This window comes from Lycium barbarum, chromosome 6 (assembly GCF_019175385.1).
Source record: "Lycium barbarum isolate Lr01 chromosome 6, ASM1917538v2, whole genome shotgun sequence".
Taxonomy (NCBI): domain Eukaryota; kingdom Viridiplantae; phylum Streptophyta; class Magnoliopsida; order Solanales; family Solanaceae; genus Lycium; species Lycium barbarum.
Window position 1 is genome coordinate 5,025,483 of NC_083342.1, and position 144,179 is coordinate 5,169,661.

The 144,179-nt window shown below is 34.5% G+C and overlaps 8 protein-coding genes, 1 long non-coding RNA gene and 2 pseudogenes across 12 annotated transcripts; 5 read left to right on the forward strand and 6 right to left on the reverse strand.

Annotated features, from left to right (window-relative positions):
* Positions 1–12,372: 12,372 nt before the first annotated feature.
* LOC132600572 (uncharacterized) lies at positions 12,373–14,602 on the forward strand. The gene is made up of 2 exons (XR_009567262.1): positions 12,373–12,680; positions 14,275–14,602. It is a non-coding gene; the product is annotated as an uncharacterized LOC132600572 (long non-coding RNA).
* A 6,417-nt stretch (positions 14,603–21,019) lies between these two features.
* On the reverse strand, positions 21,020–27,977 carry LOC132600573 (alcohol-forming fatty acyl-CoA reductase-like). The gene is made up of 10 exons (XM_060313834.1): positions 27,780–27,977; positions 27,564–27,667; positions 25,766–25,968; positions 25,570–25,670; positions 24,753–24,945; positions 23,302–23,463; positions 23,100–23,181; positions 22,215–22,487; positions 21,478–21,605; positions 21,020–21,366 (listed from the first exon to the last, which is right to left on the reverse strand). Exons 1-10 carry the CDS (start codon positions 27,856–27,858, stop codon positions 21,213–21,215), a joined length of 1,479 nt encoding a protein of 492 aa, XP_060169817.1. The 5' UTR covers positions 27,859–27,977; the 3' UTR covers positions 21,020–21,212.
* Positions 27,978–46,292: 18,315 nt separating this feature from the next.
* On the reverse strand, positions 46,293–56,128 carry LOC132600574 (protein HIRA). Of its 2 annotated transcripts, XM_060313835.1 has the most exons (10): positions 55,453–56,128; positions 54,336–54,611; positions 53,426–53,677; positions 52,944–53,341; positions 51,579–52,578; positions 50,818–51,019; positions 49,933–50,173; positions 49,241–49,363; positions 48,106–48,223; positions 46,293–47,125 (listed from the first exon to the last, which is right to left on the reverse strand). In XM_060313835.1, exons 1-10 carry the CDS (start codon positions 55,558–55,560, stop codon positions 46,661–46,663), a joined length of 3,183 nt encoding a protein of 1,060 aa, XP_060169818.1. In that variant the 5' UTR covers positions 55,561–56,128; the 3' UTR covers positions 46,293–46,660. The 2 variants fall into 2 exon arrangements, with proteins under 2 accessions (XP_060169818.1, XP_060169819.1); XM_060313836.1 differs by lacking the exon at positions 55,453–56,128 and having other exon boundaries at positions 53,426–53,680; positions 54,336–54,474.
* A 2,342-nt stretch (positions 56,129–58,470) lies between these two features.
* Positions 58,471–62,887, forward strand: LOC132600575 (pentatricopeptide repeat-containing protein At2g27610). The gene is made up of 3 exons (XM_060313837.1): positions 58,471–59,405; positions 59,757–62,027; positions 62,191–62,887. Exons 1-2 carry the CDS (start codon positions 58,520–58,522, stop codon positions 61,490–61,492), a joined length of 2,622 nt encoding a protein of 873 aa, XP_060169820.1. The 5' UTR covers positions 58,471–58,519; the 3' UTR covers positions 61,493–62,027; positions 62,191–62,887.
* Positions 62,888–63,469: 582 nt separating this feature from the next.
* On the reverse strand, positions 63,470–72,342 carry LOC132600576 (protein SUPPRESSOR OF K(+) TRANSPORT GROWTH DEFECT 1-like; annotated as a pseudogene).
* A 4,132-nt stretch (positions 72,343–76,474) lies between these two features.
* Positions 76,475–83,652, reverse strand: LOC132600577 (protein ADP-ribosyltransferase PARP3-like). Of its 2 annotated transcripts, none has more exons than XM_060313839.1 (18): positions 83,460–83,652; positions 82,042–82,304; positions 80,282–80,477; positions 80,083–80,199; positions 79,947–80,004; positions 79,797–79,866; positions 79,545–79,719; positions 79,322–79,455; positions 79,002–79,239; positions 78,788–78,915; positions 78,629–78,705; positions 78,395–78,555; positions 78,070–78,279; positions 77,879–77,981; positions 77,664–77,746; positions 77,411–77,554; positions 76,960–77,142; positions 76,475–76,869 (listed from the first exon to the last, which is right to left on the reverse strand). In XM_060313839.1, the coding sequence occupies exons 1-18, from the start codon at positions 83,463–83,465 to the stop codon at positions 76,792–76,794; spliced, it is 2,424 nt and encodes an 807-aa protein (XP_060169822.1). In that variant the 5' UTR covers positions 83,466–83,652; the 3' UTR covers positions 76,475–76,791. The 2 variants fall into 2 exon arrangements, with proteins under 2 accessions (XP_060169822.1, XP_060169821.1); XM_060313838.1 differs by having other exon boundaries at positions 83,394–83,652.
* A 4,915-nt stretch (positions 83,653–88,567) lies between these two features.
* On the reverse strand, positions 88,568–100,459 carry LOC132599483 (CEN-like protein 2). Its single transcript, XM_060312851.1, has 4 exons — positions 100,259–100,459; positions 99,544–99,605; positions 89,704–89,744; positions 88,568–88,788 (listed from the first exon to the last, which is right to left on the reverse strand). Exons 1-4 carry the CDS (start codon positions 100,457–100,459, stop codon positions 88,568–88,570), a joined length of 525 nt encoding a protein of 174 aa, XP_060168834.1.
* LOC132599482 (uncharacterized) lies at positions 92,348–93,772 on the forward strand. The gene is made up of 3 exons (XM_060312850.1): positions 92,348–92,528; positions 92,618–93,148; positions 93,250–93,772. The coding sequence occupies exons 1-3, from the start codon at positions 92,376–92,378 to the stop codon at positions 93,376–93,378; spliced, it is 813 nt and encodes a 270-aa protein (XP_060168833.1). The 5' UTR covers positions 92,348–92,375; the 3' UTR covers positions 93,379–93,772.
* Positions 100,460–101,997: 1,538 nt separating the features above from the next.
* On the forward strand, positions 101,998–102,152 carry LOC132600899 (U2 spliceosomal RNA; annotated as a pseudogene).
* A 1,263-nt stretch (positions 102,153–103,415) lies between these two features.
* On the reverse strand, positions 103,416–104,065 carry LOC132600320 (uncharacterized). The gene is made up of 2 exons (XM_060313386.1): positions 103,874–104,065; positions 103,416–103,721 (listed from the first exon to the last, which is right to left on the reverse strand). The coding sequence occupies exons 1-2, from the start codon at positions 104,063–104,065 to the stop codon at positions 103,416–103,418; spliced, it is 498 nt and encodes a 165-aa protein (XP_060169369.1).
* A 3,577-nt stretch (positions 104,066–107,642) lies between these two features.
* LOC132600579 (uncharacterized) lies at positions 107,643–116,406 on the forward strand. Of its 2 annotated transcripts, none has more exons than XM_060313841.1 (5): positions 107,643–107,782; positions 111,653–111,909; positions 112,813–113,024; positions 115,133–115,400; positions 115,977–116,406. In XM_060313841.1, the coding sequence occupies exons 2-5, from the start codon at positions 111,655–111,657 to the stop codon at positions 116,265–116,267; spliced, it is 1,026 nt and encodes a 341-aa protein (XP_060169824.1). In that variant the 5' UTR covers positions 107,643–107,782; positions 111,653–111,654; the 3' UTR covers positions 116,268–116,406. The 2 variants fall into 2 exon arrangements, with proteins under 2 accessions (XP_060169824.1, XP_060169823.1); XM_060313840.1 differs by having other exon boundaries at positions 107,694–107,852.
* Positions 116,407–144,179: the final 27,773 nt, after the last annotated feature.

Below are 144,179 nucleotides of genomic sequence, written 5' to 3' on the forward strand. Positions count from 1 at the left end.
TTAATTAATGGTGAAAATTTGTATGGGAGAGAATTTTGAGTGCTTACTTTAAATAAAACTTTACAAATATTGCTAAGGCTTTAAATAAGATGCTATTTTGAAAAATAAAACTTGTAAAGAACATTTTTGCATAAAGAGAGGATTTTAAATAAAGTCCACAAAATGTTGCTAAGATTCTGAAAGAAAATATAATAATGTTGTATAAAAATAGGCTTATAAATACATATTAATTGTTTTTTCTACGATTTAAGAATATATTCAAAAGTAGCTAATAGGAATTTCTTTATCCTTTCATCATTTCTCATTAACTAATGATAACTATGCTTAGATGAAAATATGCGTGATTGATTTGAATTTGAAAGGGTTATTTATAAGAATAATACTTGAATTTACATTTACATATTAATGACGTTTTGAAATTTCTAGGATAGTAAGAATAAAATATGATTCTTTTAACTCGAAATATAAAATCATGCCATTTTGCAAATCAAAGAAATGAAACCACAAAAGAAGAGAATAATCTTATGGGATTAATTTGTTAGTCTTCCTTAAACTAACTACCCATTACTAGAACTAAATCCACTAATTTATTAAGATTCATCTAAGTTAATAAAATAAGATAAGGTTAGTTATACAAAGCAAATAAAAATATACAACAATAAATAAGATAGAGGGGAAGAGAATTGGATGGATCTAGCCCATTTTAGGGCCCAACTGCTGCGGACTGTTTTGCCATTGGGCTTTAGCCCAGAATTCTTTTCTTTTTGTGTATAGGCTGCGGATGGGGCTGGACACGAGAGGATTTCGTTGGGCTTTATCCCAATACCGAATGCGGAAAGAGGCGAATCCTTCGGACTCGCAGCAGTGGCCATGCATAAAATGAGAAGGAAAAGGATTAGTACCTGACCGGTGAATAAGTTAAACATGTAAATATGAATTCAAAAAGAAATTAATAAGTCGTGTATATTCTGGGAGTATTTGGGTATATTTCGATTTTATACAGCATTCAGGCATTATATACTTATGGTATAAAAAACAGGGCCACCCTCCTACATAGGCAAGCACCACAATGTGATGTTTGTCGTACATAAATATATGCAAGACTCGGACAGATATAGTAGCGCGTAATACTCAGAATATACTTGGTATAGTGGAAAGGTATACACCGGTATACGACCTTTGTGTACGCTGGGCGTACACTGAGGTTTTGTATACCCTGTATACTTTGACGTATGCTATACTAGAAAGAAAAATCGTAGAGGATGAACCCTCAAGAGCAAATAAAAAATGCAGAAAGAGAGAAGGAAATTTGCGAACGCCTCATGTAATCCAGACCAGAACAAACATTCCAAGGAAGCATAAGATACAGTTAGATATTCAACCAGAAAATTAACTAGAAACGCCCAGATTGCAACAGAACTGGGAGCAGACATGAAATGCCAAACAACTGCGTTCGAATAAGGCTGAACAGCGAGGAAATAGGGGAAAATTATGCAGGGATTGAAAACATGCTACAGTCAACCATATGTAAAACAACATGATTGAAGAACTGTTTGACTTATGCTATCATCTGAACACTTATACATGGTTGTTCATTTAAGACAAAATTCAGCAATAGAGCATTTATATGCTGGAAACCAACAACCTTTGAAGCAAACTATACTCATGCTCATGCCATCATTAATCTATCGCTTACACTTTCAAAGCTATTGGCTTTAAACTCAATCAAATGCTAGAACCAAGATATACTAATGATCATCTCAACAGTAATCTAATCAAAATGATATCCTCTTTAGGAGAGACCACATACTCATTTTTGGGACAACAGTTTGGAATGGATGACACAAGGCAGATGAACCTTAGACAAATCCAGCATGAATCAAGACCATAGAAACCCTTTTTGCATTCAGAATTTAAACCAGATACCACTCCTTCGTTTGCAAAAACCAGTTTTAAGAGGAAAAATAAACAGTTGTGAGGCAAGACTAGTGAACAAAGAATGAACCAACTTAAATAAAATTGAAAGCCACGCTGACCTTTTGTCAAAATGAGATGCATTCTCCACTACTTGTTAGTAAAAGAAGAATTTATCAAGCATAATCGTTTTTTTTTTTTAAAAGGAAGGCAAACAGTTTTCAAATTATTCTTGGACTTATCATGCAAAAATGAAGAAACCAGGGTCCTTAAGCATACACAGAGGACCAAATTTGACTAAACTCCTGTTTTAAGAGGAATTAATACCCTTAAAGATTTTGAAATCAACAAATGTCCAATGAATTTTACAACTGCAGGGAAAGGAGAATTGGCAGCATTTGATGTTTTCAGCAAATTTTCAGAGGGGAAAAGGAGAGGGAAACATCAAGGATATTGTCAATCAACAGAGGAATCTGAACTAAAAATGAGTTTGAGACACCATCATAAAGGATCTGCTGAGCCAACACAGCAATAGAATCCCATACTGTCTAAATAAAGCTAAACACAGCAGTAGCTAAAATGGCTAAACCCCAGCAGTTCAGGCAAACTAAAAATGAGCAGGTGCTAGTAGAGGAAGGTGGACTGAACAGGGAGAACATCCTTAAAGGAAATCTCATTCTACAAAACTCATGCTCAATGCATACATTGTCCAGAACTAATAGAGATTTAACTTACATACGAGGTGTGTGAAGGTTGTTACCACTTCCTAGTTCATTTTATTCGACTGATCATTAAAGAAAACTGCACAAATCTTCATTTGTGGACTCTTATTTCAATATCAGGATTTCATGTTTTTAACTGATAAGCTAATGCATCTCTTAAGATGAGATATAGATAAACAGCAATAGCAGTTATAAGCGAGGTAAAAGAAAGGAATATGCAGTTGCTAATGGCATAGAGGAAACATTTCAAAATGGAAGATACAACAACAGACTGGTCAAGGAGTTGGCACCATTATGGGTATTGCAGCCATGGCTGTAAGTTCTAGAGGAGCATGGAAGGTAATGAAAGAGTCAACTCCAAATATAAGATGGCATGGTCAAAAACAGGTAGCAGGATCTTCAAAGGATCAAATCCCATTATCCAACTAAGGCATACAAGTCGCAAGGTGAGTTGATTTAAGCATCACTAATGTGTGCCTATGATCACTGGACATTTTAGCATAAACAGGAAGAGCTGAACTATCACACATTTAAAATGGAACTCAGAACCACCATGTACTGCACCTAGTCATTTCTACTACTTGAATTCATGTGAAACTAATCCAAATCATAAACAGAGCATGCTTTGAACAAATCGACCCAGTTTAATCCATGCAATCGTCAACAAACAACAACTTAACAACAATAACTAAAGCTAAAACAGACCCATTAATACTAATCGTAGACTAATCTAACGACTACCACCAGATATCAAACATGTGAACGTGAAACACCAAATTAAAGGCAATATACTAAAATGCTACTAATTGATAATGAAGATATATGGCCTGCTTACACAAGAAAATTGATTAAACCAAACCCAAGTTGATCTAAAAAAAAACTAACACTGAATATATATGAACTACTAAATCAAGCATAGACGTGCTAATAAATAACTAACACATAGCAAGATTAAAACTCAAAAATAAACAAAACCAATATGAACTCATAACACATAAGCAAAAACTAAACTAAATACACAGAAGATACTAAGAACGCTAAAAAAAATTGAAATAAATACAAGGAAAAAGCTTTACCTTTTGTGTGTGCAGTGAACTGAGGCGAGGGTTTCAATATCTACCTCGAATACTTTGAAATTCGAACTTGCGTATGCTCGGATTTGCAACAACACAAAGCGAATAAAAGCAGAAAAACAAAACAAATGTTCTAGAATTTTGACTAGATAGTTCGAGACTATGATTTACTAAAGCAACTGTTTTTTTACGGAGATTTTGAGGCGGCTAATGAGCTAGTATTACTGGTGATTTTACCACTGAAAAATAAACTTGTTTCTTGCTTTAAGGGGTTTTGGGGGTTCCAGGAACTGTGATTTTTCTCTCCTATTTATGGGGATTTGGGGGGTTCTTTTGTGTTGAAGAAAAAACAGGGGGAGAGGAGCGGGGGAAAAAGGAAGAGGAGCGTGGTGGGGTAGCGGTGTGGGGGTCGTCGGCGAGGTGGGGACGAGGAGCGTGGGAGTGGGGTGTAGGCGGCGGTGGTGGGGAAAAGGGAAGAGGAGCGGCGGGCAAACGGCGGTGGTGGGGGTGATGAGATGATGAAGGCGAGAAGAGAAAGGAGAGAAAAAAAAAAGGGGGGGAGGCGGCGTAAGGAGTAAAAAAATAAAGGGAAACCCTAGGGTTTCCCTTATGTTGGAGCTGACGCGGGTCGGACCCGGTATTTTTTGGACTGGGTCCATTTTTGGACTGAGTATTGAGAATGGGCTAAAATTAAAAACATAGACTGGGTTTAAAAATTGAGATAAAAGATATGGGCTAGTCCAAAAGATATTAGGAGTTAATCGGACTTTAATTTGGGATTCGGTAAGTCGAAATACGGACTGCGTGTAAGGAACAGTTTGTCTTCCAATATTTAAATAAGAGACTCATTTTGATTAACGATGTACTGAGAATGACATAATATCACATAATACCAAAATGTGTAATTATTAGAACTCGGGTAATAAAATTATATGATGTTATAATAGTCGTGCAATAATATTTTTTAAAAATTCACAGTAAAATAAAATAATATTATTTAATTATGCAAAGATAAATGCGATGCGTGTGCGTAAGCTGGTAAAATACTGAAATGATAAAAATTGTGAATAATAATAATAATAATAATAATAATAATAATAATAATAATAATAATAATAATAATAATAATAATAATAATAATAATATTAATAATAATAATAATAATAATAATAATAAGTAACTGAAATATAATAATGAAGCCCCGATTTTGATAAAAGGCTAATAATCATAGTAAATACAATATATATATATTTTTTAATTTTCCACAAAATGTTAAGAGCATAAATAGGTATTTTGGAAGAGAGGCGGGACAAAATTGGGTGTCAACAATGGTGACATAGAAAATCTAACTTATCTTTATAAATAGGATACAAAAGAAATGAGTTTTCTTTCTCTTTCTTTATTTGCTTTGTTTAGCCAATTTCGGTTAAAAATATGTATAATTGGGTAAATCTTGAAAATGTTTATAAAATATACTCGGATTCATATTTTGTGTGTTAATGACGTTTTGAAATTTTAAAATAGTAAGGATAAAATATGATTCCTTTATCTAAAAAATGTGTAATCATACTATTTTGAATGTCAATTATTCTAAGAAAGATAAATATTCTAGATATTATAAACATTTCAACAGAAAATAAGAAGGAATCTTATGCAATTAATTGTTGGTTTTCTTGAAATTAGCTACCCATTACTAAAAAGAAACTAAACCCCACTAACTTCATTATGGTTCATCTAATCTAATAAGACAAAATAAAATGTTAAGTCATATGAGGCGAATAAAATACACAACAATAAAATAAGGAAGAGAGTAAAGAGTGAATGGGTTAGGCCCATTTTCTTGGACTGTTACTGCGGTCTGTTGACTGTTGGGCTTCGGCCCAGCAGCCTTAATAGGTTGCTAAGAACTGTTCATCGCCTATTGGGCTTCAGCCCAGATTTTTGCTTTCCTATGTGGCTGCGGACAGGGCTGGACACAAGAGGAGTCGTGTTGGGCTTTTAGCCCAACGCCAAGTGCAGAGGAGAACGAGTCCCTCAGACTCGTATGCGATAATCATGCATAAAAACGGAAGGAAAAGATTAGTAAATTATCAATGAATAATGTTAAAACATATGAAATATAAACTCAAAATAAATCAGCAGATTGTGTATATACTATGTATATTTAAGTATACTTCATGTATACACATTCATAGCTGTTTTAAATAGAGGTATACCGGTAATATACGTAAATATACATAACCAACTGAAATATACTTGCAGCAACGCACAGAATTTAAACAACACCACATGATAATATAGACTACGCACAGGACCTGCTAATACATATTCATTCACGTGAAGATGCTCGGAATATAGATTAAGTAAATTGGCAACATACAACACATATCAAGCCTAAACATGGCATACAAATATCTACTGAATTCAGGAGGGATATTCATGGTATTCAGTCACGTTTCCAGTTCATATTCTTTGTATTAACAAGGCAAAGCACTAATAATTGCAGCACAATATCATTCCTGCCAATAGCTAGCAATTCTGCTCGATTAAACTACAAAAGGGTAATTATCTTTTCCTCTCCAAAGCACAAATTTTCAGCCCAGCAGTACCAGTTCCAATTTCAGTCAACGTAATGCATTATTTGAACACAATATTTAATATATCATGGGATATTCCAACAAAAGCACAAACCATACAGGACATACACATCTTTGAACCAAAACATGACATTTCCAGCATTCATTAACTAATTCAAATCACAGGCCACACGATTTATACAGAATTATTTAAGTCAAGGTCGGTTGTTCTTAAGATTCAAAATGTCTAGAATACAACAGTCAATAATCAATCAATTTGAACCCAAAGCATTTGTTCATTGGCATTCCCCAAGCCAATCTCATAACAGAATATAAACATTCCAGTTATGGCAGACTAAATGACATGCTCTTATCTGATTCAAGAAATGCATCAGCACAGACACATAACATACATGAATGACAAAAGACCATGCTATCATTTTCAATTCAACTGTCCAAACTTTATGCAAGGCAGTTTCAAATTAACAAACTGAAATTAAATGCATGACAAGCTGGACTGGACCACAGGTTCATATACAGCAGTGATATTCAACAAGGATATTCATATTTACAGACAAACATATTTAACAGACACAGAGATGAAATGCCAGGTTCAAATACAAAGGACTAATTCAGTATACCATATTCTATAATTAATACATATGCTCCGAATTCTCAGGTTCACGAAATTCACACCTAAGCATCCAAAATACAGTAGACATCTTTCAAATTTATTTAGCATAGGATTATCATATGATGAACTCAACAGATTTCAGACCAAACGAGAGGGCTGCTGCCATTAAACAGCAGCTGAAACCATATTTCTCATCAAGCCGAATTCCCAAAATGCAGCAACAGCACGTGCAGGAAAAGAGATAATATACCAAACAGTTTTGGGTATACATAACATGCGCAGCCTCAGTTAAACAAGTACCACAGAGTTATTTAAGAAAATAAACCCCTGTACGCAAGGCATACCAGCGGGTTTTAACAGTATACTCACTAATGCAAACATCATTCTTTGGACCAGGTTTCATCCATTTTTGGACTATATTTAAGTCCCGATATTCAAATCCATAATTTATAGCTAATGCACATATATCACAGCCTTCAATACCTAAGCTTCTATGAATATACAACAGAAATATGGCTATCCCTTTTAAGTCAGTCAAGTTTCACAGACTTGGCCAAAGCCTATTCAACAAATATCTCATAATTAATGATGGTTCTGAGTTTTACTAACAAACAAGATCAATGAGCAAGCTATGTTACGCCTTCACATTAAACCCATAATCATTCTACTGATTCATACTGGCTTGAATAAACTATATTTGACTACAATTTAATCAAGCTAAGCAACATTTAAACACAAACAAACTGAACAGTCATGGATAAGTGACTACACATGCTCAACCAAGCTACCAATCACGCTAAATAGGGAGGAAACCTGAACAGACTCGCAGACTAGCTGAATTAGGCATGGATAGGTTTAGGCTAAACCAAACAGTACCAAGAAAATGAACTGATTTGCACACATAGCGACAATTATGAAGCAAAAAAAACTCAGATTAAACTAGAAAACACAACAAGACTAATCTAATAATTAAGCTAAGACAATAAGCTAAACCTGTTAAATGGCAGATTGATATTAACCATTCTAGCAACTGAACTAATAGCGAGATAATGCGTGATTAAATACAACTAATCTAAAAAAATATGCCAACTGATATACATTCAAATGAGTATGAAACTGAATATCTTGAGCCTACCCCCCTTAACATTCTACAGAAGCCAATCATACTAAATAGGAACAAACAAAGGGGAAATCATGTTAAGGTATGCAAGCTAAATAAAATCATGTACTGTTGTATACAGATCCAAAACAGAACAGCCCACATAATATAGATTTAATTAGAGGCACACTTTTCTAACAAGGGAATGGATATCCTCTAGTCATGTTGCAATAATGCTACTAGGTATTAACTAACAAGCTTGAATCCTAACAGCGGGACATGAAATACTCCTAAGCAAACAAACATAATAAGTTGGGAGGGAAGCACATATCTTTATAAACTGATTGTCTTGAATCACGTCGACTAGAAAAAAAAAAAGGAAATGCCTAATTGGAACGAAGTTATTTAATTAGGTAGTTTTAGATTTCCACTTCAACCACATGTCCATTTCCCAATCCTTTCTTGAAAATGAACATTCAAATTTTAAAACATTTAACTTGTAATTCAAAGCCAGGGCAGGACCAACATTAGTAATTATAGCTAAACCATATCTAGCTAGGCACATGTTAACTATCATTAACCCTAGAACAACATATTGATTAATACTAACTAAATAATCACCTAAACTAACAGACACATGAAAAAACAAACTATCAATCTTAAACTAACTAACAAAGCAAGGACAAAATATCAACCTCAACTAACAAATACAGGACAAACAGCTGCAGATAAACACAAAAAAAAACACATCTTAAACTAACACAGAAGCATATCTAACTAAACATAAACCGAATCTAGCATATAAACATATAAACACCTCTTAAACTGCTGAAACTGAAATCAACTAAATAGAGAAGAGTTGTTCACCTTTTTCGAGTGCAGCGAACTGAGGTGCGGGGGTTCTCGGATCTACACTCGTTAAATTCGAGTTTGCGATGCTCGGATTAAAAGCGACACAGAGGCAAGCAAAATATAGAAAATTGATTTAATGTTCTTGACTCGACGTTTAGAATTTCTTATGACTACTGAAAACTTAATATATATATTTTTAGGAAATTTCGGGGTTTCAAGATTCTTTTTCAGTGATCTTCGGGTTCAAGATCTCTCAGTTTGCAAGGGATTTTCAGGGATTTTTGGGGTTCAAGAACTCGTTTTAGTAAGGCAATGTTTGGGCGTTCTAAAACCTGTTTTCCTAAAGGATTTCTTGCGATTCTAGAACCTGTTGTTGGGGAATTTCATGAATCGAAAACAAAGAAGTCTGGTTCCAGCCACCCCCCCCCCCCCCCCCCCCCCCCCCCCCCTTTCGACTCAACTAAACAACTATTTATAGGTTTTTTTAGTTTTTTGTGTTGAAGAAAGAGAAAAAGAGGAGCGGGGGGACAAGACGAAGGTGGGGAACAGAGGGAAGTGGGAGCGGGGTGTAGGCGGCGGTGGTGGGGCGAAGGAGATGATGATGAAGAAGAGAAAGAAGGGAGCGGGAGTAGGGAGTGAAAGAGATAGGAGAAAAAAGGGGGGGGGGGGGGGGGGGGGGGGGCGTCGGCTGAAGGAAAAATATGGAAGGAAACCCTTTTCCTTTCTTTTGAACGGATCCGGGTCGGGTCCAAATGATTTAATGGACTGAGTTGGCTAAAATATGGGTCGGTTGGGCAATTATTTGGGCTGAATTTTATGAATTGATCCGAAAATAGTACGGTTCTAAAGAGACCCGTTTTAAATTAATCATATAAAGTATTTTTAAATTAATAATATAAAGTATGTGTTTATTAATATTTAGATGAAAATAAAATGACGTTGTAATAGCCGGGCGATAATATATTTGAGATTCAACAGTAAATAAATGTTATTATTAAATTACGCGAAGATAAATGCGGTGGTGCGTGTGCATAAGCTGGTAAAAAATGTTGAAATGATAAAAAATGTGAATTATAATAATACTGGTAATAAAATAATAATAATAATAATAATAATGATAATAATAATAATAATAATTATAATAATAATAATAACAATAATAATAATAATAATAATAATAATAATAATAATAATAATAATAATAATGGTAGTAGAGACGGTAATAAAAGATAATGACAGGATAATGCAATGCCGGTATTAATAAGGAGCTAATAATTATAGTAAGATATAAATATATATTTTTTAATTTGCCAAAAAATATTAGAAGCGTAAACAGGTATTTCGGAGGAGAGGCGGGACAAAATTGGGTGTCAACATTTATGATGCCCACATGGTATATATCATATACTGACAGAGTATCGTAGAGGAATGGTTTGTTTCCTCAAGAAAAACACTACCAAGTCCTTTATGATACATCTATATCATATACTGACAGGGTATCATAGAGGACTGGTTCATTTATTCAAGAAAAACAGTTCTCAGCCCTCTATGATACCCCCATGGTATATATCATATACTAATAGGGTATCATAGAGGACCGCTTCATTCCTTCAAGAAAAATCCAACTCAATCTTATATGATATTCACATAGTATATATCATATACTAACAATGTATCATGGATGAATGACTCACATGATATATTATATACTGACAAGATATCATAGAAGACCGACTCATTCTTCAAAATTTATGATACTCACATGGTATATATCATATACTTATAGGGTATCACAAAGATTGGTTCATTCATTCAAGAAAAACACAGCTCAATCCTCTATGGAGCCCACATGGTATATATCTAATATTGATAGGGTGTCACAATAATTGATTCATTCCTTCAAGAAAAACACAACTCAATCCTCTATGTATGGTATATATCATATACTAACAAGGTATCATAAGGACTAATTCATTCCTTATCAAATAATAAAAAAAATATTTGGTAGTCCTGAATGATACCCATATGGTATAAATTACATACTGACAGCGTATCATAAGGGCTTGATTCATTTCCTCAAAAAAAAAAAATCAGTCCTATATGATACCCACATGGTATATATCATATACTGATAGGGAATCATAGAGGACTGGTTCATTCCTTCAAGAAAAACACAACTCAATCTTATATGATATCCATGTGGATATCATATACTTACAAGGTATATCCTCTATGATACCAACCTGCCATATATCATATACTGACAAGGTATCTTATATGGCATACTTTTTCTTAAACAAATAACTCTACTCAATCCTCTATGATACTTACATGGCATATATTATATACTAACAGGTCTCATAGAGACTAGTTCATTCCTTAAACACTAAAAATACACTTCTCAGTCCTCTATGATACCCACATGATATATATCATATACCGCCAAGATATCATAAAGGACTGATTCATTACTTACAAAGAACTCCCCAGTCTTTTATGATACCCAGTTACCCATGTCGTATATATCATATACTGACATGGTATCATAACAGACGTTTTTTTGTGTTTTTTTCCTAATAAAGACCAGTCCATTTGAAAGGCAAACTGTGCAATTACTTCACTTATATCCCTTTATTTTAGAGCCCAAGAATTAATTCCTTAGCCCACTAAGTGTTGACCCATTAGTATACGGGTCATTTGCACGATTGTTCTTTGTTGACACTCAATTTTGTCCCACTTTTCCTCCGAAATAACTATTTCACGCTCCTAATATTTTGGCAACTTTTTTTTAAAAAAAAATTATTTGCATTTTTTCTTTACTATAATTATTAGCTTTTATTAATACCGGCATTTCATTATCCTGTTGTAGTCACTACTGTTATTATCTTCTATTACAATTACTAGCCATTATTATTATTATTATTATTATTATTATTATTATTATTATTATTATTATTATTATTATTATTATTATTATTATTATTATTATCATTATTATTACCACTATTCGTTACTATTATTTATTACTAGTATTATTATAATTTGCGTTTCAGCATTTTTTATCACCTTCTGCATACGCATCGCATTTTATTCCGCACAATTAAATGATAGCGTTTATTTATTGTTAAAATATTAATTGCACGGCTATTACAACATTATATAATTTTATTACCTGAGCCCTAATAATTACATATTTTGTATTAGGTAATATTTTGTCACACTCAGTATATGGTTAATTAAAATAAGCCTTTTATTTAAGTTTAGAAGCCAAACTATTTCTTGCACTCAATCCGTATTTTTGATTTACCTGACCCAAATCAAAGCCCAATCAACTCATAAACATTTTTTGGACCAGCCCATATTTTGATTTATCAAATCCAATTTTCGGACCAGTCCACATTTCAATTTACCAGTCCAAACCAGCCCATACCCGGTCCAATTTCGACCCGCCTCATCTTTAGGGTTCCTTGTTCATTTTTACTCCTACACCGCCGCTCACCTCTCCCCTCTATTCTCTTTCCCTTCTCTCTTTTCTTTCCATCGTCATCGCACAAAACAAAACCCTATAAAAGGGTGGCGGGTTGAATCGTTTAAGGGGAGGGATTTTGGAATCAAAGCTTTCAGTCGCAAAAATCCCTAAAATACGAGTTCAATTGACAGTTTTAATCTTGTTTGTTATCAAGTAAAAATACTAAATCAATTCTTCGTTTGCCTTGGTGTTGTTGCGAATCCGAGCATCGCAAGTTCGGATTCGATAGTGTTCGAGTAGATATCGGAACCTCGCGCCTCACTTTGCTGCACCTGAAGAAGGTCAGTAAACATCTACTCTTTATCGTTGAATTAAATGCTCTCTGTTATCTTAAAAGGGTGATGTTTTGTTCGAGAGAAAAGTTATTCTTTTAAGGAAAGTTGCTGTTTTTTGATATAAAAAGAAAGCTACTGGTTTTTTTTTTGGGGTTAAAAAGTTACTGTTCCAATTAAGAAACAAAAGTTACTGATTTTAGGGGATTACATTTGTTGAACGTGTAGTTTGAACAACTCCGTCGCTCGTCTAAATCTTTGTTTGAAGTACTTATGTGGATCTATTTTTGCCGCATTTAGTTAAAAACCAGCGTATAAAATAACATACAATGTTGTTATAACTTAAGATAAGAGGGGCATCGATTTGATTAGTGAAAAGGATGTGATTAAGTGATTCAATACTTGTCTGTTCTTATTTCCTGCATTGTGATTAAGTGATTCCATGCTTGTTTGTTCTTATTTCATGCATTGTCATTCATGAAGGCATGTATTCAGGATCATTCAATTTTCCATTTTTTAGAAAAGTGCTAATTTGTTTAGATCGCAAAATGGTGTTATTATTGATCATTTTTAATTAAAATGCTAGTCTGTGGATTATTTGATCTCGGGGTTGTTTGGTTTGTTTTGCTTCCACTTTGTATCCATGTTTCACTCTTAGAAGATGACAGCTATTGTTTTGTATACCTTTTTTTTTTTTAAAAAAAAAGGGGCTCAAGATCGGATTAAGTGTAGCTTGTTTGTTGAAATAATTTTTGAGGTTGAACTTTCTTTTTGGGTTGCTGCTTTGGCCATTCTACGGACTTATTTTGGCCAAGACTTTGCTGCAATTTTTTTGGCCATTTTGCCGCTGCTTTCTTGCCATTTACCGCTGCCCTTCAAGGGCAGATTGTTGGCCTGAATATTAATTAATTTGAGTTGAGTTATGCCACTAAGTTAAATGCTGCATTTTGAGACTGAAAGATGCCATCTTTGAGTCCAAATGGCTGCACTCTTGAGCTGCTATCTAATGAACTACTGCTGCACCTTAAAGGGTTAAATGAGTTGCATTCATGAGATACTTCACGGCGAATAGTTACTGCATTATTTTGTCGATGATCTACTGCATTCCTGAAATATTATCATCCTGTTGCCACATGCTATGGCTATCTGTTGCTACTACTGGTATTGTAATGTTTGCTGATTTGAGGCACTTCAAGTTTGAAAAACAAAATACATACAGCCCATTTATGACCAAGTCACTGCCTTGTCAAGGATGGTATTGGATGGGCTGTTGTTGCTTCGCTGAAAATATGCAGCTGCTACGCTTTAATATTAAACTGATTTGAACACTTAAAACTTGCGTAAAAAGAGAGTGGGGTTGCTATACTTAAGTTCGGGTGCAATTAATATGCTAAGTTTTTTTTTTTCCTTATATGTTATTTTTTTACATTTGATTCTTTTATCTAGCTTTTAATAATTGGGATTATATAGACTTTTTTTTTCCTTATTGAGAATTGTTTCTAATCCTTCTTCCTTTCATTTTATGCATGACCATCGCATACGAGTTCGAGAGACTCGTTCTTCTTCCGCATTTGGCGTCAACATGACTCCTCTCCCTGTCCAGCCATCTGTTCGCAAAAAAGATAGAAAAAACAAGTCCTGGGCCAAAGCCCAATAGGCAGCAACAGCAGCAGTAGCAGTCCTTCAAAATGGGCTGAGCCCATTTAATTTTATTTCAGCCTCTATTTTTTTTTTTATGCATTTAATTTGTATTATTTGACTAACCCTTACTGTGTTTTGTTTTCCTAACTTAGATGAATTCTCGTAAAATTTAGTGGGTTAGCTTTAGTATAATGGGTAGAATTTAAGAGAGAAACTCGCCATTAGTCCCATAAGTTTCTTTTTATGTTGAACTATTTATAGCATATATAATATTTATTTTATTGGAATAATTGATTTGCAAAATAGCATGCCTATATATTTTGGGTTAAAGGAATCATTTGTGTTCTTACTATTTTAGGAATTTCAGGATTTCACTAATACACAAATATAAATTCAAGTATATTTTATAAATAACTCTTCAAGTTTGAATCAATCATGCATATTTTTAGCTAAGCATAATTAATAAGAGATAATGAGAAGGAGAAAGAAAATTTGCACCTTGTCTATATTCCTAAATTGCAAAATCAATTAATATCTCGCCATTTGAGTTGTTTCAAATATTAAAACGCTGCAACCCGCACTCTTTTCCATTTATATGCAAATTATTATATTTTGCAAATCTTATTTTTTAAAATAGCATTTTTTTAAAGCCATAGCAATATTTATAAGATTATTTTCTATAGCATTATTATATTTTCACTTAAAGCTTTAGCAACATTCTTAAGTTTATTTTAAATAGCTTTATTATTTAAAGCCTTAATAATATTTACAAGTGTTATTTTAAATAGCTTATATTTTCCTTTTAAAACATTAGCAACATTCTTAAGTTTATTTTAAATAGCTTTATTATTTAAAGCCTTAATAATATTTACAAGTGTTATTTTAAATAGCTTATATTTTCCTTTTAAAACATTAGCAACATTGTAAGCCAATTTCTTAAAATTTAAATGCTACATTTACATCTTTAACTTTAATTAATTAACCTAAGTTTGGCCGGATAACCGTAGTTAACGGATTCTAAAGGATGCCTGACACCTTCCCTTTAGGATAATATAAAACTCTTACCTAGAATCACACTGATTAAGCAGACTGTTAACAGAGGTTTAGTTAGCTTTACCTTAGTTAATAATTAGGTGCCCTAATTCACCTTAAAATTAATTAGGTGGCGACTCCTTAAAACAAGCAAGATAGGAATCTCCAATATGTTGTACTCTATTTCAACCCGTTTAAAATGGGGTATGACATTCTTCAAAGGCACTGGTCTTTAATTTTAGTCCCGTAAATTGGTGGTCTTTAATTTTGGCCTTCACTAAAAAAAATTGGTTTCGGATTCGAACTCCCGCTCAGTCAAAAATTAAAAGAAAAATCGCAAGGTAGAGTTTGGATTCGCAAGGCAGAGTTTTGCATGCAAAACTCTATCTCAAGCAGAATTTTGCATGCAAAACTCTACCTTGGGCAGAGTTTCAAGGCAATTTTTTTTTACTTAGTTAGAATTTTACAAACCTCTGCCTTAAGGCCTAACTTTGTTACAAACTTTTGTCTTGCGATTTTTTTTTTTTTAATATTTGACTGAGCGGGATTCGAACCCAAAATCCATGAATTTTAGGCGAAGAACAAAACTTAAAGATTTCAAATTTGAAGGACAAAAGTTAGGGACCAGTGCCTTTAAAGGACATTCCGCACAAAAAAATGTTAGTATACATGCAAATCCTATCTAGCAGCCCGAAAATTGAACCAACTCCATCTTTCTTTCCCAGATGAAAGAATGGAACCCGACTTTTTAAAATGGGCCTAAGTGCACTGGTAGCCATTTTTAAGATCATTGTTTAAAACATAATCAGCTTTCAATATATTTAAAATATAGTCACAAACTTAAAAAGAAAGACAGGAATCCACACCTCCTTCCTTTTTACTTAAGATCAGAGAAGAAGACGATTATGAATACATCAATAAAGCAGTTAAGAGATTCATCAACAAATTTTATATTGTTAGAACTAAGAAAATGAAGTCATGGTCCTTGACATAACCATGATATCTAATGGTTAAAAGTTGTTTTAGTAAGTAAAAAGCGTATGAAGTTTTTAAAATTGCATTGGTGACTCTTTTGATGAAAGAGTTCGAACTTCATGACACGATATCTACAGTTTATAACTAACAACACTACTAAAAAAATAAGAATTAGTGACTGACAAATTTTGTAGCTAAACAATAAAATTTATTGTCAATTCTATTTAGTGACGAATTAGTGACAAATTAGAAAAAACTCTGTTAACTACGAATAATTTAACGACAAAATTTGTAGCTAATTATAATTTCTTTTTTGCAGTGCGCCCTAAAGTAACTTGTTCTACAACTACATCACCTTTTATTGTGATATATATGTTCTTTCCCTTGATTAGTTGAGCATCATCAACATTTAATCCAAATATATTTTTAAGCACTCTTTGAGCAGATTTTTTTAAAATCAGTATATTCATCTCTACCGTGCTTGTTGTCTAATTTTTTGGCTGTAAAGATTCACAAACTACTAAGTTTTTTTTTTTGGTTAGTACTTGGCTAAACCAGAAATCAGCAAGAATTGGGAGAAGAAATGTGAGAACAAGTGGTCATGTGCCATTCAAATCAAGAAGTGGCTTGTTTTAAATATTTTACAAACGCTAGCTAGTTATGTTTTAAATGGAAGCCCTGAAAGTGGCTTTATTCTTAATCTTAAGTTTAAATATGTATCATAAAAAGGTTCAGATTTACCCTAATTGTTGCGAGATTAATCTTCTATATTCTTCGTTCCCCCATTAAAAGTGTATAATTAAAAAATGACTATGTATCATTAGAGAGTTGCAGCTGACGTACTTTAATTTATCGATATTGACGATTTTACATTGTCGTATAAGTAAAACACGTGGACAATAAATAAATAAATTTGCCCTTGATCTGTTCCAAATTACTTATTGATGCCCCTCGTCTTATTTTTATACTTTATATATATAAAGACTAGACGGCCTATGCGCACGGGCCCAACACTTCGGATTATAGTTTATCTATGTATATGTAGTTGTGTTTAGATAGTAATAATATATATATATATATATACACACACTATGTTCCAAATACGATTAGTATAACACTGTAGTTTGTGCTCCGTATCTAAAACTTTATTATATTCGTGTTTGCTACGAAAATTTATTAATACTTTTTAAAAGAGAAGACTTGTTTAAAAGAAAACTATTTTCCTCTCTTTGAGATAAAATAATAGCAATATTTAAGCATCAGTTGATACTTTCAATTTTAATTCGATTAATTTAAAGATGTAAAATACTTATTGTTTTTTATTAACTTTTGATTTGGATAATTTTAATTCAAATTATTAAATTAATTTTACATGTTTAAAACGAAACAAAGTAGAAATTAATTTTCTATTTAAACGAAGAAATGCTATTTTTTAATTTTTGGTAAATATTCTCGGTTTAGCTTATTTTACTTGTTATGTTGTCTTTTGCATGAATTTTTAAGGAAATGTGAATTAGAATTATTCATTTGATATTAATCTTTTTTCACATTTATTAGAGTAAGAATAAAAATAAAAAAGTAATTAAATTATATTTTATTTTTTAAATATATATACTTTGGGAATTACATGAATATTATTTGATTTTTTAATATATGGGGTGCACGTTCCTCTTTTTTTTTTTGACGTTGGCTTTTTTTTTTAAATATGGGGTCCACTTTTTTTTTATGAGTTCCGAGAGGGTGGGGTCCACTTTTTTTCATGAGTTCGGAGAGGGTGGGGTCCACCCTCCCTTTTTTTTTTTTTTTTAAGAGTGACTGACGACGAAGCATGGGTAAATCGATGCTTCTATATAGTAGAAAAATAGAAATATAATAAAGTATTTCTATCTACTTTTTAGAAGAGTTGGTAATATAAAGTATAAAAAGTTATTTTTTTGTCCTTAAATAAAAAAGTGGGTGGGACCACAAAGGATTTTTTTGTCGTTAAATAAAAAAGTAGGACTGAATACGGACGACGATCTTGCCTCTATAAACCGGCTCTTCTATATAGTAGTAATAGTAAAGTAATACATATAATTTTTTTATCAAATTTTGATTTGGATAATTCTAATTCAAATTATTATATTAATTTTACATGTTTAAAATGAAACAAAATAGAAATTATAAATATTTTTTGTTTAACTCATTTTACTTGTCATGTTATTTTTCACACGATTTTTTAAGGAAACGTCAATTCGAATTATAATTTCACTAATTTATCTTATTAATTATTTGATCTTCATTTAATATTATTTTTTCTTTTATGACATTAATCTCTTTTCACATTTATTAGAGTAAGGAAAAAATGAAAAAATAATTAAATTCTATCTTATTTTAATATATAAGTATTTTAAATATGTTGTTGTACAATAATTTCATTTGCTCCCACTAATGGGTTGATATGCATGTGGCAATAAATCCATCATTATTGATTTAATTGTTTGATTTTCTAAGCACTTTTTTTTAACATTATTTGTTTTTTTTTTAATATGGGTTTCACTTTTTTTTTTTTTTTTAATATTGCTTGATTTTTTTAGTATGAGATCCACTTTTCTTTTCCTCTGAGTTTGGATGTGGTGGGTTCTACTTTTTTTTTTCTCTTTGTTTTTTTTTCCTTAAATACTGGTTGGTGTTTAATATGGGGCCATGAAGAACTTCTATTTTTTAATTTTTATTAAATATTTTTTGTTTAACTCATTTTACTTGTCACGTTATTTTTTACACGATTTTTTAAGGAAACGTCAATTCGAATTATAATTTCACTAATTTATCTTATTAATTATTTGATCTCCATTTAGTATTATTTTTTCTTTTATGACATTAATCTCTTTTCACATTTATTAGAGTAAGGAAAAAATGAAAAAGTAATTAAAATCTATCTTATTTTAATATATGAGTATTTTAAGTATGTTGCTGTACAATAATTTCATTTGCTCCCACTAATGGGTTGATACACATGTGGCAATGAATCAATCATTATTGATTTAATTGTTTGATTTTCTAAGCACTTTTTTTTTAACATTGTTTTTTTTTTAATACGGGATTCACTTTTTTTTTTAATATTGCTTGATTTTGTTAATATGGGGTCCACTTTTTTTTGTGTGGCCTTTTTTGTTTAACTCATTTTACTTGTCATGTTATTTTTTACGCGATTTTTTAAGGAAACGTCAATTAGAATTATAATTTTATTAATTTACCTTATTAATTATTTGATCTCCATTTAATATTATTTTTTCTTTTATGACATTAATCTCTTTTCATATTTATTAGAGTAAGGAAAAAATGAAAAAGTAATTAAATTCTATCTTATTTTAATATATAAGTATTTTAAGTATGTTGTTGTACAATAATTTCATTTGCTCCCACTAATGGGTTGATACGCATGTGGCAATAAATCCATTATTATTGATTTAATTGTTTGATTTTCTAAGCACTTTTGTATTTTAAGTATGTTGCTGTATAATAATTTCATTTGCTCCCTCTAATGGGTTAATATGCATGTAGCAATGAATCAATCATTATTCATTTAATTGTTTGATTTCTAAGCACTTTTTTTTTTTAACATTGTTTGTTTTTTTAATATGGGATTCACTTTTTTTTTTAATATTGCTTGATTTTGTTAATATGGGATCCACTTTTTTTTTTCTCGTGAGTTTGGATGTGGTGGATTCCACTTTTTTTTTAATTACTGGTTGGTGTATAATATGGGGCCAATTTTATTTTTTTAATATTAGTTGTTGTTTAATATATATGGGGCCCACAATTTTTTATTTTTGAAACGGACGATACACAATTTTTTAAGGAAACGTCAATTAGAACTATAATTTCACTAATTTACCTTATTAATTATTTGATCTCCATTTAATATTTTTTTTTCTTTTATGACATCAATCTATTTTCACATTTATTAGAGTAAGGAAAAAATGAAAAAGTAATTAAATTCTATCGTATTTTAATTATATAAGTATTTTAAGTATGTTGCTGTATAATAATTTTATTTGCTTCCACTAATAGGTTGATACGCATGTGGCAATAAATCCATCATTATTGATTTAATTGTTTGATTTTCTAAGCACTTAATTTTTTAACATTGTTTGTTTTTTTAATATGGGATTCACTTTTTTTTTTAATATTGCTTGTTTTTGTTAATATGAGATCCACTTTTTTTTTTAATTACTGGTTGGTGTTTAATATGGGGCCCAAATTTTATTTTTTTAATATTAATTATTGTTTAATATATATGGGGAATTTTTTTTAATTATTAATTATTAGTTGTTGTTTAAAATAATAATCTATATGGGGCCACAATTTCTTTGGGGCCCTCAATTCTTTATTACGAAAACGGACGAAGAAAAATATCCCACTCGTGCTTCTATATAGTGTAAAAATTACCACGATCATAGCTGGTGACCAAGAAGGACCTTTACACCACTTCAAGCAATGCAGGCAAACTTTTTTTTTTTTTTTTTTTAAAATTAAACGTTACAATTGGACGTGATATCTCATTCTTCTAGAAAGTGACAGTCATCAGCTCCACAAGAAAACTATCATTCAACTTTTAATAACCATAGCAAAGTTTGTGCATGCAAACCAAATAACAAACGTTCACAACCTTTGTGTATTTCCAAGCCAACTTAATAAAAAATTATTTCAACAAAGGATAATATAACATCTTCATTTAGAACAAAAAGCGTCAAGGATACAACAAATTGAAATAGATAAACTGAATGTAATTCGTAACGGCAAAATACATTTTGATACAATTTAAAATTAAATGGAAAACTTTAATTCACCCTAGCAATATAAATCATCTAATTTATATAATACTGATCAAATTTCAGTATTAATAATAAATCACTTAAATACGTATCTTACAACTCCAGGAAGATGAATTTTCGTGAAATAATCTTCCCAATTGATACTCTTTGGGTCAAAGTAGAAAATGTCTGTTTCAATGCCACTCTCTCTTGCTGCCATACGTAATTTTTCTGTATTTAAATCGTCGAATCTGTAGAGAATTCAATTAATTATATAAATTAGTTGATGAAACCATAAAATAAAATTAAAATTGAAAGAACGATTTAATATTTTATAATATCTAAATGAGGATTTTACTTACGCTGTCTTGAAGAATAAATAGGGTCCATAAAGGTCTATCAATCGCATTACAAATTTGATTCTCCTGTAAAGCTGCAAGTATTTGCCTTGAAAATATTGACAACATGCTGCGTTTAGTATCTCTAGTCCCTATATAGAACAAAAAAAAAAAAAAGGAATAGTTATAAAACACTGATAATAGAATAAACAGATATCAAAGAAAAATTTGAAAGCTTGGAAAAGAAATTCAAAACAAGTCAACAATATAGGAATAAGCCTTGCATTAAAAGCTTTTCCCAGTGTCAAAGGAAAGAAACATTAGGTGTCAAACGGACAGGTTGAACTATATTTATTGTGTTAAAACAAATTAAATAAACAAACTGAATGTCTCATAATGCGCTTAATATTTTCTTAGGTTAAGATCGACAAATCATTTTGTTTAATTACTGAATCAAACTGGTTTGTTATGGCTATAACTAACTCAAAAGACTTCTTTTTTCTTTTTCTTTTTTTTCTGATTGAATTTGGACGAGCCATACATGACCAAGATTTTACCCATCAATAAGTATCTATGCTCAACCCAATTAACTCCTGCAGTCTGAATGGACATGACATAAGTTATTATGCGATCTCAACATGTTTAATCAGGAGGTTAAATTTTTTTACCTCCCTAATCATAATCGTTTGAATTTGTTGCCGGTATATATATGTAGTATGTAATAAATTACTATTTTGTTAAAACAAAGAAATGAAACAAACCTTCAGAGGAAGCAAGTAATGAAGGGCCATGTATTTTTGAAAACTATCCATGCTACCCAAAATTGTAACCTTGCCAACAATAATAGGTTTTCCATCCACTTTGTTGATCCATGGATTTTTTGTGAAGTAATTGAATCCATAATCTCTAAGATTAATGATTTCCATTGGGTTTGAAACTGAGGATCCAATATGGTATATGTTCTCACTTCCCTTTTGATCAGCATGAGCCGCCATGGCTACTATCATTGAATTCACCACCATATCTGCTGGAATCTAAAAAAGACAAAATATTAATGCAAACACTACCTATGCAAGCGTGGCTTACACTATCATATTAAGTTGACTTAAAATAGTTAATTGCACAAAAAACAAATTGGTTCATACGACATCTAGTACTTATTTTGAGGCCCGGTCACTCCATAAGACTCATTAAAGGGAGAAGGCCCTTTCTGAGGGCTCGAATCGGGGACCTATAATTAAGGGTAGAAGAATTTTATCCATCCTACCATAATTTTTTATGGTAACATCGGACAACTCTTAAACACAAGTATGATATGTGCTAAACTTTAGAAGAGTTTAAATCCCATGCACGAAAAAATATAGAAAGATTATCATTTATGAGGTTAGTATAGATAATTCATAATGAATATTAACTGGTAACTTAGTAAAATTGGTATTAACATGTTAAATTATACCGACGATGAAAAATGCTTTTGACATGTTTATTGCATACATTTGAAACCCATATAAATAATAATATGCTATAATCTGCTTAATCATGCCGATAATATAGAAACAATTTTAATATAAACATATATATATAACTTAATTAAATCGTACCATTAATAGTACACATGGCTAAATAATTGTAGCATAAATACTTACCACATCCAATACGGTTTTAGGATTGCCAAGGAAGCAAGTTATTCTTCCTTTACCATATCCAACTGCTAAACTGTCAATAGTTCTGCAAATTTTCATAAATAAATATAAGACAGAACAATTATTTTTGCAACATGTGAAAATAAATTTAGAAAAATCATTAAAAAATTGAATTTCTTATGAAAAGTTTTGATTTGGTGAGTACCTGATACCTTCCGCCCAACCAGGAAAAGGTTCTTTAAAAGTGCTAGTTACGATAGTAGGACGAACAGTAACAAGAGGTACTTCTTCTTTCAACTTTCCCAAAAGCATTTCTCCCATTGCCTTTGTGAATACATATGTGTTTGGCCATCCATATTTCCTCGCTCTTCATGATAAAAAAAATGAGAAAGAAATTAATTGTGACCGACTGTAAATGATTTTTATACTGTTAGGTTACTTAAAATTCAACTGCAAGTAGTTTTCTATAACAAACATGAACTGGAAACTTGCAAAACATGCTATGTGACATGTTATAATCGAAGACAATTGCACCGATAGTATAATAAGAATTTATACTCCCTTGTTTTCAATATATGTGGCACTGTTAAGCAAGAAGGAAATTTTTTTAAATTTATAATCTAAAACAAGCCTTAGACATTGTGTAACTATAAATCATCTAATTAAGGATAAAATAAAAAATTTAAAATAAAATTATTTCTACTATTGAAAGGTGATTTTTTTTTTATACAGACTAAAAAGGAATATGACAGGGAGAGTATACACTGGTTTATACTATAATAAATTATAAATCATTAAACTTTACAACTCAAAGATGTCATATCTTGCTTCTCAAATTAAAGTTGAACATTATCCTTTCACAAAATAAAGCAGTAGGGCTCATTGATTCAGTATAGTGAAATCAGAAAAATACTCCTCGTCTGGAATTTCACATCAATATTATTATGTATATTAATGCTAATGGTCTTTGTTCAATCAAACTTTTATTGGGTCATGTCAACATATTGGAAAAGACATGGAACTAAAAAGATAAGTATTCCGAGCCATTAAGAAAAGAACTGAAAAAGAGAGCCTAGCTATGTTGCCTATTGTTAGAACAGATTTGACTTATATTCACTGGGGGCTCGTGTGGTAGGAAGGGATAAAGGAATAAATAATCTCGAGATTAAATTTGAGATGAGTTTATCTCATATTTAATTGAGATAAAATTATCGTATAATTAATTTTGAGATTAATTATTTGAAGATTGTAGTGCTATTTTATTCCTGTGGGAGGATGAAATAATTAATCTCAGAATAAGTAATCCTAGGATAACTTATTTCCCAACCACTAGCAAATTTTAACCTGTAATTGTAGGTTAATTATCATATTTATCAGCTTATCAATCAAACATTAAAAACTTAAACTCTATTAGCATGAATGGGGCATCCACGAGTACTCGACTACCTTCGAAAGACAATCGATTGTTATTCTCAACTTAGTCTCTAAGACGTCATCTTTTATTAGCTAGTCTCCATTACAAAAGAAAAAATGGCGTTATTTGTCGCTAAACAACAAAAAAATTGATAATTTTATTTAACGATGTATTAGTGAGAATTATCACAATAATTTGTTAGCTAAAAAGTATTTAACGACAGATTAACAATTAATGCATACCTTTCCAGGCCAAGCTCCTTCATTGCTGTTGTAATTGATTTCTCAGAAGCATCTTCAGCTTTCAGTTGTTTCAATGTTTCCTCCATCACTTTCCTTTCTGATTCAATATCTAACCCTAATGTCCCATTTAGGGCTTCACCCATATTATATGGTTTCTCCAACATCAACCCTTCCTTTTCACCACATACATATGCTGGGAAAAAAAACCAAATTAAAAAAAAAAATCATGACTTACTTTTATTTTATACTCCCTTTGTTTGTTTGTTTTTGAGTGCCCCAGTTTGATTAGGCACAAAGTTTAAGAAAAAAAATATAGTTTGAAACTTATGGTCTTTAACGACGGATATGATAATGCATCAAAATACTCTTTGAATCTTGTACGCTTAAATATGTCATTTATAAAGGTGGAATTAAAGAGTTACCAAATATAGAAAGAGATTTTTTTTTAAACAGACTAAAAATGAAAGTAAGACATTGGGATTGAGCAGAGAGTAGTTGTTTCCTTTTAGGTTTTTGAGATATATATATATATATATATATATATATATATATCAAGTTCAAAAAAGATTAGAAACTAGACTGAAAATGTAAGGAGCACATCTACATTTCGTCATAAAGATAGATATTTTATGGAGTATTATATATAGCTACTATGCATTATTGCAAAATTATTATGAATTACTTTTCACCAATTTGATTTTGCAAACGTACATAGAAGGGAAGACTAGGTTAATTACAAGCATTGGGGTAAAAAATGTAATTTTTTAATAAATAGAGAGGTTTAATTTATTATTTTATAAGATATAGGTACACTAACCCGTTGACACATGAAGCAGAACCTTTAATTTATTACACTTCTTGGCAAAGTTGAGGACATGCCTAGCTCCAAATGTATTAATTCCCAAGGCCACATCATATCTACATATCAGAATACATATAGTTGAATTAAAAAACATATTAAACTCAATATTTAATTAAAAAATGTACAAAACATATATTATATTGGCCTGTACCTTTCATCAAAGTTGGTAGTTGCAGCTAGATTAACAACAATATCTACTTCCTTCCACATTTCATCCAACAAATTTGAGTCATTCACACCTAAATTCTCGCAAGTTATGTCACCAGGTACAATTGTGGTCCTTTGTGAAACAAAAGTAGTAAAATTTGACCCACATTTTTCTCTTAGAACTTTGAATAAGTCCTTTGCCACTACCTGTTTAAAAAATATATCAGTTATTGCACATATAGGTGTAAAGTCAATTCTTAAATGATTAATTAGTGATATGATTGACAGCTATATATGTTCACCATTAAAGGTTGCGCTGGAATGATAAATACTCCCTCACCCTTAATCAGATATTTAGGGTTCGAGCCTTGATATGGAGTCAAATTTCTTAATAGGAGCGGATGGAGTGTTGTATTACAGGGTTCATCTGAACGCAATACTTTTAATGTGAAACATAAAATAATGCATAAAAATGTATTAGAACTGCAAAAATAGTATTTCCGAACACATAATTTAAAAAGTAAAATGAGTTTAATGCTGAAAACTTTAAAAGTTGAACTCATAGAGCTTAAATCCTGAATTTTTCGTTGTTCGATAAGAAGCGCTTTACTCCGGAATGGAATTTTCTCGGCGTGAAATAAAATTAATCGGGTCCCAAAACTGAGTACCGGAATACCGGGTGAGAAAAAAAAAAAAAAACAGTTGTAATTTTCTTCCTATTTTTTCTTGTTAACCAGAGAAATATTTGGTTTAATTACTTTGAATCATGGTTAGGTTTGTGTTTATACTTGTTGATCAGTTTCTGATTTTGACAAGGCGCAAAAGGGTACAAAGAAAAAGTGTGGGGTCTATTCTGAACGGAACTAATTAATGTCATGGCCATTGATTAAAAACAATGAGTTCAAATGATGATAGTCGTAATGTGCAATATTCTGAAATAAAGAAATGGTAACACTTTTTTTTTGTTTTGGCTTCAGCCTTCAGGTAATGGTACATGTTACTTATTAATGTACATATTGCCAAGAAAAGTAGATTGTAAAATCGAAGATATGGTTTGGTAAATTTAAAGTAAAGGATTATAATTCTTCATATTTAAAGTACGTACTCGAGTTTCCTCGAGGTTTCAATTCTCCACTTTTTCTCTTTTTTTTTTTTTCTTTGAATTTGGAAAATTGTAAATAACATTTTTTTCCTATATTACACAATTCTTTTTAAAATCAAAAAGCTTTTTATAACTTACTATTTTATTGTGGAAAGGAAAGCAGTATGTACGGTTGAAGATATAGTTAAACAAAATAAAAATGTGTTCTCTATCAAATAACTTAAGCTTTAACTGAAATAGTGTCACACTTCAACGTGATATTAGGAAGAAGTCTTATTTTCGAATCTCACTATCTCCGTTATCAAAAAAAAATTTCACGTGATTGATATATAAAAAATAAAAAAAAAACAGATTCATACGTAAGAAGGCCTGTACAAGTCATAATTAAATAAAGAAAAGTGTGTTATCTCTCTAACAATTTAAACTTTTAGATAAAATGATCATATACTTCAAACATATACTGAACATGCTTATGGAATCACGAAGAGAAGAAAGAGACTCGACATTAAGCTTTTGTTCAAGAAAATTAATAAAGGAAGGCTCAGCATGGTGCACGAAGCACCTCGTGCACCATAAAAGCCACACGCACACCAAAGGGTACAATGAAGGAAAATAGGAGGAAAAAAAAAACTAAAAATGTTTTCATCACAGAATTAAGATGGCATTTAATTAACAGGCTTAATTAATTAAATTTGTGTACCTCAGTATTGAAACGTTGCATGGCTGACTTGTCATCTGCAGCTCTTAATAGAAGATAGAGTTTCTTTACATTTGGTTGAACCCTAAGTATCTTCTCCACGAAAACTACAAATAAACAATTAAAATATCAAGAATGGTTCAAATATTTGCCAAAAATAATAATAATAACCAGATTAAAGGGGGGAGGGGGTAAAAATAGGAGAATTTAAATATATACTCTTTGCCAAAAAGCCAGTGGCACCAGTAACAAGAATGGTTCTGTTTTCAAGAAACTTGACAACACTTGTTAACTCCATTGTTTTAAAGACAGTGGCAAATGAACTGAAAATATTTGAGTATGAAAGAAAGAACGAGAATAGTGTTTTATATATGAGAAAACACTAAAGAGTCGAGAGCAATAGAAACAAATTTGGTGCATGTTCTATATATAGTTGAGAGGGGCGTTGAAGAAAATGCCTTTATTTTTCTTTTTGCAAATGATGTTCGTATAGTTATTGGGATTGAGTACACGCAAGTTGCTGAAAATGTCAGTACATTGGAAAAGTAACGATATCTAGTGTACAAAATAATTATTACACCTATTAAATAATTATTACACCTGTAACCTCAAACTAAACATGGTGAGGTGAAACTTCAAAATCAATAAATACCCTCCACGTTGATGGATGCATAGGCGGTAAGCCTTCATTTTTAATTAGAAATGAAATTGTCTTCGGTAGAAAATTGCTTTACCGAGGTGGAGCTAAGGGGAGCTAGAGGCTTTCATAAGAAAATTACATCGTCTATATATATATATATATATATATATATATATATATATAATTAAAATTATTTTTATATATAAATAATATCAGATATTGAGTTCTCGTAGTTTCTTTGAATATTTTTTTTTTTTATATTTGAATCTTCTTTTAGTGAAAATTCTCACTTTGTCATTGTACTTTACTGTCAAAGTGGGACTCTCAGATGCAAATATATCTAAGATTAGTTGAAACCGAAACGGGCGGGTGAAAAACCAAAAAATAAAAGTCAACTTTAAATGTTATTTTTTATTATTGTTTCCTTCTTGGCGAGGTCACCTACATATAATAGTAATGAAGAAACGTGTGTCGTAAATTTGGTAAGGGCTTGGGAGAAAAGGGTGAGCTAAATTTGGTTAATCCCGTTCAACCAACCTTCTTGGAGATATTTCACAAAATCGAATGTTCCATTATAAGTTATTATATATTCAATTTTGAAACAAATTGAAGGGAAAAAAATGCAATTTGTATTGTTATGAATCCTACCTAATAAGCTAGCATGGCGTATTTTTTTTTTTTTTTAAAGGTAGCATGGCGTATTTGAAGTTGTTGTTTGATGCTTTCCTGCTTAATTTTTAAAAATCCATTTTCTTTGTCAACCAAAGGGGAATGCAACATTGCAGCACTGGTTTCATTTGAACTTATTATATTGTCGCATAATATAAATTTATGTATAAATAATTTACTAAAAGTGCTACAAATAATTGGAAGGAATCCACAATTTTAAAAAGAATGATTGAATTTTTCAATATTAAGAATCTTAATGGTTGAATGTGAGTATTCATTTATAATTTGTACTTTGTGTAGAGAAATATAGCAGAAGAAAAATAAATCAGGGAAACCTTCTGCTAGCCCAAGATCGTTAACTAAGATCGGAAGATTCAACTAAAGAAGAGAAAGTTATGAAAAGGAGAACTTTGTTATGGAACAAGATTTCTTGAATTGGCTTGAATTGCTTTAAAGTGGGTTCATTACAAATGACTAAGGCCATATCCCTATTTATACTTGTGTAGGGATGGTTCTAGAAATTATTCTAGATACATCTACAAGAAAAATCTAGTAAACTTTATCTTCTACCACTACTCTAGAATATCTAGATTTTTCTTTAGGATAATTATCCAAGATTCTACACTAGAATATTCTAGATCCCTTACTAAATATCTAGGATTTTTTGTACCTCCAAAAAATCAACTTTATTTCTTCACACTTTCCCTTAAAGTGATTTTTTGGAAACTACCCCCGAGCTTGTTGCAGAAGAACTCAGACGAAGCTTTTGGGTGTGCCTTGGTGAAGATCTCAGACATACTTTCCTATCTCTTATTTCTTCTTCAAATGACGAAGGTTTTCCGCCATTAATTGGGCCTGCAAAAAAGCATGAATACGTCTTGATAAAATTTTCATCTCTGTTACGACCAGACTTGACAATATTTCTCTTTGGCCTTTGCGAACCACGTGAATCATCTTCATGCTGAGTTTCATATTCTTGAGTATCCAGACTCCCCCTTTCTCTTAGGTCCTTGACAATTGTGTTATTTGGAGAAGAACATGAGTCGGTGACGATCTGACCATTAATTTCTAGCGAAGACTCAGCACCACCGTAGGATCCACCACTAGATTCCCTTTTCAGCTCCTCAATGAACTGTTTGTCAGCTTTAGAGTATCCGAGAACCATATTATCTGTCTCTCCATATGAAATTGAGCCTTCAAGGTCAACCTCTTCATTTATTTGACCGTCGGCTTTTCCATCTGCTTTCAGTATTTGATCTGAGCTAGTGATTGACTCTGATATATGGCAGATGATTGACTAGAGACTTCAACTTCCACTACAAATCCCTCAATGCTTTCTCCAGAATGGTCACCATTGTCATATGTAATTTCGAATACTGCCTGCTCAGGTTCTACTTCAAAATCCTTCATATCCAGACTTTTATTACTAGCTTCAGGATCTTCTTCGTTAATCTCCTCGATAGCAGCTACCATGTCACCAGTCTGAACATCTTTAGAATCTTCTTGCTTTTTGTTGCTGACACCAATGTGTTCCTTCTCCACGTGATGGACTGTATTATCTCCTAAATCCACGATCCAGTCTTTTTCGAATTGATGGAAGCTAAGGCATCTACTGCTCGAGTCTCAACTACGAAGCACCTTCCTCGGTCTTCTTCTTCTTCAGCAACTTTCTCGGTTTGAGCCATGTTACTTTCTTTGGCTTGGCAAAATCATTTTATGTGTCCTACTTCACTACATCGGTAACATTTAATAGACTTCTTACCATAATGATTAGAAGAATCCTCCTTTTGTCTTGACGAGCTTGAACCCTCATGGAATTGAGAATGTGTCATATCTCTTGAGCCACTTGGCTCTTGTATTTCTTTAAAATTCCTCTTGTTAGCAACAAGAGCATTTCTTTCCCCTTCTGTGATAGACACACTAGCCATCTGTTTGGCTAGTAGCTCATGTGATGACAACAAATTCTCAAACTCCTCCAAGGACGATTGTTGAGCCCATCCTTGAATTGATGTAACAAAAGAAATATATTCTTTCTTCAAACCACGAATAATAATAATTCTCATTCGTGCTTCAGAGATAGCCTCATCCGGATTTAATAATGAGATCTCTGAACATAAGTTCTTAATCTTCAAAAAATATTCGGCAATAGAAAGATTACCTTGAATGGTGTTAGCCAATTCATTCTCCAAGATCTGTAGCCGCGCTTCATCCTTCTTATTGAATAAACGATCAAGGATCCTCCAAATTTCATGAGCTGATTTACACCTTATAATATGATCAAACAAGTTGTGAGAGATAGACCTCTTTAGGTTGAACTCCGCCTTCGCATTAGTTTGCTTCCACTTCTTGTATGCGTTGCTATTTTTCAGTTCGTCAATAGGAGGACTTGTGTAACTACCATTAACAACATCCCACAAATCCTCTCCCACAAGGTATGACTCCATACATGTCTTCCATACCTTGTAATTGGACTGATTCAATAACTCCACCCCCAGTCCATTAACATGGCCGCTCAAATCCATTTAGAGAAACCAGTTGAATCTACCACTAACCTGATCTTGAAATAAAATCCAGAAGCCAACGTATGGCTATGGCTCTGATACCATGTAGACAAATATAGCAAAAGAAAAATAAATCGGGAAAACCTTCTGCTAGCCCAAGATCGTTAACTAAGATCGAGAGATTCAACTAAAGAAAAGGAAGCTATGAAAGGAGAACTTTGTTATGGAACAAGATTTCTTGAATTGCTTTAAAGTGGGTTCATTACAAATGACTAAGGCCATCCCTATTTATACTTGTGTAGGGATGGTTCTAGAAATTATTCTAGATATATCTACAAGAAAAATCTAGTAAACTTTATCTTCTACCACTACTCTAGAATATCTAGATTTTTCTTTAGGATAATTATCCAAGATCCTACACTAGACTATTCTAAATCCCTTACTAAATATCTAAAAAATTTTGTACCTCCAAAAAATCAACTTTATTTCTTCACACTTTGTACATTTAAGTCACAAAAATTTAGACAACTTGAGCAGATTCTACATCCATTGAACCTTGTAACAGGACAAATCAATTGGACGACAATATCTCTGATGCTTAGTTGATTGTTTTCACTGTCTTATTTGGTTTAGAGGACCGATGGATTTTAAATTTAAACTTAATGAGTATATAATATCTACATTCTCACTATTAATTACTGTATATCGTTTACATTTCTATAAGTCTGGAACTTAGTCTTTGTTAAAATTTTAACAATATTCACATATATACTCTTTATCTCACACACACACACACACACACACACACATATATATATATATATATATATATATATATATATATATATATATATATATATATATATATATATATTATTTTTAATTTGTCTAAGAATATCATCTTTTTATATATAAAAACAATTTAATTTTAAAAGTTTCACTCTTAGTGAAACGATTCATAATCACACGAATGTCCAAGATTTGTATTATTCTATAAGTTCCAAAAGTCTTATTTTCTTTCTTAAATTCCACGTCTAGTCACACAGTGTCACATAAATTAAACGGAGAAGAGTGTGTGTGTGTGTGTAATACTGAATTCATATTGTGATGCCCATGTGGAGGGCGGGCTGACAAGAGCAGGTCATAGAGAAAGTCCGATAACTTTTTAGTTTGGCAAACTCATTAAGAAAGGATGCACCTGATAATGATACCTTAAGCGAATTTCACATCAGAATGAGAGAAAAAGTGAAGATTTTTATAAAGCATAACACAAATTCACATTAGTTACGCTCGCTTTTAAACTCATTGATGGAACAGCCCACTGGACAAATTCGTAAAACATGTCGGCCCAAAACGTATAACGCGTGCCATAAACTCAGATTGTGGCACATATTCACCTATTTTTGGGAGTACATTGCATCAGTGACTATTTGCAAAAGTATTGATTCAACTGAACTGGTCCTGTTAATTGTGATCTGTCAAGAACCCATAAGAAACTTTAATTTGTCGAGGGACCAAGTCTTGTTTTGAGACCTTTTTTGTTTGTTTGTTTTGTTTCAATTTCTTAATTGGTGTGCGCTATCCGTATTGGAGCCCGACTATATACGGATTCGAGTTAGGTAGGATTCATTTTCGGGGAAAGCGCTCCCTATCAAAGATTTTTTCATATTCAGAGCTCGAATTCAAAATTTCTGATTAAGAAAGGAGCAGTCTCATCCATTGCACCACATCATTTAGTAGTTGTATTGTGACTGTTCCTACTACACAAGTAGTACTATGAAAGTGACACAATTGAAGGTCCAATTAAGTCGACCAAGTCTTTATGGCCGTTGTATTACTATTCACACCATTGTGTATTATGTTTCTACTGTATATGTGACTAGCTTCTAACTTTCTGCTGCCTAATTAATGCTTTTTCATTTCAATTTATATGAATATGTTTGATGCGGCAGAATTTTTGTCAAAATGCCATCCTCCCCACTGGTTGTATGGGCGGGTTGTTCTAACTATATATGGATTAAAGAAGTAAATATAATTGAATGTATAATTTTGCAATTTGAAATCTGAAATATATATATAAAAAAATTGATTATAAGATAATTTCATTAAGCATATAACAAAAAATGTAAAGTTGATAGTTTTCAGATATAAAAAAAGGCCAGTACGTTTTCGTTAAAAGAGACTAAGATGAAAACAATGTCCCATAAACTGAAATAAAGTGAATATATGTTTCAATCGGTGGTTAATATTTTATCCAAATATTTAAAGTATGAGTATAACCCAAATCTGCTGCCTACCCAATTAATACAAGGTACTACAGTAGATTATCATCATGCAATTTGTTGTCCCCAACTTGACAATAGGTTGAGGGAGCAAATTTTTAACTTATAATTCATTCAAGTAAAATTTTCGACCGAGTTCAAGAATAGAAGGAAAAAAAAAAACAATTGTTTTTTGAGATAAACACGCTTCACTTAATTTTGAATATCATTTGTGTCTTGAAATCAATCAATAAATGGATGAGTTTGAGTTTATGATTATATTATAGATCTAATAGGAATAATCCAACCAATATTGTTATTGGATGAATAACATCACCGCATCTTTGTTTTGGGTTCGAACCCTAACGATGAAAAAATCCTGATAAGGAACGCTTTCTCTTCAATGAGTTTTATTAGGCATGAATTTAGATTAGTCAAGCCTCAAAACGGGTACCTAACACAGAATAAGTATTTAAAAAGTAAGAGGAGTACTTGTCATAAAAGCATTGGCATCTAAAATTCTTGGTTTGACTTTCTTCTTTTAGCTATATTTTTAATTTACGAGGAATTTTGAAAATACTGATTGGAATCATTAAAGATTTGTTCAATGTGATGGCCTAATTAAATCCAGTAGGAGGTCACAGTTAACCTACCCTATTACAATTCCACCAAATTCTTCTGTTCCATCTGCCCTCCGCCGCACCCCCACCGCCCAAATTAAGAGAAATTAATTGTTACTCTTTTTAGCAAAGTGGGTTAAAAAGTTTATCCACCTAGTCATAATAATATTTAATTATCGTCAGTATATATTTAGGGGGCCTCTGATAGGATGTATAAACATTTCAATTGAAAAGGGCAGTTCGGTAAAGTATTCCGCGTAAGCAAAATTCGAAAAAAAGACCGCACTCCAAAAGATGTGACGTAGATAACTTACCTTACTTCAAGCATTAATCATATATAAACATTTCAATACATGCATAAAGATAACATAATATATATTTGGGTTGTTTGATTTCAACTTGCATAAATTTCAACATTGCTTATCCCATGTTGGGTTGTTTTTTCCCTTGTCGGGAAAATAATATCTGCATATATTATGCAGGAATTTATTTATTATTTTATGTAAGATTAAAAATTAAATAAGAATACGAAAAGTAATAATACATTGATTAAATTGCTAAAAATGACCAAATTAACCTTCATAATAGTAAGAAAAATTATTTCGTCTAAAAAGTAAGAAAATATTTCAATTATACATTGTGTATTGATATTTAACATATCAAATTAAACATTCGATAAGAAATAATTTATGCATTACAATTCTGCGTATGTTAGGTGAAGTCGATACAACAGTTTGCAATAGAATCCCTCTGGATTAATAAGATTTCTTTTATTACTAATTAATGACTTTATTGCTTTTATTGAATTTACTTTCGTTTATCGTTAATCCTGGGACCTACAGTAATTGATAGTAGAAGTATTCAATTACTTATTAATTCCTTGTTAGTTCACTTTTTCGAACATAATAAGGAAATTAATTAGTAGTCTAATTTGATTCTAGAACGATTGGTTTATTCCTAAGTTTAATACAATAACTAAATTTTATTAAGTCATCTACAAATTATAATTACTCGTCGTTTAGCTGCTATCTACTCTCCTTAAATTCCTCTCCTGAGTTCAATTCAAATTATGGGACAAATTAGACAGATAATTATTTCTCTCGAGTACTCAATTAATATATTTATAAACATTATCCGATAACGATTGACGGATTAAAATTACTTTAAGACGAAGGAAAAATCCATAAAATTGATAAAAGCTGATTTACTTTACCACATAAATTGATAAAAGTTAATTTACTAATCCCAAGATAAAATACCAAAATGAAAAAGATGCGTTTCTCCAAAGCTCTTTTACTGAAGTCCTTCTAAATCCAAATTAAAATTACAAATAAAAATTATGCTAACTTATTTATAGTGTTATGTTAAACCAAATACATATTTTACATAATATCCATATACTCTGTTTTAGGTCAATGAACCAAACGTCTTAAACTAAAAGTGATCAAGTCCAAAATGTGTAGTGAGAACAGAGACGACAAATATGACTAGTATTAAGATACAAGCTACAATGTGAATTTATTCAAAATAAGGACAGCTTAAAACCATGCCGTGTTCTAGTAGTGATAATAAATGCTACTTGCTAATCAACAAGTTTTAAGAAGTAGCATTAATTATAATGTGGACCTCTTACTTAAACATTAGTACATTAATTATAATATGGAAAACATGAAAATCAACATCATCATACATTAAGGCTCTTAGAATTTCAATTCCAATCTTCTTCTCTTTTTTTTTTCCTACTAAAATTATGGGCAGCGTCAGAAATATTCATGTGCCCATAAAAACTAAAGGATTCAAAATAAGGACAGCTTAAAACCATGCCGTGTTCTAGTAGTGATAATAAATGCTACTTGCTAATCAACAAGTTTTAAGAAGTAGCATTAATTATAATGTGGACCTCTTACTTAAACATTAGTACATTAATTATAATGTGGAAAACATGAAAATCAACATCATCATACATTAAGGCTCTTAGAATTTCAATTCCAATCTTCTCTTTTTTTTTTTTTTTTTTCCTACTAAAATTATGGGCAGCGTCAGAAATATTCATGTGCCCATAAAAACTAAAGGATGATCACCCCATTTCGGCCCTTAATATTGATAGCAACACGAAAGATGTTCAATGGATCTGAAGACAAAATACTCGGAACAAAATAAAATTCTTCACATGGTTATGGTACCACAATAGACTTTTGACCTGAACGTACTTATTAAATTCATCATAATAATTTTCAAAATAATATCCTGTTTCAAATGTGTTGGTGAATATACCACAAATTACAATAAATTACAGTAAAAAAATAAAATGAACAAAATGAAGAACAAAGTAAATAAATATTCTTCAGGCTGAGGCGCAGATATCTTGCTCTCTTTATGGAGATTGAAGCCCACTGCGACATAATCTTCACCGGTCCAGCAGTATAACTCTAATTTGTCCCTTTCAGGATACAAAAGCCCGGCAACGTCGTGTGACTCAAACAACTCCAGACTAGTTGAAGAGTCCAAAGCTCCACCAAAAGAACACCTTCCATCAACATAAAAAAAAAAAATTACTCTCTTTTTGTAGTGAAGTAGTTGGAGACTCACTCTCAACTCTATCTTTCACTACACTAACCTCACTTTACAACATATTCTCACACAACAACACAATATTTCTTTTATATTTTTTCTACCTCCACAAGTTAAGGATCAATAACTATTTATAGGTGAGGAAAGTCATCCTTATAATGAATTGGATGAAAAGGTGAATTCGTGGGGTATTAAATTGATAAGAATATGGGAGAATAATTATTAGGAGTTACAAGAGTTTCACTAGAGAAATAGTGGTCATATTCTTACCACTAGGGGTGTACAAAGTAAACCGACAAATCACACCAAACCGACAAATCGAGAAAAAAATTCGATTAGTGGTTTGGTTTGACTTGATTTGGTGTTGAAAAAAAAACCCGATCATAATTGGTTTGTTTGGTTTTCGCTAAAAAAAAATCAAATCGAACCAAACCAATCCAACATTACATGTATTCAATTTTAAAAATATTTTATACATAAAAATATTTATTTGTAATGTAATTTATAAATATTTCTTAAGTTTTTTCGTAGTTTTTTTTATCTATTATCATATTATTCAAGCTTGAACTTAGGGTTTTGAATGTGAATAAGTTTTATATCCTATGGATGTTAGTAACTCTTATAAAGTCCAAACCAAAACCAACTCAACACTAATACTAATAAAAGAAATTCAATTTACCACTAGGAATAACAATAATGTTGGATATCTATTCTTTAGTTTTGCATAATTGGTTTAGAGAGTGAAAATACATAACTTAAGTTTTTTTCTTGTCATGTAATTAATACTTATTAACCGTATTTATTTTAGCATGACTTGGTATTTTTAGATTATGGTCATTTTCTTTATGGCTTATTAATTAGCAATATTTATTTTAGCCGATTTTATTATCTTTTATTGAATATTTTAATACAATGTCATTACTCTTCTCACATTTTGTGTTATTTTCTTAATACAACACCTGAATTACATAGTTGTATCTAACTAGGACTAAAGAAATATTTGAAGTAAAAGTTATATGTTTTGTATCAAGACTATTCCGAAAAAAAAAAAAAAAAACCAAATAACCCGAGAAAACCCGAGGTTGAAAAACCCGAATTTTATTAGTTTGGTTTGGTGTATAAATTTAAAAACCCGACACAATTAATTTGATTTAATGTTTAAAAAATCTAAACCAACCCGGTCCATGTAAACCCCTACTTACCACTAACAACTGTGATCTAAAGGGAATTTAAGGCCACCATATGCCTTTGGAACGTGGGAATGAAATGGAACAATAGGCAGTTTTAATGACAGCGCTCTAATGTAATTATTTGTAATATTAAAATGTTCATAACCCAACAGAATGTTATTGCGTAAAATGTAGAATTCAAAAGTACTCTTGCAAGGAATAAGGTTAATAATTATTTTTAGACAAATATTCACATTCATTGGATTCCTCTACGAAGGGATTTTATAAAACTTAGTGTAGCTGGTGCTGCCAAAAGAAACGATGGGAAAGGTGGAATAGGGGGTATCATCATAAATCATAATAACGCCTGGTAATATTATGGAAGTTTTGACGCATACATTCGAGCTGAATTATGTGCTCCATACAATGGTTTTAAATTTCAGACTGCTTTGTTATGCTTTATTTAGTATTTTAATTTGTCATGGCTTCTTTACTTTCATTATTTCTTTTTCGGCACTGCTTTGATTTGCTTTTTTCTAGAGTCTATCGGAAACAACCTCTCCACCTACCATGATAGGATAAGATCTGCGTACACTCTACCCTCCTCAGACCCACTTGTTGAATTACACTGGGTATGTTGTTGTAGACAATGGTTTTAAAATTGTTGAATCTCGAGGACTTTACCCTTTAGAGATGGAAACGGACTTCGTATAAGTTCTTGACTTGTTGGATAATTCTAACCATATTTGTGTTTATGCTCTTGTTAATAAATGCATCATTGATGCAGTTGATGAGGATGTCCGGTAGAATTACAGAAAACTAATGCACTGAATTAATTACAAGAAGGAATGTCACACCACTTTTTTCTTCAAATATACATAAGTATTAAATCGAAAGGGTTTTCGGAAACTAGTATAGATGATAAAATTTCAAAAATGGATTTATTAAAAATGAGTGTGTGCAGTGGCGGAGCTAGGATTGCCGCTGAGGAGTTCAAAGCATAAAAAAATAAACATACAAAGAAGCCTAAGGGGGTTCAACATTTATTATATATATATAAATAATTTTAACCTAGTAAAAATAATATTTTTTTTTCGCCGAGGGGGTTCGGATGAACACCCTCGGCTCTATGTGGCTCCGCCACTGTGTGTGCCAAGTCAACCTTTGACTTCAAAAGATTGTTTTGCGACATATTTCAGTTAAGAAATTCTATTAACTGAGAGGACCCCTTGAGACACTGCTAGAAATAGATGTCTTCCCCACCGACATTCAGTGAGAAATTTATGTTGTAAAACATGATTTTCTCATCTCAATCCCACCGAACCATATCACTGGAAAAATGCATGGTGGGAAACAGTTTCCCACTGAAACGCTGAGAAACTTGCGAATTTTTTCTTGTGAAAACACTACTATGTAGATTTTTCCCACCGCCATTCAGTGAGAATAATCACTGAACATTTTTAAGTGGAAAATTTCAATGGAAAAATAGTAATTTTTTAGTAGTGAGATATGCTTTGGAATATTGTGAATAGCAATAACATAAGACTATATGGAACTCTTCTTAAATTCCTAATTACCCCTAGTATCATAAATTTATCCAAGGTCCCCTAAATATTAATGAGGAGAATATGAAAATCAACATCATCATACATTAAGGTTCTTAGAATTTTGACTCTATCTCCGTTATTTTCCTACTAAAATTGGCAACATTACTACTATTAAGAAGCACCGGTTGGTGATCCTTTTTCGTCGTCCGTCGTGAACCCCCATAAAAAAAAATAAAAAAAATTGAGCCCCATATTAAATATATCCATAAAAGAAAATTATAAAAAAAAATTATGAGCCCCATATATATTAAATAACAATTAATATTAAAAAAAAATGTAGGCCTCATATTAAACACCATTCAGTATTAAAAAGTGGAATCCACCACATTCAAACTCACTGGAAAAAAAGTGGACCCCATATTAACAAAATCAAGCAATATTGAAAAAAAAATGAATCTCATATTTAAAAAACAAACAATGTTAAAAAACAATGTGGGCCCCATATTAAACACCATGCGTATTCGTAGCAAACACTAATATAATAAAGTTTTAAATACGGAGCACAAACTACAATGTTATATTAATCGTGTTTTGAACATAGTATCCCATATTGACAAAATCAAGCAATATATAAAATAAAATGAATCCCATATTAAAAGAATAAACAATGTCAAAAAAAAGTGCAGACTTTGTATTCTTAGCAAACACTAATATAATAAAGTTTTAGATACGGAGCACAAATTACAATGTTATATCAATCGTGTTTTGAACTTAGTGTATATAAAATAAAATAAAATTTGAGCCTCATATTAAATAGGCCCATAAAAAAAATTGTAAAACAAAATAATTGTGGGCCCCATATATATTAAACAACAACTAATATTAAAAAAAATTGTGGGCCCCATATTAAACATCATCCAGTATTAAAAAAAAAAAAAAAAAAAAAGTGGAACCCATCACATCCAAACTCACGGGAAAAAAAAAGTGAACCCCATATTAACAAAATCAAGCAATATTAAAAAAAAAGTGAATCTCATATTAAAAAAAACAAACAATGTTAAAAAAAAATTGTGGGCCCCATATTAAACACCGTGCATATTCGCAGCAAACACTAATATAATAAAGTTTTAAATACGGAGCACAAACTACAATGTTATATTAATCGTGTTTAGAACATAGTATCCCATATTGACAAAATCAAGCAATATAAAAAAAAATGAATCACATATTAAAAAAAAAAATAATGTCAAAAAAAAAGTGCAGACTTTGTATTTTTAGTAAACACTAATATAATAAAGTTTTAGATACGGAGCACAAATTACAATGTTATATCAATCGTGTTTTGAACATAGTGTATATATATATATTATATGCATAAAAATAGTACAAACTAATAATGTCCAAAAGGGTGGGCCCCATATTAAACAACACCAAACAATATAAAAAATAAAAAATAAAAAAAGAAGTAACTATATAAAGCATGGGTTTAGACCCATGCTTCATCGCCCGTTGTCCCTTAAAAAAAGGGCGGGCCCCATACTAAATAGCACCAAGGAATAAAAAAAAGGAAGAAAAAAAAGTGGAACCCGCCACGTCCAAACTCACAGAAAACAAAAAGTGCACCCCATATTAATAGAATCAAGCAATATTAAAACAAAAGTGAATCCCATATTAATAAAACAAGCAATGTTAATAAACAAATGCTTAGAAAATAAAACAATTAAATCAATAATGATAGACTCATTGCCACATGCGTATCAACCCATTAGTGGGAGCAAATGAAATTATTGTACAGTAACATACTTAAAATACTTATATATTAAAATAAGATAGAATTTAATTATTTTTTTATTTTTTCCTTACTCTAATAAATGTGAAAATAATTGTGGGCCCCATATTAAACACCATGCGTATTCGTAGCAAACACTAATATAATAAAGTTTTAAATACGGAGCACAAACTACAATGTTATATTAATCGTGTTTTGAACATAATATCCCATATTGACAAAATCAAGCAATATATAAAAAAAAAAAGTCCAGACTTTGTATTCTTAGCAAACACTAATATAATAAAGTTTTAGATACGGAGCACAAATTACAATGTTATATCAATCGTGTTTTGAACATAGCATATATATATATATATATCCATGCGCCCATAAATACTTAAATAGTATAAAGATGAATCACCCTATTAGGGCCCTTTATAATTAATGGTATTTATTTAGCATGGTTGTTGTCGGTTGCCCATAGACACTTAATAAATACTCGAAGGAGACATTTTACTATTCTTCTTCTTATAGAAAATTCAATAACTTGTGCCTTCTATTCTTCTTCTTATAGAAAATTCAATAACTTGTGCCTTCCAAGATAAAATGCTAGCAAGAATGATTGAGTTTATTACTCAAACGTTAAAAAATTCAATAACTTGTGCCTTCCAAGATATGCTAGCAAGAATTATTGAGTTTATTACTCAAACGTTATTCAATTATTGAAGTTATGTCTTCGTCGGCGTTTGGGTTTAAACTTTATTGAAAATTGAAAAAAGAAAATTATTAAAGTTAAGTTGAAGTTGTGTATAGAAAGCCCCGCTTGCCTTTTCAAATGCGAGTGACTGAACACTTTTTTTGCTATGAATGAATGGTTTTCATGCTTGTTCTTCGAACCGGGCCTATCGACGAGTTTTTGGGTGAGCGCGACATAGCCATACATTGTTCCGACCATTGTAGCACGTGTGTCCTCTGTATAGGGCTTACACGGTGATTAGAACTAATGCACATTTTGTACATGCATTTTACTTGAAAGGTTTTGTTACTGGAAAAAAAAATTGACTAATTTTTCAAACTTGAAAAACTCTATCTTCCAGAAAGTAAATGGAAAAATCAATCTAATATATAGTCAACCATTTGGAAAGAAAAACTGAAAACAAAGGGTATAAAATTTACGTCCAAACATCTCCTTTATTTTGTCATAAAAAAGTAACTTTTTCATAATCATCTCACACCAAAAATCAATATGACCGGTTTTTGTGAATTTTCCAACACCCAATTCATAATTTGACATTTATAGCAGTCCATACAGACATAATTCCAAAACGAAAAAGAAAAAACACTACTGTTATGTGGGCCCCAATTATAAATCTATAGTAGATCTCTTTGTCGTTTGAGTTACACAAGAAAAACTCATGGTAATAGTAAATTCGAAGTGTAATTGGCAGAGTATTAATGGTATAAATAAGAAAGTCAAATAGACATTCATTTAATTTCCAGAAGGTCCTCCTATTTAATGAATTTTCATGAATTGAATGTTCTAATTTCAAAGAAAATTGACTGTTTAGCTGTCGCTGGCAATTCTTTTCACATATTTTAGATAATAACAATTTGGACTTTGCAAGAATATATGCACGATTAATACATGTGAGCACAATTTTCAGATTATTCCATTAAGATAATTCGTCTTGATAATGTTGCCGGGAGCAAGCCGAATTTCGAAATGAAAGTGAAAGAGTAAGTCACTGGCTAGAGGGCGACCGACCTACCGGACCGGTATATTTACATATCAGACTTTCAATGATAATTGCATATCGAGTATAATACTTTTCAAAATCATCTTGGTAATACACACGCATATTTTATCACCTCCAACTTGTCCCTAATTGTCCAGCTTAAAGCAGCATATACAACTTAAAATTTTGCAAGGTTCCAATTGCCGAAATGTATTTTTAGAGTCCGGAGTCAAAATGACTTGTTTTTTGAGCTAATAGCCCCAAATAGGCTGCCTTTTTTTTTTTTGTATCACAATGGGTATTTCGTTGGATAACCAACGAAATACCCACACAATACTGTTCCGGTGCCGAACTAATAAGTTCATTTCGCTACACTTGTAGCGAAATGTAACAATTTTTGTTTTTTTTTGTATTTCGTTTATTAAAAAACGAAATATGATTTTTTTTTATTTCGTTCATATAAAAACGAAATTGGATTTTTTTTTTTTTGCATTTCATTGGTATATTAACGAAATAGTATATTTTTTTTTGTATTTCATTTATTAAAAAACAAAATATGAATTTTATTTTTTATTTCGTTCAGCTAAAAACGAAATTGGAATATATATATATATATTTGCATTTCGTTGGTAGATCAACGAAATAGGATAAAATATATATTTTAATTTTATTTTGTATTTCGTTGATATACCAACGAAATAGGAAATTATATTTTTTTTTTATTTTTTTTTGCATTTCGTGTATAAAAAACGAAATAGGATAATTTTTTTTTTGTATTTTTGCATTTCGTTTATATAAAAAAAATAGGAAAATAATTTTATTTTCATTTCGTTTATATAAAAACGAAATAGGAATATATATAACGGGTATAACGTGGACTATAACGGGTATAGCCAATAAAAATATATATATATATTCCTATTTCGTTTTTATATAAACGAAATGAAAATAAAATGATTTTCCTATTTTTTTTATATAAACGAAATACAAAAATACAAAAAAAAAAAATTATCCTATTTCGTTTTTTAATACATGAAATGGCAAAAAAAATAATTATAATTTCCTATTTCGTTGGTATATCAACGAAATACAAAAAAAAATAAAAAATAATAAAATAAAATATATATATATATATATATATTTTATCGTATTTCGTTGATCTACCAACGAAATGCAAATATATATATATATATATTTTTCAATTTCGTTTTTAGATGAACGAAATACAAAAAACAAATACTATTTCGTTGATATACCAACGAAATGCAAAAAACAAAATTCCAATTTCGGTTTTTATATGAACGAAATAAAAAAAAATCATATTTCATTTTTTAATAAACGAAATACAAAAAAAAATATACTATTTCGTTGATATACCAACGAAATGCAAAAAAAAATAAAAAATTATTACATTTCGCTACAAGTGCAGCGAAATGCAACTTATTAGTTCGACACCGGAACAATGTTGTGTGGATATTTCGTTGGTTATCCAACGAAATACCCATTGTGGTAAAAAAAAAAAAAAAAAGGCAGCCTATTTCGGGCTATTAGCTCAAAAAACAAGCCATTTTGGCTCCGGACTCTGTATTTTTAACTCCCTTACACAACAAAAACCACTATAAAGATAAAACGGTGACAGAGCGCAAAAAAAAAAAATTATCACAAGAAGTGTTTGCATGTGGCATCTCAGGGTGATAATAAATACACTTCGAATAAGAACAAGGGAATAATACAACCCGCAAAGTTTAAGTGTATAATTGACAATCGGGGACAAGTTGAAGGTGGTAAGTACTTATGAGATCAAACTCATTAGGATCTTGAACTAAACTCTACCAAAGAATATATAAATATATGTGACTAGCAGAAAATAAATTGAATTGACAGAGTCAACAGTGTTAAATTCACTTGAAATTTTGAGTCAAATCAGTGTGATAAGGATGAGTATTCATGGGAAAAAAGAAGAGAAATGGCACTAATAGGTACACCGATTTTATTTTATTTTAAGCTTTTATATATATTCATTTTGAAACAGGCAAGATATTTTGCTTTTATACAATAAAAATAACGATGATTTAAATATTATTCGAACACTAAGTGCTTTCAGAGAATGTTTGATTCTTCGAAATAAGTTTGAGATAGAAGATCTTAGTTTCGTTGTAGATGGAATAATTAAAACATCAGAATCAACTAGATAAACAAGCTATTAAAATGTGTCCCACCCTCTACCCTTCTCTACTTACATACGAGGATTAGCTCCCGTGGTGCAGCGCCCAAACCTGTGACCTAAGTCACAAGTCGCCTTTGCCACTTGAACTAAGCCATGGAAAAGCGGGGAGGAGGGTTGGGCGGGGGCCGGGGTGGTGGTTGTGGCAATATAAACTGATATATACATTCGGATCAAAAAGAGTGTCCACTTAGCCTCTTTTTTTTTTATCTAAAAGAATCTCCACTTATCAAATCAAAAAAGAATTAACCTTATTTTTTCAGATCTGTCACTATTAAGTGTTATGTGATCAAATCTCAATACTTATTTAATTAGGAACAGTTTTAGTCAAATTACCTATTTTTATCTAGGAGTTAGTATTTTCTTACGGGATGTGCAAATGGCTAAGTGGACACTCTTTTTGATCCAGGGGAGTAACGTATCTACATTAACTTCAGCTGATTATGCAGATATAAGTTATCTAACTAAAATATATTTACATGCGAAGATGCAGGTATTTTATAGGATCCACAACATACAGATAGTTGCTACTACTTGTAACCATGTCAGAAATATAACCACTTCAGTAGGCAAGGCAAATTGAGATATTGTACAAAGATAGCAATACATATATAGTCGGACCTCTCTATAACAGTCATCCTCTAACAACATTTCATTGACAACCAAGTTATTTTTGAAACCGATTTTGATGTTATGGTATATAACATGTTCTTTTTAACAGCATTTCGCTATAGAAGCGCCAAAAAAAAAAAAAAAAAGGAGGACAAATGACGCCTTTATATAGAGGTTTGACTTCAGCCTCAGAATATATAGGTATGTATCTCTCTCTCTCTCTCTCTCTCTCTCTCTCTCTCTCTGTGTATGTTCATTCATGTAGTTGAAGTGTTCATTTAAAGAGACATGACAAAGCATATTTCACCTACTTTATTCATCACACACAATCTTTGGAAGAATTGTGAGATTGATATTAACAAATATGCTCAAATGGCAATCTTGTTATGCTCAATAAAGTACTCATTACAATTTTCTGATAACTGCTGTTCAAAATTAGACTGTGAATGCTCAAAGATCTCAATTAATGTCTTCACTGGGGAGAGTACATATACCTTTACTTCATACAAAAACTATATTCAGAACGATGACAACAGAACAAAATGAAAAGGTAATCTAGGGTCACACAAAAATCAAACTCCAAAAGTACTTGGTTTAAAATAACAAAAATCCTATCATGTTACATACCTTGGGCGCCTTCTAGGTGCATCCACCAAGACATTTTTTACAGCCAGGAAACTGCATGTGGAAGATCTTTTTACAGTCCACAGCATCGGTTGTAGTGAGATCAGCAGTACTTTAAGTAGACCATCACGTCTAATCTATGAAAACATAGATTATCATGAAACCTTCTCCTTTGCTGACGGGATTTGTTCCGATTCAACTGATACAGGTGAATCCAAATTCATTTGATCTGTTATTGGAGGCGGTACAGATTTGGCTTCATCAGTTTCTTGTTGAACGGAGTCCATTGGATCTTTGGATGGTGTAGAAGACTCAACATGATCAGTTGATTGTACTGCAGGAGGAGCCAGATCCTCTCGGTCATTTACAGTAGTGGAAGGTGTTGGGTCAGTATCCATTTTATCTGTAGCTGGAACAGATGTAGTGGTTGCAACATTAGCTGGTTCGAGATTTATTTCGGTTGATGTGGTGGTTGTGACATTGTTCGGTTCAAGATTTGTGTCGGGTATCTCATACTCTGAGAGGAGATCCATGAACTCATTGAGCAGCCGTTGTACTTTCCTATTTGATGCAATTGCTGGAAGTATGTCTTCTCTCAGGAGTCTGTGCTTTTTCATACCCTGAAATAGTTGGGATATAAAACTTAATAAGAAAACTAATTTATGTAACTGAACATGGAGACTAATCTCTAAATACTTGGCTTTCATTTGGATTGAGAAAATAAAACCAGCAGGTATGAGCAAAAACATGAATAAGTGACATATGCAATGGGATAAGAACATCGCTAAGGTATATTATATCAACAAGATGCTGCATGAACATGGTGGCAAGAAAATGAGATGTGATATTAAAACAGTAAACTGCAGTTGGTCTTTTGTTTTCTACAGATAAAGCTCAGAAGTTCATCAGTCTCATTTTATGTGACCTACTTCCGACAATGAGCTGCTCCAAAAAGATTGACATGGTTTCAAGGAAGATATTAACAATTTAATACTCCCTCGATAGTTTATGTACTACTTTCTAGCTTGAGCTGTTCAGGAAGATTGAATAGTTCGTCAGATGTGGAGAAAAAGATGGACATTGCAAAAAGTAGTAATACCGCATGCATAATTCCAATGTGATGTCATGTTATTTTTTTCAATACATGATCCAAATATATTTGAAGATATCTCGCTACCCAGTACATGTGTTGGTGGGAGGTAGTTATAACTTTTTACCAAACATACCTACTGCTTACTTATATACTTTTAAATTTATAACTTTTTTACCAAACACGTAACTATTTATTTATAAAATCAGTTTCAATACTTAAAATGCTTCTCAGCGTTTAAAACTTAGCAGCTATTTACAATCAGTTAACCAAAACGGAAATGATGTAATAAACACTTCACAGAAGATATTTACTAGGCAAATATAAATATCACCCTTCTTTCCTCGGTAGTGATGGACCGAGAAGTGATCAGAGAGAATGGGGCAAAATGGCCGTCATGCTCATTTGCAAAGCCAATAACAGATATATGGAGATATTGTTAGAGTTGGGCCACAGTTAGGCTCATCCCCTAAAAGAAATACTAAAAAGCGAAGAGTGAAAAGCCCTTACAAGTACACACGGATCCCAAGCAGGTCTATTTGACTCGGAAGACGCAGCCTCAGCCATCCCTGTGGGAGGCCCAAGAAAGTTCTCGCAAACTTCTCTCAAGCGTGACTCATCTGCCTCTCTGCATTTAAAGAGCAATTGTGTGTTATTTTGATACTAAAGAATGAAAACTCAACAAAAACCAACTAAAACAACTGTACACTAGTCGAAACACATGTAGACCCCAGATATACTAATGCCAGAAAACAAAATCCTTAAAAGTCAAACAAGACTGTTTCTTTAAACGTAACTCCACTATGAAAGAACTAACAGTAAAATTAAATTACACAAATATACATAGGAATTTCTTTTTGATTGGTTAAACATAGGAACTTACATATAACAGAACAAATTAAACCATGAGTTTTCAAAAATATAAACATAGGACCATTCACCATGTAGTAATTCGGTTCTTAGAACTAATATTTCTTGAACTGGAACTATTGATTTCTCCAAACTAAACCCAACCAAATGTGGAGGCAAAACAATTTCTACAAACTCAAAAGCTGCCTACATAACCCAACTGTCCTCCATCTAGCACTAAAAATTCAATTTGCAACTCTCAACTTAATCAATACACCAAGTTAAAACATAGACATTAAACTTTGAAGGTGAAGTTTCCAACATCAACCAATGCATTAAATTAGATATTCCCTATGTTTCAATTAATGTGACATAGTTTGACTCAACACGGAAAGGGCAGCCCGGTGCACTAAGCTCCCGCTATGCCCGGGGTCCGGAGAAGGGCCGGACCACAAGGGTCTATTGTACGCAGCCTTACCCTGCATTTCTGCAAGAGGCTGTTTCCACGGCTTGAACCCGTGACCTCCTGGTCACATGGCAGCAACTTTAACAGCAACTTGACTCAGAACGGAGTTTAAGTTAAAAAAAGACTTCTTGTGGTCTTAAACATTCCATAACATTTTATGGCTATAAAAGTTTCTCATTTTGAAAGTCTCATTAAAATTGGATTATACCTCCTTTTCTATTTATTTAGTATTTGTTTGTAGTTAGACGTTTCCAAATATAGAAATATGTCATTCTTTTGGAACGGACTAATAAGGAAATAGTGTTGCATGAACCGAACTAGACAACAGACCTTGCTAAAAAGCGAACGTAGGATAAAAGGCATTGACGATATTCACTAGGAGACTTCAAAGCAAGAGCAGAAGCCAACTGAGCCTCCAAATGAGCACGTGTTTGTACCCCATCATCAGTGACTCTGCAGATATATAACAAAGAAAAGTTAAAATTTTACTTTGCACAAACTTCAGTAAAAGAGAGTGCCTAAATAAAACTAGGCAAGAAACTTGCACACAAATGCCAATTGTACAGTTATTCAAACAGCAAAAGTTACTCTACCACTAGCAACATTTTAGTACTACCATTGTTTCTGTTACTTTGGTAATCTTTACTATTTTTGCTGTCAATATTTTTTTTCTTCGATATTTTTACCATAACTTCTTTATTCTTGTATTTTTCAAACTTGTTCAGAAAAACAATTTTCTTGAGCCGAGGGTATACCGGAAACAGCCTCTCTACAGCACAAAGGACAGGGGTAAGGTATGTATACCCCACCCTCCCCAGACCCCACTTGTGGGATCACACTGGGCATGTCGTTGTTGTACAGACTAAACACTCAACATCTCTTGGGATATTCTACTAAGGAATATCTAAGAGGAACTAATGAAGATTTCAAAAATAAAGTAGAAAATGTTTTGAGGGCTAGTGACAAAATAATGTGGATGACAAGTTCAGACAAACCAACATGAAAGAAAATGCATAATTGACCTGCTCCACCCGGGTCTTCTGGCCAGGAACTTCCTAACATCCACCTGCAATGCCCCTAGCTCACCACCATGCAATGAACCCGAACTCCAGGAGCTTGAAAAATTCGAAGCTGGAAAACAATCATCTGCCACCCTCAGCCAGCACATGAGGCTCATATCGAAGAGATATGCATGCCGTGTGACCAGGACAACAAGAGGAAAACCAGATTTTGATAATTTTGCTGATATCACTTTGATTGAGCCTGTTAACAAGTGAAGAAGAAGTTATAACAAACGGAAGGCAGTTAAGACAGTGGGCATATGTTGGGTTGGATTTAATAAACTAAAAAGCGACTGCAGCTCTTATGCAGTGAAATACTCCCTCCAGTACAAAATAGATGTTTTAGGCTTGGGCCTATGAATTAAGGAATTCACTTACTCCTTAATTTAAGAGGGGTTTTGACTAAGATACCCTTAATTATGATTCTCTTTTCTTTTTAGGTTGACATAATCATCATTAAATTTGTACATTGAATTATGAATATGTCCAGGGCAAATTTGGGAAAAAGAACTATATACCTTCTTGGATTTGTGAAACATCAATTATTTTGGATCAACTTTTGACATCAATTATTTTGGACTGGAGGGAGAGTACTCCCACCAGTACCCATAATAGGATAATTGTCAGTTTCTATGGAGCAAAGTAATACCCCCTCGAACTTTTGAGTGCATCCAACTTCTTCAGGATGATCCTTAAAAGAGGAAGAACACAGTTCTCTGCGAGAATGCTTAAAAAGGAAAGAACACAATTCTCAACACAGTTCTCTGTGAGAATGCTTAAAAAGGAAAGAACACAATTCTCTGCTAGAAGACACATAAATTTAATCATTGGACTATTATAACTCACCAGCATTCACCTTGAGATCTGAATTCATAAGGGACGCTAACGAGTCTTGAAGGAGACACTTCCGGTTGAATAGATCCCAAAGATATAATGACCCTTTCCTTGTGACAAGCAAAAACTTCCAAGATTCATCACAATCAACAAATACTGCACCAGATCCCATCATCATGGTCGGCATGGCACGTCGTCCACATTTCGTATAGATCTTCATACAAGCAAAGATGAGAATAAGAACATATTATACTATTGGAAGAATATTTGAAGTTAGCAAGCAAATAGGCGAAACTTTAGCAGCACAGAGAAATATTGGGATCTGTAATTTAATGTGACTTTCTCCTTAAATCAACCTTGAGCCTCACAAAGCTATTGACAAGCTTTTATAGCCACACAAATGTTAGGCATGTTTAAGAAGTAAGAACACAAGTTTTCAAAAGCTTTCTGAGACGAGGAGAAAACTCCATTGCCATATGACGAGTTGCAACAGACAATAACGAAAAGAAGGGTAGACTGTAGAGAAATAAAAAACCTTTTTCTCTCTTCTACAAGCAGAAAAAATGCAGGTTAAGGCTTTGGAGGACAAAATTTTAGATCAACAAATGTGAACCACAATATTCAAGCATGCACAGGCCAATTAACATGCACAACACCCAGGGAGGAAGAAAAGAAAAGCACAAAGGCAATGCCTTTTATCCAACTAATCAATATCTAAGATACTTTTCGGAAAAACAGTATAATGTATCAGTTCAAAACTTTTTGAAACTCACCTGGACGCAGCCATCTTCACATCCCACAGCCCAAAAGTTTGCATTTCCAGCCAAAACAGTTACTTTTCCAGAAATCCGGTCAGACCAGAGAGTTTGACTACCCCTTGTACAAAGTATCTCAGTTTCTTTCATTACAAATGAATTTCCTGCCCCGAAAATATCATTAGCAGCTTGCTCTCGAGGTTGAGCCTCTAAGCAAATTGGACCAGTATCCTCCCCTTCTTTATTATCAAAAACCCTAATTAAAAGAGTACCACCAGTACCTAAATGAGCTGTATCTTTGACAATTCCCATCTGTTCTATACTGATGCTTCCGTCTTTGCCTGCAGAAGGTGGGACCCTCTCGATAACGAGGCTCTCACTTATTGTAGCTCGAGCAGTTACACCCGATCGCTCCTTTTGGTCAGCAACATTAACTGTTTTCCTCACAAATCCTTCTCTAACACTCGCATCAGACAGTACCATACCTTTCTCATCTTTCCTCTGATCCACTGTCATATTGGGGAATTCAACGACAGGAGATTGAGCAATTCCAGAGATGTTTCCAACTGCTTCTGGAATTATCCTCTTTCGACCATCGGGCCGTCTGTACTCTCTTTGCTTCACGGGACTCGACACCTGCGTAGAAGCTGCGGGTTTATTTAAACTATCACTCTTAACTCCTTCAGCCTTTTTCCCATTATTATCAGATTGTGGTTTGGGAACCTTCACCACACTAACCAAATCAACAGAAGATTTTGATGTTGCTTGAACTTGTGTAGGATTTTCCGTAGCTTGTTTTTTGCTTGGCGTTTGCTTTGCAGCTGCTGCTTCAAGCAACAGTTGCGCTGGACTTTCAGCTAAATTTGCTTGTTGACCCCTAACATCACCATAGCGGCTTTTCTTCAACTCCTCTAATTCAGTATCAGATAGCCGATGACCTAGTTCATTTCCATCAAAATGGAAAGTGGCTACACTTCCATCCAAAGAACAAGCAAACAGTGAATATCCATCGGGGCTCCTGCACAGAGAAAATCATATCCTGAAAGAAGGCCAAAAAAGTATAAAGAAAATTCAAGATGGAAAATGCCTTCACAGCACTCAAGGGTGTGGGGCCTAGTGGTCAATGAAGTGGGTTGAGAACCATGATGTCTCAGGTTCAAATCCCAGCAGAGACAAAAACACTAAGTGATTTCTTCCCATTTGTCCTAGCCATGATGGATAGAGTTACCTGGTATCTGTTGTTGGTGGGAGGTAGCAGGTATCCTGTGGAGTTAGTCGAGGTGCGCGTAAGCTGGCCCCGACACCACAGTTAATTAAAAAAAGATGGTAAATGCCTTCACTGTTGTGAAAAGACGATGTTTATGATGCTATGAGGTAACTTACCATGATAAATCCACAACACTTTGAGAAAAGAAATGTTTAGCAACAAAAAGAGGGCGTGGACTTGCTGTAGTCCACACAGTTATAGTGCGATCTTGACTTCCTATGGCAATAACATTGTAGGGTTGGGACTCTTTTCCTCCATTTTTTGAAGAACCATTTGACCACCCAACAGAAGCATTTTTCCCTTCCTGAGCATTAGTTGAATTCCTCCGAAACATAGAATGATTAAACTTAACAACAATAATAGGAGCATTGTGTCCTAAGAAGTCAAAAGTGGCAGACCATTCCCCTCTCTCCAGAACAGGAGCAGAATGCCTAGGCTTTTGAAAACCATGAGTAGTAGTTACATAGTGTCCACACGGTGACCATCCTAGCCGCCTAAAGAAGGTCGACCCAAGCTGAAAAAATATAGACAAACTTGTAAGGATATAGACTTCAGTAAAAAAGAAAGGATTTTTTTTTAAGATAATATACGAACTCACAGATTTTGCCCAGTGACCTTCAGTTCTATGAGCAAGGCTCCAGTCACTTGTTCGCCAAATGATGACAGTCTTATCATCTGATTGACTAGCTATAAATGAACCAATCGGATCCCAAGTGACACCTTTAACAAGACTAGAATGACCCCTTAGAACAGCAGTGCATATACCATTGCTCATATTCCAGATATGGATGGTGTTGTCCAGACTACCACTTGCCAATGTCGAATCGTCTGGAGACCAATTTAGATCCACCTACTTTAAACATGGAAAGAGGAACACCTATTGGTTAGACAATATAGGCATCTATTCAGAATCAAATATGACTTCAAATGATTTCAAGGTCCACTGAATGACATAGTTTCAGATAGGGATGTCAAACGGACAAAATGGTTGAGCTGAATTTGAGCAGGACAAAATGGAGTGAGTTAATCAATGGGCAGGTTATTGAACCGACCAAAAGTTACTCGGGCTGAAATGGGCTAAAAAGTGGGTCATAACCCAACCCGCCCAATTCTTACTAAGTTTTAATTTCTTTGTTTGTTCTTCTTTGTAATTCTTTAGTATCTAATAGAACTATTTTGTTTCTTTATTATGGCTATATAAAACATATCAAATAAAAAAAAAAAATAGAATATTTGACAAGATTTCTCATGGGTCAATTTGGGCCGCTACATATCAACCCAAATTTTGATGGGATGAAATGGCTTGAGCTAATAAATGGCGGGTCAATGACCAGCCCGAACTTGGGCGGGTCATGTTTTTATGGGCCAATTTTGCCGCCCCTAGATTCAAATGTTGCTATCAAATTGAGAGCAAAAAACAGGAGATTAAGAAAGAGGTTTGTCAAAATATAATATGATTTGCAGACAAAGCAAATTAGTTAATCAGAATATAAGATCAGTCTCATTACCACATCTGCCGTGTGTCCTCTCAATGTCATGGTAACTTTCCAATTCTCTACATCAGGGGGCTCTCCACTGCCAAACTCTGTAGTTCCCGAGCCAGGCTTCCTCTCATGGACTAAAATCACCTGATCATCAGAGCCAGAAGCAACATATCGACCATGTTTTGCCCATCTAACACAGTTCACCGACCCAAAATGATCGCGTAGTGTCGCAAGAAGTTTTGGTATAGACTCATCTGCTTCCAAGTCCCTACCCACACATTTCATGTTCCATATCCGAACCTGAAGACACGTTAAATGCACATAATGCAAAGTACTCTCTATAACAGTCATCCTCCATAACAACATTTCACTATAACAACAATGTTCTTTATTCCACCAATCTTTTATGTTATGTTATATTATGTGTTTTCTACAAAAACAATTCACTATAGCGGCCAAAAAATATCGGAACAAACGACGTTGTTACAGAGAGGTTTGACTCTACTATATTAGTAAGAGTAAACTGCAATATACAGAAAACATAGATAAGTATCAAGAATCAAGATAAAAGCTTTTTCACTCTAATAAGAAATGTAGGTTAAGATAATAAAACAAAACAGAATCGAGAAATACCTTAACACGTATCAGAAGTGATACCGAAAGCTAGATGTTTTAATAGTTTTGCACATTTTCCCTGTTAAGTAACTAATCCAGAAACCTTTCGCACAATAACATTTCTTACGAGGAAAAACTTAGCTTTAAACTCCCCCCCCCCCCCCCCACACACACACACACAACCACCACCACTCTAGAATCTTCATCACAATCCCAACTTCATTTCACTATGAAAAGCCCAAAATAACCTTTCAACTTCCAAAGAAACAACTTCTTGTTAGTACTCCATTAAACATGAACTGAATTTAGTTACCAACTTCAATTGTTCAGGTTCCAGAATCCATGACCAACTAAAAAAGTCCATCAACTATTTAAAACTATTACTCCAGGTCCCAAAATGATTAACTAATTTCTACACCAAACTTATATAAACAGAGCTAAATGTAATAAAGCCAGACAAAAACAAGAACATACATACATTAAATTATATATATACTAAACTGGTAAAAATTGAAAAAGTCATTACCTTATGATCACCACCACCAGTAGCAAACCTAAGTCCACCAGGTTGAATATCAATAGAGAAAATTTGCATACCCTCATGTCTAATCCAAGTTGGTTTTTCAGCAATCATTTTTCACAATTCTTTTTTTTTTTTTTTTTTTTTGCTGTTACAACATCAAGACTCAATCTTTTTTCACTCTAAACCTCTCAAACTCCATCAAGAACCCCACAACTTCAAAATTAACATACCAACAAGTAAAAAACAAGAAACCCCAAAATCAAATACAACAAAAAAATTACCCCCAAATGAAGGTTAAAAAAAAAAAAAGTAAGAGATAAAACCCTAGTTGGGAAAAATAGGAAGAAGGAAAAAAAGACCAACAAAGGAGTAAAATTTTGAATCTTGATTTATTGAGTTAAAAATAAAAATTAAATAAATAAAAAAAAAAACCCTAGATTTTGGAATTAAAAGGTGAAGTGGGGTTTAAGTTTTATGAAGAAAGGAGAAAGATTTTAATGAAAAATACTATGGTTTTGGTTTGTTTTAATTTGTTGTTGCTAATGGTCAAATCTAATGAAAGATTGTGAAAAGGAGAAGAAAATAAAGAATATAACAACAAAACAAAGGGAATCTAACAAAATTTGTTTTGCACTGTTAAGTCTATGATACAAAACAGAACAGAAGATAAAAAAAAAAAGTGAAAGTGTGTACTTTGGTAGGGTAAAAATGTGACAAGACAAAGAGGCACATAAGAGGATTGTAATAATTTGAAGTAGTGGTATTGGGCACATAAGGTTATGGGACAAGTTGGTTTTCCAATTGTATCATTATGTAAATTAATACAAGATATAATCTAAGTGTTTATCTCGTGTAAAATATTTATCACATTTTTCATTTACACACCCATTAAGAAAGTATTTATAAAAGTTGCATTTTGACTATTTTATCCTATTAACATATTTTATGTAATCTCTCAGTCAATAAATATCTACTCCATCAACAGAAAGAATTTTTAAATATTGCTAATTAATGCAAGGGTAAAATGGAAAAAAGTTACTTAATCTTATCTTGGGTAAATAAAACGACAAATATTTTGAGACGGAAAGAGTAGTAGTAAAGAAATTTTTTAAATTGTCAATATTGGTGGTATCCAAACAAACTTGTGTGTACCTCGTTTACATAATCTAGTAATTACAACTCCTTCCATCTCATTTTGTGTGAAAGTGTTTGACTTGACATGAAGTTTAAGAAATAAAGAAAAAATTTGAAACTTGTCATCTAAGACAAACTATAAAAATTTGTGTAGCTAAAAATTATTTCATTAAAGATAAATTTGCAGTTGAGTCTTTACTAAATATACAAAGGTGTCATTCTTATTATCATATAAATTGAGACGGATAGAATAACATATTTAAGTATTGGATAGCTCTGCCTACCAAAACTACCAAAACTTGAGGTGATTCAAAGAATTTACATTAGTACTATTTTTTATCACACTCGAGTGCAATTGGAACTCATGATATTGCCGTTTGAATTAGTATATTCTTTGGAACATTAAGCCTTCCACTTGAAACATGTTATCATGAATTATGAATACTCACTTCTCTTGTTTGTTTTCTTTTGAGTACTTTTTTTTCACAACTATGATTCATTATTGAGAAGTTTTTCGTTGAGATTGTCGAAGTGCGTGTAAATTGGCTCAAATATTATTATTATTTAAAAAATTATAATAAAATGAGATAAATGGTAAATATTAAAGAGAATGAGATAATTCAAATTTTATACATTATCATGTGGCCCCATGTCAGGTTTGTTCTTTCGAACATAACCCTTTTCGTCCTTTTTTTCCTTTTAATTTATTAGTTTTTTTTTTTTTCAACTTTTAGTTTTTTACTTTATTGTTTGGAATTTACTCAATTGATGTTCCTTCTTTTTGGTAAAGGCCCCCCTCAATCACGTTCTTTAGAGTGACTTTTGTCACACCATTTTAAGAGCGCGTTTGGATGGCTTATAAGTTGATTATAAGTTGTTTTTAATTTTTTTTATTGTTTGGCTGGTCAGCTTAAAGTCATTTTGTACTTAAAATAAACTTAAAAAAATAATTGGCCCATTTGACTTAGTTTATTTAAAGCAGCTAATAAGCTGAAAACAACTTATAAGCCCAAAAAAATAAGTTAGACTACCCCAATTTATTTTTTTTAGTAGCAAGTTGCAAATTTTCAGGTAAGAGTAACATCCAAACCTTTTCTATATATGTATTTTAAAATCTTACTTGAAAAGTAAGAAAAAGTTATAACAGAGTTCGTTTATTTTCTAAATATCTTGTCTAATCACACAAAAGGAAAAAGAGGAAGTAATATTTTTCAGAACTCTCTATAATATCCATGTATAACAACACCTCTTTATAACAGTCAAGTATTTTTTATTGACATAAAATTTACCGGGTATAACAATACCTCTTTCTCTAATTGAATTTACCTATTTTAATTTAACTTGACATAAAATTTAAGAAAGTAAGTAGTACTACTGAATCTGGCGATTTATATAATAAATCAAAACATCCTTTAATTTTTGCAATCTTAAACATACTTATATAAGATGTTGGAGCTAACAGTCTGTTTGGCTAAGTTTCTAAAATCAAGTTATTTTGAAAAGTATTTTTCAAAGAAATAATTTTGGCAAAAAACAGTTTGTGTTTGCAATTAATTTAAAAATCACTTTTGAGCAGTAATTAGTGTTTGACCAAGCTTTTAAAAAGTGTATTTTCTCAAAAGTGCTTTTAAAAAAAATATATTTTTAGGAAAAAATAAACTTGGCCAAACAAACCGAAGCACTTATTTTCTTCTGAAAGCTTGACCAAATACTTCACTTTTTTAAAATAAGCACTTATTAAAAAAAAATATAAACACTTTTTGGAAAAAATAAACTTGGCCAAACAAATTATAATAGGTTAGTATTAAAAATATAAAATAATATTCTTTTCTAAAAACAGATTAAAAAGAAAAAGAAAACAGGTGAATTGGACCATTTAAGTACTGTTTAAATTTCAGTTCCAACGGTTCCAACTGGTAAATCCAACGAACTGACAATGATTCTAAGACCGTGTTTGGCAAAAATAAGGCCTTGGCCTTTCCTTCATTTCAAGAATCCATTAAACACCCATTATTGTTCTCATTCATACGCCATTAATTTAGAACAAAACACTCAAATTCAATCAACTGATTCTTCAAATTATCCCAATGCACACTACCTGTTCGACGAAAATCCTGAAAGAGTTTTTCTAAACAATCACTTGCTTTTTGAGTATTCTCGAAATGGTTTCAATGAAAAGGCACTGAATTTGTTTGTGGGTATTCATCGTAACGGATTCTTGATTGATGGATCAAGCCTTTCTTGTATATTGAAGGTTTCGACATGTCTGTTTAATGTAATGTTTGGTAAACAAGTGCATAGTCTTTGTGTAAAATCAGGTTATTTTGATAATGTTAGTGTTGGGACATCACTTGTTGATATGTACATGAAAACGGAGAATGTCGATGAAGGTCAGAAAATGTTTGATGAAATGGAGGAAAACAAGAATGTTGTTACTTGGACTTCATTGCTTTCAGGTTATTCGTGTAATAAGCTTGTTGATAGAGCGTTACAAGTGTTTTGTGTAATGTTAGTTGAAGGAGTTAAGGCGAACGCGTTTACTTTCGCGACAGTTCTTGGAGTTTTAGCCGAAAAATGTGCTGTTGAAAAGGGGATTCAAGTGCATACTATGGTTATTAAATGTGGTTTTGAGGCGATAACGTCAGTAGGAAATTCGTTGATTAATATGTATTTGAAGTCAGGGATGGTTAGAGAGGCCACAACTGTGTTTGATTGTATGGAAAATAGGAATGAAGTATCTTGGAATGGCATGATAGCTGGTTTGGTGACTAATGGGCTTTATTCTGAAGCACTTAAGTTGTTCCACATGATGAGACTTGCAGGTAGGAGTTTCAAATGAGCGGGTAGGGCTGAATTTGGGCAAGTTAAAATGAGTTGAGTTAACCCACCCAAAAGTTACTTGGGCTAAAAAGCGGGTCATAACCCAACCCGCCCAATTCTTACTAAGTTTTAATTTCTTTGTTTATTTTTTTATAATTTTTTAGTACCTAATACAATTATTATTTTTCTTTATTATGATTATATATAACATATCAAGCTAAAATAATGACATTTTAAAAATATTTTGACAAGATTTATCATGGTCAACGTTGGCTACATATCAGCCAAATGGGCTGGTCACAGTTGGGGCGGGTCATTTTATCATGGGCTAACCTTGCCACCTCTACTTGCAGGTGTGGAACTGACGCGATCAATTTATGTTACAGCTGTTAAATTATGTACTAACCTTAAAGAATTGGTTTTTGCAAGACAACTTCACAGTCGGGTTACGAAGAACGGGTTCTATTTAGACAACAATATTAGAACCGCGCTCATGGTCTCTTATACTAAGTGTGGGGAGACAGATGATGCCTTCAAGTTATTCTCTATAATTCATACATTCAGGAATGTGGTTTCTTGGACAGCAATGATTGGAGGGTATATGCAGAATAATAGACCAGAGCAAGCGGCGAATCTCTTTTGCCAAATGAAAAAAGATGGCATAAAACCAAATGATTTCACTTATTCAACTATTCTTGCAGCTCATCCCTCTATTTCGCTCTTCCAAGTACATGCAGAAGTCATAAAAACTAAGTACCAGGGCTCACCTACAGTAGGAACTGCATTGTTAGACGCTTATGTGAAAGCTGGAAATACTGACGAGGCTTCAAAAGTTTTTGAAGAGATCGATGAGAAGGATATTATTGCATGGTCCGCTATGTTATCTGGTTATGCGCAAAAAGGAGACATTCAAGGTGCTGTCAGAGTCTTCCGACAATTAGCCAAAAGTGGGGTCCGGCCAAATGAGTTTACCTTCTCGAGTGTTATTAATGCGTGTGTTACTTCCATGGCATCAGTGGAGCAAGGAAAACAATTTCACGGAAGCGCAATAAAATCAGGTCAAAGTAATGCTTTATGTGTGAGCAGTGCGTTGGTAACTATGTACGCTAAGAGAGGAAACATAGAAAGTGCAAATGAGATTTTCAAGAGACAACAAGTAAGAGACTTAGTTTCATGGAACTCGATGATATCAGGATACGCTCAACATGGTAATGGCAGAAAAGCTCTAAAGATATTCGAGGAAATGCGGAAAAGGAATTTAGATATGGACAATATAACGTTCATTGGAGTTATCTCTGCGTGTACTCATGCAGGACTGCTAAATGAAGGTCAAAAATATTTCGACATGATGGTAAACGACTTTCATATTTCACCAAAAATGGAGATATATTCTTGCATGGTAGACTTGTATAGCCGAGCTGGAATGCTTGATAAAGCCATGGATCTTGTAAATAAAATGCCATTTCCTGCTGGTGCAGTTGTATGGCGTACGCTCCTCGCAGCAAGTCGAGTTCATCGAAATATAGAGCTCGGGAAACGTGCGGCCGAGAATCTTATTTCTCTTCAGCCTCAGGACTCATCTGCATATGTCCTTTTATCCAATCTTTATGCTGCAACTGGAGATTGGCAAGAAAGAGCGAAAGTAAGGAAACTAATGGATGTGAGAAAAGTTAAAAAAGAGATTGGTTATAGTTGGATTGAGGTTAAAAACAAGACCTACTCGTTCATGGCGGGTGATGTTTCACATCCCTTATCTGATAATATATACATGAAACTTGATGAGTTAAGTGTCCGATTGAAGGATGAAGGATATCAACCGGATATGAATTATGTTCTTCATGATGTGGAAGATGAACATAAAGAAGCTATTCTTTCTCGGCATAGTGAAAGGTTAGCTATTGCTTTTGGATTAATTGCCACATCTCCGGGAATTCCCATCCAGATTGTGAAGAATCTCAGAGTCTGTGGTGACTGTCATACTGTTATTAAGTTAATATCAAAGATAGAGGGAAGGGAAATCGTTGTCAGGGACTCAAACAGATTCCATCACTTCGAAGGAGGTCTATGCTCTTGTGGTGATTATTGGTGAATTCAAGCTCTTTGGAACACCTGTATCCAAAGTTGCACTCAATTATCACTAATGGTTGTTATGTTCATGGATTCAAACTTTGATAGTGCATGGTCAAGAGGAAGAAACAGAGAATATTCCAGCTTCAGATATATGGGGAGTCGAGAGGTTCTATTTACGGACTGAGGGATAGAAAAGCTGTCATTTTGGCCAATATTAGGAACAGTTGACAGACACTGATCTGCCTTATATATATATCAGAAGGATTCATTTGAGGGAGGTTTAGGTTTTTCCTGCAGCTGCGCCTCTTGTCGCTTACCAAGACTCAACGATGATGATCAACTAGCAGCCCTTTGATTTCTAACCTTCTTTCTGATTATGTTTTCATTAGAATCTAACCTTGATCATGCCAAACTCATGAAGGACGTGGAAATGTTCGTAGTCCGGGTAGGACCATTCAGTAACGCCTTTTGACAAACAGCTGAAACTATAGAGATCTCTTGCTACCCCATAATAACCTCTTCCAGATATATTCTCAGTGGTGATAGTGATTCAGGTACTGGTTAGAGCCATTTACTATGTTTATGCATCGCTGCATTAAGTTTATCTAACTGATGAGTCGCCTTTATATTGACTTAATGAGTATTATTATCTCAGGTTTTCCCTTATCTTTTATAAAGAATGACTGATTCCTCACTATTTTTTTTCTTTTATTATAGATACTGGTAACATGAAGCTTCAAACTCAATTGCTTATGGGGAAGTAGCTGCAAAGGCAAGGAAAAAAGAAACTGGAATAGCAGCCTAGCGCATATGTGCTGGAATCAAGCTTTTCCTTTTGCTGACCTTTGTGCGCGTATGCATCAGACTTGAAACCCACCATGGTTCCCTCGTTTCTGTTCCTTGGTAAGCGGACCGTGGGAGCATGGGGGCGATATGTACTTTTGACTGATAGAAAGCGTCACTCTTTTGTCCCTCCGGAGCGAACTCACCAAAAAAATCACAATAGTAAAAGTTGTTCTTGTCTGGAGATTACCGTTGGGGACATCTTTATCTGAGAGGAAGGAGGCTTCTAGGATGTCTTAGAGGAGTCTTGTATGGCTTCTAGACAAAAGGGTTCTTGACAAGACAAGGGTTTTAACCAGAGATTCTAAATGATGTCCTTAATTCCTATCGGCTATCATGAGCTAAATAAATTTACTCTCTGGTTTGATGATGGATCGTTGATTGATCTTATTGAGTACCTTGTATTGTTTGGCTGTCATTCTTGCTTCCTATGAATGATGGATGAGTTGTTTATTCTATCCTGTACTTCATGTTTCTATTTAAAAAAGTTTCAATTACATTGTTCAAGTAAATTCAAAAGGAACTTGGAAAGAGCAGATTTGAACTTAAACTTGAGATTGAATAGCATTGATGGCATGACTAGATCAATATGATTTGTTTATAAGACACATGTATTTATAAACCATGTGCATTCAGATTATGGTCTAGTCTTCATGCATCTTCCTTATCCTAATAACCATAGTGATATAGGTTTTAAGTTAAGAATAAACCTGTCTGACCTACTCACACCCAATGTTTTTGAGAATAATAAATATAGGTTGCATTTCTTTGTAATAGTAACCGATTTATGGTTGAATGTTCTTGGAGTTGCCGGTCTAACCCTAAACCTACGTGCTTATCACTTAATTTCTCAGGAAATTTGCGCAACGGAAGATCCTGAAGTTTATATACAACATATACAACATCTGGTGGTGCCCTCATGAGCACATTCCTCTCTGGGGCTGTATCAAGGTCAACTAGCTCACATGGAATACGAGATTATTAGTGACTTTCATTATTCATAAATTCAAAATCATTGCGCGCGCACGCACTCGCATCAGATCCATTTGAAGATGAAGCTTGCACCAGCCATGAGCTCCGAGTACACTTGTGTTTTACTTTTGAGTCATCACCTTGAGGTAACTTCAGAAGGTAAGTAGGAATGGCCATGAAATGATTACAAAGTGATTAGAAATAGAATCGTAAAAGGCATACAATGAATATATTAGCAATGTTCTGTCTTGACAGTGATAATACATGCAAAGCTAAACTAACACAATCCAAGAACGTAAACAATGTCAACCTCCCATTTTGAAGAGCCTTTGAATATCGCGAATTTTTCAGCCTTTGAAAGAACATAAATCATGGCAACTCCAGGTATAGCAGTTACCGGTGATGCATCAATTTCTTCAACCTTCTTCTCCAAACTCCTTTGTGAATCTCTCATGCACTTCAAGGTCGGATTTACTAACTGTTGGCCTTTGACGAGTGAGAACCTTATCAAAGTCTGTCTTTGTAATGGGTGGCAGGATGATCTGCAAAGGCATCAGTCAGCGAGCTGTTTAACTAGTCCCGCCCAGTTAAGAGGACAATTTATCTAAAGCCATACCAGAACTTCAGCAGACTAAAATATTACTAGGTGATTCTAATATCAGCTTCTAATTTATTTATTTTTTGGGTGGGGGGGAGGGGGGGGGGGGGGGGGGGTTGGGGGGTGGGCGGAAGACGTAGTTCAGTAAGGCACAATCTGTTCTTACGTTTTAGTTCAACATTACCATATGATGCGCAAACCGTTATATTAGAATCACATTTAGTTACCGAATTACTAGTGACTCGAAAGAAGTCAATTTCCAGAACCAATATATTCCAGATAAAATTTATAGCCAAGTAAAAATTAATTATGGCAATGATCCTGAACAATAAATGTATCCCGAGTATCTACCTGGGATGCAAGTCCTTTTGCAGCAAGCTCCTGCATAGTCGTATGCACAGCACCCTGTTGCTTTGGTCCGCATGGAATCCAGGTACCATTAGAAACCTGAGCAAAATACACAGCATCTTGCGTTTTACGTACAGGTTCAAATAACACGTCCTTGACCTGTCCAAGAAGAGTAAGTATATTCATATATTAGGCAAACAAAGAGGAATTGCCCCCCTTTTTCCTTTTGAGTGTTTAGCAAACAACATGTTCGGCATAAAAGTCAAATTCATAGGCTCTAGACTTACGCAAACAGAAATATCTGAACCAGAAAAACCTTCTGTCTTACGGCCCAGGTCTTCAAAGTCACTCTCGCTCAAGTTATGGGGTGTATCGCCTAGATGAACCTGCAAGTGTAACACGCCAATCTATTAGTTCCCGTTGGGACATGAATTTTTTTCCTTTTTAAAATAAATAAATTCAAAACAGCGTTTGGTTATAATCGGACTGATTTTTTAATTTTTTTTTTTTTTTGAAGATGAGTTTCAAGTTCGAAAAAGTGATTTTGACCTGTTTTTCAAGTGAAATTTTTTTCCACTCACAAAATTTCTATTTTTTTAAATTCAAATGCGTGTCCAAACACAACTTCAACTTCTAAATACTCTTTTTCAAACTTTTTTCCAGATACTACATTCTTTACAAATCTCACATTATTTATGTTGCTGCTAAATAACTCTAGCTCTGACAAGTGGAATTGCAGTATACTTCCTTAAACTTCACTTTCCAAGAAGAATCACAGAACAGGATTTACTTTGAACATGTGTTGCCGAGCCTTCGGATCTGGGAGAGGAATGTAGATACGTTTATCAAATCTTCGCCGTATAGCCTGTAGAGGACAATTTCTGTCAGCAAAAAAATTCTATGATCCACAACTTTATACTGCAGATCATTCTATACCTGATCTAGGGCATAAGGTGTATTTGTTGCCGCAAGAACAAGAACTTTATCATCATTGTGTCCTACACCCTGAAAAAACAAATTATATAAGAAAAAGACATCTTTAGCCGGGGGATTTCTCTTGCTCTTTTCTTTAATTACTCCGTAGCTATGATAGATCAATTACCTGCATCTGCACAAGGAGTTCTGTTTTAATACGTCGAGAAGCTTCACTTTCGTATCCTTCTCCTCGCTGCCCACACAAGGAATCAATTTCATCAACGAATATAATGGCAGGAGCGCTTTCACGAGCCATTTGGAAAAGGTTTGAAACCAGCTTTTCACTTTCACCCATCCACTTGGATACAAGATCTGATGACGAGACACTGCATGAAAATAGCAGTTGGCACTCCCCAACTTTACAGCCTAAGTTCTGGAAAATGGGAAACTGAGAAAATAGCTGACAAAGAACAGATACACAACTATATTCATGCAAGCAACTCACACTTATATGCACCCATATTCCAGAAATGTTTGGCATCCCAATAACCCCGACGGGACAGCTATTAAAGAATAACTTCTACGAAGCAAAAGCTCTACATGTTCATGAATCGTGCTCGTATAATCCTACCCTACTAAATGTTTATTATTGTAAGTTCGATTTTTTTATTGAAACTGCAACACAAACAAGGCCTTAGCTGAAAGCTTAATTTGACTCTTCTCTACATCAAAATATTGCATGATGTACTGATCTGATCTTAACAATTATCGGTTAGCAGCACTTGCGTTGACAGAGAAGTGAGATGTATCCAACAAACATACGAGATCATTTCATCAAGTGGTAAAACCAGGATACCAGCTGAGAAGCAGAACCATAAAATCCAAAAAGACTGGTTTATTGGTCATCCCCATATGCTATACTATAGCCTTCACATCCCGAATACTTCCTAAGATGCACATGCAAAGTCACTGATATTATGACTAATGCTGGATGTATTCCTTGATGAGGGCGGCTGCTCTACAGAATTGGTACCAAAACAAAACGTTCAACACCCTTGGATGCCAGAGTATGTATATAAACACGTTCAACACCCTTGGATGCCAGAGTATGTATATCAACACGTTCAACACCCTTGGATACCAGAGTGTGTTTATCAACCAATTCCAACATCACATTCTGTCCAATATGGCATTGCTCTGAAAGTGACACACCACCACGGGGGCAATCCAGATATGACATCTTTGGAGGAAAAGAACCTTATGGAAAGTAGGTGCCCAAGAAAACCCAAACACTAGGTGCTTTCTTCCCATCAATACAAGCCTTGGCGGATGGACTACCCACTACATGTGCTGGTGGGAGGTAGCAGATACCCCGTAGAATTTGTCTAGGTGCGCGCAAGCTGGCTCAGCCACCACGGTTATTGAACAAAAACCATAAAGACTTAACAAAAATAGAGCTAATGTAAATACTATGTGTAAAAGGACCTCTTATAACAAACAAGAAGCAAGACCCATGAAACTACTAGGCCCTTACTCATGGATCATGACCAAGATGGTAAATTTGCAGGAATTAATTAAGATTCTAACACCAAATAAACATTCTGAAAGTATTGAGCATATAAAGGGGCTTACGTCAGCCAACTTCGCACAAAGACACATGCACCATCCCACACTCCAAGAAGGATACAACAACAACATGCATAGTGTAACCCCACTCCGGGGAGGGGTAGGATATACGCAAACCATACCCCTGCCTTTATGGGGTAGAGAGGTTGATTCTGATAGATCCTCGGTTCAAAAGAAAAGTTTTTGAAGCAACTATGACAGCAAAATAGCAAGATATAAAGCAAATGAATCATCAGACAGTAACACACATTGAAGAAAAAGAAACTATGCGATTACTAAATAATACTACTAGAAGAGGAAAGGAGGCTAGCCCCCTACCTCTCCTAGCCGACTTGGATAACATATACTATAATTTAAAACTGAGTCCTTTACGTTCTTCACTACTTCTGATTCTTTTGACTCAGGCACCAGATTATTTTAAAACAATAATTACGAGAAGAAAAGGAAAATCAAATAAAATTATGGGAAAGAAAGGCCATAAAAACTATATAGGAAAAAATTATGAGGAGGACCAAAAGAACTATACAGGAAATAGAATAAAGAACCTAACAACCAAATGGCAGAAATCAGTTGCATCTTCTCCCCCGACTTCTTCTATGTATTGGTTTTCTAATTTTCCTTTATAATTTTTTGGGCAGCTAAGCAGATTCTCATTTTGTTCACGTTCTTTTTTACTAATGACAGATGATATGATGTACAAAATTTGCAATTTAAATACCGACTTTGGTTTTTTCAAATAAAAGCTGCAGTGAATCCGGAAAAATATCTGAAGTTGATAGCTCCGATGTGCAGTAAAATGGAGAAGAGTATAAACAAAAAAAACAATTGCATGTAGGAGGTCAAATACCTAAAAAAAGTGGATTCTGCTTCAGTAGCAACAGCTTTGGCCAAGTAAGACTTCCCTGTCCCAGGAGGACCATAGAGAAGAAAGGCTCTCCATGGCCGCCTCTTGCCTGAAGGAAATGAGAAAGGAGAAAAAAAGCACTCAAATTTTTGTGAACAAAGCACCCAACAATTTGAGTTACGTGATGCACACATAGCAAAACTACTCAACCATCTCTACTGTACCACAACGAGAAAAGGAACATAATGCTCGCAAGTTTTTTGCCTTAATGATATTTATCCCGCTACAACTTTTTTTAGTTGAACTAGGAGGAGCTTAACATGAATCCTCGGAGCAAGTGAGCAACTATACAGAGAAATTTCAAAATTTGGGATTTACTCCCAGTTTAACTCTCGTACTTCAAAATAGACAGCCAGCTGTTTCTAGTTTCTAGAAATTAACCAATCAGTCCCCAACTATAGAAGACAATTTTCTCACAAACATGTAGTCACGCTGTCTTCAACATGGAAAAGGCAAGTTTCAATGATATCTTACGGTCATAGGTATCTGTGAAGGATACACCCATTTCTTTGCCAAACTTGACATTTCAAAACACACATGTGTGCGCTCACACACAAATGAAAAAAGTTAAGAGACATTTAGAGCGTAGAGCAAATAACTCATCCACAACATCACTAATAATCTAACAACTCTTCAACATGCTCAACAGAAAGCATACTCATATTCGGGTATCCACATTCTAAACTGGCACTTCGTGTTCCCCATATTGAAAGGGTTTAAAATGTACAATAGGTAAAGATTCAAACTCCTTCACATAGATGCTAGAACTATTGGAACCCATGCAACCCCAGTTATGATATAAGTGAAATTTTTTCTACATTTCTCTCCCCAATATATCAAGAATACCCAATCATTGATTTTACACCAATAAAGGGTCAAGGAAAAAAATAATACCCAACATAAAATTCAGCACAACTAATATAACGTTTAGTTTGAAACATAACACGCTGTCTAACTATCTGTAATTTCTACTGCATAATAAGTACTCCGTCCGTCCCAATTTTTGTGACACTCTTTCTTTTTAAACATTCCCAAAGGGAATGAAACATTTCTATATTTAGTATTTAGTAGTAACAATTTAACTTTAAAATACCCATTTTACCCTTAATGAGATTATTTTTAGGCACACAAATATCTATGGCGCATTTTAGACCACAAGTTCAAAAGTCTTGCTTAAATTCTGTGCCTAGTCAAACACCTTCACATAAACTGGAACAGAGAGAGGACTCCATAGTGTTTTGTTTGCAACATAACACTCTGTATACCTACCTGTAATTTCCACTGCATAATAAGTATTATAATTCCTTTATGACTAGTCCATGAACCAAACAATGCCTAATATCTTATTACTACTTCCTTTACTCCCAAAAAATAGATGCGTTTAAGCTACTTCAGAATCACAATAAAACCATCAACGAAAGCAACTCTTTACTACTCCATCCATCTCAATTTATGTGAAGCTCTTTCCTTTTTAGTAAGTCCCAGAAAGAAAATAGCACATGTCTACATTTAGTAACGATTTAACTTTAAACTTCGCATTGTATCCTTAATGAGATGATTTATAGCCACACAACTATCTACAACTTATTTTAGACCACAAGTTTTAAAGTGTTCCTTTCATTCTTAAACTCCGTACACAGCCAACATCTCACATAAATTTGGGACGGATGGAGTACTAGCATAAAAATTCAGCATAACTAATATAGCGTTTAGTTTGCAACATAATGTAATTCCCACTGCATAATAAGTATAATAATCCTTCTATCACTAGTCCATTAACCAAACGACGCCCAACATCTTAATGCTACTTCCTTTACCCCCCAAAAACCCAAATGTGTTTACTCAATAGATTTGGAGCAGATTTTGGGATAAGATTTGATTTTCAAAATCTCCCAAACTTTTATGGCCAAACAGATTTGAAAAACATTTTAAAAAACTACTTTCAAAATATATGGTCAAACAGGAGCTTGTCTATGAATGAAGATATTGCAGTCTTTATGTTGAAGAAGTCAAAATAACTAGGAAATCACTAAAGAAAAACTTAAATTTACTAAGTTTGTAGTATGAGGATACATGTTTATGTTGGGGAAATTTGGCAAACAATGGCTAATAAAGTATTCATCCAAATGGTATACAACTAATGTTGTTTTTCTATTTTTTACTCCCCATTTTGGAGAATCCACAGTGTTTCAACACTTTTCCCTCCGGCATGACTTGAACCCTGGACCTACCGGTCGTGGGTGGAGGTGCTTTATCAACTAAGCAACCCCTGATTGTCACAAGTAATGTTTCGGTCTCCTATTTGAAGACTAGAACAAAAGTAGCTGGAGTTCTGTGGGACCGTGGTGACTGGTGGTCAAAGGAACACCACGAATCGAACACGCACCCTCCCACAAATTTTGAACCCCCTTGACCGTTGAGCCACACATCCTTCTCAAATCAAGGGGATTCAAAAGAAATTCTAATATCATTTTTATTTTGTAAAACAATTACACACGAAATAGAAAAAAATTCGGACGAAGGGGTTCATTTAACCCCTTCCCACCAAGTGGTTCCGCCCTTCCTCAAAGCTCTGAACAACCTAACAAAATGGTTGAAGCTGTAAAACAAATCAAAACACACTGTCAAGGATTTCTGAAAATGAAGCTGAATAAGGAGAATGCCAAATATTCATGAGGAATTCATGCACAAGAATCGCCTATAAGAGTTCAACCAGCAATAATCCTATTTATCACACTGTCAATCAGGGCTCTCAACATGCAACCCTCTTTAGATCCTAAGAAAAGATGCAATATGTGGAATGCCCTCTTATTTGCTATTAAAATGGACATAGAGAAACCAACTTATCATACACTTCAATCTGCGAGGTTGTACCTGTTTTCAAGTCTACGTCGGTCTTCAATGGTATTCATTACACGAGAGAAATCGGGAAATGAAGATCGATGTTAAACTTGAAAACAGGAAGCAACCCGTACAGTAGCACTGTATGATAAGTTGGTTTCTCTATGTTCATTTTAACAACATACTTGCTTTCGGAAGGATGAACAAAGCATAGCCATTGTCTATATAAGGCTTGGTGAGGTTTAAATCTTATCCAAAAATGGAACAAGGAGAAGAGAATATGGTGAGCGGTGGCGGCTGCTGCTGCTGCTGCTGATGAGATAGAAACCCTAGAGAGCATAAAAGGGATTGAGGAAATTGAGTAGTAGATAGAGGGATTTTTTGTTGTTGTTGAGGAATTAACAAGTTTTGGCTTCTATTTATAGTTGCTCAACAGAGAGATATAGGATAAGAATTAAATATCAAGAATACACAATCATTGATTTTACACCAATAAAGGGTAGAGAAAAAATAATACTCCCTCCATCCCAATTTATGTGACACTGTTTCCTTTTTAATTAGTCCCAAAAAGAATAACACATTTCTACATTTACTAACAATTTAACTTTAAACTTCTCATTTTGCCCTTAACGAGGTAGATTTATAACCAACCAACTATCTATGGCTTATTTCAGACCACAAGTTATAAAAGTCATCCTTTTATTCTTAAATTGCGTTCCCAATCAAACACCATCACATAAATTGGGACACATGGAGTATAACGACTAGTCCATGAACCAAGCGACGCTAACATCTTAATGCTACTTCCTTTATCAATTATCCCCAAAACAATAAATGTGTCTAAGCTACTTCAGAATCACAATAAAACCATCAATCAAAGCAACAATCTTTACTAACAAAATGTAGCAATAACACAAACAAATCCAACAAAAGCAAAACACACACCTGTGAAGAATGACACCTTTCTACATTTAGTAACAATCTAACAACCTTTACTACTCCCTTCGTCCCAATTTATGTGACACTATCTCCTTTTTAGTCAGTCACACCTTTCTACATTTAGTAACAATTTCACTTTAAACTTTCCATTTTACTCCTAAATATGCTTATTTTAGACCACAAGTTTTAAAAGTCTTCATTTCATTCTTAAACTCCGCGCTCAGTCAAACACCTTCACATAAATTGGGAACGGAAGGAGTCACAAAATGTAGCAATAACACAAACAAATCCAACAAAAGCAAAACACACACACACACCTGTAAAAAACTGAGGAAACTTCACAGGCAAAATAACAGCTTCCTGCAAAGCCTGTTTAGCACTTTCCAATCCAGCAACATCATTCCACTTCACATTAGGTTTCTCTCTAACTATTGCTGAATCAAGCCCAGCTCTAAGTTTACTCTTCTCAGGATCCTGACCTTCCTCCCCATTCGGGCCGGGCTTATTCGTCTTTGGCTTAGCAGCCACAGCCATTCGGGCCGGGTCCACCCTCACCCAGCCCGGCCCGAATCTCCTCGGCCCGGCGCAAATACTCAGTAAATTTCTGAGTGATTGCTTCTTTAATCTTAGGGTTCTTTTCATAACTTCAAATGAGTTTTAAAGTACTCTAAAGCATTCATATATAATGGAAATGCTTTGGAATAGTTGCCAGCATTGTCTTCTTGTACTGCTTGTCTAACATACTCAATTGCTTGCTCTTTAAAATTGCTATACATTTTTTATCATATAGAAAAAAAAACATAAAATTTATCCAAGAAAATTTGTGGGTTTTGATCAGAACTCAAAAGGGTGTTCAAAAAAGTCGATTTTTAGAAAAAAAAGTGTTAGATTAAGGAAGATTTTTGTGGTGTAGCGCATGAAGCTGTTACTCCCTTAATCGAATTTTTGGATTCAAGCTATAAAAAAATAAACTTTCCCCGAATGGGCTCTCGATGATAATTTGAATATAATCGAGCTCAAATACGTATATCGGACACTATGCGGGAGAAAAAAAGAAGAAGAAGGGAATATTAGAGATGGAAGGTAATAAGGAGATGGATTACGGAAGAAGAAAACATTTGAAAGAATCCAAATTGCTGAGTTTGAACGTTGAATTGAATAACAGGGAAATGTTTGTGGAAGTAAAGGCTGCGTTTAAGGAAACAAACAATTTTCTTATTGTGGCATGACATCATAAAATTTTAAAAATTCACAACAAACCCTTTTTGTTTTAGGAAAATAACCAATGGTGTCTGGCACAAGGTTTGAAATGCCAAATTCAACTTGTTAAATTACACTGGCAAATTGTTGTTGGTGGTGATGTTCTGGCTAGCTTAAGCATACAATAAATTATTTTTCATTGGTCGAAGTGCACAAAGACCCGATTTTGGAATCACCAAGTAAGTCATATACGCAGTATGTTCAAATTCGTAAGTCTATTCTTTTTTTTAAATAACTTTAGATATTCAGTGTCTGAAGTTTCATATGGCTAAATCCAACTATTTTTGCTTAAATTTCGATTATATATGGCTGAATTCAAATAATTTTACTTGAACTTCAATCATATGCAATTGAAGTTGTTCCGAAGTGAATAGGCATGCAAAAAATTTTAAAATGTGATTACAAGTTAAATATATCTATATAGGGTACTCCATAAAAATCTTACCTTTTCTTTACTACTTATATTTATTGTATTTTAAAGTTAAACTAGTCACAATGAAAACGTAGATGTCAATCACTACGAAATTTGCATTCAAAAATAGCACTCTCTCTGTTTTATTTTATGCGAGACTATTTCTCATTATTTCATTAAAAAAAAAAAGAATTACATTTTTATATTTGAAAATAATTAACTTAAACTTCATATTTTACTCTTAATGACATAGTTTTATAATTACAAAAATCTCATGGCGTATTTAACATAACAAATTTCAAGAAGTTCTCTTTTTTCACATAAATTCAAATAGGGAAAATAACATTGTATGTCAATTTGGGTAAAATAATTAGCCGTTTTAGCTCATATTTGTTTTCTTACATGCTATAGCCTTCGATCCACCGGTGGCGTCTCCCACTGTTTCCCCTCCAAACAGCCACCAGCAACCTACCCTTTCTCCACCACCATCTCACTGTTTCAACCACCTTTAAACACCATAGAACCATCATAGGAACGTATAAACAGGCCCATAAATCCCTAACCCACCGGTCATCACCTTCACCTTCTCGTCAACACCCCGTCGCCGTCATCGGTGGTTGCGCCGTCACTGTACAGCTCGGATATAACTAGATTGGCCAATGATTTGAACCCTGATGAAGTCACTTTTGTGACGTTTGACGCTGTGTTTCACGCTGCCAGAGAAGTCGCCGGAGAGGTCGTCACCGGCGTCCTCTTCGTTGTACGGATCTCCACCGGAGAAGTTTGTCTTCTTCATCTACCACCAGATCTACACCGTTCTACACCAGATCTCCCGTTGATAGTGGTTGCGCCGTCGCCAGATCTAGGGTTCCGGTAAGTGTTTAAACACCTTATAGACACTATTATACACTTTTATACAGTGTAGAAGTGTGTATAAATACCCTTTATACATGATGTATAAACTTGTATAAGTTTGTATAATATTGTATACTAGTCTTATACATTATTATACACTTTTATACAAGGTGTATACATTGTCTACAGTAGGTATATAAAGTTGTATATTGTTGTATAAAGGTTAATATTCAAATTGGGCCATGAAATGTTGGGCTGTAGGTTTGTAATTTAAAATATGAGCTATAAATATGTAATTTTGACCCATAAATTGTTTATAAGTGAATTTTTCCCTTTTTTAAAACCATATACGTATTTTAAAATGGTGCAGGTCACCTGCAGCCAAAGGCAAGAAAATAAAGTGGCAACATCAAGAAACTTTTAGGGGTCGTTTGGTGCATGGTATAGGCTGGGATATCTCAGTACTAATTTTTTATACCGTGTTTGGTAGGAGGTATAAATTTATACCTCCCACCAAACACGGTACAAAATGAAGCCTTATCCTAAGAGTGGGATATCCCACCTTATCCCACTTATTATTTTAACCCATCTCCCAGATGAGATAAAATAATCCCAAGAAGTGAGATAAATTAGTCCCGAGATAATTTTGACTAAGTACCAAACGAGCACTTAAGGTTGATAAGGGCGGAGATAACTCACATGTAAAGACCAAGGTACAATAACAAATCTTACTTGTACTAAACAAAAAAAAACAAAAAACAAAAAAGGTCTTACTAGTACTACTTTTGATATAGGAAAATATAAAAAAACAAAAAACAAAAAAAAACAAATAACAAATCTGCGTGGCATAGCTACTAACTATTAGTAGGTAATTATATTTAGTAGCTATAATTTGACTTAATTACTTTTCATAGCTAAAATTTGTATATCAATTACACAATGTAACTATTCAAAACCCTAATCTCCTCTCTTCTCCTTATTCCTCCCTCAGCCGCCGACACCCACAGCGGGTAAAAACTCCGGCAGCGACTACCACTGCTCCATCTCTCACACCACCGCCACTGCTAGCCCCTTCCCCTTTTCCCTTTCTTCTCTGGTGAAAAAGCGGTGCTCCGGCGAACTCCATCAACAACACGTTGACGAACCACAACATATAAGTGGTAGTTTGTGGGCGTGAAACCACCAACCCAGCCATAGTAGCTGTGAAACCACCATCTTCACCACCTCCATGCCGCCACAAACTAGCCGGCGCAACGATGGAGCTATGCCCAAACACAACATATCTGGCCACAAAACTCCGGCGAAGGGCTGTTGTTGTTGTTATGAAATTTCCGGCATATCTGGCCGGAATTAGTGGATGATGTTGTTGTATTCACGAATACGGCGATTGTATTCACTTTTTTCAGCTTTTTTTGTTAAAATTTTAGATTGTATTCATTTTTTTTTGTCGATAGATCTGCCGGAACTAGTGGTTGGTGTTATTGTATTCACGAATATGGCGATTGTATTCACTTTTTTGAGCTTTTTTAGATTTGTTAATTTTGATGTATCTATATTTTTATGTATTCAGTTTTACTCGGTATATTCATGAATATAGCGAGCCCGTTTATGAATACAGATAGTCATTTCATGAATACAACGGAAAAATAAACGACTACAGGGAAGAAAAAGTAGCTACGCCATGTAAATATTGAAAATATAGCTATGCCCAATTTTAAACCCCTAAAATGTAGTCATTTATGTAAAATGCCCTTTGATATAAGCCAATTTAAACCTGCTTTATATTTTGAAGTTGACATACTTCTCTTTCTTATGCTAATTGAAAATATGTGAACGTTGTCAGTCGATCTCAGTAGCTTTAATTTAAATTGTGAATTAATGTGCTTCTAATAAAAATTTGTATGAATTTGTATGCTTCAGTTAATTCGATCGGATTCAGTAACTTTAACTTCGATCGGATTCAGTAACTTTAACCCAGTAGCACATGTAAACTGCCTGCTACTCATAAAACAACAACATATCCAGTATAGGCTTCCGAGGTAGCACATGTAAACTGCCTGCTACTCATAAAACAACAACATATCCAGTATAGGCTTCCGAGGAGGCTATTTTCGATAGACCTCGACTCAAGAGTACCATATGTAAAATATGTTCAATTGTTTTTGGTGAAGTTAGTTTGATACATCATGTGCATAACAAGATGGATAAAGGTGAATGTGTTAATAAGAATGCTTGCTTGGAGAATCTCTAAGTCAAAAGTACTTCATTAAGCTTTGATGAAAATGACTTCTGATAATAAAAATCTTCTTTTGATGAAACCTTCTTATGATGTTGAGCTTGACTCACTGATAGAGATCAATTTAATCAAAGATGAGGATAACTGAATTTGTTGATAGCCTTCCTTATATAGATAAGTAAGCCTCAATGTCCTTGATGATAAAAGTATTCACATTGGAACCCAAGATGAAACAAACAGCAAAATACCATATTACAGCAAAGGTCAAGCTAAGAACATATATAGCACTTCATCTAATAGTAAATACTGAAAAGATTCTAGCAGCACTTGTTTGCATATATACACAACAAAAAAACAGATTCAGATCCACCATCTCCTACAGATAGAAGTCAATACCAATCACTACAGAAACAAACTTTGTGCCCAACCATTTACCAAAACCACTTCCATCTTGTGCCCAAAAAGTACTATACTACAAAATCCCATAACAAAGTCTGATAAAGAGAATATAGGCAAAATGTCCATGTACAGCCCTCTTCTCTGGTCTTTCCACTTTTTTCCCTTCTCTGTTATACCTCGGGCTCAGCTGTATCGTACTCCACATCCTGTTCCTCGAATTTCACCGCCACCAAGAACCTTATGCTTACCTACACAACAAACCAACCATTTATAATATCAGTAACACCATAATGTTCAAACTTAGTTAAAGAGTGTCATTATATACTTATTCTAAGTACCTGTTGTGGATCATATACAGCATATTCATTATACTCAAGTGGACTATCCTTATGCTCTGATGGAATCAAGTTTCCACAAGGTACTTTAATGTCATCCTTCCACACAAAATGCTCTGATTCATCAGTTTTCTTCTTGCCTAGCCCTTTCGCTCCAATCTTCTTCTCCTCCATGGATTTAGTGTCCTGCATTAGTGCAAAAATGTAAATCAGGCACCTGATGCATGTGAGGGTAGGGGAAGGAAGTACTTTCTTTGGCATGTGTAGGTACTGTTACGAATTGACGTTTCAATATCCCAAAGAGAGATTCCGAGACGAGGGAAAAGTTGGTTGAGACACAGGATGATAGGTAGGGCAGCCGACAACTCATACCAAGTAAGTTCCTCATCGGACAAGTAAGAAAGTTCACCTGCTAAAAGATCTAAAATAGCTTGAGTATCATTTTCTATAGTACCTCAGGTGGACTAGAGAACTCCTGGATTTCTTCTCCTAGTGAAGCAACAGCCAAAACCAAGAAACCTTCTGGCCTATCCACAGCTGTGAATCCATATCTTGCAGCTTCTGCTGCAGCGTCGGAACAGACGATAGCTCTTCCAAACTGCAGAAACAATACATAAGCACCAACGTGTTCATTACCCGAAACGAAGAGAGAACAGAAAATAATACGATATCATTTCATCAGGAACAATATTATATGCCCTGCATACCATGTATCCTGGTACAGGAAGGGAACAGCTTGAAGGCAAGAACCCCATCTGCAAGTGCCTCAATAGATTTGAACTCCTTGTCCCTGTCAGCAAGAGTAAGTAATGTACTTATTGTTATTTCAAGGTCGATCCATTTGTATCGATAATATTTTTCCTTAACAGGCAGAAACATTCAATAGCTAAGAAAATTGAATCTTGATCCAAGAATTACTTACCACACCATAGCAAAACCTTGTTAGGCAATTTCTTGATGTCATCAAGAGATGGGCATGCACTTGCTTCAACAGCAAAGATATTCTCGATCGATACACCATAGCTCTAAAGAAAACAGATAATTCAACATATTCATTATGAACAGAATGTCCAAAAAGAATCAACTTTTTGAGGCTGAGAGAAATTATCTTACGATTTCTCCGATTCTGGTTGGTTCATAAGTTTTCTCCAGGTACTTCACTATCATTTTGTAATCATCTGTGTCTGTCTCTAGGGGTGAAACAGAACAATTTAGCTTCACGTAACGGTCGAGAAGAGGATCGTCCAATGTCGAGCCTGACATATCTCCAATAAGACGGGATGCGGTATTGATATCTCGAATAGTCTCATAAGCAGAAACACCCTAAATTTGCATAACACGAGAGAAACACATCAATATATTTTCAACTTAACGGTCTATGAGAGAAACTCAAAACCTGCAAACGAAAAAAATGAAGCTCCACAAATATGAAATTTACATGGTCTGCAAGTTCTCCATAGTCTCTAAATGTAAAGGGCCTTATAGTTGGCATGAGAGTGAACCATCTCTGGCTGAAATCGGCCCAAATAGCGTCCGCTTGGTTTCCCGTCTCCGTTGAAGCTTTCAGTTTATCCACAAAATGTAGGAGGTTTTCCTCACCTATTCAGTTAAAAAGTAAACTTCTTATAATGTTAATGGCAAACCGAGGACCCACAAAAGGAAAGAAACTCACATCTTTTCAAGTGAAGATCAGTAACCATCCCGATAGGAACCTCAGGTGAATCGTATCCCATCTCCATTAAAGCATACCTTCACTCAACGGACAATTATCAAGTCATCTACACGTGTACAAAAAAGAGAGAGAGAGAGCAGTAGTCTTTAAGGGCGTTACCGGTAAATCTCCTGGCTGCAAAGGACTTTCATAAAATTTGCTATGTTTGGATCAAGCTTACTATGTGCAGCAGCAACCCCAAGTTGCCTAAGGCCGAGCCCTCCGTGCCTCACTTCAATGCCATCATCCTAAAAATTCACCATGTGACCACTCCTTTATAAATAATAGAAACACCAAATATACTTTGATTCAAGGAAGCAAAGAGAGCACACACAATATCGATAGGGAAGAACTTCATGTGTTTCTTCTCGAGCTGCTTCTCTCTTTCCCAGAGTTCAAACGGATTTCCTGTCAGTTCTTCAAAGAGCTTTGCGAATTCTCTGATAGCATCGTTCACATTTTCCCGTTCCTCCAGCTTGTCATCTGCTCTGGGGCTATCATTAATTTTTCCCTTTCTGTAATAAAGGTACAAGCCGTTCTCTCGCACCACAATAAGTTGCATAATGCAGAAGCTACACCATTTTAAACATTCTATCAGTCATTAAATTGAACTTATAAAAAAAAAAAATTAAAAATATAGTTCTTGAGCCGTACTCGTTCATGTTCCTCCCTTGATCACAAACAACCAAAGCACAATTGTACAGTAAGCCGTCTTTCTCTAGAATTTTTCCACCTTCATCCTGCAACTTACTGTCTTTATGCACACCTCTCTTTCCAAACACTTTAAGCTACAACCAAGAAAAGGCAACATGTTAAACAATTTTGGAAAACAAGTAGTTCGCAGAAACCGAACATAGAATTCAAAAGCTTGCAATACCTCAGCCGCTAGGGTTTCAAGTGCTACAACACTGGAATCTTGCTGATCAAGCGCCAGACCTTTTCCCTCGGCCGCGATATCACTCGCGACATCATATGCATCTAATGCTTGAGCTTGTTTTTTCTCGATGCTATCGGCCAACCAAGCCTCTCTCACTACCGGGATACCCCTCTCCCTGAGGGACAACACACCGAACAGTAAGATATAATCACTAAATTAATTGAATGCATGGAGATTTTTAGATGTGCATACACTGCTTCAGCTACTTTAGATGAGCCACCGCGGTCCCGTTCTGATGGAGAAACTACAAGGCAACTTACGCCTGCCGAAAGGAGACCTTTTAGTTTTTAGGAACAATTAAATCATTGCATCAAATTCAAACAGTAAGATTTAGATCATTACCAATAACAGAATTGGCCACTTTCCCTCCATTTTTCTCGATCTTCGTCTTCCAATATTGCTATAGAGAAGAAGTTATTTACATTATTTGTATTACACCGAAATGATAATTTGATTCACTTAAATAACGTATACATACATGTGTTCGAGAGAGACGGCCTGAAAGAGAAATCACCATTCCTACAAACGGTTTATCTGTTGCCGCCTGTATATGCGGCTTGGGACGACCTCTCGGATCTCTATGTTTCTCAAGCAGCTATGAGATTATTAACATGCAAAAACTGTCAATTAAGATCGTCATACCGGATTAAACAGCAAGTTATGTAAAGAAGAATTACATCGGAGACCGGAGTTTTTCCAACAGATTCGGGTATATTTAGAGACTCTTCTCTTCTTGGTGGAGATCTAGTGCTATAAACACAACTAGACCACTCACTATATGCTCCATGGCAGTGATAACCGTCTCCAGAAAACTCCAATGCGCCACCACAAACTGGACAAACGCCGAGAGGACCATAAAACAGAATGTCTTGGCTGTACAGAAAGAGCAAGTCTGAAGATTAAATTCAGCAACAGCAAGAACTACAGAATGGAAAATGTCTGAAGACTGTCAAAAAAGAGCATTTTCAGTTCTATACAAACACGGAAAGTCTAGTGTTCAGAAATTTTAATCTGCATATCAGGTCACTTAAATTAAGAGGCATAGTTTTTTTTTCCCCCGGTTTTTAAAACTGTACTTAGAGGTAACATTGTTATAGGTAACATTCTATAACAAGCATAGTTTGATAACTAAGCATATGATAACTAACCTGTTATAACAGGTAAAACTGTGACTACAACCTACACGTGTCGAACTTGTATAAAGATTCTTCCTCGAGGGTCTCCTTTCAGCTTTTGTTAGCGACCCTTATACAAGTGCCAGTTCAAGCCTTAAACTGATTGTGTACAATCTTTTAATCTATTATAGGTAATGCTCCTTATGTTCCAATTCTATGTGTACAGACTTGAATTGGCGTGGAGTTGGAAAGAATTGAAGAATTTTGAAAATTGTGATCTAAAACAGGTCATACCATATGTGTAACTATAGCACTTCTTAAACTTGTGGCTTTCAACATGCCATAAAATTAGTATGGTTATAAAAGCTACTCATCAAGGTTAAAATCAGAAGTGTAAAGTTAAATGTCCAATTTCAGAATTGTATGGTTCAATAATAGTTTCCAAATTTAGAAATGTATCGTTGATAATAGTTTCCTAATTAGGGATGTCTCGTTCAAAAATTGAAGGGACTAAAAAGAGAAGTATGTCACAGAAAGCGGAATAGAGGGAGTATCCCATAACAAGCATGGTCCTAAGAATTGTGGTATCTTGCCCGCTATAGCTTCTACACTGCAATCATGCATAGAACTTAACTTATCCAAAATGAGAACATAACAAATACTCCCTCTGTCCCAATCTTTGTCCTAATTTATGTGATAAAAATTCATATTTCGAGAGCCAAACTTCTGAATTCGAAAATACAAACTACATATTCCCTCTTTTTGGTTCCCTCTTTCCCGAAAAGAGGGTTTGGATTAACTACATACTCCCTCTTTTTGGTTCCCTCTTTCCCGAAAAGAGGGTTTGGATTCATATTACGAGGGTTAGTCTAATTTATGTGATAAAAGTTCATATTTCGAGAGCCAAACTTCTGAATTCGGAAATACAAACTACATACTCCCTCTTTTTGGTTCCCTCTTTCCCGAAAAGAGGGTTTTGATTCATATTACGAGGGTCAAACTAACTAATGTTCCGTGTGAATTCGGATAAACATTAAATATTTAAAAACTACGAATTCGGATAAACATTAAATATTTAAAAACTACATAATAAATACTACTATAAGTCACAATAATTAACGATTCAAAAACCATCTGAAAAAATTATGGTCATTTGACTGTCCAAATATGTTCCATATAGTAGTCCAAAATAGTTTCCAACCAGTAACTAAGACAGTCTTTTTAAGGAGGGAGTAAAAATAATTAACAATTTAAAATATTTAAAGGCATACGAAGATTTTTTTGTTTACTCTCAAAATACAGGAACAGGTCATTTGACAAACCATGTAGGGACAACAGCGTCATCAGCTATGGAAGCATCCCGGCCATTGGCTTCGAGAATTTCACGCATTTGTTTGATGGAGAGATGTTCGCTTGTAGCTCTACAGAACTTCTCGAATTCGGCTGCCACATCGTCAGTACTCGATTTTCCATTACTATCATTGCCTTCAGTTTTCGCCTTCTTTGGCGAATGCGCGGATTCTGCCTTCTGCTTTCTTGTCTTCTCCTCATCACTTGCATGAGAGTGAGACCTTTTCTCATGAACCTTCACATGCAAATGTCGATTGAAACTTAAAAAAAAACAATATACACTGACCTCACACCAACAAATTAAATGCTACTCAATTTGTACTTTAGTTTCGCATTTTTTGTTCAACCTATATAAACTAAAAATGCAGTAGTAGGCTATTAGTGTGTTTTAAGCTGCTGTAGCAGGTACTAATACTTACGTAGTCATTATTTCATTGACATGATAATGTAAAATAAACTACTGCTTATGTCCCAATTTATGGGAGAGCTTATTGAGAGTCAATTTGGCTAATTTTCGAAGCTCAATTCAATTCTTATGTCATTTTAAAATTAAATTCAATCCAAAAAACGAACATTTTAACATGTTGGTCAAAGTACACTTCTGGAAATATCACCTAAATTAGGATTTGTATCACAAAATTAGGACGGAAAGTGTATTTCATTTTAAGAGGTTTCCTTCTTCATGATTGGTGAAAATTTAATGGCCCGTTACTTATTTGTTCACAATGACAAAAACAAAGTAGGAGCTAATCAAAAAAATCTGATTCACCATATTGCCCCGCCGTAATAGGGCAATATTTGAAAGCAAAATTAGGACCCAACACCACATGTTTCAAAACTCAGCTGAAAATTACCCAAACATTTTCAATTATTTCTTCAACAAAGTACTGAAAATCTTGGAAAGTTAGGGTAAAGCTCGAGTAAATTTCATGGAAGGTCAATCACCTATAGGCTCAAATCACAAAAGTCACTTTTTTCATTACATAAAAATCACTTAATTATATCCATAAACTTAAAAGTCACCTTTCTATTTTTCATTAAATAAAAATCACTTAACTACTATACTTAACTATACCGATATATGAAATTTACATATTTGAAAACTACTTGATATATGAAATTTACATATTTGGAAACTACGTAAAAAGTGATATAAGTCTAACATAATTAATAATTTAAAAGACATAAAAAGTTTATGGTCGAACAACTCGTAAGCGAAAAGTGTCAAAACAATTTGGACGGGGGAGTAATAGTTTTGTTCTACAAGAGAGTAAAGCTCCATTTGAAGATGTTTTATCAACTTTAATGAAAATACATGACCTACATGTCTCCAAGAACCACACTTCAAATCGTCGAAAAGACAAAAAGAAAAAAAGAGGCCAGAACAAACCTTCATTGTCAAGATTTGTTTGGCCTCTACTTGAAATTCAAAAGTAAAACACACTTTGACTCAGCTTCCAAATAGTGAAGAAATGAAATTCCTCAAACTTATCTAAGCTCCAAAGTTCTTTAATAACCAACAAATGACATAAGAAAACCTAGAGAACTATCAGAGCCGAATTATATCACCAATAAAAAGAGGGTGCCTTTGTTTTTACAAGTACCAAAGAATAAAGGCCGATGAAGAGAATAAGACATGCTAAGGAACCGACACGTACCTATTTTAAATCATCGTTTGTCTGTCTTGCAATGGAGCTAACAAGTGTATTTGGATAACCTCGTTGGTTGGCACGTGTCTTTAGCTGCATAAATTTACCGCTCCACCTACTGCATGCATTCTTTTTGTCTTACTTCCAGATATATAGAGTTCAAGTACTTTATCTTCAAAAGCATACTGAGCTACAAGTTGGATGAAATATTCCCGCCGCCTGCTTTTACTTATCACGTTTCACTTTTCGAAAGTTAGATGGTATAAATTTTGATTAATATTATAAGACGTTTTTTCCATTATATTAACATGAGAGAATGGCAAATTATATGTATTTATTGTATAGTTTGCGAATATTTAAAGTTTAGTTTTGAAATATTAAATTAATTTAATTTAATCTAGCTCTGAAAATTAGTCAAATTGACTATCGAAAAACGAAACATAACAAGTAAAAGTGGACGAAGGGACAAGGGAGTAACTTACGATTAAAGATTTTTCAACATGAAGTATCCTGACGTTTAAATGTTCTGCTGATCGAAAAGATTTTGTGACAAAATGGGGATATCAAAAGCGAGAATGCTGATATAAGCACAAAAAATTCTGCGGGAAATTAATATGATTGCTTATTAAGGGAAGGTGCGTTAATCAATCTACATAAAGTGAATAGTCCCCGGCTAAGAACCACAAAAAAATGCCGTTCGATGGGTACACATGAAGTTTCATATTAGGCTTTTAATCATAGTTATAAAAAAGTGTAACCTTAGGTCAAATTTGTCATAGCGACATAAACATATTCACTACAAAACTAAAGGTACAATACTTAATTCACATTTGAAAAACTTTTATATTTAAAAAGATTTAACTTATACTTTTTATGCATTGCTATTTATTATAGCCTATTTGTTCAAATTTTTAAAATCCGTTTATTTTGTAAAGTAATTTTTATTAGACGTATTTTAAAAAGGCACTTTTAAAATATAGCAGCTTTTATTTGACTAATCTTTATTCTTGTTAATATTAAAGAAGTTATATGTGTGTCGTCAAAGTTTTAAAAATACGCAAAAACTATCTTTGAGCTTTGAGAAACAGTTATTTTTTTTAAATTAAGTAATTTTTTTTAAAAATGAATATTTATAACTTTTCAAAAGCTCAGCAAACAGATATTTGTTGCATAATTGTTAAATTCGAATAATTTAAATTAACTTATTTGACACCCATTTACCTCTCACCCTAAGCGAAGAATACGCTATATCTTTACGTGTTAAGGATTTTGAAACTTGGCAATTTCTGAGGTCACTGCGTCATACTCTTATGCAACTTTGAGCGTTTCAAACATTTAATTATTATTTTGGTGCTCCAAGTTTTGAGGCATTCTTTCTGTCTCTTTGTCTCTTGGCCAAAGTCCACAATTTGGTGCACCTGATATCTCACACATTGTTTTGTTGGTTATGGTTTGAGGCGGCCGAATAAGATTCATGATCTAAAATTTTATTTTAATATTCTAAATATAGTATATTTATAATTTATTTGAAATGGAGTTTGAGAGAAAAATTTAAATAAAAAATTAGCGGGTTGGATTTTTAGTTTTTTGATTGCGAAAATTACAGTCAAATACCATTCGGTCATTTAGTTGACAAATTATGTACACAGTGTTTATGTAGCGTATAGTTTATACTAAATATACATATCTATACGTATAATATACATACCTACATGTATAATATATATACTTATACGGCCAAAGTGTATAGGCAGTGTATACTTCGGCTATAGTTGGTAAACTAAGGTATACTTATCCAAGTATTCGTTAGTCAAATGGTGTTTTTTTTTTAAAAAAAAATAATTAAAGTTAGCCGGATGATTTGGCAACATAAAATATTGTCACGTCAGCTTAGGACTTTTTCTATAGAATTGCAAAAATAGAATAATTTTCGGTTACAAATCGAAGAGAAATAATTTCATGTGTGAAATGGCAAAATAGAATGAACTTTCTGTTACAAGATAAAGAAAAATATTTTTTTTAGCACAATTTATATTAGTTGAGTGACCTTCTGAGTAGAATTCCTAATTAGGCAAAATACATAAACGGCTTCCTAAAAATTAATTACTCCATCATTTTCACTTAGCTACTTGAATTGAAATTTATACCTGTTAAATATTCCAATCTAATTCATGCCCTTAAACATAAAAAGCTATAGGAATAAACTGCATGTATTTAGCAGAAACTGTATATGAATCTCTGTTACTATATTCAACAAAATATGGCGTTTGGGCTTACAGGCCCACGGTCCACGAGGAACGAAAAGCCCACGATGCACATTAATTTCTTGTTTTTTTGCACGGATTGTCCTTCATTTGGGGTGGTCTTTAATTTTGTCCTTCAAATTGGTGGTCTTTAAGTTTTGTCCCTCAAATTGGTGGTCTTTAATTTTTGTCCTCTGCCTTTGCAAATTCTTCCTTAAGGCAGATATTTACAAATCTGTCCATGCAAATTTTGCCTTAAGGCATGGCCAGTTTTGCAAATTCTGTTTTAAGGCCCAAATTCTACCTTACAAAGGCAAAGGGTAAAAATTAAAGACCACCAATTTGAAGGGCAAAATTAAAGACCCCCCAAGTGAAGGGACAATCCTGCAAATTGCCACATTAATTTCTGATTCTTAAATATTTTCTTCACGTAATTCGTAAAAAATTTGTAATTGGTGTTTTAATTTCCCAGTGATCGATGTCTACCTTATTTTTCTTGCAAAAACCAAGGACCAAACCATGATCCTTTCTCCCGTGCAGAGTTAACTCTTGAAAATAGTAAACTTAAATGTTTAAGTGTCTAGATTCATGTCTTTTAGTTATTTTAGGTGAATGATCTTTTGTATTATCTAGGTGACTTCTATGGTATCAAGGTGGTTAGATTCAAGTGTGGCGTGAAAGTACTTAATCGATGTTATTATAGAAGACTCTATATTTTAGCACCTATATAAGCCCCTTTGTACAGTTATTATGGAAGAATGGAGTTTTGATATGATATTGTTATTTTGTACGGCCAATAACACAAGGAGGAGTGAATCTAATTTCACTTAGATGATGGACCAGGTTAATTTATCTATTCCTACGTTGAGTTTATGAAATAATAATAAACAGAAAAGTAAAAACACAATATTTTTATGTGAAAAGCACTCGACTCACAAGGGTGAAAAATCATGACCTACAACTTTGGATTTGTCCCAAAACACTACTAAAAATTGTGAGCCTCAACAAATTCAGATTACAACGCTTGCAACCTAGGAACTAACTCTAATCCCTTACTCAACAATCTACCTAGACTATTGAGTCCCCTCCGAGTTGCCCTCAACTTGGAACTGAATTTGACAACTGTTTATACATATTACAATAAGGTACAACTCGATAAACAATCATAATATAAAATAATAGACTTGAAGACTTTAAAGCAGTACACTATGAAACAGATTCTTCAATCTGGTCCTTCGTATATCAGGTCATACTTCAGTAGCCAATGAGAAGTCTTTCAAATATTACTTTTGCTTATTTGCTCGATTTATTCTTTTCTCTCTATGTAAGTGCGTGACCCTGTTCAGTAGAAGACTTGCATATATATATATATATATATATATATATATATATCGACTTGTGAGTAGCAATCGAGTAGGTCACAGACACGTTACTTGATAAGACCATGAAGAAAGAGATAGTGTTTTAGATGGAGGCAACCTAGGTCTTTGCTATCACATGGCTTGATAAACTTCATGAGAGTCCGAAGTTTATCCTAGATAATTCTTGCAAGGACTCCTAGATTCTGTTCGATCAACTTGTGATTAGCAATCGAGTAGGTCATAGACACGTTACTGGATAAGACCCAAGAAGAAAGAGATAGTGTTTTAGATGGAGGCAACCTAGGTCTTTGCTATCACATGGCTTGATAAACTTCATGAGAGTCCGAAGTTTATCCTAGATAATTCTTGCAAGGACTCCTAGATTCTGTTCGCTAAGTTCGTAGCTTGAAATTACTTGAATCCAAGAGCCCGTCACCTCTGGACTCTGGGTGGAACATGTATCAGTTGACCTGATTCCCTGGTTCATTCATTTAGTCAATCATCAAAACATGCAAGTCTAACAGATATGACGTGCGCTACATGTCTCTCTCCCTCTTCTATCCTTTTTGTGCCCTATAATATTATCAAGAGTCTGCCTTATATTTCCAACGTTAACTCCAACAACGTTTTAGTTTTGCAGATTTTGCTCATGTATTAGTATGAGAGTACACAATAGCTCTTCCAACCCTTGCTAGATCTAAAGTAGGTGGAGCCAGGGGAGTGGTCCGAAATTTGGACGGAATACGGAAGGAAGGTTTTGCTTCTCATGCATTGACGCAATCGGCATTCCACGCTGAAATCAATGTTCTCTTGAAAGGCCTTGAACTGACCTTCACAAAAAATCTAGAGATAATGGTCAAAAACACACTTGAAGTATCAATTTTTTGTAAGTTTTCTATTTGAACTATCAGATATTTGTGTTTTCTACCTGAACTATCATGATCAACTATATATTTATCAAAACACTTAAATTGGGATGGAGGGAGTATTCTTTATGAAACAGACTAAATTAAAAATAAGACAAAAATTTGAAATAGAGAATGTACAATTTATGAGTTCAAACATAAATAAGAATTACTATGATATTACATGCCGCTATATGATTATGTAACTACAATATATATTCTTTTGAAGTAAGTTATTCAACGTGTGAAAACCACCCCAAAAAGTCTTACTTTTTTGCATAACAATTACATATTTTGCATAACAATTACATATTCCACTTGAATGAATTCTGATTTTTCATCAGCGCCTTCTGGCTGCTGTTTCCCTCTGGCAGTTGAAGAACACCGCCGCGACTGGAAAGCCAAGCTCGTTTTCTTCTGCGAATTTTCGGGTGTTAAATCGGTTCCTGCTGGATAGTGATGCATTCACTGTTTCTCTCTTCTTCTGCTTGAAGAGAAGAAACACGAACCTATGGATTCCAATATTTGGCATTGGCATTTCATACCCCACTGCTTCTTTTCCTGATATAAACATTTCGACAGATAAGCAGAGACAAAATTTGAAGTTTATAAATTTTGAATTTGTCACCAAATTTATATTTTGTTTTAGTTACTGGTTCACAAATTGATATTTATAAATATTTAATAAGTTTCATAGAAATATAGGGCTTAAGCAAAAGTCATTGGATTCGTCCGAACTCGTAGCTGATATTGTAGCACTGCACCCTACTATTAGCACCAATAATTTTTATACTATCATGCCATTTTAAAAATAATTACATGTAACTATCCATAAGAAAATGTTTTGAATAATGGATACTATTTCATGTGCGGTATTCTTCGGTGGATACCCGCATTGAGTGTTTCACCAAATGAATGCAACTTACCATAATTAAGGGATTTAATTAATGAAGTAAATAAATATTACTAAACCATGATTAAGTAGTAGTTTTGTATGTTCAAACACATTATGCATTCATTGATCTGGTGTAAATAAGTTTTCTTTTGTGAAGTTCTTAATACTTCCTTCGTTCTAGTTCCTATGGCAACAATTCCGTCTTAGTCCGTTGAAAAAAATGATAATATTGTAAATTTGGAAACATTTTAGCTTAAACTTTTTTGGCTACCCTTAGTGAAAAACTTTTATAGCCGCACAAATCCAATGAAATGTTTAAGATCACAAGTTCCAAAAGTATTATAGTCACACAAATGTTATGACATATTTATAATGACAAGTATTAGAAGTCTCTCTCTTTCTTAAAGTTCATACTTATTCAAACATAGTTACATAAATTAGAACAGAGAGAATAACTAAATTTCATTTAAGAAAATAATTTAATACTAATGAGATCTCTCCAAATACCTTTATATAAACATCACATAATGGAATATATTAATTAGGCAGAAAGAATTAAAAAATAGAGTAGTCTTCCGTACCAAATGAGGAATCTGTGGTGCCTGGAATGTCTGTGACTACCCTGTCAATATAATAGCGTCCTTTAGTACGAATCCGCGACTTAAGTAGCACAAAAAATAAAAAGTTGAACCAAACTAATACAAAAAAAAAAAAAAAACATAAGTAGTATTCACGCACGAAATTCGTGCGTGAAAGGACCAAACTGCAAAATTGCAGATGAGGCCTTTCACGCACGAAATTCGTGCGTGAATGGGTCAACATATATTGACCCCATCTTCCCCACCAGCGACTGCTCCCTTCCCCACCCCCATTAAACCCCGTTCCAGTGGTCCCACCCCCCTTAAATTTATAATTTCGTGTTATTTTTCAATCCAAAACTCAATATTCTTGGTATATTGAAGTGTAGGAACAAGTTTCTAAGGTTGGATTTCGGAATAGAGCGGCGTATAACATATTTCAAAAACTCAAAAAAAAGCTTCAATCTAGGTATTTCACTATGAATTTTCTATTACATTGTTAAATATATTATTATCCTAAGCATGATCATTGTATAACTGTGGTGCATTATCCTTTTTTTTTTTTTTTTTTTTTTTTTTTTTTTGCGTTTTTGGGCAGTCCGTGCACTGTTGGGACTGCCCATTTTTTCATTTTTTTTATTTGTTTATCTATTGTTAATTAGTTAATTATTTATTGCTTGTTTATTTAGTATTTGTTAATTGTTGGATTAGCGACTTAAGTATTTGTTAATTGTTGGATTAGCGACTTAAGTATTTATTAATTGTTAGACTGGCTAATTATTTATTTTGTTTTTGTTAAGCCAATTGTTTATTTGTTAATAATTTGTTAATTGTTTCATTAGTTAATTAATTGTTTATTTGTTAAATATACGATAATAATTTATTAATTTTTTGATTAGTTACTTAATTGTTTATTTATTAAATATGTGATAATAACTTGTTAATTATTTGATTAGTTAGTTATTTGTTTATTTATTAATTATTTATACTAATTGTATGCTAACTAATTGTTAATTATTTGACTTATCTTTATATTTTAGGAATGAAAACCGTTAGTTTAGGATTCTTAACCCGTAGCTTAGGATTGAAAACCCTTAATATAATTTTCTATAAAAGATTACATAACTAATATTACTTGTTAATGATTTATTTAAAATACGTAAAACAGATGGGTCACCACAATCTTTAATAAAATATTCGATAAAAGATTACATAACTAATACTAATACTACTTGTTAATGATTTATTTAAAATGCGTAAAATAGATGGATCACCACCCTCTTGATCCGGGGCCTTTCGACCGAGAGTTACTGTATCTTCAGCCCGAGCATAGGTCGCAACATATATGGACATCCGACCTGCAGCCTGAGTCTCAGGTCCGTACCCGGTTAGGGGACTCAGCATGGGAGATCTTAGCTGCTTGCCCACCACATCCTCGTATCCTGGATATACTACGTCGGGGCGGTATCTACCGGTGCGTCGAAGTTGGTCGGGTACAGCACGATAGGTCGCTAGTGACGGCATTGATTGAGAGGTGGCGACCGGAGACGCACACATTTCATCTCTGCACCGGTGAGGCTACCATTACCCTTCAGGATGTGGAGGTCATTTATGGGCTACAGGTTGATGGACGCCCATTGTATATTGAGGAGCCTCCTGTGCTGCCGCCTTACCGGGGTGAGTTGATTAGGCTCACCGGTTTCGCGGCTCTGGATGGTCATATTTCCGGCCAGAGTCGGCTTTTGTTGTCGGCCCTTTACGCTCACTTGCGCCTCACAGATATGCAGCATCTGATTGGAGAGGACACGCCTCAGGCTGATGTTGATCGACGTGCGCGTCTATACCTACTCATCATATTCGGGGCCATCCTATTTCCGAACACTTCGGGTTCGCATATGAGCTTGAGGTATCTTCGGTATATCGACGATCTCGCCGAGATAGGATGTTATAGTTGGGGCGCTGCTGTGCTGGGCTACATGTATCGAGGATTATGCCGATGTTCTATGGGCACGAGGGTAGAGGTCCCTGCATTTTTCTCGCTTCTTCAGGTAATATATTTAAGTGTGTGTTTATACACAAAATATATTTATTTAAAACGACGGCTGATAATTTTTTTTTTAATTGACTATATTAGATATGGGTGTGGACTAGGTTGAGACCTTTTCAGCCCATACCAGCTGACCCTCCCGCTGACTATCTTACTGTCCCGATGCCATACGCGCGGAGATGATCGCGAGGCGTACGCCGACGTGTGGAGACGCACCACAGCCTTCTCCCGTTTAGGGATCCGCTAGACCGCATGACGGCGCAGACGGTATGTTCATATTTTGGATTCACACGCTAGACCACAAAACTACTATTTTAGTCTTTTGTTGTTAACTAGTTCAATTCTTTTTACAGGCTTTTATATGGATGCCGTATGATCATATTTTGGATGAGCTGCCGGCGTTTTGTAGGGCTGGTCAGCACATGTGGATGTTGCGGTGTCCATTGATACATATGGATATCGTTGAGTATCACGCGCCCGACCGCGTGTTACGGCAGTTTGGGTATGTACAGAATATACCCGTGGCTACGGTTTGAGAGCATGACCACTATGCGAGGGACGAGCGTGAGGCGTCGATGATGCATGGCGACTCCATATGCAGCAGCAGGTCCAGAGTTGGGATGTGAGGATGGCGAGCCTAGCGGTGGTCGGACATGACACTCCCATCCATGTGTACATGGAGTGGTACATGCAGATCACTCGCATCATTATTGGCAACCCCTCTAGGCGTCGTCCAGATGGCCTGGGATATGTAGCTCTCGCAGGAGCGTACGAGGCGCTGGTAAGTTTTATTAGTCTTAAACTTAAACCATTGTCTTATGTACTACTTTACAAATTTATTCAATTGTTAATATTGACAAACATATGCAGGTACGGACCGTTCAGACGATGCGCTATGAGAGCACTGCCCGTACGGAGTCCCCCGAGACGGCGGAGTACGCAGCACGGATGATTGAGCTTGCCGAGACTGGTATGAGACAGGCACATGACTTTGAGCATCTCCATGAGCGTGTTCCCCGTGCCCCACCTGGGGCAGCAGGTAGCCGTGGTCGCCGAGGAGCTGGTGGTCGTCGCAGAGGTGCTAGGGCTGGCAGAGGTGATGACGCTCCGTCGACAGATATCCCATCGACTTCTCATTCCCGGCCGTCGACTTCACAGACACCTCTGTATACGCCGGAACTTTTTTCAGGTTATGTGCCCTGGCCTTCACTTTCAGATCCACCAGTTCGTGATCCACAGGGTGAGCGGCCTGTTCGTGATCTACAGGGTGGCCTACATTTGCAGTTCGACGACTCCATGTTCGAGGACTTCGTGTTTGATGTGGCACCATCTGCATCTCCTGCTCCAGCGGCCGCTCAGGAGCCCTCTCACCAGGCATCTATGGAGGCCGTCGACACACAGGTTTGACTTTTACAATAAAGTGGAAATAATTTATTAATTATTTTTTATTTCAGTTCCGTTTTAGAATACATCAAATCCAAATTATTTATATATTATTTCAGGTTCATTGTTCTACGCCTGTGGGTCCACAAGAGCGACCCATCCAGGAGACTACCTCATATTCACCACCACACCTATCTCAGGAGCCTACTCAGGCGCCCGTTGACACACAGGTTCTATTAAATAAATAACGTTAATGTATTCAATATAAATAATAAATGGTACTAATTATTATATACTTTTCAGGTTCATCCTTCGGCACCTGAGGTGGCGACTCCCGACGAGGTAGAGTTCGAGATACCAGACCTAACTCAGCCTGAGGTTCTGAGTGTGCCAGCGGGACAAGATCCTAAGAAGAAGCACGTTCTAGTCAAGGGAGCACGTGCCAGGCAAAGAGATGATGATCATGACTTGGAGCGCCCTGTTATTAAGAGGAAAAAAGGCGATGGAGACGATGACGAGGGCGGTGGGGATGGTATGAGCCTTAGGCCTAGGGATAGTCTCCGGCATACTACATGTGGGACCCATCCTCGATAGTGTATATACATTAGTGTTGTAAAATTTATCGTAAATAACATATTTTTTTTTGCATATTTAGTCTTTATTATTGTTTCATATCGTAAATTGAAAGTGCAGCAACTACCACATAAACCCTAAAATCTGTGCGTGAAATGACGTTATGCCCTTTCACGCACAAATTTTGTGCGTGAAAGTGGAAAATGTATTTTACCCTTTCACGCACAGAATCTGTGCGTGAAAGTGCACCATAAACCCTAAAATCTGTGCGTGAAAGTGGAAAAATATATTTAACCCTTTCACGCACAGATTTTGTGCGTGCCTAATTTAAGCATATTTCCCCCTTTCACGCACAAATTTTGTGCGTGAAAGTGCACCATAAACCCTAAAATCTGTGCGTGAAAGTGGAAAAATATATTTTACCCTTTCACGCACAGATTTTGTGCGTGAAAGTGCACCACATTACCCATAACATTTCAGGAATCTATGACACATAAAGGCTTGATTTGACAATACGTTGCTGCAATATTTGACCGTTTTGTATTGCGCACCATTTTAATGCGCACTATAAGTATTGATTTGATATTTGACCGTTTTGTATTGCGCACCATTTTAATGCGCACTATAAGTATTGATTTGACAACATTTCAGGAATCTATGACACATAAAGGCTTGATTTGACAATACGTTGCTGCAATATTTGACCGTTTTGTATTGCGCACCATTTTAATGCGCACTATAAGTATTGATTTGACAACACACCACGCATGACGATTTCAGGAATCTATTTAACTTGAAGGCTTGACGAGTGAAAAACTCATCAATTGCATAAGTGTAAGTCTTACAAGTCATAAAAAAAAATCAAACTTCATTGAAAAAATGTCTCAAAATGCTTCACGTGTTAAGGTTTCACTATTTTGGGATGGAGATATCATCGAGGACAATTACTCCATTCGTTATAGTACCAAACCAAAAGCCCATGTTAAATTTCCAACAAATTTAGATTATGAAACACTAGTCATGTACATGCACGAAAGAATGAAAACTACACCCACTGAGTTTGGAATCTCAATAACTGGCAGATATCCACAAACAATATCAAACGGTGTAGTGCGTTATGACATGCACAATATCAACGATGATGAATCTTTGAGTGATTATTTGGGATCGCCGGAAGAATATCGTGATTTAGTATTCATTAATGTTCTTGAGATGTATGTTGAAAAGATACCTCGGGAAGAAATCCCTCAAGTCCAGCCTATTCATGGTAACACATATGGGGACTTTAATTCCTATGGAGACATTTTGAGTGGTCAAGTGCCGTTGGAAAATCTAAGCCAGCAATTTAATCAAGCTTACAACGAAAATTGGTAAATATGAGTTTTTTATATTATTATTACGTGTAGTAGCATGTGTTTGTTGTATAAATTGGTAATAACCAGTTTTTCAAATCTTTATAGGAACTATTCTCAAAACTCACCAGTGGTACCAAATATGGGTGTTGGTCAATCCTCTCAGTTCGGTGGAGTTGATCATTCTCCACACCATGACAGTGCTTATGAACGACAGTAAGTTCATCACCTTGATATTAATTTATCTATATATATGTATGAAGTTGGTATTTAAAATATGTTACTTTTCGTGTAGGAGGATGAATGCACTTGATAATGAAGATTTTCCTAATTATTATGAGTCATCATCAAGTGATGTCGATGAACTAGCTAATAATGCAGAGGTAACCGATGATGATGATGATGTTCAAGTTGGTATGACCAACAATATTCCTCAAAGCCAAAACCAACAAGAACCAATGCACCACCACGTACCACCATCGATGGCTGAAAACCCAACTTCTGAAAGCCCAATTCAGTGGCATTCTAACAATATCCCTTATCTTGACAGCCTGCAGGGTCGTGATGATGCATTTGTCTTCACAAGAGAAGATGATGATAGTCGCCAAAAAACCTGGATTGAACCAAAAGATCTCAACAAAGATCGATGCTACCTTGCAAAGGGAATGTTGTTCGCATCCAAAAAGGCGTTGCAACGGGCTATCAAAATTTATTGTTTTAAGGACATGAGGGAGTTTAAGGTTGATCTTTCAACCTCAAAGATATGGAGACTAGTTTGTAAACGACGGTATCAAGGCTGTGAGTGGTTGCTTCGGGGAATTGTTAAGCCTGATGGTATGTGGGCTATCACAAAATTCCGCGAAAGACACACTTGTGATATGGAAGAAAATCGAGCAGATCATTATAATTTAGATACAAACATGATTGCTCAAGTATTACTTAAGGACATTGCCGAAACACCAAGGTAACTTATCCTACCTAGTACATCATATGTCTTATATCGATTAAAAGATCAATTACTAAATGTTGTTTGTTTAAACTTGTGCAGGATCCCCATCAAAGATTGTATTCGAAACGTTCAAACCATATATAGAAAAACTATAAGCAACAGAAAGGGATTTCTCGGGCGTAGACGCGCTTTTGAGATGGTCTTTGGAAATTGGCATACTTCTTTTCAATCGCTGCCAAGGTATATGGCAGCTCTACAACATTTTAATAATGGTACTGTTGTAGAGTGGCGGCTTATAGAGGGTAAAATCTTCAACTTCGTATTTTGGACATTCAAACCATGCATTGATGGTTTTGCTCACTGCCGACCAGTGATATCCATAGATGGTACGCATGTATATGGTGCCTACGACATCAAGCTCCTAATTGCAATAGGAATGGATGCCAATGGGTCAATATTTCCTCTTGCTTTCGCAATTGCCGCTAACGAGAGCAACGACACATGGGGGATCTTTTTGACCCATTTGAAAACTCATGTTATTAAGGATCGTACCGGCATATGCGTGTTGTCTGATCGTCATAAAGGCATATTGCACAATATGGCTAATTTACCAGGGTGGCAGCCTCCCTTTGTTTACCATCGCTATTGTTTAAGGCACTTGAAGGCAAATTTGCAATCAACGTTTCACAATGGCACTCTAAACAAATTGATGTGGGGGGCTGCGATGGAGCATCAACAACGAAAATGGGCTGCAAAAATGGATCTGATCAGGGCAGTGAGTGAACCCGCATATATTTGGTTGATAAAGCTCGAAGTTGAAAAATGAACGCTTCATGCTGATGGAGGCAAAAGATGGGGCATGCTCACAACAAACAGCTCAGAATCTTTCAATGGCTTGCTGAAATCAGCTCGAGGACTACCTGTCACCGCAATGGTGAGAATGACTTTCAAGAAGGTTGTGGAGCGATTTGTTGTTAGGACAAGACAAGCTAGAGCGATATTAGCCGACGGCGGGACATGGATGCCAAAGCCCTTCAAAATTATGGAGCATTATAGAAAAAAATGTGAGCACCACCAAATGACCGAGTATGACTCAATTCGACATGTCTACGAAGTTAGGACGGGTTATCACAACGGTAAGGGTGGCAACGTGCATAACGTTTATGAGGCAACAAGAACGTGCACTTGTGGTAAGTGGCAAACGTATCACATGCCGTGTTCTCATGCTGTCAAGTGCTTCGAGAGAATGAGAAAAACGGTAACAAGTTATGTGGCGGGGGAATACAAGGTCCACAATTACCTTAGAGCATATTCCGGTCAATTCCACCCACTTGGTAATGAAGCTTATTGGCCAAACGAGCCGTTTTCGATGGTTGCTAACAAGGATTACATCAGGAAATTGGGCATTAACTCACGAAGTCGTAGACCCAATCAAATGGATGTTAGTGAAAGAACTTATTCTCGCAAGTGCTCTACCTGTAAGCAATATGGCCATGACAAGCGTTCCTGTGGGCAACAAGACCGTGGTAGTACAAACACCTCTCGAAGTAATAGAGTCTCTAGAACTTGAAAATTGTATTATTATTGTATTACTTTGAATTAGTATTGTAATTAGATGGAATGAATTATTTTTAAATTAGTATAAACCTCTCGTATTGGATGAATTATTATTAAATCAAATATTTATATTTGAACATTCAAATATAATAAAACACTTAAATCAAAACCCTATAAATAGACAAGTTTCAAAACTTACTTCGGGGCACCTTAGAACCCCTAAAACGGTTATCCAAACGTTTAGGTGGACTTGATGTAATGAGCCGACATTATTGTACGCAAAAAAAGATATTAAGTTTTATATAAAATATTGATATTTTGGGATTTTGAAACATGACTAATCTTTGCCCAAAGTATGGAAAAAAATGTGATTTGAAAGGTAAGACCAAAAAAAAAAAAAACTGTGCTGCTTCACACATGAAATTAGTGCGTGAAAGGAGTATATGGTATTATTGCAAGTTGATCCTTTAAAACGGTCAAATAATGCTCCATTCACGGACTAAATTCATGCGTGAAAGGCAAAATGGTTTCACGCATGAAATTAGTGCGTGAAAGGAGTATATCCTATTACATTTCATGCGTGAAAGGAGTATATGGTATTATTGCAAGTTGGTCCTTTAACGCATGAATTTTGTGCGTGAAAGGGTCAAGCCGCATTTTTGCAGTTTGGTCCTTTCACGCACGAATTTCGTGCGTGAATACTACTTATGTTTATTTTTATTTTTTATACTAGTTTGGTTCAACTTTTTATTTTTTGTGCTACTTAAGTCGCGGATTCCCTTTAGTACAGGGGTCAAATATACCTTTTTTTATATTTTTTGTCCAAATATACCCTTATTGTTATACTTTGGGCACAAATATACCCTCCACCGTTAAAGTTGACCAAAGTAAACATGTGGCATTGGCATTTGGTGAGGTGGACGCCACGTGGCATGCCACCTCACACCTCCAACCCACATCTTCACTACTACAAACTATCTTCACCATCTCCGCCGATGCTATCACCCATCTCCGCCATACAATGGCAACCAAATAAGCTACTGTATAATTTTCAGTTAAATTTTAAAATCAATAAAATATCATTTTTTAAGTTAAAAGCATCAAAAAGACTTGTTAAAATTATCTTTTTGACTATTCAACACGAAAAAGAACAACTAGTATTTTCAATTTTAAAATAATACACTAATAGCAACGTTCTTTTGGGAATAACACGAATATTAGCTGTAAATTGTTGGCTACTCAATTAAGTACTCCATTTTCTCTGTTCAACGGTTTACTAGTAATATTCGCTGTACCAAAAGTTTGTTCTTTTTTCTCTCTTTTTAAGAACAGTCGAGTTTAATGTATAATAATAGAAAATTGAACGGACAAAAGAAATGGGTTAACAGCGGCACCGGCGGTTGTTATTGTATGGCTGAGATTGTGAAGATAGTGTGTGGTAGTGAAGATGTGGGTTGGGGGTGTGAGGTGGCATGCCACGTGGTGTCCACCTCACCAAAATGTCAATGTCACATGTTCACTTTGGTCAACTTTAACAATGGAAGGGCATATTTGTGCCCAAAGTATAACGATAAGGGTATATTTGAACCAAAAGTATAACGAGGGGTATATTTAACCCTTTTTCAATAGTACAGGGGTATATTTGATCCTTTTCCGTTCTCTATTTTACGATTTAAAAGAAATGTCACAATGTTCTTTTTAATAAATTTTTATTTCCAACGTTTCCATTTTATCCCGGACATACTTTTTTTATAAGAATGATATGAAGTTTAAGAAGATATGAAAGAAAACTTTTGAAACTTGTAGCTTTAAATATTCCATAATATTTGTATAACTGTAAAAATTTTCCATTAAATATAAAGTAAGAACTTTAAGCTAAACTGTTTCTAAATATAAAAAGTTACTATTCTTTTTAGAAAGGAAAAACATTGCTACATAAAGTGGATACCAATGTAATAGTAACCAAGGCATATGATACATACCAGTGTAAATGCTCCCTTAGATATGGATCACTAGGACCAGGAACATCAGGGTCAGTCATGATCTATCAATTATTAATTTGATTAAAAAAAGTTTAGAACATGATACAAGAAGTGAGAATAGTGGTCAAAAAAACAAACAAGAAGACCATCAAAAGATGTTGTGGCTGCATGGTAAGTATCCTCTATCCCTAATTAGAAATTTCGAGTTCAAGCTTTGAAAATGTAGTCGTCTTGAATACGAAAGCCTTCAAAGGGGATTTTTCGGTGTGAATCCGAATTAGTCGGACCTCAAACACTATTAAAAAACACGAATTTTAGAAGGAACCGTTGAAAACTAGCTCGTTCGAACGTTTATGACGGACTTCCTTCGGACGTTCCATATTTTTGATGGCGCTTCGACGAAAATATCCGTAAAAAATTCGCATTTTTCTAGTAGCAAAAATGAGTATCTAACACGGGATGACCGAAAAAAAAAAAAGAGGTCACCTAAGGTTGTTGTGGGATGCATGGTAAGCCCTCCATCCTTATAAATTAGAGGTATCGAGTTCAAATCCTGAAACAATGTCGCCTTTAGCAGGAGTATCCCAAAGCAGGCTTATCCCGATGCGAATCTAGATTAATCTAAACTCAAAACGAGTACCAAAACTAAATGGAAAATAGAAAAAACAACAAGGGAAGAAAACAAATTTAAAAGACAATAATAAGTGTAAATTACCAGTGTAAAGAATGATCTCATGTCACCTTCAGGAACTTCAACCCTAGGTTTAGAGGTGACAGAGGATGGAAAGAGCTCATGCCCATTATAGACATGCTTGTTGGAGCTATAAATAACAGACATCTTAACAGTTGGGGAGAAGTTATCAACAACATCACCAACCACCCCACCAATCACAAGGGGATCTGTCGTTCTTGCCATAATGAAGAAGAAAAAATGGCAAAAATATAGAATGAAAGATCTCACTACTAATAGTGACTCTTGTAAGTTCGTTTTCTTGCTGGATTTTTTTGTGGAGCAAAGAACTGCGAAACCTATATTTATATATCTTATAGCTTGTTGAGATTATTCTAAGTGTCAGAAATGGATTAAAATATCGCACTCAGCTCCGTTTTATGTTGCATATATATTTTCTTTTTAGCCCGTCTAAAAAAGAAATTAAATGTCATATTTCCTTATTTAAAAATAATTTTACTTTAAACTTCTTATTTTTTACTTTAATGAGATAATTTATAATTACATAAGTATCCATTACTTGTTTTAGACTCCAAGCTTAAAATTTCGTGTTCAGTCAAATATTAGCATTGAGACAGAAAAAGAAGAATATATATCTATCTATATATAAAGCTGGGAAACAAAGAAAAGAGAGGAGGGATAAAGGTTGTTCTTTTCCTATAAGCTCAACGTGTTAAAGTCATTGTTTAACTTAGGAAGCTAGAGAAAGTCATTGTTTATCCTAGGAAGCTAGAGAAGTTTTAGAACGAGGGATAAAGACGATTTGACAGGTTAATGAACCCCAACCACAAATACACTCTGTGTATGCAATTTTCCAACATATATACATATAAATTACTACCATTTTATTTTAGGGATTTTTACGGAACTCTATGTAAATTAGGGCAAAATAATTACCTGTTTTAGCCCACTTTTAATTTTTTACCCGAGTTAGCCACAAAGTTGGCCCGGCGGTGATCAGACCCATCAGTTAATTTTTGTTTGTTCAGTCTTGTTTTTGGGTTGCTTTGCAACAATTTGAACACTCCAGTAATTGAATGGATGCAAACCCATATGTTTGATTTTGTTCATTTCTTCTCAGTTTCTGTATTTGTTTGCTTCATTGATTCTCAGGTTAAAAAATATCAAAACTCAAGCACTTTTCATACGCATGTATAAACCCCTCTTATATATACATACCTTTTGTATAAGTTTGTATAATATTGTATAGCAATGTAGAAGTATGTATAAATACCTCTTATACACCATTATACACTTTTATACAAGGTTGATACATTGACTACCTCTTAGGTGTATAAAGCTGCATATTACTGTATATTGTTGTATAGAGTGAAAAATTGGCTATGCGAACGTAAATTAAAAATATGGCTACGTGAATGTAATTTCTCACGCTGGATTGTATATTATTGAAATTTCCCCTTTATTTTATACCGTATGACACTATATGATTAGTGACAAGACTTTAGGATATTTTTTTTTAATGTGATCTTAAATATGTAATGATATTTTCGTGACTATAAAGCACGTGTCATTAAATGTAAAATCAAAAATTTCATCTTAAAGAAATTCTAAATATAAAAATGCATGTCTCCTTTTAAAAACCAAAAAGTATTATATAAAACGAAAATGAGTGTATTTGTTATTGTAGCATACATGAACTTTTAATAGAACTTGCTTTTTGATTTAAATTCTTTAGTCATCGAAATATTAATAAGAGGAGATTTATATCTTTCTTGGCCTTTTAGCTAATGTCAAGTAATATCTGTTCTTATCAATTCAATATTTTAGATGTGACCTATCGGTTTACAAGATATTAACTCTATTATTTAGGGGAAGCAACCTGAGCTTTGGCGCTGTCGACCCCATTTCAAGACTATAAGATAACAAATAAAAATAAAATAAGAAGAGACTATAATGAGGAAAAAGATTCAAAATATAAGAAGGAATAAAGAAAAGAAAGTGCTCCTAAAATTATATTAGCAGGAGTTGCACTATCTCTTATTTAGAAAAATAAGTTTATGGAATCTGTAGATATTTGTTAGGCTATATTCTGAAGCTACCAAAGTTTTAAAGCCTTTCACATTTAAGGTACGAAATGTCATGAACTTCCTATAAGAGGGTTTTGTTTTTGAGTTATTGATGTAATGGTAAAAATGATATTTAACTTGCTATATGTTATAAGTTAAAATTTATTGATAGTGTAAGAATATTTACAAAATCAGTATATTAACTTAAATCCTTTATTTTTCTTCTATTAGAACCTTATCAATCAAATATTATGATTTCTCTAATAGAGACGCAGATCTAGAGTTTTAAGTTAATGAGTTTTGAATTGTTGGACAAAATAACAATTGAGTTTGAGAGAGATTAAATTCCTTATCACATTACAAAATATGAGTCAAAGCTACTAAATTCTGTCTAACTTGTAACTTCAATGGTAGATTCGCCCCGAAAGCCCGAGGGTATAAACGGACTCCACCCACAAAGCCCACCAAATAAAAAGATGGTGGAAAAGGTCATGTAAAAACAGGGAACTTGCAGCTTGAACTGGTAATAAATGAAAGTTGGACATTCCTTTATAGAAACCTGAGTTCCACTTCAGGTTTTCTAGATATTCCTTCCTGGAAGAGCTGACTTGTTTTGCTGCTTCCATTCCCCTCATGCTTCTCTTTTTTCCATCTTTCTTTTCTCTTATTGTATTGCCGCCTTTTCTTTAGTGCTCATTTTGTTAATCTTCTTTTCCATTTGGGATGAATCTTGAGAAATAATTTCACGTACGAATGATCACTTATAATTTTTGTTTTATTGCATACAAGGTTATTAAACTGTTTGTTGTGATAAGAAAATACTCAATTTTGTATAAATATCACATAAAGTCAGTAAACAATATTTTTAAACCACGAATCATTCACTTTTTTTTTTTGGTAAGTTAGACTTTCCATTAATCTACATAGACAACAGTTACAAAAGGAACAAACAATATATATATTGGATCAAAGGTCACTAGCAGGTAACTAGAACTGGAGCTTGTTGAAATACATCTGCAGTTTGGACCTGGCTCTAACAGTGCAGGTGTAGGCAATTTGTTTGGCTATTGGCTTCCAGGTGGTACTCCTACCTTCAAATACTCTAGAGTTTCTCTCTATCCACAAAGCATGAACACATTCAGCAAACACGCACTTAAAGCTTGTGTAGAACTGGATTTCCCCTTAGCACTCTGTACAACCCATCTTAAATAAGCATCCCATGAGACAAAGTTCTGGACTGGTTGGCCAAGCCAGTGAAGCAATTTGTTCCATAGCTGTTTCGCATAAGGACACTGAACAAAGAGATGTTCCAGTGTTTCATCTTGCAACTGGCATAAAGAGCAAGTAGGGTTAACTTGAATTCCCCATTTAGCTAATTTTTCCACGCGAGTAACCTGCTCTGTAGATGTAACCACATTGGTCTGGCATCATTCTTGAATATCAAAGTCTTCCAGTGTACCCTTGGCAATAGAGACAATAACTGAAGATAAATGCTTCTGATCACACTCTACTTGGATGATGGTGTTATCTGGACAAGTTGCAAAGTAGTGATTGCTTTTATAATCTGCCTTACCATCCATGAAGCCTGTTGGGGAATAATCATAGGTGTCATTTGCCTGCCTTTAATGTAGTATACATGTATCCACTTAATCCACAAGCTGTCATTTTTAAGAGTAAGATCCCAACATGCTTTTGCCATAGCTGCTCTATTCCACAGGTTGATATTAATGACATTTTGACCACATACTGACTTAGGCAGACACATCCTTTCCCATGACACAAGTGCCTTTTTTGTAATCACATTTGAGGCAGACCAAACATAACTTCTGCAGAAATTAAAGCATCAATGGTTTTGATAATATGTGAAGGAAGAAGAAACAGTTGGGCCCAATAAGCTTGCATACCAAACACTAAAGACTCTACCAATTCACTTTTCTTAACTATCATATAAATATCTCTTTTGTTTCCTTCTAAAGATTTTCTATAATATTTAGGTAAAGTTTAGTGATTTTCAGGTTTTTAGGTGCATGCATGCATTGCCCTACTCGCGCGCATGAGCATTGGCAGAATCATGATTTTCATTGAAGGGGTTCAAAATATGAAGAAGTGAGCAGACAAAGAAATCAAAGGGGGTTCAACATCCAAAATTTTGTTGCTAATCTTATTTAACGATAAATTAGTGACCGATTATCAAAATATATTAGCTACGAACTATTTAGCAATAGATTAACAACGAATTTCGTAACTAATCCCTATTTTTTTTTGTCCCCTGGCAACAAGCTAGCAATAAACCATCACGTAAGAATTTTATTCTACCACTATCTCATGCAAAATGGTTGAAGCACAAAATTCCACTAGAAATTTTAGAGATATATTCCATAATTATTATTATCGGGTTGGACCTCAAAAAGTACAACTTCAACTAATTAAGAATATTTTCTAAATGAAGGAATGGCGCCATAAATAACTAAATTCTTCTATTTTGAGACGACCCTCTTTCTTCCTTTCAGCCACACTGCAGATTTTTGAATATTGTTTTGCTCCACTATTTATTAGGTATGTAGGATAGAATAACAAAAATGATGTAATTGAGATTCCATGTACTGCATTTTATTTGATTATAATCTCCATATCCTAGGATAGGATTACACAGGTCTTATTTATATACCTAAACCACCACTTGTAATTAGAATATTCTGCTACGTATGTTGTAATATTTCCATATGGAGAAGAATACTGAAAACAAAAATGTCCGAACAAAGGAGACAATAAAAATGACAAAGATGGTAAATACTTCTATGGAATTTAATTTCAAGTGAAATTTAAAGGCAAAAGGATGAAATACGGTGGTATATGTTAAAGTATATGACCAACTAGCTAATTTAAAAATTTAATTTTGCAAGATAGGGGTATTAAAATGTGTCTTGTTTGGTCCATTTATGTAGAAAATATGTTATATTTATACTATTTTTTAGACTTCAAATATGGAGTTACAATAAAAGTTTTACATGGGTAATTAAACGATGTACGTAGCGGTTAATAATCTTGAAAATTTGTGAATATTCCTAACAAAGAAATCAAAAGTGTACATTCCAAGTAATTGAAGGTTAACTGTATTTAGTCAAATATTACAAGGATAAAAATTAATCTTTAACTAATAATTGAGGAACCAAAAGCTATTAACCCTAAATGATTTCTCAAAAAAAAAAAAAAACCCCATAAATGATATACTACTCATTACTTGATTTCTCTGCTTCCTTGCGGCAAATTTATACATATATATGTCAGCCTACTTTTGTTTTTTCTAGATAGATTTTTTTTATATAGTTTCTATAATATATATTTTTAGTTGAATTAATTTTTTTTTTCTAAAAATTAGTTTAATGCCTTTGATACAACAAATTTGAAAGTTGAATGACCATTCATAAGCCTTGCATCTTTTTATATATTTTTCATTGAAGGAAAGCTTGGCAGATTGACCAAGCTTTCAAAATTTTCTTATATGAAAAGTGCACAATTTTGTTAGAAGTGTTTTCCGGCAATGTATTTTAAAAAGTAGCAGCTACTGTTTGGCTAATTTAAAAAATATTATTATCACTACTGAAACAATTATTCGTGTGTGATGACAAGTGAGACTTTCTCAAGTGGTTGAACACCTCCATCATCAATCGATACGTCAAGGGTTTAAGTTACGCTGCTGATGGGGTGGGTGGGGAAGAAATTATTTGTTCTTGACCAATAATTTTAAACGCTTCTAGAAGAATACTAACTTTTTATAACTTTTAAAAAATAAATTTTGGCCCTACTTAAAATCACTTATTGAGTATCTTTTCTATGTACAAAACAACTGGAACCAACGAAAGCAAAAGCACCTATCCGAATCCGCTTTCAGAAATTGAGTATACTATATTATGAAAGGGCAAAATGCAAAAGAAAAAAAAAAAGACAAATTAAACGGGAAAAAGTGCCCTTTTGTGTTTAGAAATTACCCTTTTTAGATTGAGCAAAAAATTTTAATTAGTTAGACAGCCATTTTCCTTTGCATGATTGTTATGTTAGTGGACCACTAGGTGGAAAAAAGTAAGCAATGACATTTTTTTTTTGGGGGGAATATTTGGCACATCAAGTACTACTAATCTTCTTTCACTAAGAATGAACAATTGAGAAAACAATAGACTTTATTTAAGGTTGGAAATGTAACATTTAAAGTGGAATTTCGCAAAATACATCAAGTCATATTTCCCAAGGATAAGGTTTGTATTATATGGATTTTAAGGTATAGTATACTATAGTACATTAGTAACTTTCATCCTATTGGTTTCTATGGAACATAGCACTGTTAAGAGAAATCAAGAGTGCGTATTTCGATTGATTGATTGTAGGTTAGATATGCTTAATTATATATTATAAAAATTAAAATTAAAATTTGTTGACATCTCAAGTATTTTTTCAGGCCCAATTTATGTGGTACCTTTAATTTTCCTTGAGTCAATTTTAATCTTTGAAGCTAAATTAGATTATATCAACTTAATATTTTAAAACTAAAATTTGGATATTCAAAAACTATACAAAAATTTCAATAAGTTGCAGTTTTTTCAAGTCAATATTATAAAAAGTACAGTATAAAATGTAGATCAAATTTATATAGTTTGAATATTGAAAAAATGAAAAATGTTACATAAATTCGGATAGAGGGAGTTTAAAATCGCATTTTTTCTTTTTTACTCCCTTTGTTCCATATTAATTGTTACGTTTCTTGAAAGTCAATTTAACTAATTTTCGAAGCTAAAGTGGATTAGAATAATACAATATTTTAAATTACGATTTGGATATCTCAAAACTATACGAGAAACACTATAAATTGCAATATTTCTCATATCTATATAGTAAAAAAAATCTTAAAATATTAGTCAAAACTTATATAATTTAACTATTAAAAAAAGAAAATATGACAAATATTTTGAGACGACGAGAGTAATTTAGGTAAGGGGTAGCCTCGTGAAAATTTCACTCTCAGTTGGGACTAACATTAACAAATCAAGACAAACAATGCTGTCCTATCTTAAGACATTCTCATACTTCAAATACTTTCCTAGTACTACTACCATCAGGGCAGAGCTAAGTATGCTCCACAGTTCATTCGAGCCCCTTCGACAAAAAATTACATTATATGTATAAAGTTAAAATTATTTTTTAATATATATATAGTAAATATTAAACCCTAACTTTTTGTGTATTTATTCTTCATATTTTTAAATCCCTAATTAAAATTTTGTGTATTTATTCTTCATACTACTACTACTGTTTATCCTTGTGGGCTCTTCTTTTCCTCTTCAAGAACACGTCATCATGTTTCATTGAACTGTTCTTTGGAAGTGACTGACAACATAAATATCTTCCACAAAACACCAAATTCTCACTGCTCATTCTCTCATTTTTATACATTTTTTTTCTAATGGCTGTGAATCAAAGTGGCAAAAAAGTAAGTGCTGCTTCTGCTAGAGCTCACACTAAAAAAACCAAGAAAAATACCCCATTTTTCCTTTCTTCAAGTAGGTTCCTTTTCTTTTCTTTAAAAAATTGATCTTTTTATTTATTTTGACTTATTTTTTCTGTTTTTCTTTTTTATGTTTTATTGAATCTTTGAGATTTGGGATTGGTCTGTTGATATTCTTGAACTTTTTTTGATTGCATATAGTTTTAGATTGATCTGTATTACTGTAGTTGTTGCTAGTCTGATATGCTGTTTTCATTTGTCCATTTTGGAGTATTTAGTGAAATGGGCATATGATGAACAATTTGCTTAGATGTGGGATTAATGATAAATGTGTTATCTTGAATGTTGATGTCCTTTAAACTGTGGTTATTGGCTTCTTGATTTTTGGGTTAATTGTATCCTATGTACAAGAAATTCAGCAATAACAGTTTTGAAACCATTAGGTCTTTATTGTATTAGATACTCCCTCCGTCCCAAAAAGATTGGTTCTTTTACCGTAATTTTTTCATACTGTCTTTTAAATATTTTAAATTATTAATTATGATGACTTATAGTACTTTTTACTTAGTTTTCAAATATGTAAATTTTATTTCGAAAAAATAAAAGATTCTATGTTAAATCACGGTCAAAATTAAAAAGTTTTGACTCTCGAAAAGCGAAGAGTGTCAATCTTTTTGGAACAGAGGGAGAGTGTGTGTGTGTATGTATATATATATATATATATATGTATGTATATATATATATATGTGGGTATATGTATAAATGTATTTTTTCACTTTTATTTTATTTATTATGATTATAATATGATATGAGCTTAAATAGAAGGAGTGGGGATTCATATAGCCGACCCCAGCTTGTTTGGGACTGAGGTGTAGTAGTAGTTGTTGTTGTTGTGTGATAATGGTGGTTAGACTATGTTAGAGATTGATCCATCCATTCTATTTGCATTGACTCCTTTAGTTGTAAATTTGAAGATTCAGTTCTAGACAGTCAGAGTTAAGCATGATTTCCATAGAACATATCTCAAGCACTAGATGCTTATGGGGAAGTGACTCGAGGACCATTTGGAACTAAGAAGTTAAAAAGTAAAAATATGGTGAGGAGAACTTCTAGGTTGAGGCGAAGCCAGAATTTGAAGCTTATGGGTTCAAGATTCTAATCCAGTTAAGTAACTTGGTTCTAGATTAATAATTTGTACATATTCAATGGATTTCTTAAGACAAATACAGGGGTTAGGCCTAAGCTAATGGGTTCCGCCAAACCCATAATCCGTATTCTAGCTCCGCCCCTGCCTCTACCGCGACTAAAGATCCTAACTTGACTTTGTTCGGGGATCTTACCTGCAAGAGCAGATTAACATGAAGTGCCTTTTCTATTGTACGTTCAACCTAAGTTGCTCGGACTCTCCACGTACCTGTAAAAACTCAGCAGGACACGTCAACTATTCTTAGGCGCAGTACAAGGGATAGACAGTTACCAAAACACCTTGACCAGTACGTGGTCCCCAAGTCTAATGGGAACGTGCCCTCTAAAAGCAATTAGAGAAAGGATAAGAATATACTTGCATAAGAAGGCATATATAGGAGAGTACTAGCCTAAAAGAGGTGTGGATGATCTTGCTTTTATTGTTTCTTATTGTTTAGCATCTGGAACCTCCCTTTTCTTGTTTTTATTTTTTTTATTGTTTATTATCAGTGTTCTTTTCCAGAAAACAGAGGAGCAGATCCCTCTTTGTGAATCTGCAATTTAGTTCATTTGAATACCATCTTTCTTCATTACAGTACCCGTGTCGGATCCTCCAAAAATGCTACTTTTTGGAGGATCCGACACGCACCTGTCAACATTTTTGAAGAGTCCGAGCAACATAGCCTTCAACTAATGATGACTTCCTATGAAGAAGCCCAACAATAAACCTTTCTTTTCACATTGTGAGATAACTCTAGGAGTTACTATCTCAAACTGTAGCAACCACTAGAGATGAGACAGAAATTCAGCAGCCTGCCTCCGCAACTCTCTAGGATGATCCCTTTAGTGTGTGTTACACCAGGTCTCTGTAAAATATAGGCGGAGTAAGCTGATAAACCAAAAAAGCTTGGCTTTACTAGCAATTTGAAATGCATCCACATACTGAACAATTGTTAGAAAATAAATTTCTCATATGTTCGGAATTCTGTTTCTGGTTGCAGAATGTATAACATGGACATCCCTCGGTTGTAGATAGTCTTTGGAATCCCTAGGTAGTAGTTCAGAAAGGGCTCTAGAATGCATAAATATCTTCTGTTGACTTGATATATGTTGCCTAATGGGCAATGAGATTTATAAGCAATAACAAGTAAAATAGCGTACAACTGTGCTAGGACATTAACATCTCCATTTTTGGGTCATTTGAGGAACAACATGAATATCCTTTATCTGTTGTCTATTCTTACTTTGATAAGCCACCAAAGTTTTTTTTTTTCAATCAAATAGAAGCAAATTTTATTCAACCAAGTAGTCAATAAGTACAGCTAGCTCTTTTTGACTCTTGAGCTAGTTCTCAGAAATTAAAGAAACCACTACACTAACCTACTGCTACTCTCCTGTATTACGAGAGTGACAGCTAACTTGGAAATCTATTTGATCTATCTAAAGTTTAGGTACAGGTAAACAAGAAATCTCAATTCCTTGCTAATTTCTGTGATTCATCTTTGTTCTTATAAGCTTACCATTATCTCAATGAAGGATGCTTTTCCACAACTCAGGTACGGCGAATATCTACATGCTAATCACTGTGGATTTCTGTAATATAAATTCCTCTGAAATATGATCTTATTGCCTTTGGATCATCAGCAACTCTTAAGAAGAAGGAAAGCAATTTTGTGGCTTACTGAAATTTGAACCTCAGTTTCATTATCACACCGAAACCTAGGATAGTCTGTGATGTGTCATTTCTGTTGTACTTGTAGAACACAGAGTCGGCAAGTGCGTTGCAGATTTCATTAGGTGATGTAGTAGTATAGTTTTTTCTTTTTTGATAATCGAGAAATCTCTGCCGGCCTAGTGTCGCACGTGTTTGAAATTGATGGGTAATGGGCTCACAACTCTATCCTTCTCCAATCTCCGCTAACATATCAGGCTTTTGTGTACAACAAGTTTTGAACTTGTGACGTGCGCCTAACCCACACATCATGTGCTGTCGCCATTAGATCAAAGCCCTGGGGGCGATAAATTAGTACTAGTTATTGTGGCAGGATCTCGTAACATGCAGAGCGTTTGAAGTATATCTACGCGACAATAACAGTGAACACAATGATCTGTCACCAAAATTGCAATTTAGCTTTTTGGGTCCTTTTTTTATAAGCTCCACTTGTGCCTTAGCTACTGACTATACACTTTTCTCATATCTGCTCTTGCTGTGCAACATTTAATGAAAAATGCCTTCCAAAAGTCTGATTTGAAATTTGAGTTCTACTGTCAAATAATGTTTGATTTGTGTTCATAAAAGACGAGTCGTCTGTCTAGAGGAATATGCACTGGGTCAGACAGGATTGTCTTGGATATCCTGTAATTTATCAGTGAGCCAAGCTGAGGTTCTTGATAGAATGTCTTTGACGGCCAAGTCAATAGATGAGTGAGGCAATAAATTAAAGTTTATGACTTCATAATTCTGTGATGTGGAGCATCTATGTTGTATTAGGATATCTAATTGGCTGCGGTTATGCTAAGAATGACAGCTGTGGGGAAGCAATTCCCATTACCTGTCATGTGTTGTCACTATTCCAACGTATTCGAATCTCCTCATTACTACTATATTTTGTCTACATAAGTTTTGCACCCTAATTCCTCTATTTTCTTATTTATCCCTTCTCTTTTTAGTTATGATTGCACAAATAGCAGTAGCAACAACAGTTGGGGTGCTGGGATGGGCTTATTTGGCATTACTTAAGCCTCCCCCTCCAAAAGTTTGCGGCTCTCCGGGTGGTCCTCCAGTGACTTCGCCAAGGGTCCAACTCAGTGATGGGAGACATTTAGCCTACAAAGAGGGAGGCGTTGCCAAGGAGAAGGCAAAGTACAAGCTCATTATTGTTCATGGCTTTGATAGTTCCAAAGACTTGACATTACCTATTTCCCAAGTATGAAAATTTATAAAACTCCATATTTAGCATCTTCATTCTAGTAGCTACTCCTAGTGGGATTATACTGGGCTTGTTGTTGTTGTTGTTGTATTCTAGTAGCTACTCCCTCTGTTCCATATTAAGTGGTGTTTTTTACCTTTTCATTTTGGTCCAAAATAAGTGATGTTTCACATAATATAGAAGGTATTGATTGTTCTTTTCCAAATTTATTCTTATTTAGATAAGTGGTTTTTACATAACCAAGAAACCATAATTAATAGATACGACTCTCTTCGTTTCAATTTGCTTGTCTAAGTTTCACTGGGCATGGAGTTTAAGAAAGTAAAGAAGACTTTTGAATCTTGTGGTCTTAATCTAAAGATACGTATAATGTACCAAGTATCCTTTAATCTTGTGGCCTCAAATATGCCATGTGGGATGTTGGAATTAAAGATTTGCCAAATTAGGAAAGAGACATTCTTCTTGAGACATTAAAAAGGAAAGTAAGACAAACAAATTGAAATGGAAGGAGTATTTAATTATGGGTAATCTAGTGTGAACACCTCTTACTTTCTTAGGGGTGAGTGAATTTCTTAAGAGGTGTGCCCAAGCTAAAAGCACCACTTCATACGGACCGGAGGAAGTATTATATATGTTATGACTGCTTGCACCTATAATACGGTAGAAAATCTGAAATATCTTGCTGAGTCTGATGTTAAAGACACTTGATAGTTGACAGTAATGTGTGAATCTGGTACAAGCAACTAAAACTTCGCTCTTTTCTTGTACTTTCGTATTTCAACTACAATAGACTTGATTCATATAATTTTCTTCTATCATTAGAATTGAAGATCGTCTATAATAAACCTTTGATACTTGAATGTTGTATTTCATTTCGCTGATTGTGTGTTAAGTTTGCAGGACCTAATACAAGAGCTCCAGATATATATCCTACAATATGATCGTGCTGGTTATGGAGAGAGTGATCCACATCCAAAACGCTCAGTAAAGAGTGAATCATTCGACATTGAGGAGCTAGCTGATAAGTTGCAACTTGGGCCCAAGTTTTATCTGCTTGGCGTGTCCATGGGAGCCTATCCTCTATGGAGTTGCCTAAAGTATATACCTAATAGGTATCATTTTCATCTATTACATTCTTTTGATACTCGGAAATGAACTTCACCCTGTTTCATGTTCCCTCCGGTCCAAAATAATTGATGTGTTAGGCTTTGGCATATGGATTAAGGAATTCACTTATTTCTAAAAATTAAGGGGGTTTTAACTAAAATACCCTTAATTACGATTTTCTTTTCTTTTAGGTTGACATAATTATCATGGGGACTTTGAATGTGTCAAGGGCAAATTTGGGAAAAAGAATTCAATACCTTCTTGCTTTGTGAAACATCAACTATTTTGGGCCAACTTTTAGAGGCTAAAACATCAATTATTTTGAACCGGAGGGAGTACAACAACAACAACAACAAGCCCAGTATAATCCCACCATGTGGGGTCTGGGGAGGGTAGAGTGTACGCAGACCTAACCCCCACCTTGAAAGGTAGGGCGGCTGTTTCCGAAAGACCCTCGGCTCAAGAGAGGAAAACAAGACAAAAGGTCAGATAGGACCAAGCATATCGAAAATAATATGAAAACAAGGAATAACAAAAGCGATAAAGTCATGGTAGAACAGTCCGGAAAGAAAGGAGCATTAACAACTATAGATAAATAAGATAACCAAAGTACAACGGCCCAACAAATATAAGCAGCAATCAAATGCAGAAATCAAATGGCAATAAACAAATGAGCAAAACTACAACTACTATGGTGAAAGGATAAGCCACCTAGCCTTCTATCCTAATCTGAGTCCTTCACAACCTTCACAACCTCCTATCTAAGGTTATTGGCTAATGCATAGAGGCAATAAATCAATTAAAAATCCCCTTTTACTTTAAATGATTTATAGCCACACAAATGTCTAAGGTTTGTTTTAAGTCACAAATTTTAAAAGCCTTTCTTAAACTTTGTGCCTAGTCAAACGGTGCACATAAATGGGGATGGAGGGAGTAATATTTTCATGTAAGAAATTCTAGGTTCCAATACAATAACTTAAATAAACCATTTACAAGCATGTAGCAATCGTCTATCTATTACCCAATTCCCAAAACACATCAACCTTCAAACTACCAACTTCAATTCTTGGACGGCTATTTCATGCTACATCTTAATTTTAGCCTCAACACTCTTGATACATCCAACATAAATCCTAACTCCCTTCATCCCAATTTATGTGGCACCGTTTGACTAGGCTCAAAGTTTAAGAAAGAAACGAAGACATATGAAATTTGTGATCTAAAACAAACCTTAGACATTTCGGTGGCTATAAATCATTTCATTAAGGGTTAAACGGGAATTTTAAAGTTAAGTTGTTTCTAATTATAGAAAGGTGACGGAGGGTATACATAGGAATACGCCACATTCCAGTTTAGGTACACCACATTTAAGTACATATATGCAAAATTCTCACAACTCAACTAACCAATCAACTGCATTTCAACACTAAATTCATTGCAAACTAATGCAGTGATAGTATAACTCCCATCAATCAACTACGTCCCCATCCAAAATTAATCAGGGTCATCTATATGAATCCTCTACATACTCATTCCACTCTATTCAGGTCCATTCCATTCCAATACCAAATAATTCTCCCAACGGTCTAAATCGAACCCATTTCAACACTACATACAAAGTACTTACTTGGGAAACTACACAATGATAGTATAACTTCAATCAATCAACTAAACATCCATCCAAAACTAATCAGGTTCACCTATATGAATCCTCTAGATATTCATTCCACTCTATTCAAGTCCATTTCATTCCAATACCAAATTATTCGTCCGACACCTCTATCTATATCCATTTCATTCCCAAACCAAATAATTTAACCAACAACAATAACTATAAAACCAAATTCTTTAAAACAACTTACTTGAGAGCAAGCTTTCTATAAGCACTTTTAATCTCCTGATCAGATGAATCCTTTGTTACACACAATACCTCATACGGGTCTCGCCTTACAGCTGGCAACGACGAACCCTCCATTTTCGAACCAGCCATAACAACCTTCTTTTTTCCTCTTTAAAACAATTTTGAACCGGAGGGAGTATTGGTTGAAATTTGATACCTTGAAAAGTTCCATTTTCGTTTTTTTTCTTTTCAACGAATTGAATGTCCATGCAGGCTGGCCGGAGTTTCCCTTGTTGTTCCGTTTGTAAATTATTGGTGGTCCTGTTATCCTCCGAAACTAGCGAAAGAAGGTCTAGGGAAGATGCTTGCACAAGATCAACGAACATTTCGAATTGTGCATTATGCTCCATGGTTGGTTCATTGGTGGATGAACCAAAAGTGGTTCCGTGCTTTAAGTATTACGGAAGGGAACATGGCGATATTTAGTCCTCCAGATCTAGAAATGGTGAAACAGTTATCCGCTGCCCCTAGTCTTGGTCAGGTAAATGATTCTCTTTTAGTAAAAGAAGTATACAAAGCAAATTACAAGAACAAAAACTACGCCTCGATAGAAGTTCTCAGACCAATAATATGCAAAATAAAAATAAACGGTACTAGAAGTTCTATATGTTTTCTTGATAGGACAAACACTTCTAGAAAACATAGAACCTAATTAAACGTACTAATACTAAAACATTTTCCCTCTGTAACCTTGCATCTTCTTGATGTTTTACTAATGAATTTTATTACTTTACCAAAAAATACTAAAACATTTTCCCAACTAATTTGTATCGCCTATATTGATCGCCTCCCCCCCAAAAAAAAAAAAAAAAAAAACCCACTACTCACCGCCAAAATAATGTTTGTTAAGATTATATATAAATGCTCTTGGAATTATATTTTCTCTGCTTATTTACCAAATACGAAAAAATAAGTAAGAAAATGACTTATTTTCCACGAAGATATTTTCAGTGGAAAACATTTTCCTTGGTAAAAACACATCTAATGCTGCACTAGTATAGCTGGTATTTGACTACCGTTATGGTTGTCATAATTCTGGAACTATGTTTTTGTCCAGGAAAAGATACGACAGCAGGGCGAGTTTGAATGTTTGTATCGGGACATGATAATTGCTTTCGCAAACTGGGACTTTGCTCCAACGGAAATCAAAAATCCTTTTCCAGATAACGAGGGTTCGGTCCATCTTTGGCAAGGGCATGATGACAGAATTATTCCGCGCGAACTCAATCGTTATCTAGCAGAGAAGATTCCTTGGATTCAATATCATGAGGTTCCTAATGCTGGTCATTTGTTAATCTACAATGCTAGTTGTTGTGAAACCATCTTAAGGAAACTTTTCACTGGTTGAATGACAAAATGTATGATGTAAAGTTAGTATCATGTATTTGTAGTTATGATGCTACATAAGTTAGTGATTGTAAACTTAAGCGATAGTTATGAACTTCATTAGCTTTGTGTAATAAAGCCGAGGTCAAAGTTTTCCACTATCTACTGTTTAAGCTAAGGCTCTCTTTTCCATTCAGAATGCATTTCAAAACAGTTACATTGTTATAGGTAACATCAGCAAGGAATACTCTCTTTTCTTGCTTTCGTGCTGTGAAGTTCCACATTAGGGGATAAAACACTTGCTAACAGCGATGGCTACATACATACCTAGGGCTCGAAGCCGATATCTCTGCTTAAAGATGAAATAGTACTTAGTACTCCACCACAAACTCTATCTTATTGGTAAGGAATACTCCCTGTACATGTTAATATGATGCTACATATAGGATCAAAATTCAAGTAAAATATTTTCTTTTATGGATTGAAGTGCTATTATATGCTAATAACAATGTTTTGTTTAATTTTCGTAACGTGACACGTTTTTCCTGAAAAGAAATTCAGTCTTGCCATCTAAAGATTGTTATGTGACAATGTTGACTATAAGCTGCTTAAAAGCATTTTAAATTGATTGTGTTTTATTTTCTTTACAATTGTTGTTGTTTTTGATTGGAACTTTTGTGCTTTTTGTTTGTTGTTTGGACGTGCCTGGTGTAGGCATTATATGTATTGTGCTGGCCGACCTGCATTATTGAAAAAATCACAAGATTTTCGTCAGTCAGCCAACAAGTTTTCCGACTACGTTCCGACTACGTCCAGATATTCCGACGGATTGTTGCAACAATTGGTCGTCCATACTCGCTTCGTCCCAATTTATGTGAAGGTGTTACTATTTGGGGAGTCAAAACGATTTTTCCTTTGACTATAATTTTCTCAATCTTCTTAAAAATATGTCGAATCATTAGCTACATTGGGTTGTAGTACTTTTTGTATAGTTTTCAAATATGCAAATTTTATTTCAAAATATTTGGAGAACCTATACCTGAATTCATGGTCAAAATTAAATGCTTTGTCCCTCATACTACGAACACCTTCACATACTTGGGAAAGAGAGAGTAGTATTTACCTAGAAGTTCCATTTTTTTCGGCGTTTAGACATCTGCTGCTGGCATCCTAGTTTTTTCCCTGGAAGTTGGAATTACCTACCCTGTTGGAAAACCCCCTCGAAAATTCAATGGTGCTTTTCTAGAAAGATTTTACAACGGGTGTCTTTTTAATGACCTCTTTCTCGCTCATGATTTTGTTGGTATTTTTTATTTTTCTAGGGATTTGGCTGTCCAAAAATTGCGCATTTCAACAATTTGCATTTGCATTATCGCATGCATACATTGCTTTTGTAGAAGACTAATCCTAAGCTTTTAGTGGTGGGTCTTGAAATTGTTGTGGTAATAGATGACTCTGCTATTTGGACACCTGAGACCACAAGAAATTTTACTTGTAAATCTTCTTGTCATACTATATGACGTGAAGCGTAAATTTATATGCAAAAATTTATTAAAATTGTAATAAATAGAAGACATGAACCCATAACTTTTATAATTCAACGGGTTTAAACTTAAAATCTTAAAAGATTGAACTCATAGAGTTTTAAATTCTGAATCCCCTCTAAATTGAGGAGACATAAGAGTTCTTTTTTCATAGCCAAAATGATTTGGCAGAAGAAATTTCCCGTTAAGATCTTTCTTTTTGTAGCACCTTGTATCATTCTTTCCAATATCTACCGAAAGAAGCAAAGGACTATTTCAAATGGATAGATGACAACTCCCTAGAACAACATATGTCAAAGCTCACTTTTTTGAAAGTTAAGCTAGAACATGTACAGCGGATTCTCCAAAATTTTTGCTGCATCCCTCGATATTTTTAAACAGGCCTTTGATGGCTTTGAAGAGCAGCATGGGGAGGGGCTGGGAGAATTTATTAGCCCAGAGTTGCTTTGTTTATTAGATCTTCGGAGTCGCAAATGCATTGATTTGCGGGAGGGAGTAATGGTAGTGGGAATTCATTACTAATCTTGAGAAAACATTTTTGTAAGGTACTCCCTCCGGATCAAAAAAAGAGTTCACTTAGTCATTTACACATCCTCTAAAAAAACACTAACTCCTAAATAAGAATAGGTTATTTGACTAAACTACCCCTAATTAAATAGATATTGGGATTTGATCATATAATACTTAATAGGGGCAAATATGAAAAAATAAAGTTAATTCTTTCTTGATTTGCTAAGTGAACTCTTTTTTTGATTCAAGAAAAAAAGCCTACGTGAACTTTTTTTTTTTTGATCCGGAGGGAGTATAAAATAAGATTTGTAGTATATTTCTAAAATACCATTTTATTAAAGCGTCCATTAATCATTGATGTGCAAAAAATACAATTTTGAGTTTGACAATAAGTGTGAAAAAGAGTATGTTTCATCGCATATTCTCAAGATCACTAATGAATATGTCGAGAATAACATATCTCCTCTATATATTTTTGGAACATATTGTATATCACGATGTTGTTTAATATTTTTCTTCTGAACATCATTAATTCTCTTTCATAATATATTTTAAGTCTCCTTATCTCTTCCTCTGTAACTATTAATGTCAACCACTAGTTGATGTAATAATGTCCCATATAATAGTAGTTTCGACCTTCCTCTTGTTTTCATTTATGATTGTATGTCTTGTCTCATTTTTAATTTGTGAATGCTACTCATGCTGCAAATACAACGTACATATTATTTTAATGACAAACAATCCTCTATATAAGCCTCAACCTGGTTCATTCTTTTTGCACAAAGTACATCTGCAGTACATAAATTTAACGAGTTTTAAGTTTAATACACCGTAAGGGAAATTAAGATCTATGTTAGCTATGGATATTGAGTCGTGTTACTATTTGGCGTTTTCTCTTATGGGATTGTTCTTTCTGGCTTTATCTTCATTCCTTCAAGGAAAAATCAGCTTTACCCAAAATCCTAACCCCTAATTGGTTGCTTGTTGGAGCTCATTAGAAATCGCGACCGGATTATCCAGTGGACTAGTGAATCCACATATACACTTAAAGCTCCGCTAGGGCGAAATATCATAATCACTAAAGACCCTTCCAATGTCAAGCATATTCTCAAGACTCCGCTTCAATAACTACCGCAAAGAGAGCAGACTCACAGAATGTAGAAACTATACAATCTTGACTTGTTCCATTCATTCACCAAGAGAGAATATATATAGGATACAATCTTGAACCCTAGTGAAACAAGAAAACTAAGATCCTAGTGAAACAAGGAAACTAACTAATATATGGTAATTAGTGAAACAAGGAAACTAACTAATATATGGTAATTATCTCCCTACAAATATGCTACCAAATAATATCAAATAATATAAAGATATTATACCGCAATACCCCCCTCAAGTTGGAGCATGGGAATCAAAAATGCCCAACTTGGAAAGCAAGAAGTCAAACTGAGTTTTGCCGAGATCTTTGGTAAAAATGTCTGCCAATTGTGAAGATGTTGAAACGTGTGATGGAGAAATCAAACCTTCATTAATTGCATCACGAACAAAGTGACAATCTACCTCAATGTGCTTTGTTCGTTCATGGAAAACCGGATTTTTTGCGATGTGCAAAGCGGACTGACTATCACAAAACAATTTGATCGCCTTGGGATGTTGTATACCTAAACTCAACAACAGACCTCTCAGCCACTTCAACTCACAAGTGATCGCAGCCATGGACCTATATTCAGCCTCTGCAGAAGATCTAGAAACTGTGTGCTGCTTCTTTGTCTTCCAAGAAATGGGAGATTGACCTAGAAATACTAGCCAACCTGTCAACGAACGACGAGTAAGCGGACAAGCCGCCCAATCAGAATCACACCATCCCTGAAAAGTCAACTCACTGTCGGCACGTAATAAAATACCCTGTCCTGGTGTGCCTTTCAAATAACGGACCACTCGTAAGGCCGCTTCCCAATGTTCAATCCGGGGTTCTTGCATGAATTGAGACAAAATATGAACAGAATATGCCAAGTCCGGTCGAGTGACCCCCAAATAAATCAAACGCCCGACTAATCTACGGTAGACCTCCGGATCCAACAACAAATCTCCATTTGCAAGGCCAAGTTTATGATTTTGCTCAATAGGGAACCCACTTGGCTTTGCACCTAACAATCCTGCTTCAGAGATAATATCAAGAGTATACTTGCGTTGACACAAAAACAATCCTGATGAACTACGAGCTACTTCAATACCCAAAAAATATTTGAGAGACCCAAGGTCTTTCATTTTGAAACAATCACTCAAATAGGCTTTGAAAGTTGCAAGTGCAGCGGAATCATTCCCAGAAATAATAAGATCATCAACATAAACCAAGATATTAATCTGAATATTCCCTCTATTAAATGTAAAAAAAGAATAATCAGAATAAGATTGAAGGAAACCGTACCCTTTCAAAGCAGTCACCAATTTTGCAAACCAACATCTAGGGGCCTGTTTCAACCCATACAACGATTTGCGCAAACGACACACCAACGTCGGATTTGGACTTTCAAATCCGGGAGGGAACTTCATATATCTCCTCATCAAGGTCACCATGTAAAAAGGCATTATGAACATCCATTTGGTGAAGTTCCCAATTTTTGGATGCTGCAATGGCTAGGAAGGCTCGAACAGTAGCCATCTTAGCGACCGGAGCAAAAGTTTCATTGTAGTCAATCCCCGCTTGTTGATGATTTCCCAACACAACCAAGCGCGATTTGAGCCGTTCCACATCTCCATTTGACAAAAACTTGGTCTTGTACACCCACTAATTACCAAGTGCTTTCTTACCCGGAGGAAGATGTTCCAAAGTCCATGTACCATTGTCTTCCAATGCACGTATCTCTTCTTTCATTGAATGTCTCCAACCTTCGTGTTTCATGGCTTCTTTGAAGGTCTTAGGATCCTTACCCGAAATAATAGCTGCAAGAAACTTACGATAATTTACAGAAAAATTGTCACAATTAATATAGTGTGCCAAAGGATAGGGAGTACCTGAGGATTAATTGTTAACAGGAGTTGTAGGGGACGGACTATTAGAAAAAACCGAGTGTGTCACATAATCACGAAGCACAACAGAGGGAAATTTCTCCCGAAAACCTCGCCCCAAGCCACCTTCCATATTCGTGACTGGGGTATGGTGTTGCTGCCCCCTGTTGACACCCAATTTTGTCCCGCCTCTCTGCCAAAATACCTATTTTTAAGCTTCTAATATTTTTTGAAAAAAATAAAAATATATATATTATGTTTACTATAATTATTAGCCTCTTATCAATACCGACACTATATTATTCTATTATAATAATAATAATAATTATTATTATTATTGTTATTATTATTTATTAATATTATTATAATTCACAATTCTTATCGTTTCGGCATTTTTACCAGCTTACGCATTTATCTTTGCATAATTAAATAATAGTATTTATTTAGTGCGGATTTTCAAAGAAAAATAATATATATTATTACACGGCTATTATAACACCATATGATCTTATTACCCGAGTCTAATAATCACACATTTTTTGGTATTAAGTAATATTTTGTCACCCTCGGTATATTCATTAATTAAAATGGGTCTTTTATTCAAATTTAAAGCCAAACTATTTCTTGCACTCGGTCCGCATTTTGACTTACCGGACTCCAAATTAAAGCCCGATTGACTCCTGATAATTTTGGACTAGTCCATATCCCTTATCTCAATTTTTGGAATAATTCGTGTTTGAATTTATTAGTCTATTCTTTTAATACCCAGTCTAAAAAATTGACCCAGTCCATTTACGGACTGGTCCGACCCATTTTCAAGAAAATAAGGGAACCCTAAAGGGGTTCCCCTTTATTTCTCCTCTTCGCCTTCGCCGCACCCCACCTTTCCTCCGCCTCCCTCTCTCATCGCCACCCACCTCCATCGCCACTCTCTTCCTCTTCCCCCCAAAAACCCTAGCGCCGCCCCTCCCTTTCCCTCCTCCATCACCAGCAACCATCCATCCTCCATCACTACACCCATACCCCCACTTCACCACGTGATCCCCACTTCACCACCGACATCCCGCACACCACCCCATCCCCTGTCTCCCCCTGTTCTCCTTCACTTTCCTCTCCCTTTCCTCACTTCCCTCCACGTTACCCTGACACCCCTCTTTCATCGTCAACCTCCACCACACCCACGTTTCTCCTCTGACACCACCCCACACCACGTTACCACCCACCTCATCTCTGACATCTCCCATACCACTGCCAACTCCCACATTTCCACTACCCTTTGTTCCCCACGCGTCTTTCTTTTCATTCAACATAACGCAAAAAACAGAGCCTATAAGAGAGGGGGTTTTGAATTTAAAAGGGGAGGAATTTTTTGGAGGTTCAGGAAATTACCTTCAAGAAACAGAGAAAAATTCGAACTAAGTAGGAGTCGCAACAAATCCCTTAAAAGTTATATCCTTTAACCGCCCATAACCCCCATAAAATTCGAGTTCGATTAATAGTTTTTTATCTGGTTTTGTTATCAAGTCAAAATATCGAATCAATTTTGTTGTCGTTTATCTTGGTATTATTGCGAATCCGAGCATCGCAAGTTCGAATTCGATAGTGTTCGAAGTAGATCAAAGATTCGAGGTCTCACTTCGCTGCACCCGAAGAAGGTAATACACCTTCCATTAGTTAAATTTTAGCAAAATGTTTTGAGTGTTTAGACTACTTATGTGATTCGTTTGGCCAGTCACGATTTAGTTCATGTTGTGTTTGTGGCATTATGCACGATTAAGCTTAAGTTAATCCTGTTTCTAACACTGTAGTCGATCAGCTCTATGCTCTGCCTCAGTTCGGGTTAATCATGTGCTAGCTGGGTCTGTATTGATTATTTAGTCTTCATTTTATTGGTCCCATGCATTAATTTCTAGTTTGTCAATTAGGTGCATGTGTTTACTTTTAGTGGTTCTGCAGTGTTTCAGTTTATTGTCTTATCTTGAATCAGTCATACGTATTCAGTTTTAAAGCAGTTTAAGTATAGCTTGTGTGTTCAAAAAATGCTTGTTCGCAGATCAGTTCAGTAGCTGTTGGGATGTGTCATACAGGTCCAACTTTGGTTGTTTATGCATCAGTTAACCTGGGGTTTTGTTTGACTATATCTCTATATGATATCACATGTTGTAGTTTATGATTATTCCTTATATAAATTTAGCAGAAATCCTGTTGGATACAAGCATAGATACTTATTTAGATATCTTAGTAGTTCAGGATAACATTGAATGTTGTTTCAGTCCGATTTCCCTATGTGATTCATGAATGCATTAGTGCTAGTTTAGGCCATCCACAAGGAATCTGTACAACTGTTTAATCTATCCTTATATATCTGGTGTCCTCATTAAGTGATGATTTGAATTAGAACTGGCCTCGTATGTCGTTGTTGTCCAAATGCAGTCATGTCACCTGTTTTCTGGATGGTTAACTTGTGTGTGATGTCTAAGAATGTCTACTCACCCTTTTTTTTTTATTGATGTATGAGATGCTATCATATGTTTGAGATGTTTTACATGAACACTTTGGTTCTGAATTTCTGTTCATCTTAAAGGTTGTGTTGGCTTAATTCTAAACACATTAAATAAGACCATATTTAATGACATCACTGGTATCCTTCTGTGTTTACCAATGCCTGTGATTTGAGTACTTGTCCTTGTCTAAATTAAACAGTGGTCTTATATGCTTATATCCTATCAGTGCTAGTTTGTAGTTTGCCTTCTGCAAAATCAGTGTCCCTCATGCCTGTTCCTGCTCTATATTATGCCAAATGCTTCCAACATATAAATGTCTTTGTTAAAAAGTCAGTAGCCTTCTCTACGTTGTGGTGAAATTGTGACCAGCATGATCCCTTCAGTATGTTGTATTCCCTGCGTGTGTTTAATATATTCCAAGTTTTACCCCTTTTGCATCCTGTTCGTTTGACATGGTAAACCTTCTTCCTTAATTATTTTGTTTGTTTAAATTGACGTTTGTGCTGTTCGTGTTATGTGTTTAATCCTGTGTTAGTAATAAGCTTGATTGGGAATATTATGCTATTTCATCAGAATTATAGAAGTAGGCTTGATTAAGATCAGATTGTGACTTTGCTTAGTTGTAATTATAGTTTGGCTGAAACATTAATGGCTTGTCAAGAAAGTTACTCAGTTCTGTCCAGGTTTTCTTACATATCAATTCGCGTTGGTTTGTTTGGAAACTATTGATGTATTAATCAGGGGCAGTCCATTGTGTTAATTATAAGTCATTGAGTTGCTCATAAATTGTTATAGTTAGTAAAGTCTGAAACCAGATCTGTGGAGCATGTTTGGGTTTGTTGTTGCTTGATATTTTGTCGTGATCCTTATATTGCAACCATGTTCGATTAGTTATGCATATGTATGTATGAAATATACATTCATTAGGCGCGGTATATACATGATCTGTTTTGAGTTATATTTTTGCATGTCTAACCTCATTCGTTGATTATATACTAATCCTTTTCTTTCGTTTTATGCATGAATATCGTATACGAGTCGCTCGTACTCGTCATCCTTTGCATTCGGTGTTGGGCCAAGGCCCAACAAAATCTTCTTCTCGAATCACCCCCGTCAACCATAGTCCGCAGCATCGGGTTCGCCGAATCTAGCTAGGCCGAAGCCCAATAACAGGGAGCAGCAGCAGTCCTTCAAACGTGGGCTGAGCCCATTAAATTTTATTTCAGCCCCCTATTTTGTCTTTTTTATACATTTAATTTGTATTATTTGACTAACCCCTTTACTTTGTTTTATTTTTCTTAATTTATACAAATCTCAATGAATTAGTAGATTTGGTTTTAGTAAGGGTAGTCAATCTAAGTAAAACTAATAATTAGTTCCATAAGTCTCATCTTCTTCTTTTCACATTAAAATTATTTATAGAATCTATAATATTTACTTCTAGAATAATCGATAATATAAATTAATATTTTTTTTAGTTAAAGGAATCTTGTTTTATTGTCTTAATTTCAAAGCATCATTAATATGCAAACATAAATTCAAACACTTTTCAAGTAATTCTTCAAGTTTTGAGTCAATTATGCATATTCTCAATTAAGCATAGTTGATAAAGATAATAAAATGGATAAAGGTAATCTATTAGCTACTTTGTATTCTTATTCGTATTTCTAAACTCAAAGTTAACTAATACCTCTTAGTTCGTTTAAATATTTATTAAAACATTGCATAAATTCGCATCTTCTTCTACTTATATGTAAGTTATCATATTTTGTAAACTTCATTTTATTATGATATTTCCTTTAAGCCTATTAGAAACTATTATAAATTTTATTTCAAAAATAGCATTTTAAGATTTCCTTTTTATACAAAGTATTAGTCTTATCTTAATAGCCTTTTTATTTAAAGCCTTAGCAATATGTATAAGTCTCATTTTAAGCAGTTCATATTTTCCTTTTGAAACATTAGCATCATCACAAGTTCATTTCTTAAGATTTAAATACTATATCTTTAACTTCGATTAATTAACCTAAGTTTGGTCGGATAACCGTAAGTTAACGGATTCTAAAGGATGCCTAACCCCTTCCCTTTAGGATAATATAGAGCCCTTACCTAGAATCACAATTGGTTAAGCAGACTATTAATTGAGGTTTAGTTTTAACTTTGCCTTAGTTAACTTCTAGGTGTCCTAATTCACCGTTAAATTAATTAGGTGGCGACTCCTTAAATTAAACAAATAGGAATCACCAATACGTCATACTCCTAAATCAACCCGGTTAAAATGGGGTGTGACACCCCCCCCCCCCCCCCTGCCTGCAGGCGTTGGGTTCCCAGCGGGCTGTGCAGTGGTTGTTGGCAGCCGCTCAGCCTCGCTGCCAGCTGGCTCTGGGTTCCCAGCGGGCTGGACAAGGGCCGCTGGCTGCAGCTCGGCCTGGCTGCCAGCAGGCGCTGGTTGGGCAGTGGTTTGCGGCTGCTGCTCGGTAGCCTCCGAACTATCTACTTCGCCCCCTAATTCATCCCCGTACACCATAAAATCACGATCAATTTCAGCACCCTCATCAAAAAAATTAGACGAAATATTAACATCTTCCGGACAAGCAAAAGGAAACACATCCTCCACAAACTTTACATCACGAGAGACAAAAAATTCCTTCGTATCAAGATCAAACAACCGCCACCCCTTCTTACCAAATGGATATCCCACAAACAAACACTTTCTGCTCCGACTAGAAAATTTGTCATCCTGAGTTTTTTGATTATGAGCAAAGCACAAACACCCAAAAGTACGAATAGCATCAAAAGAAGGAGGTTTATTGAATAAAATTTCAAAAGGTGTTTTATTTTCCAATTTGGGTGTGGGGGTACGATTTATGAGATGAGATGCAGCAAGAACACATTCACCCCAGAAAAAAATAGGCAAATTGGCCTGAAATCTGAGAGCCCTCGTAACATTCAACACATGTTTATGCTTCCTCTCTACTCTCCCATTCTGTTGCGGAGTACCCACACAAGAGGTTTGAAACAAAATACCAGTGGCGGAAAAATAATCGATCAAACAATTAAATTCTGTACCATTATCACTTTGTACAACTTTAATTGTTTGATTAAATTGTCGATCAACCATAGCAACAAAAGCCATAAACATCGGAAACACTTCTATTTTATCAACCAACAAGTAAATCCAAACAGCTTGGGAAAAATCATCAACAATTGTTAAAAAATAACGAGCTCCACACGACGAAACATGACGATATGGGCCCCACAAATCACAATGTATTTTCTCAAATATTCTAGATGCATTATTATCACTTAAAGGAAATTTGTCTCTAGGATGCTTAGCACGTAAACACACTTCACAATCCTTTGCTAAACTACTCTTATCACTACTGACATGAGGAAGCAACTTAACTACTCTCTCGGAAGGATGCCCCAATCGTCGATGCCACAATTCCAATGTGGACGTTGCCACGACAGTAGACACATGTTGCACCACGTCCGGTTTGCTAAAATAGTATAGTCCGTCCGGTTTGCTAAAATAGTATAGTCCGTCCCTCCTAACTCCCGTTCCAATCAGCTCCTTTAGTGGGTCATGAATAGCACACATATAAGAATTAAAAGAGACAATAGTATGTAAATTATCAGTAAGTTGGGGGACGGAGAGTAAGTTGCAACGTAAATAAGGCACATAAAGGACATAATGTAAGGTGATTTTATCTGACAGTCGAACAGAACCTTCCAAAGAAGCAAGCACCTTTTCACCATTAGGCAAACCAATAGGACAATCAACAGTATGGACATCAAACAACCAAGATTTCTTACCGGTAACATGATGAGTAGCACCAGTGTCAATAATCCAAGAAAAAACATCAAACTTACCATTCAAGCGATTTTCGGGAATTGTAGCATTACTAAAAAATCCCGTAATAGCCTTCCATTGATCGGAAGTAAAGTGCTGACCGACGACAACGTTATTTGATGCGCCCTTGAAATGAGTAGGCGTGATATAGTCCCCAGGTCGGTCTTGAGGACCGAGAAAATAGGGAGAATTAGACTCAATTTTGGGTGGTGGTGGAGGAGGTACGACGTCACCAGCCATGGAAATTTACGATGAAGAGAAGAAAAAAAATGTGTGGCCTGATACCATGTAGAAACTATACAATCTTGACTTATTCCATTCATTCACCAAGAGAGAATATATATAGGATACAATCTTGAACCCTAGTGAAATAAGGAAACTAAGATCCTAGTGAAACAAGGAAACTAACTAATATATGGTAATTAGTGAAACAAGGAAACTAACTAATATATGGTAATTATCTCCCTACAAATATGCTACCAAATAATATCAAATAATATAAAGATATTATACCGCAATACAAAAGCTTTATCAGATTTTCTTGGGAAGAGCATATTACTCGTCGATGGCTCAGAATAGAAGTCACAGAGACAGTTTTTGGGCCATGATTTCGATCCGAAAATGTTTCATGGTTATATATCTGTAGCAGAGCAAGAGCTCTTAGGTCGTCTTGTCCCTTTTTTAAGTAATATAGCAGCTCAGGAAAATGCCGCTACAACTGATCTCCAGAATACATTTAGTCGACTCACATTCGATTTGGTATGTCAGATAGGGTTTGGGTTTGATCCGAAGTATTTATTACCCTCAATGCCACCAACGCCCTTAGCCGACACTTTTAAAACTGCTGTGAAGTGGAGTATTTTGAGGTATACTACCTTACTCTTGATGTGGAAAGCTAAAACGTTCTTCAACACAGGGTCCGAGAAAAGACTTGGGCTCATGGTTGCTGACCTTCACAAATTCCTGAGTAATATTATTGCAAAAAAAAAAAAGGAAAGATTAGTCATGATGAAGGGTTTGGAGGACAAGGATGTGTTCGCAAGAATATTGAGAAGGGAACAGGGTGAACAACTAGACGAGACGTTCCTCGTTCATTCAGCCGTTAACTTTATCTTGTGAGGACAGGACACGATGTGTTCGGCTTTAACGTGGTTTTTTTGGCTAATCTCGAGTAACCCGATTGTGGAACAAGAGATTGTAAGGGAAATTAGAGAGAAAGATGGTTTGAACAACATGGTTTGCACGCATGCTTATATATGAGAGCATGAGAGACTCTCTCCGCCCATCCCAGTGGACACAAAAGAAGCAGCTGAAGACGATGTTTGGCCTGATGGGACAAAGGTGAAAAAGGGGACAAGCATATTCTGCCACATATTCGCTATGGGAAGATCACAAGAATTGTGGGGATCATGTTGGGCTGATTTTCATCCCTAAAGATGGTTGGAGAGAAGAGGTAGTGGCACATCCAGTAGTGATTGGAATTTCATCGCGAGAGACCCTTTCACGTATCCGGTGTTTCTAGCAGGGCCAAGGACTTGTTTAGGAAAAGAAATCGCGGTTGTGGTGATGAAAATAGTGGTTGCCACTATCCCGAAGCGCTTCTGAGTCATTCCGGCTCAGGACAATTTCTCTCAAAATTTGAAAGCTAAAAGGAGGAACAACAGATAAATTGAAGCTGTAAATTGTTACAGGAATTTTGAAGACGAAGAAGGAGAAGGCTAGAACTTTCTGAATTTTATATTTCTCTTACTGTCTTATTTGAGATGGTTTTTTATATATAAAGTGTGAGTATTACAAAACACAAAATAAGCAAAATATCTCACACTAAACTAAGTACATATGTGGCTCACTAACCACCACTCATTTTAACCCAAAAAACTATTCTACTACAAAACTCAAAATATCTACTAATCTTGGAGTTTCTAGACAAATGTTAACGTTCTAACACTCCTTCTTAAGATTTTTCATTGAAACTCCTTGCAACATTCTTTGAAACTCAAACTTGTTGGTGGGAAGAACCTTGGTTAGAATAACAGCTTGTTGTTATTCACTGCTACAATGCACCTGTTTAACTTCACCATTGTTCTCCGCATCTCTTAAAGCATGAAATCTGATGTTGCTATGCTTCGTTCTGCCATGATGCACCGAATTTTCAGCCATTGAAATGGCTGATTTATTATCCACATAGATCACCGTTAGTTCTTGTGGCAATAGATCCAATTCAAATAAGATCTTTCTCAACCAAATTCCTTGATTTGTAGCAGATGCAGCAGTCACATACTCGGCTTCCGCTGAAGATTGAGCTACAATATCTTGCTTCTTTGTGCTCCAAGAAAAAATGCCAGAACCAAAAGAAAATGAGTAACCAGATGTGCTTTTGTAATCATCCAAACATCCACGCCAATCGCTATCAAAATAGCCAATAAGTACTCCATTCTCCACACTTCTATATCAAATTCCATAGTCAACTGTCCCTTTAATGTACCTTGACACCCTTTTAGCAGCTCCAAAGTGTTTAGTGCTTGGACTTTGTATATATCGGGACAACAAACTAGCAACGAATATTACGTCTGGCCAGGAAGCTGTAAGATACAATAGGCTTCCAATAAGACTTCTATAAATTATTGGATCTGCCCTCTCTTCACCATCATCCTTCATCAACTTTTCATTCACAACAAGTGGAGTTGTAACAGGTTTGCACTTGTCAAGCTTAAAGTTTTTTAACAGATTCAAGGCATACTTCTTTTGGGACAAGAACATTCCTTCACGAGACAGAGCAATCTCTATTCCGAGGAAAAACTTACATCTCTCCTAAATCAGATATCTCAAAAGCTTTTAACATTTCATTTTTAACTTCTTGAACCGCAAGAGGATTTTCACCTGTGATTATCAAATCATCAACATAAACTAATATCACAATCAATTTCCTCTGTTTGAGACCATAAAGTGCCTTTTTAAGCTTATACACCTTGTCTTCTTCACCTGCAACTGTAAAACCTTTAGGTTGTTCAACATGAATGTCTTCTTCAAACAATCTATTGAGAAATGAAGGTTTGACATCCAAATGAAAGATTTTCCACTTGTATTGTGCTGCAAGAGCGACTAGAAATCTTACTGTCTCAAGCCTTGCAACAGGAGCAAACGTCCAAAATCTACTCCAGGCTGCTGAGAATAGCCTTTAACTACAAGGCTAGTTTTATGCTTGAAAATGGAGCCATCTGCATTGAAATTTGTTCTATAGACCCATTGACACCAATAACGTTTTTCTGTTTTGGCCTTTCAACCAACTCCCAAGTGTCATTTTTATTGATCATGGCAAGCTCCTCCTCCATTGCAGAAATCCAAACTTTCTGACTTGCTGCTTCTTCATCGGAGGACGGTTCAACAAAAGCAAAATTGCATTGCTCATAAACTTTAGCTAGTGACCTGATATTCAAAACAGAAGAATCTGTAGTCAATTCAGCATTTGAATTGTGTTTAGTTCCAGTATTAGGACTAAAGGAAGTATCCCTCTTGTGCGGATTTGGAGTTGCAACTAAAGTACTCCCACCTTGATTCTTTACAATCATATCTCGATCCCAATCATAGTAGCTGGACTCATCCACTACAAGATCTCTACTGACGAACACCTTCTTGCTACTAACATTGTACACTCTATACCCTTTTGCAAATGTGCTAAAGCCCAAAAGAATGCAAAATTCTGCCTTTCTCTAATTTGCCTCTTTTAGTATCAAGAACATGTGCACAGCACACCGAACCAAATACCTTCAAGTGTCTTGTAGACTGCTTTATACCCCTCCACACTTCAAAAGACGTCATGCCTTGGACTGCTCTAGTTGGCAATCTATTTAGCAAATAGACTGTGGTATTGACTGCTTTGGCCCAAAAATATTTAGGCATCTTTTTTCTGCCAACATGCATCTTGCCATCTCCATCACCGTTCTGTTCTTTCTCTCAGAAACCCCGTTCTGTTCTGGAGTGTAGCTAACAATGAATTGTTTTTTGAATGCCCAAATCTTTACAATACTTGATAAACTGATATGAAGTATATTCAGTTCCATTATCTGACCTGATATACTTCAACCTGCAACCACTCTCCCTTTCTACCATAGCCTTGGATTCTTTGAAAATAGAAAACACTTGAGATTTGCTGCTAAGAAAGTAAACCCATGTCATTCTAGTTAGATCATCCATAAAGAGAATAAAGTATTTGTTCCCACTTAAAGAAGTCGTCCTTATTGGTCCACATAAATCTGTATGAACCAACTCTAGCTTTTCCTTGGCCCTCCAAAGACTTCCTTTAGGAAAGGATTGTCTATGCATTTTACCGAATTGACATGACTCACAAACATCTATGCACATGTCAATTTTGGGTACATCAAGCACCATACCCTTCGATTGCATATACACCAGTGAACCAAGGTTGTAATAACCAAACCTTTTGTGCCAAAGCCAAGTATCATTCAATTCAACATTAAAAAGGAATTGTCAATCATGCTAATTTTAATCCTTTAGGATCATAGATGACACATTTTTTATCCTTGAAATTAAGAGAATAATTTTTATGAAGCAACTAAGCAACGCTCAACAAGTTTTGAGTTAAGCTTGGCACATAAAGAACATCTTTAATGATTTTCATACCTTTTTCAGTAGAAATTTACGGACCCTCTGCCTTGAGCTTGCACCAATGCACCATTTCCAAGCCTCACTTTAGTTCCGTCAGTTCTATCCAAGGTAACAAATAAATTTTCATCAATCGCCATGTGCCTTGTGCACGCGCTGTCAACATACCAGTTACATCCATCAACATGTGATGTATGCGAGGCAATGCAAACCTCCTCCTCTGATTTTTCAACTTGGTGATCATCCGTGAAATTTGCTCGTTGGGAAGACTGACCACTTTGATTTTGCTTTTGCCTACAATTCCTCTTGATGTGCCCATACTTTTTACAAAATCTACATTGAATTGGAGGCCTTTTTGTCTTCTGCCAACAATTCTTCTCTAAGTGGTTTGTCTTCGTACAAATACCACAAGGTGGAAAATTTCCTTTTCTCAACGAATCACCTTTTTTTTTCACTAGAATTTACCTCTCTAGAGTTATCTAAGGAGACTTTTCTAGCTTCCTTCAGCTGCTTGAATTTATGCCTTGCTTGAAAGGCATCTTCTACTATCCCTTCACTTCTCATAGTTACCCTTTGCTCTTGGACTTTCAATTTAGAGATCAATTCAACTATTGTAAGAGTAGTCAAGTCAGAAGACTCTTCAATAGCTGAGATTTTTGATTCAAACTTATCTGGAAGGCTGACCAAGATTTTTTCTGCAACTTTCTGATCTGGGAAGTCTTCACCAAGTATCCTTATCTGGTTCACAATCTCCATTAGCTTGGAAGAGTATCCTTTCACACTACTGAGTCCTTGATCTTCAAAAGCTCAAACTCTATCTTCCAAGTGAAAACCCTAACAAACTTTACTCTTTTGTTGCCTTCAAACTCCTCCTTTAACTTATCCTAGGCCTCTTTAGCTGTTTCACAAGCCATAATTCTTGTAAACATCACTTCTGTAAGACTTGAGTGTATGCAAGTGAGAGCTCTTGGAGACCTAGTCACCAACTCATCATACTTTTTAATTTCATTCAGAGTTGCATTAACTCTCAAAGGTTGGACAACAGGTGTTCCTCTCTCCACGACTTCCCATAAGTTTAGAGTCTTTAGATAAGCCTTCATCTTGATGGCAAAAATGTGATAATTCTCGCCGGTAAAAATCGGAGGACCCATTGTTGGTTGATTTTCAGGTGCCACGAGCTTACCCAGCAAATAAATCCAAGAAAACCCAGGAATAAGATAAGCCAAGTAACAAGATTTGATTCAGACCCCTTAGGAAATAAGCGTTGATACCATGTTAGAAAGAAAAGAAAGAAGAATTTGAAAGCTAAAAAGAGGAACAACAGATAAATTGTTGTTGCAAATCGCTACAGGAATTTTGAAGATGAAGAAGGAGAAGGCTAGAACTTTATGAATTTTATTTTTTTCTCTTACTGTCTTCATTTGAGATGGTTTTTTATATATAAAGTGTGATTATTACAAAACACAAAATAAGCAAAATATCTCACACTAAACTAAGTACATATGTGGCTCACTAACCACCACTCATTTTATCCCAAAAGACTAGTCTACTACAAAACTCAAAATATCTACTAATCTTGGAGTTTCTAGAGAAATCTCAGCCCCCGTTTAGTCATAAGAATTATTCACTTTATTCCGGATTTTTTTTCACTTTTTTCCGGAATCAGCGTTTGGCCATGAGAATTCCAAATACAACTTGAAGTTGTATTCCGGAATACCAAAACTCAAAAAATTTGTTTTTCAAAAAATTTCACTTTTTTACGACTACATTTCACCAAAAAACTACAATTTCAAAAACTATGGCCAAACACAACTCCAACTCCAACTCCAAAATTCCCAAAAAAGTGAATTATTTTTTCGTATCTATGAACAAATGGGACCTTAGTTTCCTAACAACTTCTAAACCCCTGCTTTCTTTCTTCTTCTAAACCCCTGCTTTCTTTCTTCTTCTTCTTCTTCTTCTCGTTTCACTCCGTGATATGCATGAAACTTTAAACCCTCAGCAGAAATCTGACTCCGTTTGTACATGTGATGGATGGGTGTTGGATCACTTGAAGAGCCGATGAAGAGACAAAGAGTTATTCATATAATATGGTATCGTGTTGATCCAACAAATTAAAACGCATGATAGTAATAGTGTTGATACCTTCAATTGAAATTGTAAAATGGCCTTCTATTGTTAATGCCTTGGTCTGCTCCTTATCCTATTTCCCTCAATTCTTCTCTGCGTCTAAACTTTTTTTGTTAATCCACTTCACATATGGTTTGGTGGACTCTGGAAGAGTGAGATGGTGAATGCATATGGTGTGTTTGTGTATATAGTGTGTTCAATATTTAAAGCTGAACAGTCCTTACAACTTCTGTAAGTGATGCATGAATATATTGTTACTGAAAGAGTTTGGAAAAACTTATACCATTTGCATAACGTGTTTCTGAAGAGAAAAATAGACATTTACTCCAAAAGATGAAATTAATTCTGTAACTTAAACTTTCTGCCAACTGCCAAGCTTTAAATACTTCAACGAAATTAAACAGAAAGAGAAGAAGGGCGGAACAAAACTCTCTCATGGAAACATGTAACGGATTATGAATTAATCCGACTTTTGGACCTTTTGGCAGAATACATTAATATGAGTGTGAATGACCATTGATTTGAGGTCTTCAATACCAATAACTGAAATAATGTCTCTATTCCAATTCCTAATGACTGCATTCTACGGTACCAAATTAATTATCCTGTTTTATTATTTACCATTTACTTTTTTATTTGGTGGGCATTTTAGTAATCTAACTTTTCACTAAAGGGCTTCTCACTTTTAATAATAGCTAGTATCTATACCATGACAATGAATATAAACTTTTTTAAAATAATAAAATATAATATTAAAATATGTGTATAAGGTATAAAATAAAATTTGAAAGGAAAAATGAATACAAACTCATCATCATAACATGTGGTCCTATATATCAACATTAATGTAACTAAACTTAAAATTATTGGGTAGGTCAATAATTATAAAATTATTGGGTGGGTCTATAATTATACTTTTAAACTGTTGTTGAAGTTACACTTTGAACTCTGACTCTTTCTACGGAGATTGTTTAGCATAAGAATAAAGTATAAATCAAGCACCATAATCTTAGCTGAAGTATAGTAACATCATACTGGATTTTCACTTGTATTTTCTCTGCATATGAATAATTTTTTTTTTTGATACAATCTTTTGATAGAAATATATATTTCGCGTAAAATAAATATGACATTTCTGACTTCATAGCTAAAGGGTTGACTATCATATTTCGAATTCAATACTCCCTTTTATGTCATATTATGTTGTAATACTGTATTCAAATTATAACTTTCAGCAATTAGAAGAGAGGTAATGAGAAGGGAAACAAATTGTCAAACTGAAAAAAGTGTTGTAGGTGAATATTGATATACTTAATCAAATATATATGTTTCAAGAATTAAACTTCTCAGAGCCTAAAGAACCAAAAAATTCAAAAGTCTACTCCTTTTAATTTGTTTAATTTTATTATCAAAACAAATATATAGTACTTCTTAAAGCACTTAGTAAAATTGTTGAACCATGAGCTTTAAAAATCAAACAAAAGCAAAGCCTTATTCCCTGTTTAGATAACAAAAAAGAAATGGTAATATTCCTACATATTCAATTCAATATAACCAAAGCCTAATCAAATAACCAAAAATGAAATTCATTTACATAAATCAAGTAAAAATACCATTTTACTTTTTGGACCACTGATCATTGCCCTATATCAAAAACCTGTGTGCATCAGATTATCTGACTTCTAACGGAATTAATATATAAAATACTAAAATTTTACCAAACATTAAATTGTAACCTTTAGATAATTTCATTTGTTATTTTTTGTCACAACCTGCATAGACAGTTCAAAGTATTAGCCCAACATCCATAGGTCCTTTTGTGCTTCATTTAGAACCATAAAGTAGAAATCACAATACAACCCAACTTAATATAAATTGTAAAATAGTATTTTCCTAATGTAAGCGTAAGGGGTAGCAATTTTTACTTCCTGTTTATAGAGAACAAAAACTAATTATGCTGGTAACCCAGCCCCTTTCATTTAAGTTCTTGAAGTCATAGTTTTAGTTACCTCTATAATAGTATTTAAAAGAAAGACTATGAAGTTTGAAATAAGAAAATATATTTGGAAAATATGAAAATGAATATGAATAGCTGCAAAAGGGGAAAAGGAAGTTGTTAAATCAAAAGCCATAGCTATCAATATCTGCAGTCATATCTAGGGCTGCTTATGGGGCGGATCGGACGGATTATTTTGCTTAACGGTTCGGCTTAACGGTTATCGGCTTTTAAAAGTACTAATCCGCTAGCCAACCTATAAGATATCGGTTGGTTCGGTATCGGATTAACAATTATCGGACGGTTATCAGGCGGTGTATCGGCTAAATATAAGAGAAAATGAAAGAAGTGAAAGAAGATCCAACACTAAAAATAATGACCCAACACATTCTCACTTTGTTTTATGGATTGCCTATAGTTGCTCATTGAAAGTGCAAAAATGAAAGCTACATTTGAGAAGTTTTCACAGATGTGCTTCTAGCCCATGTAATTGGATGCTGGAAGATAGTTCTCTTCTGATATATATAGCACAAATGCATTAATTGGTGCCTATGTGGGAACTTGCTAGTTGTAGAAATTGCAGCAAATTTGCATAAAGCTGCACTAACTTCATTGAAACTCACAGTGAGTGCAAGTGCTAAAGGTCTGTTCAAAGGGAAATTCTTTATGCACAGAACAAAACAAACAGTGTAGAACCAAGTGATGTTGCATCAGCTAACAAGCAAAGTAAAAATACCTGTCAACAAAGTGAGCACAATTTAGAATATAGAGTCAGTATAATATCAGATTCTCAGTAGAGCATCACATTGTTGGAAGAACTAACAAGAACCAAAATTCAATTAAACAACATAAAATATAAAGTACTATATTATGCCACTCAAATAGATCACTAATCAGTTGTGTTAAAAATAATCAGTTCTTTTTCACATCTAATTAGTCTACTTTTGCACAATATAATCCAATAGCATATTTGCTTTTCCTTGCACAACTTCTTTCGCACAACTGCTGGTGCTTTTTTTATTGCAGCAACCAGCAAGTATCCTACAATAAAAAACAGAATTGTTAATATGTAAAATTTTAAGTGCATTCAAACAAACAACGAGAAGATAACAGAACCTTATGAAAGTCACCTTGTACTATATGTCAACTACGGTAGGGTCTTTCCCAGCGCTGGCTAAATCTGAAGAGAAAATTATCATAATGAGTCATGTAATAAGTATAAACCATTTACAACAATAATATACAACAAATATAATAAAAAGTATTATTACCTTGTTCAAGCTGCTCGAGATTATCAAGATCTTCCTCAACACTAACAAGTTGTTTTAATTTTTCACTTCGAAGCCAATCTTGAAAACACACTAGAGCTTGCACTAATTTAGGAGTCAATGAACTCCTAAAAGAATCAAAAAGATGTCCTCCAGTACTAAATGCAGATTCAGATGCCACACTTGAAACTGGTATAGCTAATACGTCACGAGCCATCTCAGCAACAATAGGAAATCTAGCTGAGTTCATTTTCCACCAGTCTAGGATGTTAAATTCTTTACTGTCATCCTCAATTTCTTCACCAAAATATTTATCTAACTCCGTTCTAGCATCCACACCTCCACTCGTTGTTTTATAGTTCTTTAGATCTTTCATGAGTGATTCTAAAAGTCCTGTACTTTGGGTACTTACTTGACTGCTAGAAAGCCCGGAAGTAGAAGTGTCCAGTGAAGAGCAAGGTGAAGATTCAACAAGCATGCTGCCTTTTGAGCTGGATTTTACATACTCGCTAAATAATGAAGTCATGTACTTCTTTACTTTTGCTTGTATAGATGACCCTTTTTCTCCAAACATCTTTACAAGTGCATAGCTAACTGATTCAAGCTTGTAACGAGGATCCAAAATACATGAAATGAAAATTATCTTGTTCATTTTGGCTGGATCTCCCCAATACTTATTAAATTTTTCTTTCATCTTTTTTGCCATATCGCTTAAACCAGTGTCTTCGCTTGCCATCAATTGATTCAAATAAACAGCAACCACACAAATTTCAAGAAAATGAATATTTGACGTAACATAACGTGATCCAGATATTTTCAAAGTAAGAAGATAAAAATCTCAAGAAATCTCGTAATTCTTTTCACATGGACCCAATCACTACTCAAAAGTTCACCAGCAATGATTCCAATTTCAACATAAGAATTTTCAAGATAATGTCTCAGGCCAATTTCACAGGAAGCATAATTTGAAAATGCATTCTCAAATTCAACAACCCTACTCAATATCAGATAGGTGGAATTCCACCTAGTTGGAACATCTAAACATAAAGATTTTTTGCAACTAAGTTGTTCATCGTCACAACTTTCTTGAAATCTTTTCAACCTCGTAGGTGTCACGACCCAACTCCGTAGGCCGCGACTAGTGTCCGTGCTAGACACTCAAACGTACCCAATAACCCAAATTAGCAAACGACAGAATATTTTCAAATATAGAAGTCGCTTGGCGTTAATAATAACCATAAATGAACCGACACCGTACATGGAAGTCGATGAGGCTGTCACAGATCATATCATACCCAAACATATACAGAACCCACACAAGTATGTCTACAGACCTCTACAGATCATAACAAAATCATAAGACGGGACAGGGCCCCGTCATACCCCTGAATCGCATACATATATATAATATAGCGGCAGACTGTACCAATATACAGGCTCTGAACAAAAGAGCGCTCCCAATATAGCAGAATAGATGTCCTAGGAAGGCGATCAACAAATCTATCTTCTGTACCTGCGCGGCATGAAAACGCAGCCCCCGAAGAAAGGGGGTCAGTACGAAATATGTACTGAGTATGTAAAGCACGGAACGTAGTAAACAAAGTTATAATCAAAGTAGAAGGTACAGAAAATGGACAAAATGTACAGATTAGCAAAATGCTGATCATAAAGTATAAATAGTATTTGTTGAAAACACATGTCGTACCTGGTCCCAATACGGAACAAGATCATAACCGAAACAGAACTTACAGAGAAGTGAGTGTGACATCCGAAGTATCAAATGCATATTTTCAAAACATGAGGAGTGTGTTTAGAAACATATACCATATCATGTCCGGCCCCTGCCAAGGGCTCGGCGAAACAGAACGTGGCCACCCCCGACGCTGGTGCCACCATACATAAGGAACAGAGTAGGGGATAACCCCGTAACATAACATATCATATCATATCAGATGGCCATATCAGATCATATCATATCAGAATGTGTGTACATGGCACAGCACACTCCAAAACCCATGTACATATATACCTGCCCCCTCACATCGAGGCACGGCGAACAATGCATTGGAATACGCTTGACAACATATCCTGGCCCGGGCTCAGTGTGGGAAACATTGGGGCATCCACGAATGGAGTAGTGAGAGACTAAATGCAACAAAAAAATATCACAGATTTCCAGAGACTCAATGACGCATATCGAAATGACAAATCAAATCAATGAAGTCGGACAGAATCATAGTAGGTGTATGTCTTATGTCATAATGAGTTACGGAAGAATAATCCTTCTGGGGTCATTCTTATATTCCAAAATAGTTTACCAGACTCGAGGGAATCATTAAAACAATTTTCCTTAGTAGTTAAAAGGATAGTTAAAACGTTTCATTTTATATTGTTCGAAAATAAGGCAATAGTACAATAAGAGAGCAAAGCGGGAATAGTGGAACTAAATGCAATACAAAATATCGTACCTTTACAGAGACTCAATATAGTACCCCGAATAAGCATCATTAGTAGTTGGAAAAGTAGATAAGACATTTCCTTAAAAATTGCTTGACATCAAGTTATAAAGGACCATAAGGGTAAAATCGGAAATAGCGGGCCCACCTCGGGACAACCAAAGCGGCGGGCTCAAATTACGTGTATTAAGCTTATGGGGTCACCTACAGAGGTCCTAGGGCATTCCATAACTCCCTAAGTGATTTGGAGAAATTTTGCATAACTTTTCATTAAAGCATACTAAAAGGGTTCAATTCTATTGAACGAAAATGTGACAATTTCAGACGCGGATTCCGATGAGCAGAATATGCTCCGAGGCGTGAATCCGATCCTAGTACATCTAGGACATGCCAAAAGAAGAATCGGGGTGGCTTTACATACCTTTTACGCACTTTACGCCTTTCCAAGTTCACTTCCCGTTTCGTTCAAAATCTGCAAATGGTCACATTTACCAAATGTTAACCATAAGGCTTTAGGCTAAAATCTAAAGTTAACACTTTTCTACAGAAATTTGGGCAGCATCTCCCCTATACATATAGCATCCCCGAGAATTCAACTCGGCCAAAACAATCAACAACAACCCAACAACACCACCACCAACAACAACAATCACTATAAAACACTCAATATGGCACAACTAGTTCCCTTTCCAACATAGTGCAATATCTTCCATTTCAACTTCAAATTTCCAAACCAAGCTCGATGGTTTCACATTCATCATTAATCTAGATCATCACAATATAATTTGGAAGCATTTCATATCATTTCCACAAAATATTCACAAGATATACAAAATATACAAACTTTCCACCAAAGTCATAATTCATCCAAAACTTCTAATCTTTAACATACTTATTCATAACATGTTTCCATCTTCCTATTACATCAACAATCATCATTATTTGCACCTTAACAACTTCATTTCCATAATGTCATAAAATCATACTAAAATGACACAAACTTCTACATTCCATTACAATGCAAACTTATATCATTTTACCTTCATTTACATTGCAAGGATCACCACAACACAACTAACATATTAAACAAAATTAATTCATTCCCATTCCAATTTCAATATACCACTCGGCCAATACATATAATTCCAACTTCAACCAAATTCAATCAACTTTCATTTCCAATATGAATTTCACCGTAACCACAACTAGAATACAACATAAAATTAACTCATCTTTGACTACACAACCACACATGTACACGGCTACATTCATACATATATATATTCATGCAACTTCCATATTTTCATGAATTTTAACCCTTTCTACTTCCCACAACATAAACCAAACCTTCATAACACATAAAAAGGAATTAAATCTTACCCTTTCTCTTCAACTTCTTCACTTGGCCAAAGTGCGGAAACAATGAAACGGATGACTTATCTTCCGAAACAATTATACTATGTTGTAGAGGACCCTTGAATTAGTGGAAATACTACAAGAAAATAATTTTTGGAACAAAATTTAAAGCACCTAATTTCCATGGTCTTGGCCGAAATGGCCCCTTTCTCTTGCTTTTCATCTTTTGTCTTCTCCTTATCTAATTTTTCTTGAAGCTTCAAAAGGATAAAGACCCCTTTTTAATATAATTGTCACATGACTAATCACATGACAATTTCATATTGTGGGTTTGGGCCAAGGCTTGGCCGGCCTCCCTTCAAACTTGGGCCTAAATTTTTTCTTTTCATTTTGTTTTTGGGCCAATTCGGTTGGTCCCGAGTTGGGCCTAGCCCACTGACCTTTCGACCTTAAAACGTCCATATCTCCTTGTACCAACGTCACCTAGGAACCCACGACCTATGGTTGGAAAGCTAATTCAATTATCTATAACTTCTATCTCTTGGTATTTTTCCAAATTCCAAACTTATAATACCGTTTTTGCCCCTCCAAGTCAGGTCACCCGGAAACGTTTTCTTAAAAATATTCGTTTGGAGGGCTTCCACTTTGATTTGGCCCAAGGGTCCTTCATGAGTTGTGTTTAACTTTACATATGTGATTCATATAGCTTGTCACATGTTCCAAAAAAAAAATCTTGATGTGTGGGCCCCACCTCAACTTACAAATAATCCGACGTTCAAAAATACGGGATATAACAGTAGGAGACTGCCTAACATATCTAACTGCATGTCTAACACGTTCAATAGACAAAGAGAATTCTTTTAAACCATCCTGGACGACAAGATTCATGATATGAGCCATACACCTCACGTGAAGGTGATTACCGTTCATCAAATTAGTTCCCATTTTTGTTAATTGCTTAGACAATTCTTTTACTGTTACATCATTTGAGCTTGCATTATCAACTGTGACAGTAAAGATCTTATTTATCCCCCACTTACGTAAGCACCTACTAATACCATTTGTCATATCTTCACCTTTATGGCTAATAATAGGACAAAAATTAAGTATTTTCTTGCGCATATTCCAATCACTATCGATCCAATGGGCAGTGATACACATGTAATTGATTCTTTGTATAGAAGTCCAAGTGTCATTGGTAATACAAATTCTCTGTTTTGTTTCTTTAAAATACCTCCTTAACTTTTGCTTTTCTTCATTAAACAGATTAAAACAGTCCCTAGTTACAGTACTACGGGAAGGGATCTAAAAATGAGGATGCGCCATTTTCATAAATTCTTTAAAACCTTCTGTTTCGACAAAGCTAAAAGGAAGCTCATCAACTATTACCATACGACATAAAGCCTTCCTACACTCTTCTTGGTCAAATTTCCAAGAGACAACAGCTACGTCACCTTGACTACCCCCCAGAATAGATTTAAACCCTATGGTTGATTGTTCATCTATTTCCAACCCTGTGATGTCTGTGTTGTATTTGGATTAACAAATTCTCACAGCAAATAATGCAACACCTTTACATCACAGGGTTGGAAATAGATGAACAGATAGTCAAGCCAAATGAAACTTTTGCAAAAGTAAATCGATCACACAAGACCTTGCAGTTCATGTATTGAGCCAAATAAATCGATTACACAAGACCTTGCAGTTCATGTATTGAGCCAAATAAATCGATTTGTAGTTTTAGATTTTATTAAGCTTCAATTTTACTTCATTCTAGAAATTGTTCAATTATCTGAGATTGCTTGTTCACGTATACTACTGCTTCAAATAAGGTAGTGCCAGAAACTGAATGTGGATTATGCTCTAAAAGAACTCTCTTAAAGGCATCTTACTTTATTTTGTGGATGCTTAATCAACTGTGATTGCAACTTATCAGTATTTTTCCTTTTCTGGACTATGTTGTTGTATCAAGCATATTTGATCTTATAATTAACTTGAAGAAAACTTGAATACAAGTACTTGATGAAATCGAACAGTGGGGTGAACTTGAAGTTGCTAATCCTAGGAAATATGTGTCTTTATGGAGTATTGACTAGGGAGAATTCTAAAAGCTGCAAAATAGAAGAAACTCCATGGATCAGAAGGGAAAAACCCATTACGATCATAAGCGGAAAAAAAAACTCGAAATTTACCTTGCAGAAGCAGAACAGTACTTTTGTCTTGCGTGTAGTAGCAGTTGCTGAGTTGCTGTGCTTTACCCTTTAGGTAAATTAGGGTTATTTTCTAAGAATTAATTAAGTGAATACACTTACTGTCTTATTGACTAAATGAGCTTGGCCTGCTGAGGCTTATCTTTAGGTTTACAAATTATAATTACCATAGATATTTTATATGTTTAGGGGTAAAAAGATAATAAAATATGATAAATTCTTAACGGGTTAACGGTTTACCCAATAAGAAAATTAAGTAATCCGTCCCCCGCACCGATAAGCCGTTAATTATAAAATTTAAATCCATTCCCCACCCGCTAATCCGATAACCCAATACCAATAAGCCAATAAGCCAATTTTGCGGTTGGGTTATCGGTAGCGGTCGGTTTTGAACAGCCCTAGTCATATCCTGGTCTAGTCACAACCTAAGGAGATGGCTTATTAAAAAAAGAAAAAAAAAATCCTGGTCTAG

Bases quoted from the DNA above. Each gene is read 5' to 3' on its own strand.
- LOC132600573 (XM_060313834.1), bottom strand. From the start codon at position 27,858: ATGGAGTTAACAAGTGTTGTCAAGTTTCTTGAAAACAGAACCATTCTT. The intron at 25,969-27,563 runs GTACACAAATTT...TTTTTTAAACAG, and splicing joins TGCAACGTTTCAATACTGAG to GTAGTGGCAAAGGACTTATT. The intron at 21,606-22,214 runs GTTTGTTTCATT...TGTTCTATATAG, and splicing joins ATTACTTGCTTCCTCTGAAG to GGACTAGAGATACTAAACGC.
- LOC132600574 (XM_060313835.1), bottom strand. From the start codon at position 55,560: ATGATTGCTGAAAAACCAACTTGGATTAGACATGAGGGTATGCAAATT. The intron at 52,579-52,943 runs GTAAGTTACCTC...TTCTCTGTGCAG, and splicing joins AGTGTTGTGGATTTATCATG to GAGCCCCGATGGATATTCAC. The intron at 49,364-49,932 runs GTCAATTATGCA...ATATATCTGCAG, and splicing joins AGAAGACCCGGGTGGAGCAG to AGTCACTGATGATGGGGTAC.
- LOC132600575 (XM_060313837.1), top strand. From the start codon at position 58,520: ATGATTCTAAGACCGTGTTTGGCAAAAATAAGGCCTTGGCCTTTCCTT. The intron at 59,406-59,756 runs GTAGGAGTTTCA...CTCTACTTGCAG, and splicing joins CCACATGATGAGACTTGCAG to GTGTGGAACTGACGCGATCA.
- LOC132600577 (XM_060313838.1), bottom strand. From the start codon at position 83,465: ATGAAGGTTTGTTCTGGCCTCTTTTTTTCTTTTTGTCTTTTCGACGAT. The intron at 78,280-78,394 runs GTAAATTTCATA...ATGCAAATTTAG, and splicing joins ATGGAGAACTTGCAGACCAT to GGTGTTTCTGCTTATGAGAC. The intron at 77,747-77,878 runs GTAAGTAATTCT...TCTTGCTGACAG, and splicing joins CAAGGTTTTGCTATGGTGTG to GGACAAGGAGTTCAAATCTA.
- LOC132599482 (XM_060312850.1), top strand. From the start codon at position 92,376: ATGGCGAGCCTAGCGGTGGTCGGACATGACACTCCCATCCATGTGTAC. The intron at 92,529-92,617 runs GTAAGTTTTATT...AAACATATGCAG, and splicing joins CAGGAGCGTACGAGGCGCTG to GTACGGACCGTTCAGACGAT. The intron at 93,149-93,249 runs GTTTGACTTTTA...ATATTATTTCAG, and splicing joins TGGAGGCCGTCGACACACAG to GTTCATTGTTCTACGCCTGT.
- LOC132599483 (XM_060312851.1), bottom strand. From the start codon at position 100,459: ATGGCAAGAACGACAGATCCCCTTGTGATTGGTGGGGTGGTTGGTGAT. The intron at 89,745-99,543 runs GTATGTATCATA...TTATATTGACAG, and splicing joins CTAAGGGAGCATTTACACTG to GGTAGTCACAGACATTCCAG. The intron at 88,789-89,703 runs GTACGGAAGACT...TGTTTATATCAG, and splicing joins CACCACAGATTCCTCATTTG to GAAAAGAAGCAGTGGGGTAT.
- LOC132600320 (XM_060313386.1), bottom strand. From the start codon at position 104,065: ATGTGTCTGCCTAAGTCAGTATGTGGTCAAAATGTCATTAATATCAAC. The intron at 103,722-103,873 runs GTAAGGCAGATT...GAATGATGCCAG, and splicing joins CCCAACAGGCTTCATGGATG to ACCAATGTGGTTACATCTAC.
- LOC132600579 (XM_060313840.1), top strand. From the start codon at position 107,756: ATGGCTGTGAATCAAAGTGGCAAAAAAGTAAGTGCTGCTTCTGCTAGA. The intron at 111,910-112,812 runs GTATGAAAATTT...TTAAGTTTGCAG, and splicing joins TGACATTACCTATTTCCCAA to GACCTAATACAAGAGCTCCA. The intron at 115,401-115,976 runs GTAAATGATTCT...GTTTTTGTCCAG, and splicing joins CTGCCCCTAGTCTTGGTCAG to GAAAAGATACGACAGCAGGG.